At 33.5% G+C, this 141,814-nt stretch overlaps 2 protein-coding genes, 1 long non-coding RNA gene, 1 other non-coding gene and 1 pseudogene across 4 annotated transcripts; 2 read left to right on the top strand and 3 right to left on the bottom strand.

Moving 5' to 3' along the window:
- Positions 1-1,528: 1,528 nt before the first annotated feature.
- Positions 1,529-1,635, bottom strand: LOC149492706 (small nucleolar RNA R71). The gene has a single exon (XR_016319035.1). It is a non-coding gene; the product is annotated as a small nucleolar RNA R71 (small nucleolar RNA).
- A 57,067-nt stretch (positions 1,636-58,702) lies between these two features.
- On the bottom strand, positions 58,703-66,120 carry LOC105642435 (binding partner of ACD11 1). The gene is made up of 5 exons (XM_012227257.4): positions 65,919-66,120; positions 62,450-62,553; positions 62,223-62,298; positions 59,607-59,687; positions 58,703-59,527 (listed from the first exon to the last, which is right to left on the bottom strand). The coding sequence occupies exons 1-5, from the start codon at positions 65,922-65,924 to the stop codon at positions 58,952-58,954; spliced, it is 843 nt and encodes a 280-aa protein (XP_012082647.1). The 5' UTR covers positions 65,925-66,120; the 3' UTR covers positions 58,703-58,951.
- A 7,302-nt stretch (positions 66,121-73,422) lies between these two features.
- LOC105642438 (calcineurin B-like protein 3) lies at positions 73,423-74,265 on the bottom strand. Its single transcript, XM_089716623.1, has 4 exons — positions 74,194-74,265; positions 74,012-74,092; positions 73,800-73,913; positions 73,423-73,653 (listed from the first exon to the last, which is right to left on the bottom strand). The coding sequence occupies exons 1-4, from the start codon at positions 74,263-74,265 to the stop codon at positions 73,597-73,599; spliced, it is 324 nt and encodes a 107-aa protein (XP_089572749.1). The 3' UTR covers positions 73,423-73,596.
- A 30,471-nt stretch (positions 74,266-104,736) lies between these two features.
- Positions 104,737-105,709, top strand: LOC149492707 (uncharacterized). The gene is made up of 2 exons (XR_016318894.1): positions 104,737-104,951; positions 105,253-105,709. It is a non-coding gene; the product is annotated as an uncharacterized LOC149492707 (long non-coding RNA).
- A 22,305-nt stretch (positions 105,710-128,014) lies between these two features.
- LOC149492708 (uncharacterized) lies at positions 128,015-136,761 on the top strand (annotated as a pseudogene).
- The last annotated feature ends 5,053 nt before the right edge of the window (positions 136,762-141,814 follow it).

Consider the following 141,814-nt stretch of genomic DNA (forward strand, 5'->3'; position numbering starts at 1 on the left):
ATTTGTGCCAAGATTCAAGGAAGTCGTCCACGTAACTGTTGTCTAGTTTTTATTTTTAAACTCTTAATCTTGTCTTTCTTTTCATTATTCTTTATTGATTATGAAGTTTTATTCAAGTATTATTGAGTTTTATTTAATTACTATGTCGAACTAAAACCCTCATACTAGGGATTTGATGTAGCTTAATTTGATTCCAATTTATAATATTAGATTTTCTTTTCCTTGTTCATGATATAATTTATTATTGAACTTAATGCTTCCAGGCAGAGTTTCTCCCCTGGATTGATTTATTTCATTAATCACTATCGGGAGAAGAGTTTTTGATATGAAAAAGGTAATAAATTACATGAGAAGAATAACTTGATGCGAAAGCTATATGGTTTGACTCATGGGAGGTTTTCATAAGTTAATGACCTTAAGTTATGAATTCACAAAACAAACCATAAAACTTAATGATTTAATTCATGTTTGAATTGCGCTATTGGAAGATAGGTAATTAGACTGGATTAGAATAGTTAACAATACATCGAGAGAGCTTGTTAGTGATTTTAGGGTTGTTTCCTCAACTTGAACAATTAAAATTAATTAACAAACTAATAAAATAAATTGGATAGAATTAAGTGAAATCAAAATCCCTAGTAGTTTTAAATCCTTGATTTCTTTCCTTCAAAAATTGCTGTTTGATTTCTTTTGTTCTCTTTTATTTGTTTTAATTTCTTAAAGATAATTCCCCTTTTTTCCGTTTAAATAATAATAGGTTAACATAATTTTGGTACTTGATATACAATCCCTGTGGATACAATACTCTTTCATTCTATATTACTTGTTGCGATTTCGTACACTTGCGAAAATCTCTGTTAAGTTTTTGGCGCCGTTGCCGGGGATTGGCATTATCAATATCAATACTAATTACCCTATTGTTAATTTAGACACTCTTTTGTTTTATTTAATTTTTCTTTTAAGAATTATTTCAGGTGTTTATGCAAAGAAGATCAAGTAGAACTGAACCCCTAGTCTTTGATCCAGAAATTGAAAGAACTTGTCGCAGGAACAACGTCGTAAGAAGAACACGTGAAAGCAAACCCGAACAACAAGCAGACATGGTCAACGAAAATGAAATAGAAGACAGACCTCCACCTCAACATCCGATCCGCTCCTTGCGGGACTATACAACACCTAATCTTAATAGGACAACCTCAAGTATTACAAGACCTAGGGTGGAAGCTAACAATTTTGAAATTAAACCCGCAATTATCCAAATGCTTTCCACCTCAATTCAATATGGAGGTTTACCAAGTGAAGACCAAGTGAAGACCCTAATGCTCATATCACAAATTTCCTAGAAATTTGCGATACTTTCAAACAGAACGGTGTTTCCGAAGATACTATAAAACTGAGACTTTTCCCATTCACTCTTAGGGACAAAGCACGATCTTGGTTACAATCATGTCCCGCTGGAAGTTTTACAACATGGGAATAATTAGCCCAAAAGTTCTTAGCAAAATTCTTTCCATCTTCTAAAACCACAAAACTTCGCAATCAGATAATGACATTTGCTCACCATGATCAAGAAAGCTTATACAAAGCGTGGGAAAGATTCAAGGACTTGTTGAGAAAGTGCCCACATCATAGTTTGCCTAAATGGTTGCAAGTACAAACTTTCTATAATGCATTATCTCCTAACATTAAAATCACTCTAGATGCAGCTGCAGGTGGATCTTTTGAGAGAAAAGGGATTGATGAGGCATACGACTTGATAGAAGAGATGGCAAGCAACAGCCACTATCAAAACAACTCAGAAAGGAAGAAGACTATAGGAGTCTTGAAATAGATGCCATTACAACACTCAATGCCAAGGTAGATAATATGGTAAGAAAATTGGATCTATTAACTACTAATCCTGTCAATTCTATTGTGTAAGTTTGTGACAGATGTAATGGGCAACATGGGATTGGAGAATGCATGATAGAGTCCTTGAATCCGCAAACCTTGGAACAAGTAAACTATGTGATGAATCAAGGAAGGAAGAATTACCCATACTCCAATTCCTATGATAACAGATTGAGGAACCATCCTAATTTGTCATACGTGTAACACCCACCGCCCAGTCCCGAGAGACCCAACAGCGGATGCCACATTCGGTACCGAAGACACCGTCTTAACTTAACATATAAATCATAAATTCAGATGATGAATTAGAAGTAATTGAGTATTCACAAGTTTAGCGAGTAATAATTTTTTTTTTTTTAATAGATTGAGAAAAATCCTACATAAAAACTACAAGAGTTTCCTTTTAAAAACTGAACTCGCCAAACATGTGAATACAAAACACTCCCAATTAAACTCCAAACTCTCCCAACATCTCCAAATAATCATCATAACGCAACAATACTTCTATACCTTCATAACTATAGAAACGCTCAATAGCATTTTAATGATCATCAATTAAATGCATTCATTAGATATATCACGTCTTAATGAACTAATCATACCAACTATTTTAAAATAATTTATATTCAATCATTTAATAAATCTTATTCTTATCTCCAAATATATACACCAACATAATTGATAAATACATGCTTCAGTTATAATGTAAATAACAAAATCTCCAAAAATGTAATAATTATACATGCCATAATTCTTAATTACATAAATCTCAATCTACTACTACCAAATTAGTCACTTCTGCTTTGATACTACTCTTCTAATCTTCAAGTAGCAACCATGATCTTCAACCTACGCGTGACAAAAATCGACGCGCTGAGTATAAAACTCAGTGGTGCTCATAATTCACATACTTACTGAAGTTGCGATGACAACTTACTTAAAACACAAATTTCATAAAATCATTTACAATCATAGAATCATTAAATTTCAACATACATTTACATTTATAGCAAAGAAATATCAAATAAACTTATAAATTAATAACATAACTAATTTAATTCTTTATACTATAAATCCTTTACTTAGACATTTAATCACCATAAATACTTTAATTCTTTACTTAGAATATCAAATAAACTTATAATTAATAACATAAATAATTTAATTCTTTCAAATCATAAATTCATTACTTGAACATTTATTATACTAATACATACACTATTTATTTATAAAATCATGTACCAAAATATCATGCTTTAAAAATTCATTTGATAACATAATCATTAATTTCCAAAGTAAGGTTTACTAAAATAATATGATCTCATTCATTTAATTGCCTTACAAATATTTTCCAAGGGGCTCGCATACACTTAGGAGAAAGAGAAGCAGATAGGTTTTCATAACTTATTCATAATGGCCTTAGGTCGCCAACCTCTTCATAACATATAGAGCGCGTCCGCCCTAACATAAGACACCCACGTGCTTATCATATGATAATAGCTTCTTATCATAGTGGCATCAAATGCCGAGCATGCTCATCATACATAATAAAATCAAATCACGCATCAAATTCACACAAGTATATTAGAGCCCAAAACCCTTGTTTTAATTCTTAATTCATAACACTTCTCATAAAACTTGTCTTATTCTTTAATCTTCTTAAATTCATAATGTAAGCTTACTTTAGAACGTCAGGAACTCATGAAAAATTCATACTTAAACATAATTACTTAACATAGAAAATTTCTTATCATAGGAAATCATATATGTAAGCTTACTTTAGAACTAAGTGACTCATGAAAACTTCATACTTAAACATAATTACTTAATATAGGAAATTTCTCATAAATTCCTTTTCTTTTAAAACTTTCTTAAAGTCATAATGAAATTTATCATATAAAATCATACTTTCCTTATTCACAATTCAAAGCACATACACCTTAAATACCCATTTCAACTCTCATCATGCATTACCTAAACCAATGCTACACTTTTTCAATTTATATCCATTTAAACATATCTACAACAACACTTTTCAAACTTATGTCTTCTTTTTGTCAACTAAATCCTAAAACATACAAATAATCAAGAGAAACTTCCTCACACCTGATTCATACATACTTTTATCCAAATAAACCTATGATTCAAGATATAGAAAATTTCCAGCATGAAGATAAACTTGGCCTTTGCTGTGTTATTAAGACATAACTTGAGTTCTAGGGCTCCAAATTGACTGAATTAGATTCATTGGAAAGCTAAGATAAACTACTACAAATATTATGAACGGACCACAGCCCAGATCAATCTATAAGGTAGCAAACAAAAGATAGGAACACAGACCAACAGTCCATACTTGATTCAGTAGAACCAAGTCCAATGTTTATTGAATTCTTCCTTAACCAAACACTCAAATTGAACCAATCCAAAACCAAAGAAGTCTCAAGACACAGGGCAACAACTCTCATGAAGAACTCAGAACATAATCTTGTCATTATAGTGATCAAAATGGGCACTCAACTCATGATGCATGTGGCCCGTCATAACAGAGTCAGTTTGGATTTTTCAGCCATAAGTTGAGCTATATATATCCAAATTGGACACGAGAGGATGGGTTGGAAAGCTAAGAAGTAGACCTACAACTTTCATGAAGGACTTAGACATCAATGGAAAATAAAAAGGATCGAAAAATAGTCCTTAATCACACTCAATAACACTCTTTCCCAATTTCAGCTTACTTAAATCAAATACAAGGTAGAGATTTCTACCACATACTAAATACTCATCAAATATAATCTTAAGAGCATAAACCAACAAAGAATAACAAGAAAACTTAAGGCCTTATTCATCAATAGGTTCTGCCACTCTTGGAAAATGAAGAAGAAAATGTTTTGCTCATCAATTCACTATATAGGCATGTTTAGAAATCTCCCAAGAACACATTTCTACCACCAAAGTTCAATAATCAACTCATTTCATATAAAATTTCCAATTTTCACAAATTAGTATAAATTTCACAAAATCGAAAATTTAAACAAGGTAAGAGTTTTTTTGAACACTTACCTCAAAATCAAGCTTGAAACACCCAAAAATCATCAAATCAAACTTTAGTCTTGAGTTTCTCCAACTTAGATAGTTCACCTAGTACTAAAAAAAGAAAATCCTCAAATAAACTCAAAACCCAAACCAAAAGGCATAGAAAAATACTATGAGAATGAAAGGATCCAAAATCCCTAATTAATTCTATAAATCAACCTCAAAATCACAAAATCTACTTACTTGAACTTTAGCTAAAACTCAAAAATTCTTCAAATCCTTAAGCTCCAATACTATGAATAACCATAAATCTTCAAGAGGAAGGTCTTGGATTGAGTTCATATGGTCTAGTTAGAGTGATTTCTTGTGAGAAATTGAAAACAATAAGGGAAGAAATGAGAGGGTAAGTTTCGGCCAAGGAAGAGAAGAAAAAAAGAAATTCACGTTGAAGAGAAGAAGAAGGGAAAGTGGTTGCTCAAATAATTGAGCAATAAGGGTATTTTAGTCTTTTCTCAACATTGGATGGCTAAGATTAAGTCATTAGTAATCTCATCCAATGGCTAAAATTATTCTTCAATTAATTTCCTTTAAATTATTATTTATCTCCATAAAATTCTCAAATTTAATCCTTAAAAATAATTCCTCTTATTTCCTTAATTAATATAACACCATCTCAAATTTACTCCATAAAAATAATTTTTCTCATTTCCTTAATTAATATAACACCATAATTCACTATTCACTAATTATCTAAATTCTCCAAAAATATTCATCACTTACTTTCTACCCATAAAAATCATGTATGCATACTCCAAAAATATAAAACATATATAGTAATTTTTTCGGACCAAAATAATACCGACTTCCGGACTGGTGGTACTATTCACACACCGGTAAACTTACTATTTCAGACACAGAAAAATGGGGCGTTACAATTCTACCCCCCTTAAAGAATTTCGTCCTCGAAATTCACTTGAATTAAGCAATTACAAATCTCATAATATTTTTCCGACTTAATTTATTCTTCGTTAATCGGCTATCACTTACTATCCTTATATTCTATACTTGATTCTTCCAAATGAACATCCATAATAGCAAATTTAAACATTCCATATTTAAAAATTTTAATCTCATAATTATAGCATAAACTTATTATGTATACAAATCGATTAAATCCTTAATATCCTTTTTAATTCCCTTACAAGAAAAATCCATAAACGTCTTTTATTTTATCTAGCACTCAATCCAATGACCTATATAACTTACATACCAAACATATCATCATATAAGACACATATCAAGACATGTACAATTTATAAAGTTTAAGTTCATGGAGTATCATACACTTAAATTCAATAACAAAGGTCTATACATATAAATATAGTAAGGTGATATTAATTTAATTTAAATATCACATTCAAAGATTTGCATAAAGTAAATTCTCATAAAGCATGATGAGATTATATGAACATATCCTGAGATTATATAGCTTATTCTCATAACAATGCTAATAACTTCATTCCATCATGATACTTAATCTCAAACACTATCATGCATATATACATCTAGTCATACATGCATACTTGCAAGCTCCACTCAAGAAAAAAAATTTAAACCAAAGGTCCAAATCTCAATACATAAAAACACAATCACAAAGTTATGCAAATCATGCAATGTGCCATATAGACTATCTCAACTTGACCATTTATCCCTAATGATTTGGTAGTTCCATCCAAATAGCGCTCACTAAGTCATAGCAGTTCCACTTTTTTTTTTTTTTTTTTTTTTTTTTTTTTTTTTTTAATAATAGATATCTCACATAAATCCATAAACCTTCTATGATTTGTAAATACTTCTATTAACTTTTAACCAATCTTTTCTATCTTACAATGATCAATTATAAACTCTTGATCATTTTGGCTTAGAATTTATTCTCATAGAAGCATAGTGAGATCAACACAAACCACAATTTTTTTTTACATATTCATGAAATCCCAAAGTATAGAAATTCTTATCATGTAAATACTATGATGCATCATTATTTCTATTGCCATCAAATTTTAATAACCATGGTTCCTAATTTTTCAAAAACTCTAAATAATGACTATATATTCTTTAAAGAAAAATGCTTATCTTAATAGTCATAATAAATTTAACTTCATCAAATACATATACTGAAATCAATACTCTAATTAAATAGGTTCTATTGTCCTTAGATCGGAATCATTTAGTTCTCTTATTAGATAATACTAGTACTCATTCGCACCATACTCCTTCTACAGGCACATATACACATATTCATGCATTTTATGTATACATTTCACATTCAACAAGTATTAAATAAACATAGCATATTTTCATCATTTAACTTCACCTTAATACTTATAATCTTAATCATGCATAACTTGACATATCTTCTTGTGCACACAACAATACAAGTTCACACTTCATCTTACACACTTAAATTAATATAAATGTCATTTTCATATTTAATTTGTAAACCAATACACTTCACAGTTCATGAATCTATACAAGTGATTCATTTCCATTTATAAAAACAATATTTTCGTTTATCAAAACTTTATACAATCACACTTGAAAATTTACTTTATTTTTTTTTTCTATATCCAAAGTATTCAATAGAAGGGAAAAATCCTCATAGTAAAATCATTTATCCATAAGCAACACATAAAAAAAAAAAAATGCTTCTTATGGATTCAAAATTAACAAACCTTTTCACAATCACTCATGCTATCAATATCATGGATACAAATCAATTTTGAAATAAATCTCAAATATACTTATAACATTTAGAACTCATATCAACTCAAGAAAAATACACAAATCCTTAACGCTTCAATAATATTTCATCTCCAATAACCACTGCATCGAATCCCTATCCATTATTCCCTAAGAATTTCCTCCATGAATAATTCATTCAAATGGTCCAGAATGATATAACAATTAATCATCAATAGTAACCTCAATATATACTCCGCTTACCATGAAACCATTCTCTAATGGCTGGTTGTTTCCAATTCAAACTAATATGACATGTCTTTAACCTAAATTACTCATACTGTCACTTCAAAATAGATAAAATCCTACATATATACACATATAGTCCTAGAACCGCCTAAACCTATGCTCTGATACCACTAAATGTAACACCCACCGCCTAGTCCCAAGAGACCCAACAGCGGATGCCACATTCGGTACTGAAGACACCGTCTTAACTTAACATATAAATCATAAATTCAGATTATGAATTAGAAGTAATTGAGTATTCACAAGTTTAGCGAGTAATAAATTTTTTTTTAATAGATTAAGAAAAATCCTATATAAAAACTGCAAGAGTTTCCTTTTAAAAATTGAACTCGCCAAACATGTTAATACAAAACACTCCCAATTAAACTCCAAACTCTCCCAACATCTCCAAATAATCATCATAACACAACAACACTTCTATACCTTCATAACTATAGAAACCCTCAATAACATTTTAATGATCATTAATTAAATGCATTCATTAGATATATCACGTAATGAATTAATCATACCAACTATCTTAAAATAATTTATTTTCAATCATTTAATAAATCTTATGCTTATCTCCAAATATATGCACCAACATAATTAATAAATACATGCTTCAGTTATAATTCAAATAACAAAATCTCCGAAAATGTAATAATTATACATGCCATAATTCTTAATTACATAAATCTCAATCTACTACTACCAAATTAGTCACTTCTGCTTTGATACTACTCTTCTAATCTTCAAGTAGCAACCATGATCTTCAAACTACGCATGACAAAAATCGACGCGCTGAGTATAAAACTCAGTGGTGCTCATAATTCACATACTTACTGAAGTTGCGATGGCAACTTACTTAAAACACAAATTTCATAAAATCATTTACAATCATAGAATCATTAAATTTCAACATACATTTACATTTATAGCAAAGAAATATCAAATAAACTTATAAATTAATAACATAACTAATTTAATTCTTTATACCATAAATCCTTTACTTAGACATTTAATCACCATAAATACTTTAGTTCTTTACTTAGAATATCAAATAAACTTATAATTAATAACATAAATAATTTAATTCTTTCAAATCATAAATTCATTACTTGAACATTTATTATACCAATACATACACTATTTATTGATAAAACCATGTACCAAAATATCATGCTTTAAAAATTCATTTGAGAACATAATCATTAATTTCCAAAGTAAGGTTTACTAAAATAATATGATCTCATTCATTTAATTTCCTTACAAATATTTTCCAAGGGGCTTGCATACACTTAGGAGAAAGAGAAGCAGATAGGTTTTCATAACTTATTCATAATGGCCTTAGGTCGCCAACCTTTTCATAACATATAGAGCGCGTCCGCCCTAACATAAGACACCCACGTGCCTATCATGTGATAATAGCTTCTTATCATAATGGCATCAAATGCCGAGCATGCTCATCATACATAATAAAATCAAATCACGCATCAAATTCACACCAAGTATATTAGAGCCCAAAATCCTTGTTTTAATTCTTAATTCATAACACTTCTCATAAAACTTGTCTTATTCTTTAATCTTCTTAAATTCATAATGTAAGCTTACTTTAGAACGTTAGGAACTCATGAAAAATTCATACTTAAACATAATTACTTAACATAGAAAATTTCTTATCATAGGAAATCATACATGTAAGCTTACTTTGGAACTAAGTGACTCATGAAAACTTCATACTTAAACATAATTACTTAATATAGGAAATTTCTCATAAATTCCTTTTCTTTTAAAACTTTCTTAAAGTCATAATGAAATTTATCATATAAAATCATACTTTCCTTATTCACAATTCAAAGCACATACACCTTAAATACCCATTTCAACTCTCATCATGCATTACCTAAACCAATGCTACACTTTTTCAATTTATATCCATTTAAACATATCTACAACAACACTTTTCAAACTTATGTCTTATTTTTGTCAACTAAATCCTAAAACATACAAATAATCAAGAGAAACTTCCTCACACCTGATTCATACATACTTTTATCCAAATAAACCTATGATTCAAGACATAGAAAATTTCCAGCATGAAGATAAACTTGGCCTTTGCTGTGTTATTAAGACATAACTTGAGTTCTAGGGCTCCAAATTGAATGAAATTAGATTCATTGGAAAGCTAAGACAAAATACTACAAATATTATGAAGGGACCACAGCCCAGATCAATCTGTAAGGTAGCAAACAAAAGATAGGAACACAGATCAACAGTCCAGACTTGATTCAGTAGAACCAAGTCCAATGTTTATTGAATTCTTCCTTAACCAAACACTCAAATTGAACCAATCCAAAACCAACGAAGTCTCAAGACACAGGGCAACAACTCTCATGAAGAACTCAAAACATAATCTTGTCATTATAGTAGTCAAAATGGGCACTCAACTCATGATGCATGTGGCCCGTCATAACAGAGTCAGTTTGGGTTTTTCATCCATAAGTTGAGCTATATATATCCAAATTGGACACAAGAGGATGGGTTAGAAAGCTAAGAAGTAGACCTACAACTTTCATGAAGGACTTAGACATCAATGGAAAATAAAAAGTATCGAAAAATAGTCCTTAATCACACTCAATAACACTCTTTCCCAATTTCAGCTTATTTAAATCAAATACAAGGTAGAGATTTCTACCACATACTAAATACTCATCAAATATAATCTTAAGATCATAAACCAACAAAAAATAACAAGAAAACTTAAGGCCTTATTCATCAATAGGTTCTGCCACTCTTGGAAAATGAAGAAGAAAATGTTTTCCTCATCAATTCACTATATAGGCATGGTTAGAAATCTCCCAAGAACACATTTGTACCACCAAAGTTCAATAATCAACTCATTTCATATAAAATTTCCAATTTTCACAAATTAGTATAAACTTCACAAAATTGAAAATTTAAACAAGGTAAGAGTTTTTTTGAACACTTACCTCAAAATCAAGCTTGGAACACCCAAAAATCATCAAATCAAACTTTAGTCTTGAGTTTCTCCAACTTAGATAGTTCACCTAGTACTAACAAAAGAAAATCCTCAAATAAACTCAAAACCCAAAGCAAAAGGCATAGAAAAATACTATGAGAATGAAAGGATCCAAAATCCCTAATTAATTCTATAAATCAACCTCAAAATCACAAAATCTACCTACTTGAACTTTAGCTAAAACTCAAAAATTCTTCAAATCCTTAAGCTCCAATACAATGAATAACCATAAATCTTCAAGAGGAAGGTCTTGGATTGTGTTCATATGGTCTAGTTAGAGTGATTTCTTGTGAGAAATTGAAAACAATAAGGGAAGAAATGAGAGGGTAAGTTTCGGCCAAGGAAGAGAAGAAAGAAGGAAATTCACGTTGAAGAGAAGAAGGGAAAGTGGTTGCTCAAATAATTGAGCAATAAGGGTATTTTAGTCTTTTCTCAACATTGGATGGCTAAGATTAAGTCATTAGTAATCTCATCCAATGGCTAAAATTATTCTCCAATTAATTTCCTTTAAATTATTATTTATCTCCACAAAATTCTCAAATTTAATCCTTAAAAATAATTCCTCTTATTTCTTTAATTAATATAACACCATCTCAAATTTACTCCATAAAAATAATTTTTCTCATTTCCTTAATTAATATAACACCATAATTAACTATTCACTAATTATCTAAATTCTCCAAAAATATTCATTCCTTACTTTCTACCCATAAAAATCATGTATGCATACTCCAAACATATTAAAGAAAATATAAAACATATATAGTAATTTTTCCGGACCAAAATAATACCGACTTCCGAACTGGTGGTACTATTCACACACCGGTAAACTTACTATTTCAGACACAGAAAAATGGGGTGTTACAATACGGGAATCCTAACAATGCTTTGAATGCACCACCAGGCTTTCTTCCTCAAGAGAAGAAATCTCATGATGATCGTCTTACCGCCCTTTCTAAATCGCACATGGATTTCTTGAACGAAACCAGAGAAAACCACAAAATCCAATAGGCTGCGATAAGAAATTTGGAGATTCAGCTAGGACAATTTGCAAACATGATGGCATCCCGACCTCAAGGTACGTTACCAAGCAATACTGAAAAAAATCCTAAAGAACAGGTATAGGCTATCACCTTGAGAAATGGCAAAACAGTTAGAAGACCCACCAAAGGAAGAAAAGAAAGCGGAGGAGCAGAAAAAAGTTCCCGTCATTGATCTAGAAGAGCAAGAAGAGGTAAAACCTTATGTTCCACCTGTTCCCTTCCCACAAAGGTTAAAGAAAGCACAAGATGACAAGAGCTTCCTCAAATTTCTTGATGTATTCAAGAAGCTTCAAATTAACGTTCTTTTCGCTGAAGCTCTTGCTCAAATGCCTAGCTATGCGAAATTCCTAAAAGATATCCTGAGCAAGAAACGGAAAATTGATGATCAAGGAACGGTAATGTTAACTGAGGATTGCAGTGCAATTATCCAAAATAAATTGCCTCCAAAGTTAAAGGATCTAAGAAGTTTTTCTATCCCTTGCAATATTGGTAATCTAAATTTTGAAAAAGCTTTAGCAGATTTAGGTGCTAGCATTAACCTTATGTCTTATGAAGTTTTTAAGATGCTAGGTATGGGGGAACTCAAGCCAACAAGGATATCTCTACAATTGGCGGATCGATCAATCAAATATCCAAGAGGAATTGTAGAAGATGTGCTTGTAAAGGTAGGTACATTCATCTTCCCTATTGATTTCGTTATTCTTGATATTGATGAAGACAGGGAAGGATCCTTAATCCTTGGGAGGCCTTTTTTTGCAACTGCAAGAGCATTAATTGATGTGTATGAAGGCAAGTTAACTTTAAGGGTTGGACAGGAAGAAATTGTTTTTGATGTTCTTAAATCTTGTAAACTTCCTATGGACTATAGTGATTGTTTTCGAATTAATGTTGTTGATGAATGTGTGGAAAACACTTTGCATATTAAAGATGACATTAATGAATCAAGCATCATGAATAAGAAAGAAAGTGAACCACCAAAGCAAGAACTGAAACAGCTTCCATCACATTTAAAACATGCATTCTTAGGTGAGAATCATTCTTTTCCTGTTATTATTTCTTCTCACTTAACACTTGATCAAGAGGAAAGGTTTTTGCAGGTTCTTCGAAAACATAAGAAAGCATTAGGGTGGTCAATTTCAGACCTACAGGGGATAAGCCCAAGCGTATGCATGCATAAGATCCTAATGGAAGAAGACTATAAACCTTCAGTCGAGCATCAAAGGCGATTGAATCCAAATATGAAGGAGGTAGTCAAGGCTGAGATCATAAAGCTTTTGGATGCTGGCATCATTTATCCTATCTCCGATAGTAGTTGGGTAAGTCCTATTCAAGTTGTTCCAAAGAAGGGAGGTATGACTGTTATCTCTAACGAAAACAATGAATTAATTCCCACTCGAACGGTCACAGGTTGGCGTGTGTGCATTGATTATAGGAAGTTGAATAAAGCAACACGCAAAGACCACTTTCCCCTACCCTTTATTGATCAAATGCTTGAAAGACTTGCAGGTTATCCCTATTATTGCTTTTTGGATGGTTATTCAGGATACTTCCAAATACCTATTGCTCCAGAAGATCAAGAGAAAACCACTTTCACTTGCCCTTATGGCACTTTTGCCTATAGGAGAATGCCTTTTGGACTATGCAATGCTCCTACAACCTTTCAAAGATGCATGATGTCCATATTTTCTGACATGGTAGAGAAATTCATTGAAATTTTCATGGATGACTTTTCCGTATTTGGTTCCTCTTTTGATGCATGTCTTTATAACTTATCTTTAGTACTGCAACGCTGTGAGGGCACTAACCTTGTTTTGAATTGGGAAAAGAGTCACTTTATGGTTAATGAAGGTATTGTCCTAGGACATAAAATCTCACAAAAAGGAATCGAAGTGGATAAAGCCAAAATCGAGGTAATTGAAAAGCTACCTTCTCCTAATTCAGTGAAAGGAATAAGGAGCTTTCTTGAACATGCAGGATTTTACAGGAGATTTATTAAAGATTTCTCCAAAATCACAAAACCTCTTTGTAACTTATTAGTTAAAGATGTTCCTTTTAATTTTGACAAAGAGTGTTTAAATGCTTTTAATAGGTTGAAGAAGGAGTTAATCATGGCCACACTAGACTGGACTCTTCCCTTTGAGCTTATGTGTGATGCTAGTGATCATGCTGTTGGAGCTGTTCTTGGGTAAAGAAAGGAAAAGAAGTTGCACGTCATTTATTATGCTAGTCGCACATTAAATGATGCACAATTAAATTATGCCACCACTGAAAAAGAACTGCTAGCTATTGTTTTTGCTTTTGACAAATTTAGAGCCTACTTAATTGGAGCCAAAACAATAGTTTACACTGATCACTCGGCTATCAAATATTTACTAGAAAAGAAAGATGCAAAACCAAGACTAATTCGTTGGGTGCTTTTATTGCAGGAATTTGATCTAGAAATTCATGACAAAAAGGGAACTGAAAACCTTGTGGTTGACCACCTTTCCAGGCTAGAATTGGGGGAAGAAGATATAAAAGAATTACAAATCAATGAAAACTTTCCTCATGAGCAACTTCTACTGTTGGCAAACACACAAGCTCCTTGGTATGCTGATATAGTCAACTACCTTGTTTGCGAAATCCCTCCTCCCAACTTTTCTTATCAACAAAAGAAAAAGTTTTTCCATGATATCAAATACTATTATTGGGAGGAGCCCTTTTTATTCAAATATTGTAGTGATCATCTATTCTGGCGATGTATACTGGAAGGAGAAATGGAAAGTGTCCTTAAATTTTGCCATTCAATGGAATGTGGAGGGCATTTTGGAGCAAGCAAGACAGCAGCGCGTATCTTGGAAAGCGGTTTGTATTGGCCTAATTTATTTAAATATGCTTTTAACTTTGTTCATCTTTGTGATCGCTGTCAAAGGTTAGGTAACATTTCAAAGCGACATGAGATACCCCTAAATAGCATCCTCGAAGTCGAGATCTTCGACGTTTGGGGTTTGGACTTCATGGGACCTTTTCCATCATCATACTCCAGTCAATACATTCTAGTGGCAGTGGACTATGTGTCAAAGTGGGTAGAAGCTGTTGCTCTTCCAAACAATGATGCCAAAAGTGTAATGAATTTTATTAAGAAATATATTTTCACACGTCATGGCACTCCTAGGGCAATAATCACAGACGGAGGTAAGCATTTTTACAACAAATATTTAGATTCCCTTCTTGCAAAATATGGTGTTACTCATCGTGTAGGCACTCCATATCATCCTCAAACAAGTGGACAAGTAGAAGTCACCAATAGAGAAATCAAGAAGATTCTAGAGACCACTGTTGGACAATCTAGGAAGGACTGGTCCAAGAAACTCGATGATGCTCTATGGGCTTACAGAATCGCATTCAAAACACCAATCGGTATTTCTCCATATCGCATGGTCTACGGTAAGGCTTGTCACCTTCCTATTGAGTTAGAGCACAAGGCATTTTGGGCAATTCAATTTCTTAACTTTAATACAAAGGAAGTTGGTCAAAATCGGTTGCTTCAATTGAATATGATGGATGAAATGCGCATCCATGCTTATGAGAGTGCCAAAATATATAAGGACCGCACAAAAAAATGGCATGATAAACATATTATCCTGAGGAATCTAAAGGTAGGACAACAGATATTACTCTATAATTCTAGACTCCGTCTCTTTCCTGGTAAGTTGCGCTCCAGATGGTCCAGTCCATTCACGATCAAAGAAATTTTTCCTAATGGGGCCATCGAAATAGTGGATGGTAATTGAAGTTTCAAAGTTAATGCTCAACGTTTGAAAGTTTATCAAAATGACAACTTTGATCCAGTCAAAAATACCATCAGTCTTGTTTGACCTAAACCAGGTTGAGTGCGTCGAGCTTAAATGATGTTAAACAAAAGCGCTTGTGGGAGACAACCCATATTATTTTATCTCAAATTTCTTGTTTCCATTTATTCTTAGTATTTCTGATACAAAATTTCCCAAATTTTCTCCATAATTGTTCCTTTGTTTTAGTCAAAATTCATTTAGGATCAAGTTAAAATCCACAGGATGGCATGCCCTGACCGTGCTACTAAGCACGCTCGTGCCAAGACATGACAATGGATTGCACTTAAGCACGCCCAAAATGTGCCCCAGGACACGCCCGTGTGCCATACAGGAAAAATTTGCTTCGAGAGTCAGGGGCTAGCAAGCCCTGACCGTGTGCCACAACACGCCCGTGCGTCAAGAAAGGAAAAAAAATGCTTGAGAGCCAGAAGCTAGCACGCTCGATGCGTGTCAAGTAGCATGCCCGTGCCAGGTGAGCCAAAATTTACTTTGCAAGTCAGAGGCTAGCACGCCCAGCCCGTGCACGTCCGTGCCAAGTACGCTTAGTTTTTCCTTGTAGGTCAGAGGCTAGCACGCCCAAGCCGTGCCGTCCAGCACGCTCGTGCACGCAAACCGCCTCACAGCCTAACTAGCACGGTCTGGCCGTGCCACGAAGCACGTCTATGCCACGACCAGACATGCGCATTAAATCGTGCCTCTATTTAAAGAGCACGCCCTAACCACCCCTCATTCTCATCAGCACGCCCTAGCCGCCACACCCTTCCTCTCCATTTCTCTCCCTTTTTCTTCCTTTTCTCTCAAACCAAACACACTCCACACCAAATTTCTACACCATGCCTCCCTGACACAAGCTCAGTAGACCCGCCTCCTCGGTTACCGCTAGACAACGGCCCATCGCTCCATCCTCCACTGCTCCTCCTCCACCGGTTCCACCTCCTTCAACGCCAACTCCTCCTCCATTTGAGATCACTTCACCCGAGCAGCAAGAGAGGTACAATAAACTATCCCTTAGCCCTATTTTACCGAATAGATTTATTGATGAGTCTGCTCTAGCGCAAGTAGGGCTTAGGGATGCTGTGATTGAACAACTTAGGCATGTAGGATGGGGACAGTTTATTGAGATGAAGGATCTGGTTTATGCACCTTTAACCTTAGAATTTTTGAGTTCCTATTCTTCTCTAATTCGTTTATTGCTTGTCGATTTCCAGAGCAAAATTCACTTCAGGTTATTTGGTAGGACTTTTGATTTTTCTGTCAATGAGATTAGCCATATTTTTGGATTTCCCACTGAAAATGCTCAAAATCAAATATCTAAGGATTTTAATGAACGCAGTACATGGTAAGATTTGACCAGAGAAAATAATTATAATCCTAGGTATTCAAAGGCATCAAAATTAAGAAATCCTGCCCTGAGATACATTCATAAATTCTTATCTAACACTGTTTTTGGAAGGAGTGAGAGTGACGGAGTATTAAGCTTAAACGAATTATATTTTATATGGGCTATTGATTAGGGAATTTTGCTAAATGTTGGTTATTGGCTATGCCAAAGATGGGCGAGGGTAGCTAGAGTGGGAAAAGGGGCTATTATGATGGGGTGTTTTGTGACCCGAATTGCTGCGTATGTGCGAGTTTTTTAACCTGGCTAGACCAATCTATGATAGTGTGGGAGGAGGAAAAGGTACCCGGTTAGATTTAGATGTTATGATCCACATGAGGCTTATTGAAAAAGTGGGAGATTCATATTGAGTAGTGGGTGCTCGAGATGACAGTTTTAAGGATGAGGAAGCTGAGGACACAGGTGATGCTAACATGGAGGAGGGTAATCCGACTCCTTTTGTTCCTTCTTCTGGTGCAGGTACTTCTGGCGCTGGTCCATCCTTTTAAGGAACATCGAGCATGTCCAACGATGAAATCCTTGCACGGATGATGTCCCGAATGGACATTTTCGACACACGCCTTAACGGGATGGAATCCATGATTGCAGACAGATTCCAATCCATCGAGATTATGCATGGGAGCCTCGATTCTCGCATGGATACATTGCAAGGCCAACTCCAGACTCTCATTCAGTTATTGCAGCCACATCCCCCTCCACCACCGGAATCCTGATGGATTTTTGATTTCCTTTTGTGTTTTTCTATTTTGATTTTTGTTCTCATATACTGAATGTTCTGTCTTGAATTTTTACTTCCTTTTGTTAATGTTTCCGTTCCTTTGAATATTTTATTTTTTAGTAGCTTTTTCTTTTAATGTGTTTCTGGTCTTTTAGCTATGACACATTCCAACACTCAGCTCTATTGTATTTTTCAATACAATTTTGGTAATGCTTATTCCACTCTCTTATTTCTTTTCTTTTGTTAATGTAATAAGTTTGAGGAAGTAGTTTTATTTTGAACACATTGGGGACAATGTGTCGATTAAATTGGGGGAAGGAAAAATTTTAGCTAAAATTTTATTTTTTTATTTTTGCTTAAAATGGTTGGAATAATTTGAGCAAGCTTGAAAATTATCATAATTTAGTAACTTGTGATAAATTTAGTTGTTTTTTTATAGTCTAGTATGTTTGAGCTTTAATTTTAATTTTTGAATTAACATGATTCTTTGGTTTAACTATTTGTTTCTAAGATTATAAACACCAATTTTTTGTAAATTTTATGATATATAGATATGTTTTAACCAAAATTTATTTAACCTTGGCATTCCTAGAACAAATTAGAATTCCTTTAAGATAAAATTTTTAAATGCTTACATTTAGAAAGAGATGATTTAGGCATTCTTTGTTGAACCCCTTATTTAGCCTAAGCCAACTAAGTTAAAATATGACTTTTGCAACCAATTTGAAGCCTATATCTAAATCTTATTGTTCACCCTTATTAATCCTAGCCATTAAACCAATTTAAATTCCTACCCTAAGTGCAATAATATATAATTGAAGGATTTGATTTTTATTAAAACCTAGCAACAAAAAGGGAGAAAATTTCATTAATACTAGCAAGTGGATCAATTAGAAAAATCAAAGAGAAATACCCCATAAAAGAAGCAATCACTCGCAACAACTCAAGTTTGGGGAATCAAAAGCAAGGAAGAAATTATCAAAATATTATGAAAAGACCTTGCCAAAATATCTCTAATCATGAGCTAGTGAAGAATTTCAAGATTAAAACTCCCTTTAAACAAAAATTGTTTTGGTATAATGAAAATCTTGATATTATACATTCTTTTGTACTCCTTGTCTATCTTCGTATCCTTTCTTTGATTAGCTAAATTTATACTTCGAAAACCTCATTGCAACCTAAAATAAAGACCTTTCGATCTTTTTAATTGTATGCATTTCAATTGTGGAGAAGGGATGACTAATTTTGCATACGAGAATGTTGAAATTATACTATTTAACATCTTATTTAAAAAGGTTAAATAATTTTTGTGGATTATTCATATCCTATTTGTCATAAGTTGAATAATTATTAGTGTTGAAAATCTTTTTAACTTATGTTTAAATCAAGGAATGTATTTTATCAAAAATTGAATTTTCGCTTATATATAATTAGCATGGAAAACAATTGATTTATTCACATATTAATGATTGTGATATCTTTTGAGTTTATGAATAAATATCTCCAACCATAGTAAGCTAATTTTGTCAATTTGTTCTCTTATTTTTAGTTTTGTTGCTTGAGGACAAGCAATGGTTTAAGTTTGAGGAATTTTGATAGATGTTATTTTTTTAGTATTTTTAATATATTTTTTATTAGGATTTTTTAGTATTTTTAATTACTTTAATTAGTTTTTATTTAGTTTTATTTATGTTTTTGTGTAAAGCTTCCTTGAATCATAATCCACTTGATTTTAAAGAAATTTGTAGGGTTTTGGCACAGAAAAGAACATTATAAAGTAAAACACTCAGGCTCTAGCACACCCAACCCGTGCACCTTAGCACGCCCATGCTAAGCTTAAGAGAAATCAAGTGGAGAGTCAGACTCTAGCACGGCTAGCCCGTGCTATCTGGCACGCCCGTGCCCAAAAGAACCTCAGGGCGTGTTTGCCTAGCACACCCGTGATGCAATCTATCTTGGAAAGACAGAGCCTAGCACGCCCTGCCCGTGCTAGAGCGCACGACTGTGCCATAAAGACTCCTTTGAGCGTGTTGCAGAGCACAGCTCGTGCTGAATCATTCATAGATCCAGACTCTAGCACGCCCAAGCCGTGCTAGATGGCACGCCCATGCTTCTAAGGCAGAGCTGTCTTGAACTAAAAACGCAAGCCAAGCTTTTTTCTCACATGGGCCCGCCTCAGATATTTTCCTAAATGTGCAAAACAAGATCTAAACCTATTTAGGAAGAGAGAAGAGTCCTAACTAAGAAGAAATCCAAAGCCTAAATAGTCATGATCTCCTAAGAAGATTTCGTACTTAATAAGGATTCTATTTCCTAAACAGAGTCAGATTTTCTTCCTGGAGGTCTATATAAAGAAGGGAGCTATTCATTGTAAAGGTATCTCGAGTTCTAGTATTTTTCTACATAGTTCTCTCTCTCTCTCAATGATTTCAAGCATCCAAGATTTGTGCCAAGATTCAAGAAAGCCGTCCACGTAACTGTTGTCTAGTTTTTATTTCTAAACTCTTAATCTTGTCTTTCTTTTCATTATTCTTTATTGATTATGAAGTTTTATTCAAGTATTATTGAGTTTTATTTAATTACTATGTCGAACTAAAACCCTCATACCAGGGATTTGATGTAACTTAATTTGATTCCAATTTATAATATTAGATTTGCTTTTCCTTGTTCATGATATAATTTATTATTGAACTTAATGCTTCCAGGCAGAGTTTCTCCCCTGGATTGATTTATTTCATTAATCACTATCAGGAGAAGGGTTTTTGATATGAAAAAGGTAATAAATTACATGAGAATAATAACTTGATGCAGAAGCTATATGGTTTGACTCATGGGGGGTTTTCATAAGTTAATGACCTTAAGTTATGAATTCACAAAACAAACCATAAAACTTAATGATTTAATTCATGTTTGAATTGCGCTATTGGAAGATAGGTAATCAGACCGGATTAGAATAGCTAACAATACATCGGAAGGCTTGTTAGTGATTTTAGGGTTGTTTCCCCTACTTGAACAATTAAAATTGATTAACAAACTATAAAATAAATTGGATAGAATTAAGTGAAGTCAAAATCCCTAGTAGCTTTAAATCCTTGATTTCTTTTCGTCAAATATTGTTGTTTGATTTCTTTTTGTTTTTTTTTATTTGTTTAATTTAGTTTCTTAAAATAATTCCCTTTATTGTTGTTTAAATAATAATATGTTAACATAATTTTGGTATTTGGTATACAATCCCTGTAGAAACGATACTCTACTCATTCTATATTACTTGTTGTGATTTTCGTACACTTGCGAAAAATCACTGTCATTATGTACTAAAATATTAAAAAGGAACTTGAAGGTGTAATTTAATTTGAATTAAAGATCAAGGTTGTATCATAAAATAGGAAAGAAATATATGTAATTAAGGGAATTATAATCTTGATTGAGGTAAATTCATATGTAAAAATAGAAATATATGTTTTTATTAATGTTGAGGATTAAGGACTAAAGGAGGAAGTAAATTAATTACGGCAAAAATGCTCAAATTGCCTCCAGAACTTGTAACCAATATTCAATTGGCCCATTTTTTACTTTTTTTTACCCAAAAATCTCATTAACTTGTAAAAGTCGGATCAAATTACCCATTTTTTAGCTTGGGCTAGGCAGTGAAAATCACACGGTCAAAGAAAAAAGTAGATATTATTCTTTAAATCAATAAAAAAATCTGGGTGGACCTCAAATTCTTAATCTTCTCTTCCCAAGCCTGCTCTTCCATTATCCATGTCAGCTCCATAATTATTCATGTAATTTTCATTGGATCTTCTCCTTTTAAAGAGTTGGTGAGGCCCTAGAGCAGATTTGTTAGCCCTCCATTCAACAACTGCCTTTCCATGATCATGCTCTATTTTTCCTTGTTAATGAAAAGTAGAAGATGATGCGACCAAAATCCAAAACTAGTCATGCTTTAGTCAAACACAAGAATCCAATTGGAAACATGCAAAAAACTGTCTCATTTTACCCAATAAAAATATAAACTCCACCCAAAAATAAGATTCTCCAAAGGAGAGAGAAAATTTTTAATATAGAAAAGATCAAATCAATAAATATCAAATCAATAGTAAATATCCCTTCCATTTCATTCAAAGCATTTTCCTTCATTTGTTTTGTTGGAAGGAAGAAAGGATATACAACCGATTTCAAAAATCCATTTCAAAAACATGACCTGTAAAGTAAAATTCAATAACAAAATAGCACAAATAATACTAGATCAAAATACAATAGATTAGTAGAAATTACAAGAGAATGAAAAATAGAAAATGAGCGGTTGACTAATTATTGCGAAAGTACTTAATAGCACGTGAGATATGTTTTCAGATATATCCCAACTAATATTTATTTTGAATATATCCGTACTTTGAATTGAAATTTGCTTTTATCTTTATATGATCCTAGAGATTTTCTTAGTTGTATTTTGTTACTGCTGTATCTATAAAGAGCATGACTTGCTCTCCTTGTAAGATGAATAGATACAACTATCTTCTTTTCTATTTTCTTCATTAAATTTTAACATGGTATCAGAGCAGTTTTTTTAAACCTAAATACCAAAATGGCAGATCCCTATGTCAACACTAATCCTGCAGCAGATCCTTCGTATATGCTACAACAAAATGATAATCCTGGAGTTTCTTAGGTCACATGTTTGCTTAAAGAAAATAACTATGCAACATGTTGAAGCGCCATGATAAATGCCCTGTTAGCAAAAGACAAATTCAGCTTTGTGGATGGTAGTCTTCTACGTCCTGCAACCAACTCTACAAATGAAAGTGCATGGATTAAAGGAAATTCTATGGTGATCTCTTCGATTTTTAATTCAATTAATCCTACTCTCCATGATAGCGTGGCTTATTTTGACACAGCAAAGGAACTCTGGTATGATTTGGCAGAACTTTTTTCACAAGGAAATGCTGCACGTGTTCACCAAATGAAGATGGAGATTGTGAATACCCAACAAGGCGAACAAACGATGGTTAGCTACTACACCAAATTGAAAGCACTATGGGATAAGCATGGGTCATATTCTTCATTGCCAAAATGTACTTGTTGTGCATCTAAGGAATATGTAGCAGAGAAAGAAAAAGAAAAGGTACACCAATTTCTTATGGGATTGAATGATAATTTCAAAGTTGTTCGATCTCAGATATTGAATACTGATCCATTACCTACAATAGCACGTGTGTATGGATTAGTTACACAAGAAGAACGGCAACAACAATTTTCTAAGAGCAAAGGGAATAACTCTTTGGAGGGGGCAGCATTTTTAATTTCCAAAGGAAACAACAAATCACCTAATACTCGATCATGGTCAGGTAAACATGAAGTCTCTAAATTATTTTGTGATCATTGTAAACAAGGAGGCATACTAAAGAGACTTGTTTCGAGATACACGAATACCCAGGTTGGTGGGACAAGAATAGAAAAACAAAAGGCAAGTCGGCTAATTGCGGCCGAATTTCGGACGATCAGAATGTTACTTCACAAATTAATGTCTCACCAAGGAACAATGTGATCAGCTCACATCTTTTTTAAACCTTGATGGTTCAAAAAGTGTAGATCCCGTAGCCAATTTTGCTGGTAAGGCTGTGTTCTCTTGTGCAAATAAGTATGATTGGATATTGGACTCTGGCGCGTTTAATCATATGACTTGTCGAAGAAATGTTTTGATTGATGAAAAGAAGCTACTCTTCAATTCTAATATCACTATTCCTGATGGTTCATGTGTCACTACTGAAACTTATGGAAATGTGGCTCTTAATCCTTCTGTAACCTTACATAATGTTTTGCAAATACCAAATTTTGCTTGCAATCTTCTTTCCATTAGCCAATTAGCCAAAGAGTCAAATTGTGGTGCTTATTTTTTTCCCTTCTTTTTGTGTAATACAAGACCTAACCACAAGGAAGCTGATTGGAACGTGCAAATTGAGGAATGGCCTTTATTGTTGATAAGATTTAGCTCATGTTTTGGCCCTTGCCTCATCAAATAAAGACCAAATTCTTTTGTGGCATCAACGCCTTGGTCATATTTCTTTTAATCGCTTGTCTCGTATTTCAGAATTTCCATTTTACAACTTTAATACTTTTGATTATTGTTGTGATGCTTATCATCGAGCTAAACAAACTCGACAACCATTTCCTGTCAGTTCTATTAAAACTAAAGAAGTATTTGACTTGATTCATTGTGATTTGTGGGGTCCCTATCAATCACCTTCTTTGTCCAAATGTCATTATTTTTTTACCATTGTTGATGACTATACGAGAGTTACATGGGTATATTTGCTTAAATTTAAAACTAAAGTTTCCCATATTTTAATTTCTATGGTACATAAACAATTCAATCCTCTTGTGAAAATAATTCGTAGTGACAATGGCAAGAGTTTACAAATATTTCTCTTCAGTAAAGTTGTCAACAAGAGGGAATTCTTAATCAATTTTCTTGTATTTCTACACCCAAGCAAAATGGTGTAGTAGAATGTAAACACAGGCATTTACTTGAAGTTGCTAGAGCCCTAAGATTTCAAGCTGGTTTACCCATTAAGTTTTGGGGAGAGTGTGTCCTGACTGCTGCTTACTTAATAAATTATACACCAAAACCTTCATATGCTTGTGAATACTCAAATCTTGAGGCTCAAAAAAGCCTGTTTTCCCGGACTGCAAATAGTCCGGTCGGACCAGAGGCCATTCGGAAAAGTTCATCGAAAGTATGCCAATATGGTACTTGAAATGTCCGAAAAATTGAGAGGATCGCAGAACTGGTCCTGGAATATTTTTTGGAGGTACGGAACTCCCGAAAAAGCCTCCGGAACAAAAACCTAGCAAGTTTGCCAGCCACGGCGGCGGCGACCGCTGTCCAATTGCGAGGATCGCAGAACTGGTCCCGGAATATTTTTTGGAGGTACGAAACTCCCGAAAAAGCCTCCGGAACGAAAAACTAGCAAGTCCGCCGGCCACGGTGGCGGCGACGGCGACCGCCGAACAGGGCGGCAGCGCCGGCCCTCCAGCCTGATTTTCCCTATAAATACAGTCCCGGTGCGACTTTTTTACTCACTCAGTCTGTGTTGACGGATACTCTCTTCTCCCCTACGCTCCTTGCAGTTCTTTTACTGCTTTTCTGCATTTAGTGTAGGCTTTTATTATTTTGCTGTGGTGATACTTGGTCACTTAATTAAATTAATTCTAATTAATATTCCCCAAACGAGGAGCTTAATCTGGAATTTTCAAGCTGAAGCTAAGAAGCGGCCGACGCTTAACTCAGGTAATAACGAAACCCTGTCTATTTAATTTCAGCATTTTGCATAATTTCTCTTCTACTCCAATTCTGAATTAAACTGCTGCATAAATGCATTCACGTCATCAATTTGGCAAATAAACTGCCTCAATTAAATATGATTAAGCTTAAATGCCCGGTTAATTAATAATCGTGGTGTTAAAGCCTAAATCCGAACGTACTGGCTAAAAAGCCTAGTTAATTAATAATTACGGTGTAATTGCCTTTATTTCGAACAAATTCGGCTAAAAGTCCAATTAATCAATAATTGTGGCTAAAAGCCTTAATCAATCACGTTTTTTGGCAACAAATTGCCTACAGTTTAATCAATCACATTTTGGCAAATAAATTGCCTAAATTACACATCAATTTTTGACAAAATGCCTTGAATTAATCAATCTTTTTGGCTAAAAGCCTTAAATCAATCAATTTTGGCGACAATCGCCCAATCAACACTTTCGGCAAACAAATTGCCTAAATCAACCCATTTTGGCTAAAAGCCTTCAAATAATTACTTTTGGCAAACCAATCGCCTAAATCACATCAACTTTTGGCAACAAATTGCCTAAATCAATCTTTTTGGCTAAAAGCCTTAAACCAACACTTTTGGCAACAAACGCCTAATCAAATCAATCAATTCTTTGGCAAAATGCCTGAACAAAATGCACGAAGCATGCACACACTCATGCATTAAGCATACCCATTCAAAGCCCTTTAAAAAAGGCCTATCGAACTACGTCGACTTTGATCTTCCATTCAAACGGAAGTACGTAGGCACGTTTGGGATTTAACCCCGAGCGGCAAGTCGAAATCACTTAAACATTTTCATTGGTCCGATTACATCATTTACCTTGCAAAGCATTCATTCATTGGTTAGTTCATCAACATGACATGGTCTCGGGATCCACCTCGGGTTCGTAGATTGTGCCTTAAACATTGGGATAATTAATCTAGTAATTAGGTTAATTAAAATTGGAGTCAACTTAGGGTTTTTTCCTAGTTTACCCTAAAATAATTAAACAAGGTGGCGACTCACACATTCACGTGCATTTCTGCCCTTAGCCATATTCATTATATGCCTATTTTTGGGGGAGGAGTTCACAGTTTGGCGATTTCACTGGAGAAAAACATGTAATCGTTTTACATAAAGTGGACTACAATTGTTGTGTAAACTAACCTGCCCTTCTTTAGGGTATTATTTTACTATGCTTTGTTTTACAGGGTACCCCAACAAAGATAAAGTGTTCTTTCTTTAAGAATGCTTAATAAGGAGAATTTGGACCTAATTGAATTTTACTTTAAGTCACTTAAATTTGTTTATTTATTTGCACGAATTGAGAATCTTTTTCTCCATTGCATAAAAAACGAATTTCAAATGAATTTCTTCTCTCTCTGTTCGAACTTCTGAGTCTGGATAGCAAGTAGCGCTGATCGGCAGGTCTCCTTGATTATGTCGACGGACAGCCAAAGCTTCCTCCCTGTTACCACAAACCATCCCTAATCCTTTTGGGGGTGGCCCATGAGTATGCGTACTGTTGGACCCACACGAAACTCTTTGTTTCACATGTGGTTAGGTATATCCTTACTCAAGGTTCAAGGGTCCCTTAATAAGCCAATGATCTATTTGTGTCGTAGCCTATAGAACCTATCCTTTAGGGCTGTATGCGCCCAATGATGTGAATCATATCATTGAAACGAATTATGACGTGATGTTGTGCGCATTCATGACATATCACCTCATAAAAACATTAAAAAGAACACAAAATATTCTTTTTAGTCATGCATAACTGGACAAAAGAGTCGATCTACTTCAGCTACCCTGATACAGAATACTACCCACTGTACCCTAATCCAGCTACCTTTATCCTATCAGGTACCCACTGTTCGAGTGCCTATCCAAGTTCCAGTCATACCTACAGTGCTATCACCAACCTCACCAGCTTCACCAACCTCACCAGCTTCAACTGCACCTATGGCATCACTAGCTGACATCCAAAATCTCATAGAGCAACTGGAAGCCAGAATGGAGGCTAGAATGAATGAGGCATTAGCTGCCTAGAGAACTGCCCTAATAGCCGAACTAGGTGGTGGTAATGGAAATGGGGCTTCCGCTGGGGGAAGTGGACCTGCTACCTCCAATCAGGGACCTGCTGCTGAACCGACAAACCCTGCCCTTAACCTGGATGACATGCCCTCCAGAACTGCTTCTGAGCTGGAAGCTCAGAAAATGAGAGAAAAACTGGAATTGTTGGAAAGGTCTATTACTGCCCTTAAGACACACAAGGAAGTGGTGGACATGGACTCCTTGTCCTTGTTCCCCAAAGCAAGACTGCCAACAAAGTTCAAAATACCCAACATGGACAAGTTTGACGGAACCACTTGTCCCAAAATGCACCTGAAAATGTATGTGGGTGCCCTAAACCCGTTCGGACTGAACAGCGAGCTCCTTGCTCAGTTGTTTCAACAATCACTCACCGGTGCTGCTTTGAGGTGGTTTGTCAGCCTGGACCGGTCTAAAATGAAGAACTGGGAAGACATCTGCAATGCATTCAATACGCAATACCACTATAATATGGAGGTTGATGTTACTCGGAGGGAACTGGAAACCACCAAACAAAAGAACAACGAACCCTTTTTCTTGTTCCTTACGAGGTGGAGGGCTAAGGCCGCCCAAATGATCAACCGGCCTTCTGAGCAAGAACAGGTGGACATAAGTATAAAGAACCTGCAGCCTGTCTACCAACAACAACTACAAACTTAGTACCTACCAACGTTTCAGTCGCTCATTGCCACTGCTACGAAGGTAGAGGATTTAATTCAAATGGGGCAACTGAAAGAAGACTCGGGAACCTCAAAATACAAGAAGCCTAGCCAAGCTAGCAAAGTCCACGAAGTGGCAAGCATCACCCCCACGAATCCTTTACGTGTGGGAAATATGAGAAATGCCAGTCAGTCGAGAAGGACATATACTGATCTCGGGATGCCAATCCTTTTGGTGTTCCGAGAGGCTGTCAAGGCAAACTACATCAAGCCTTTAGAAGCAAGGCCGCCACCCAACCCATTACCAAGGAACTACAGAGCTGACGAATACTGTGAGTACTATCAGGGTAACGGGCACAAGACTGAAGCGTGCTGGACGCTTAAGTACCGCATCCAAGACCTGGTGGACAACGGTTCAATTATTCCAAGGAATAAGCCAAACATTAGCACTAATCCTTCACCAAATCACGGGATAAATAATATCGTTGCTGACCAGGAATTGATCGATCCTTTCGAACTATTCCTAGAAATGAATGACATCTGTGTCCTGGAAATATTTGTTGATGCCTGGGACAACAAGCCAGAGGCAATAACTGAACTGGAAGTGGAAGACTTCATGCAGCCCAGTCTCTTTAACGAGGTTGCGGTCATTACAGGAAATGATGGGAACCAAGACCTACTGAGCCTGATCAAGCCGCACAAAGGGCCTCTCACCAACTGGTACGCCGAGGAGGAGCACGCTGCTGATAAACCCCCTCCCGAGTCAAACCTAGAGTCAAAGTCTGTAATCAAGTCCTGTACTGAGTCTGAGTCTGACCCCGAGTTTGAAACCGAGTCAAAGTCCAGTGCCAGTTCTGAGTCGTCTGTGTCTGATTTAGAAAATCCAGACTTCAAATTTGATGTAATTTTTGAGGACAATTCCGTCCTAATCAATAAGAGCTTGCAAATTATTGGCTACCCCGCGTGTCTATCTTTCCAAGCATTTCCAAGCAAAAATAATGAAAATCAAATAAACGAAATATAAAATGAAAAAGAAAAAATAATAATTGGCAAAGAAGAAAATGAACATACATACATTGCATCTGACTGTGTGAACAGGGAATAGGTCATTGAATGCTTGAAGAAGTTTGCCGATTGCTTCATGTGGAAGGCAAGTGACATCACGGGAATTGACCCGGCAATAGCGGTGCACAAGATTCCAGTATACCCTGAGGCTAAGCCGGTAAAATAGAAGCTAAGAAGGCTGAAAACAGAATGGTCCTTGAAAATCAAGGAGGAAGTAGCCAAGCAATTGGAGAATAAGTTCATAGAACCCATTGCCTACCCGACATGGTTAGCGAATATTGTGCCGGTGCCGAAGAAAGATGGCAAAGTTAGAATGTGTGTGGATTACCGGGATTTGAATAAAGCATGTCCGAAGGACGACTTCCCCCTGCCGCATATTGACTTGTTGGTGGACCGAATGGCTAGACACGAGATGGTCTCCTTAACCAATCTTGCTGTCGGATACAATCAAATAATGATGCATTTGCCAGACAAAGAGAAAACGGCATTCATCACGGAATGGGGAACCTACTACTATAGGGTTATGCCTTTTGGGCTCAAAAATGCCGGGGCAACCTATCAAAGAATGGCAACGACCATCTTCCATGACATGATTCATAAAGAAGTAGAAGCGTATGTGGACGATATTGTTGTTAAATCAAAAACAGCTGAAGAACATACAACAGCACTTGAGAAGTTCTTCCTTAGACTTCGAAAGTACAATTTAAAGCTCAACCTGGCAAAATGTCTATTTGGAGCTACATCCGGAGTATTTCTGGGGCATATGGTCAGTCGGAAGGGCATAGAGATTGACCCTTCAAAAGCCAAAGCCATTCTGGAAATGCCAGCACCGAAGACGGAAAAAGAAGTTCGGGGTTTCTTAGGAAGGCTACAGTACATCAGCCGGTTCATTAATCAATTGGCCGATACTTGTGGTCCGATCTTCAAATTACTTAGGAAAGCGGTATCCGTCAAATGGAATGAGGATTGTCAGAAAGCTTTTGACCGAGTCAAGCAATATCTGTTATCCCCGCCAATTTTACAGCCACCAAGGCTAGGAAAGCCTTTGCTATTGTACCTATCAGTGACAGAAGAAGCGATGGGTGCAATGCTAGCTCAACAAGCAGAAGATACAAGGGTAGAAAATGCCGTGTATTACCTCAGCAAAAGGATGCTAGACTACGAGCTAAAATACAACAAGATAGAGAAGTTGTATCTGGCTCTAGTTTGGGCTTGTACAAAGCTGCAGCACTACCTCTCGTCCTACACCACATACGTTATTTCTGAATCGAACCCCTTGAAATTCCTTATGGAGAGGCCGGTTCTTGACAGTAAGATGGCTAAGTGGGTGTCGGTGCTCGCAGCCTACGATTTAAAATTTGTACAACGGAAGGCAGTGAAAGGCGGAGCCTTAGCTGATCAATTAATAGAATTACCGATCGAAGACCAAATGCCGGAGGTAGAATTTCCTGATGAAGACTTGTTGAGCTTGGAAAATGAAGTCTGGGAAATGTACTTCGATGGAGCTTCAAACTACCATGGAAATGGGGTTGGAGTCATATTCAAAACTCCTTGTGGAGAATACGTCCCAATCGCAGTCAAATTAGATTTCGACTGCACCAACAATGAAGCCGAGTATGAAGCTTGCATAAAGGGGTTAGAAGCAGCCCTGGAAAAGGAAATAAAGGTCCTCAAGGTTTTTGGGGATTCCAATTTAATAGTCTCCCAAGCTTTGAGAAAATGGAAAATTAAAGAAGAGCGTTTGGTTCCTTACTTACAATGCTTGAACGAATTGGCTCAGCAATTTGAGGATTTATCATTCCACTACTTGCCACGAGCCAAAAATCAGTTTGCCGATGCTCTGGCTACTTTGGCCTCCATAGTTAATGTAGGGGGGGACCAAGTCATTCGACCTCTGACAGTTCGGCTATAGAAACAGCCAGCACATATCATGAATTTGGTCGATGACAAGCCCTGGTATTGGGATATACAGAATTATCTTCAGAATGAAGCCTACCTGGAGGGATCCACCAAGACTGATCAACGGACGTTGAGACAGTTAGCATCCGGATATTTCCTTACTGGGGGAGTTTTGTATAAAAGAAGTTGGAATGGTTTGCACCTAAGGTGCGTTGATGAGGGAGAAGCTCAAACCATTATGGATTCCTTACATAATGGGGAGTCTAGTCCACACATGCACGGGATAGCCTTGGCTCGGAAAATTATGAACCTGGGTTATTACTGGTCAACCATGAATGTAGATTGCATGAGGCACGCGCAGAAGTGCCATGAGTGTCAAATTTTTGCTAAGCTGCAAAAATAGCCTCCGGTCAATTTGAATCCTATTGCTTCATCATGGCCTTTCGCAACTTGGGGCATAGACGTGATCGGAAAAATCCACCCAAAGGCTTCCAATGGTCACCAATTTATCCTGGTCGCTGTTGATTATTTCATTAAGTGGATTGAGGCAGCCTCCTATTCGGTCTTGAATGCCAAGAAGGCAGCACAGTTCGTTCGTACTAACATCCTTTGTCGGTACGGAACGCCATTCGAGATCATTACTGATAATGGGTCCCACTTTCAAAGTGAATTTTCTGACCTGCTGAAGCGAAAGAGAATCCAACATCATAAGTCCTCGCCCTATCGTCCACAAACAAATGGGGCTATAGAGGCTGCAAATAAGGCTATAAAAGTCATTTTCCAAAAGACAGTTCAAAAGCATAAAGCTTGGCATGAATAGTTACCGAATGCCCTATGGGGATATAGGACTTCAATCAGAACGCCCACCGGAGCAACTCCGTATTCCTTAGTGTATGGTATGGAAGCAGTGTTGCCTATTGAGCTGGAAGTTCAGTCGGCGAGGATTGTCCGGGAAAGCCAGATCAGCGAAGCAGATTGGGCTAAGAAATTATCATTTGCAACTCTTGGGTATGGACGAAAAACGATTGCAAGCGATCCACCAAACTCAAGTTTACCAAAGAAGAATGGCACGGCATTTTAATAAGAAGGTCAAAGACCGAAAACTAGAAGAAGGTTGTTTGGTCCTAAAGGAAATTAGACAGCCAATCGTAGACCTGCGTGGGAAGTTTTGTCCTCATTGGGCTGGACCCTATGTGTTGAAGAAAATATTGTCTGGCGGAGCCGTCATTTTGACTGATATGGATGGTTTGGAATTCACGAATCCATATAATTTAGATCAGTTAAAAAGATATTTTGTATAATAAGCATTGCATAATGTAAAAAGAGCTACATTAGACCTGATTCTCCTCGGAAAAAAGAAATTATATATCGGAGATATGTAGGCAGCCCTCTTTGGGCACGGTCTAAGCATTAAAAAAAAAATCATTTCATATTTCATTCTTCTTTGCCAAAAAAAAAAAAAAAAAAAAGAGGAAAGAAAAAAAAAGTGAAAGAAAAGAGAAAAACCCGCTAAGTCGAAAACCCGAAAGGGCGGCTTAGGCAAAAGTCGGGGCCCGCTAAGTTGAAAACCCAAAAAGGGCGGCTTAGGCAAAAATGGGTAGCTCCCTAAGCTGAAAACCCGAAAGGGCGGCTTAGGCAAAAATTAGAGCTTGAATAAATAAAGTTGGAAAATGCTTGGAAAGCTTAAAAGTCAAATGACATTCTCAATTAAAGCAATAAAGTCAAACAGTCCGAAGTCAAGCAGAAAGCAAAAGAGTCCAAGAAAAATAAATAAATAATGAAGTCTAAGTCCAAGTCCAAAAAAAAAAAAAAAAAGAAAACATACATCCAAAATCCAAAGTCAAAGTCCTAAATAAAAGTCAAAATAAGGGAAAAACAACAAAAGTCCAAAAGCCTATAAGAGTCTAGGTGTCCCGTCGCCTCCGTGGGGCAACATCCTCCGAGTCATCCCTAGCTGCTGAACTCTCTCCAACCTCGCCTGTCCGAGGAGCCAACACAATCTCCTCATCAGTCCCAACCTCATTATCAGCGTCAGCCTGAGCCCAACCCTCAAGTCCACTCAGCAGTGCGGTCCTCCTTGGCCTCTCAATCGGCCAAACAGCATCAATGAACCAGGTTCGATACTTAGGAGAAGTCTGAACACCGGCAGGATTAGGTAAAGGCCTAACCATATGATGGTCTCTAACCCAAGCCCTAAGGACGGCTCGGGTAACACCCGGAGTGATGGCTGAATCAGCTGAAATGTCATCCACAATCGGAACAGTCTGGTCTATCCCATCTGCCTCAAAACGCGCGAAGCGCAGTACCACGTGCAATGTGTAAGGCCTAGCAGGTAAACTCGGGTATGGCGGAAGCTAACCTGGATAAAGCAGGTGATGTCATACCAGGAAATAGACCGTACCTCCCCAAATTGATCTTTTCTACCTTGGAGAGACTCTTAGTCTAATTGTGCATGTTGTGGTTATAAAAGGGATTCATTTTTGAAATAAAATTGAAAATCGAAAATTGAAAAAAAATCCCGTTTTTTACAAGTCAAAGTGGATAATCATGCATACATATAAAATTTTCAGTACTAACCAAATGCAGGTACCAATAAAGTACAGTACATAAAATACAGGCAAAGAAAAGTATAGACAACAACAGAAAAGCCTAGCAACCATGGCATCAGCGACGGGGCCTCCTCCTCCTCTGATCATCAAAGGCCCAAAAATACCCAATTTGGCCACAAAGGCCCAAAAATTTTCATTTTGGTCCCCAAGGTCCAAAAATTCTCAATTTGGCCCCAAAGGCCCAAAAATACCCTTTTTGGCCCCTAAGTCCCAAAAATTCACCTTTTGGCCCCAAAGGCCCAAAAATACCCATTTTGGCCTTTAAGGCCCAAAAAATTCTCAATTTGGCCCCAAAGGCCCAAAAATACCCATTTTGGCCCCTAAAGCCCAAAAAATTCTCAATTTGGCTCCAAAGGCCCAAAAATACCCAATTTGGCCACAAAGGCCCAGAAGTTCACATTTTGGCCCCTAAGGCCCAAAAATTCCCAATTTGGCCACAAAAGCCCAGAAGTTCACATTTTGGCCCCTAAGGCCCAAAAATTTCCAATTTGCCCCAAAGGCCCAAAAATTTCCAATTTGGCCACAAAGGCCCAAAAGTCCACATTTTGGCCACATAGGCCCAAAAGTTCACATTTTGGCCCCTAAGGCCCAAAAAAAAAATCAAAGAAAATGAAAAAGTGAAACTTCAGTTATTTATAAGAAAAATAGCCAAAAGGCGGGTCTTCTAGGCGCGTCTGTTTTTCGCCTTCAAAATTTATTTTTCAGACAACTACCGACTCCCATAAATCATTTTTATGGTTGCCGGTGGGGGGCAACTGTGAATACTCAAATTTTGAGGCTCAAAAAAGCCTGTTTTCTCGGACTGCAAATAGTCCGGTCGGACCGGAGTTCATTCGAAAAAGTTTACCGAAATTATGCCAATATGGTACTTGAAACGTCCGAAAAATTGCGAGGATCGCAGAACTGTTCCCGGAATATTTTTTGGAGGTACAGAACTCCCGAAAAAGCCTCCGGAACGAAAAACTAGCAAGTCCGCCGGCCACGGCGGCGGCGACTGCCGTCCAGGGTGGCGGCGCCCGCCGGCCGAGACCGCCGAACAGGGCGGCAGCGCCCGCCGTCCACGGCGGTGGCGCCCGCCCTCCAGCCCGATTTTCCCTATAAATACAGCCCCGGTGCGACTTTTTTACTCACTCAGTTTGTGTTGACGGACGCTCTCTTCTCCCCTACGCTCCTTGCGGTTCTTTTACTGCTTTTTCTGTATTTAGTGTAGGCTTTTATTATTTTGCTGTGGTGATACTTGGTCACTTAATTAAATTAATTCTAATTAATATTCCCCAAACGAGGAGCTTAATCTGGAATTTTCAAGCTGAAGCTAAGAAGCAGCCGCCGCTTAACTCAGGTAATAACGAAACCCTGTCTATTTAATTTCAGCATTTTGCATAATTTCTCTTCTACTCCAATTCTGAATTAAACTGCTGCATAAATGCATTCACGTCATCAATTTGGCAAATAAACTGCCTCAATTAAATATGATTAAGCTTAAATACCCGGTTAATTAATAATCGTGGTGTTAAAGCCTAAATCCGAACGTACTGGCTAAAAACCCTAGTTAATTAATAACTACGGTGTAATTGCCTTTATTTCGAACAAGTTCGGCTAAAAGTCCAATTAATCAATAATTGTGGCTAAAAGCCTTAATCAATCACGTTTTTTGGCAACAAATTGCCTACAGTTTAATCAATCACATTTTGGCAAATAAATTGCCTAAATTACACATCAATTTTTTGCAAAATGCCTTGAATTAATCAATCTTTTTGGCTAAAAGCCTTAAATCAATTAATTTTGGCGACAATCGCCCAATCAACACTTTTGGCCAACAAATTGCCTAAATCAACCCATTTTGGCTAAAAGCCTTCAAATAATCACTTTGGGCAAACCAATCGCCTAAATCACATCAACTTTTGGCAACAAATTGCCTAAATCAATCTTTTTGACTAAAAACCTTAAACCAACACTTTTGGCAATAAATGCCTAATCAAATCAATCAATTCTTTGGCAAAATGCCTGAACAAAATGCACGAAGCATGCACACACTCATGCATTAAGCATACCCATTCAAAGCCCTTTAAAAAAGGCCTATCGAACTACGTCGACTTTGATCTTCCATTCAAACGGAAGTACGTAAGCACATTTGGGATTTAACCCCGAGCAGCAAGTCGAAATCACTTAAACATTTTCATTGGTCCGATTACATCATTTACCTTGCAAAGCATTCATTCATTGGTTAGTTCATCAACATGACATGGTCTCGGGATCCACCTCAGGTTCGTAGATTGTGCCTTAAACATTAGGATAATTAATCTAGTAATTAGGTTAATTAAAATTGGAGCAACTTAGGGTTTTTTCCTAGTTTACCCTAAAATAATTAAACAAGGTGGCGACTCACACATTCACGTGCATTTCTACCCTTAGCCATATTCATTATATGCCTATTTTTGGGGGAGGGGTTCACAATGCTCATATGCATGTTTTTGATTGTTTATGTTATACTTCAGTTGTCCCACGATCTCATGATAAATTTTTTGATAGAGCTATACCTTATATCTTTCTTGGTTATCCATATGGTAAAAAAGGTTATAAGCTTTATAATCTTTTAACACATAAAATCTTTGTGTCCCGTGATGTCATTTTTTATGGGAAAATTTTTCCATATAAAGAAAAAATTCCCGCACAGCCAAAAGTGCCTTTGCCATTACCAATTGATGACTCATATCCTATAACTACCCAACTTCTCCAGAATCACAAGACCAACCATGTGCTCCATTAGTTACAAATGATCCTCCACCTATACCAACTATCCAATCAATTACACCAAATGTTTCAAGAAGGCCCTAACGCACTAAAATTCAACCAGCTCGTCATAAAGATTATGAACTTACTTTTTCAAAAAATAATAAAGGAACTTAGCTTGCTCAGGTACTGGTCCTCTGTACCCCTTATCTAATTATATTTCCTACTTAAAATTTTCTACTACTCATGCTCGTTTTTTGTCTGCAATCACTCAAAATAAAGAACCCACATCTTATAAACAAGCAGTGTTAGTGGACCAATGGAAGGAGGCTATGAAAAAAGAATTCGAAGCTCTTGAGCAGAATAATACATGGACTGTTGAATGTCTACCACTAGATAAGAAAGCCATCGAGTGTAAGTGGATATACAAAATAAAATAGAAATCTGATGAATCAATCGAGTGGCATAAAGCACGCCTTGTTGCTAAAGGCTACACTCAAGTTGAAGGCTTCGATTGCCGTGAAACTTTTGCTCCTGTTGCTAAACTCACTACTGTTCGTACTTTGTTAGCTGTTGCAGTTGTTAAAAATTGGGAGCTTCATCAATTGGATGTTCAAAATGCTTTTATTTCGGGTGATTTGCATGAAGAAGTGTATATGGAACCTCCACCTGGTTATTTGGCAGTAGGAGACAAACGAGTGTGCCGCCTTCGCCGTTCTCTTTATGGCTTGAAACAAGCTCCACGTCAGTGGTTTGCAAAATTCTCTACTACTCTTTTACATTTTGGATTTATACAGTCCAAAGCAGAAACTTCATTATTTACATACCAGCAAGGTTCTTCTTTTATTATTATACTTGTGTATGTAGATGATGTTGTTGTTGCAACCAATGACAGTTCTAAATCAAAAGATTAAAAGAGTTACTTAGCTTCATGGTTTCCTATTAAGGATCTAGGCCATCTCAAGTATTTTCTTAGGCTTGAGGTTGCTCGCAGTTCAGAAGGAATAGTTTTTTCCCAACGGAAATACACATTGGACCTTTTACAAGAAACAAGCATGTCGGCGTCTAAACCAGTAACATTTCCAGTGGAGGAACATCATCGATTACCTTTGGATGAAAGTCCCTTCTAGATGATCTTGAATCTTATAGAATGTTGATTGGAAGATTAATTTATCTCACTATTATTAGACCCAATATTTGTTATTCAGTGCACATGCTTTCTCAATTTATGCATAAACCATGGAAAAATCATTGTTTTGCAGCTCTTCGTATTTTGAGGTATCTAAAACTGGCACCTGGTCAAGGAATTTTTCTCTCTTCATTAAGCCCCTTATCACTCAAAGTGTTTTCTGACTTGGATTGGGCTAGTTGCCCACTCACTTGTCATTCTCTTATCGATTTTTTTTATTTTTCTTGGCAATTCTCCTATAGCATGGAAAAGCAAGAAACAAGTTACCGTGTCTCGATCATCTGCAGAAGCGAAATACCGTTCTATGGCAGCGACTGCTTGTGAAATAGCTTGGCTATGTAAGTTGCTTGCTGATTTACATGTTTCACATTCTAAACCAGTCCAATATTTTTTGATAGTCAGGCTACTTGTCACATTGCCAATAATCTTGTTTATCATGAACAAACTAAACACATCGAAGTGGATTGTCATTTTTTCCGTGAATGCATTCAAAAGGGTTTACTCATCAGCCACCACATTTCAAAAAAGAACCAACTTGCAGATGTGTTTACCAAAGCTTTGGGTGCTCGATAATTTCAATTCTTACTTTCCAAGTTGGGCATTCGAGACCTGCATGCTCCAACTTGAGGGACCGTAATAGCACGTGAGATATGTTTTCAGATATATATCCCAACTAATATTTATTTTGAATATATCTGTACTTTGAATTGAAATTTGCTTTTATCTTTACATGATCCTAGGGATTTTCTTAGTTGTATTTTGTTACTGCTGTATCTATAAAGAGCATGACCTGCTCTCCTTGTAAGATGAATAGATACAACTATCTTCTCTTCTATTTTCTTCATTAAATTTTAACAGTACTTGTCATTTATACAAAGTATGCGGCTGCCCGATTTATCAAAGCTCTCTAATCGAAAAAAATTGCAAGAGTTTGAGAATGGAGAAATTATCATTGGAGACAAGATACTGGGACCAATTATGTCTGCTTTTAGTTTCTTCTTCTTCTTTGATCTATCTTTATTGGTGGTTTATGAATGGGGTTGCATCTATACCCAAATCAAATGTCAATACAAAGACTAAAAGAAATCATTGCATGGTGTTTATGACAATGAGATCTCCATTTTTAAATTTAATTTTCTTTTCAAGCATCTTCACTGTAAACGCTTTAAATTTTTTCTAGCTTAAAATAATATTACCACTTGCCTATTTGCATGCGCGTTAACCCAAGCTAAAAAATGGGTAAGTCGATCAAGTTTTTGTAAGTTAATGAGTTTTTTGGGGCAAATGAAATATTGGTTGCAAGTTTAGGGGGCAATTTGAACACTTTTCCTTAATAACGTAGTGTTATACGAGTTATTTGGAGACCGAAAATAAGTTAAGTAAAAGGGAACATATTGGTACAAAGGTAATAGTTATTTTGAAATTAGAATTATGATATATGAATTATGATGGTGGTGAATTAGGTTATTTAAAAAGATATGATAAGTAGTTAATAGAAGTTATTGATTTTAAGAGGCCGATCTAAAATAAAATATAAGGATGTACAGAAATCATCATGGAGATTCATTTTAATTTATAACCTATGAGTTGAATATAAATTGCTATTCCTTACAGTAGTTATGTTACGCCCGACTCTAATCACAGAGGAATTGTCCGCTTTGGATCAAGCCAAATTCCCCATACAAGATTGACAAGACCCGCACGATTTTGTCCCGTAGGTGAATGGGAAACTTCTTAGGAGGTCACCCATCCTAGGATTTCCGTTAAGTGAGCACGCTTAACCCTGGAATTCTTCTAACTCTCCAGCCATTCCACCAAAAGGCGCCTCTAATGATTAGTTTCCCCCTTTTCGATATATGATTTTTGATTCATTGTTGTGTCTCGCATTCCACTACCCTAGCTAGCCTACCATCCTAGAGGCTAGCTAGGAGCTTCGCTCTACCCGCCCTCTTAGGATCGCTTTGCCGGGTCGGGATGTCACAAGTTAAATATTTAAGCAAATATATATTAAATTAATTCTTTAATTTCTTATTTAAGGTAAATCATTTGTCTAATGTAGTCTTTCCTTTATATTTATATTTTATCTAGATCGACTAAGTTAGTCTACTCCTCTTGCTAATCAAAATCCAAATGAAAGTTTTCTTTTCTTTTATCATTGTGATTAATAATAAATGTACATACCATTAGCTACATATATGCATCATTCATTATATATTATATAAATATATGTAATACTCAACTCTTATCTTCACATATTAATAAGATGTTATTGAAATATAATTATCCACCATATAAATATAATATTTTAACTATACGACTGTTATATAATCATATACACCATGATTATACTCATGTGTTGCATATTGATTATTGATATCATCTGTTATGTTGAATAAGATTGATTGGATTACTTATTCTCAACCCCTTTATTTCTTTTCATCTTAATACTTTACGTTTTATCTTTACAAAAGAAAAGAAATTTTATAACAACTTCTTTTGAAAAACAGTTCTGATTTCTAAAACAATTTTTTAATCTTAAAAACTGTTTTTCCTGTGCTTATATTTGCATTTCTGTCTGTCTATTTAGATTCTGTACTCTTTAATAGACAGGTTTTCATTTGATAAACTTTTGTGTAATAGCTTAGGTGAAAAGCTATTGTGAAATAGGTTATCAAGCGATCTTCTCCGTGAGAGAGATTCTAATGTCTTGATTTGAGTTTCTGTTCTCTGCCAAAAATAGAAAGGGTTGAGGTTAACTAGAACCTTTGGAAAATCTAGTGGGACAAAGGGTAGATTTAGGAGTTGATCCATTGCCTTGTACTGTTGGTGTGTCTCTCACCCTTGAAAAGAGATAACATAGTTGAGGATCTCAAGATGAGTCTTGGGCAGTGGATGTATGTGAGTTAGTGTCGAACCACTATAAATCACTGTGTTAATCTTTTTTCTGAAGTTCTGCTTGATACTATTTTACTCACACACTTCTATTTATATTCTAGAAATGCTAAAAGTTGTTAATGGTTTTGATGTTCTAAACTGGAATAAGCTTTGTCTTTTCTGAACATTAGAACTCTGGACTTCTGCTCAGTGAATATACCAAGTTCTAAATTGTTCTTCTACTTTCAGTATATTTCACTACTTGGGTTTCTAATCAGTTTTCTAATCTTGATTGAAGCTTTGTGAAGCAGTTCAGATTTCAATAAATGTTTCTCATATAGTCTTTTATATTTATCTAAACTTTATGAGGAAGTTCTAAATATAATAACTTTCCTTCATAAAGTAGTTTTGATATTGCATAAGAAATTGTGAAGCAATTCTAATCAATATCTGTACTTTGCAAAGTCTTTCTATTTTCTGCATAAGGGCATTGTGAGGAAGTTCTAATCAATAACTTATTCTCACAAGTGCATTACTTTTCCGCTGCAATAGAATTCTGAGTTTGTTTTTAAAGTTAAATTTTTATTTTTAGAAAACCCAATTCACCCCCCTCTTGGGTTGTGCCATACATATTTGGGACCCACAATCTTATATCAGAGCTTTGGCTCTTGACTTACCAAAGCTTAACAGCTTAAGAGATAAGATCCCATGGCTGCCCCACTTCCTCTTACTTCTTTAGAAGGTCAATCTGTTTCTAGACCACTTTTGTTTAGTGGTTCTAATTACTCTTACTGGAAAACCAGAATGGGAAATCTCATAAAATCAGTTGACATAAACTGCTGGAGGAATGTCATTACTGGTCCTCGCATTCCTATGAAAATTGTAGAAAATGAGAGAGTTAGAAAATCAGAAGAAGAATATATTGATGCTGATTGGAATGATATTTCTATAAATGCAAAAGCTATTAATATTCTTCATTGTGCTTTAGATCTAACAGAATATAACCAAGTGTCTGGATGCAAGTCTGCAACAGAAGTCTGGGAAAAACTTAGAGTTACCTATGAGGGTACAGATAGAGTGAAAGAATCCAAAATAAATATCCTTTGGAGAGAATATGAAATGTTTAGTATGAGAGAAGGAGAAACTATTGCTGAACTAAATTCTATATTTACCAATATGGTTAATCCTTTGAGAACTCTCGAAAAGGAAATTTCAGAAGATGAGCTTGTTAAGAAAATCCTTAGAATTTTACCTAAAAAATGGGATTCTATCGGAACTGTTATGAATTACAAAGAGACTCCTGTTAGTTATGTTTATCTGATAGGAGCTCTTATTTCAGAAGAGATGAAATCTTCTTTGATTGTAGAAGATAAGAAAAAGAAAGGACTGGCTTTCAAAATAGTTTTTAGTGAAGAAAATTCTTCTGATCTTGATAGTGATGATTTAGCACTTGTTGCTAAAAGATTCAAAAAGTTCTATAGAAAGAGTGGAAGGCCACAGAAAAAGTTTATCAAAAAGAACTTTCCACCTAAAAATAGCAACTTGCCTAAGAAAGAACCTTCTGAAGTGGTTTGTTATGAATGCAACAAGCCGAACATATCAAGCCTAACTATCCTAAACTGAAAAAGAAGTCAAAGAAAGAAAAGCTGAAGCAGGCATTCGTAGTAGCTTGGAGTGATTCAAATAATTCTAATTCTGAAAGCCAAAGTGACCAAGAAGAAATTGCAAATATCTGTCTGATGGCCACTATCAATTCTGACTCCAAGGAAATCAGTACTCTGACTTCAACACAAAAAGTTGACGAAACAGATGCAACGGTCCAAAAGCGTGAAGAAATCAATTTAAGTATTTTTGAACCTGAATTAGAAAAATGATCTTTTAGATACTTATAATAACCTTTGCAATGAATTTGAAAAGCTTGTTAGAAAGCATAAAGTTCTAAAGAAGGATTTCAGAAAATTAAAAACTGAATGTAATCATCTAAAAGATGCTTTTTATCAAGAAATGACATGTAAAGATCTTATCATAAAGATCAAAGATCTTAAAGATTATAATAATACATTTTCTGAAAATGTCAAATACTTTGAAGAAAAATGTAAGAATCTGAATTCTGAAATCAATTTCAGAATCGTTCTCTAAAGAAAAGAGAAGTTCTAGCTATGATCGTATTTCTAAACAGAATCATGTTTCTAATAAGAAAAATGTTGTTTCTAATGTTGTGACTTTAGAATATTAGAAATCTGACAGTCTCAACAGAAAAAAAAAATCATAGTAATCTAAATACATCTGTTACCACTAACCCTCTAGGACCCAATATGAGTTGGGTACCTAAATCTGCTTGATCTTTTCAGGTGTGCCTAAGGAGTGAGCTGAAAACAGAAATGTGGTACATGGACAGCGCTTGCTCTAGGCATATGATTGGTGATAGAAAGAAATTCACCAGATTAGAAAAGAAAAAGGGAGGTACAGTAAGCTTTGGGGACAAAGCAAAAGGAAAAATTGTTGGTATTAGTGTTGTAGGTTCTAATCCTTCAATAGAAGATTTATGCTTAGTAGAAGGATTACATTATAACTTGTTACGTGTAAGTCAGATTTGCGATAAAAATAAAAGAGTGATCTTTGAACCATCTTATTGTGAAGTTCAGAACATGCATGATAACAAAACTTTATTTGTTGGAAAAAGGTTTGAGAATATATACCTAGTAGATCTCTCTGATATGCATAACCTAGACATATGCTTAGTTTCTGTCGATAATTCTAGTTGGTTATGGCATAGAAGACTTGGACATGCAAGCATGCACCTTATTTCTAAACTATCTAAGAAAGATTTGGTTCGAGGTTTGCCAAAGTTGAAATTTGAAAAAGCTCACATTTGTGATGCTTGTCAATTGGGCAAACAAACTAGAACATCTTTCAAATCTAAGGGCATGGTTTCTACTTCTAGACCTTTAGAGTTGCTACACCTTGATTTATTTGGACCTATTACTCCTTCTAGTCTTGGAGGAAAATTCTATGCATTTGTTATTGTAGATGACTATTCAAGATTCACCTGGACACTCTTCCTTAGAAATAAGGATGAGTCATATGACATGTTTGTTCATCTTTGCAAGAGAAATACAAAATGAGAAAGGATAAAACATCTCTGCAATTAGAAGTGATCATGGAGGAGAATTTGAAAATCAGAAATTCAATGCTTTTTGCAATGAATCAGGAATCTTTCATAACTTCTCAGCACCTAGAACACCTCAACAAAATGGAGTAGTGGAACACAGAATAGAACACTTCAAGAAATGATCAAAACCATGCTGAGTGATTCTAAATTACCAAAGTATTTCTGGGCAGAAGCCATTAACACTGCCTGTTATATTAAATAGGGCTTTGGTAAGATCTAAACTTAAAAAGACTCCATATGAGCTATACAAAGGTAGAAAACCAAATATTGGTTATTTTCATATTTTTTGGTGTAAATGCTTTATTCTAGATAACAAAAAAAAAATCATCTTGCTAAATTTGATGCTAAATCTTATAAAGGAAATTTTCTAGGATATTCTAGTAATAGTAAAGCATATAGGGTGTTTAATAAGAAAACTCTAGTCGTAGAAGAATCTATTCATGTTGTGTTTGATGAATCTGACTCTACTTCTAGAATTTTAGAAAATGATGATGTTGTAGATTCTAATCAGGAAAGGCTAAATGAACAATCAGAACAACTAGAACAGTCAGAAAGTGAGCAGAATATTGATAATCAGGCTGAACCAGAAGATGAAAGTCAAATGCCAGGAATAGAAAATGAAGATTCTCAATTACCAAAAGAATAGCAATTTCATAAATATCATCTACAAGAGGACATTATGGATAATCCTTCAGAAAGGATGATGACTAGAGCTCAATATAAGAGATATTTTGGTAATGTTGCTTTTGTTTCTCAATTAGAACCAAAAAATTTAGAAGATGCTCAAAATGATGAAAGTTGGATTCTTGCTATACAAGAAGAGCTAAATCAATTTGAGATAAACCAAGTTTGGAAAGTTGTTTTCTAGACCTAAAAACCATTCTGTTATTAGAACAAAATGAGTGTTTAGAAATAAGCTTGATGAATAATGAATGTTGTGAGAAACAAAGCAAGGTTAGTGACTCAAGGGTACAGTCAAGAGGAAGGTATCGATTTTGATGAGACCTTTGCTCCAGTTGCAAGACTTGATGCCATTAGAATGCTTTTCTGCATTTGCATGTTTTAAAAACTTCATGTTGTATCAAATGGATGTGAAAAGTGCTTTTCTAAATGGTTTTCTAAATGAAGAAGTGTATGTAGAACAACCTCCTGGTTTTGAAGTATATGATAAACCAAATCATGTTTACAAACTTACTAAAGCTCTTTAGGGTTTGAAACAAGCTCCTAGAGCTTGGTATGAAAGATTAAGTAAGTTTCTATTAGAAAATGGTTTTTCTAGAGGAAAGGTTGATACAACACTATTTATCAAAAATAAAGCACATGATATTTTAGTGGTACAAATCTATGTTGATGACATAATCTTTGGTTCTACTAATGATCTTCTTTGTAAGAAATTTTCTAAGATTATGCAAGGTGAGTTTGAAATGAGCATGATGGGAGAATTAAACTTCTTCCTTGGACTTCAAATCAAACAATGTGAAAATGGAATTTTCATAAACCAAGGAAAGTATACTAAGGAATTGCTGAAACAGTTCAAGATGGAAAATGCCAAGGTATATAGTACACCAATGAGTCCATCCTCAAAATTAGAAAAAGATGAAAAAGGTAAGGATGTGGACATCAAATTGTTTAGAAGTATGATTGGTTCTTTACTATATCTAACGGCAAGTAGACTTGACATTCACTTTTAGTGTTTGTTTATGTGCTAGATTTCAGTTGTGTCCCAAAGAATCTCATTTAATAGCTGTAAAAAGAATTCTAAGATATCTTTGTGGAACTTCTAATCTAGGTCTATGGTATTCTAAAGGTGCTACATTTGATCTTATTGGGTATAGTGACTCTGATTTTGCAGGAAGCAGAATAGATAGAAAAAGCACGTCTGAAACTTACCAGTTTCTAGGTAGCGCTCTTGTATCATGGTTTAGCAAGAAACAGACATTTGTCGCTCTTTCTACTACAGAAGCAGAATATAATGCTGCTAGAAGCTGTGTTGCACAAGTTCTATAGATCAAGCAACAATTGGCAGACTATGGTCTGAAATTAGAAACAGTACCAATTAAACATGACAACATAAGCGCCATCAATTTATCCAAAAATCCAGTCCAGCATTCTAGAACCAAGCATATAGAACTCAGACATCACTTCATATGTGATCATGTTCAAAAAGGTGATATAGTGATTAAGTTCATTTCAACAGAAAAGCAATTGGCAGATATCTTTACTAAACCGTTGAATGAAAGCCAATTTTGCTTAATTAGAAGAGATCTAGGTATGTTAGTTCTAAACTCTTAACTGTAGAACTCTATAAGTATGTTCTAAACTGCTTTTTATATTTGAAATTAAAAGATTTGCTCTGTGTTATGTTTTTAGTATTCTGTGTGATTCTAAAAAATATTTCTGTCTAAAAGAAATGCATATTGTTCTAATATGACTTTCTAATGTCATTATCAGGTTCTATCTTTAGACAAAATTCAAAAACAGTCAATTTTTTTTTTTGTGTGTGTGTTTGTTTTACCTTGTTTTATGTCTTTGCTTTATTTAAGTTTTGGCGGTATTATTTTTCTTTTTAAATTCTTTAAGTTGGTTTGAATTTCCCTAAACTATTTTTTTTTTTATTTTGTCTTGTTAACTTCTTTTTTTTAAGTGTTTCTTTCTTTCCTAAAGATTATTTCTCAACTTAATCATTTTTGCTTCCATACTAAAAATTGCTCTGCCTTCTCTCTTGCACTCTTGCAATAAAACCCTAAATCGCTCTCTACTTCAAAACCCTAACAATGGCCGAATCGAGTTCCACCTCTTCTTCCTCAAACTCCCTAACAGAACAAGAACTTCAACTTCTCGAAAGGTTATCAAAGAAGTATGAACAGAAGGAGTCGAAACAGAAGAAATCTGTTGAGGAACCAAAGAAAGAAAAAGAAAAAATAGAAAAATCAAAGAAACAGGTCGCTAGTTCTTGCGCCAAAGGTAAATCTGTTCTTTCTCCATACCCTCTTATGCGTTCTTATGTAATAGACTGGAAGTTCTTTGGGAAGGATGAGTACAACTTCAGGGAACTCTTTGAGTTCCAGGGATGGATGGATTTTTTATCCTTGAACAGACCGTGTTATGAGAATGAGGTTAAGGAGTTTTACGGTTCTCTTAAAACTAGTGGGTCAGAATCAATTTCTGTAAAAATTGAAGGAGAAATCAAAGCGTTATCTTACACCTATCTTGAGCAAGATCTTTAATATACCAAACACTGGGTTTAGGGTAACAAAAATCAAAGATATTTCTAAGGTTAGAGGATACAAAAAGGAAGAATTTTGTTAAGAAAATTATGAAGAAAGGTTCTGCAGATAAACAGAGTGTTATTGAATGTTCAAACTTAACTAACAATATGAAGTGGTTGTATAAATTGATTGTGCACTACATTTACCCAAAGAGTGCTTTGCTCTCTTATGTGGATCAGGTTGAGATGTGCATAATGTGGCATATAACTGGGAAGAAACCCTTCAATCTTTGTCACACCATCTTTGATAAGATGCGGAATAGCCCTAAGAAACTACCCTATGGCATGGTGCTCACCCCTGTGTTTGAATTCTTGGAAGTAAAGTTAAATGAAAGTGAAGGTCACAATGTTTCAAAGTTAGATAGTGGGTCTTTGAAACTGAAAGACGAAGAAGGAGATGAAGAAAAAGAAAAAGGAATTGAAGAGGAAAAAGAAAAGAAAGAAAAGAAAGAAAAAGAAGAAAAAGGAGAAGAAGCTGAGAAAAGAAGAGAAGAGAAGAAAAAGGGAAAGTTAAGTTGGAGGATGCGGAAAAGAAAGAAAAGGAAGAGAGATTGGAAGAAAAAGAAAAGAAAGAAAAGGAAGAGAAATTGGAAGAAGAAGAGAAGGAAGAAACAGAGGAAAAAAAAGGAGATGGTAGCTGGAATTGAAACAGAATCAGAAAAGGAAATAGAAGAAGAAAAAGAAAAGTGGAAGTTAAAACTGAAGAGAAGAAGGACTCTGAAAAGACTTAAAAAGAAGAGACTGTAGAGATTGAGGATGCTAGTGATTTAGAGACAGAGAAATTGGAATTGAGTGAAGAAGAAAAGGAAATTGAGGCTAAGGCAGAAAAAGAATCTGAACTTTTATCAGCTCAAAGGAGTAGAGAAGCTATGCTGTGCAAAATGGAAAAAGAGCTTATAGAAGAACACAATAAGGAACTTGATGAGGCAATAAAACAAAGCAAAGCAGTGATTGAGTATAATCAGTCCCTCATTGAATTCTTAGAAAGAATGAAGAATATTAATGAAAGAAGGCTAGCTACTCTGAAAGTCAAGGGAACACCCTACACTCCTGCCTCAGAAAAGCCAAAGAGAGTAAAGCACACTGCTGGCAAACACAAAGTTCATGAAAGAAAGCCTCCACTACACCCTTCTTCTAAGCATCTAGAAAGTTCTACTAAAACCGCTCCTGCTCAAAATCTCAGAAGTTCTAAGAGGCTTAGAACTGAACCCAAATCCCTCTGATTTATTTACTTTATTTGTCTATAATTTGTGAACAATTTTTTTTTTTGGTTGTGTTTTTTATCTGTTTTTGCTCTGATCTTTATTAACCCTCTTGTATGATGACAAAAAGGGAGAGAACATAGGATATTTTGATGGTTAAGCACTTTGCTAATATGTGGTAACTTTAATGCTTAAATCTTATTGCTTAGTATTTTCTAATCTGTGTTATTTTGTGAGCTATATGTTTTACATGATGAACTGATTGGTTAGTTTTTAGAACTTAGATTCTTGTTCTAACGTATGCCCTGCAGGTTAGAATTAAGATTTCTATTCCATTTCTAATATCAATTTTTATTCTATTCTTATTGCTCTGATTATATGCTCTGATTATTAGAACTTGAAATTTTCCTTTCTATTTGTCTGTTCTAATATTAGTTTCTAAAATTACTTTCTGTTCTAAGTCCCCATAGATGTTTTACTTCACTAACTTAGGCGGAGTTTTATACATGTTCTAAACCTGCTTCATGATAGAACATTTGTCATGTTTAGAACTTATATTTTATTGACATGCATAAATTTAGGGGGAGCACATGTTTTATGTTTGATAAATTTATTGGTTTTGTCATCATCAAAAAGGGGGAGAATGTTGGCTCAAGGGTCAAATATTTATCTCGAGATTTTGATGATTGAAACAAAATAGATAAATTTAAATTATATTATTTATACTAATAATATTTTTAAGCAGATTATATATGGAAGGTAATAAATAAACAAGACAAAGTCCTATAATTTCAAGGATCATGAAGACTATTGAAGACCTTAGTGGTTAGATTTTTAGGATTCATTGTAGGATAGAGAGAACATCCATTTATAAGCACAAAATTAATTTCTTCTCTCTTTATCAAAAGGATTTTTCAAAAATAACTCTTTAAAAATCAAAAGCTTTTTTCGTTCCTTGATTATCTTACCTAAAATGGAGGAGATCTTCTCTCAATCATTTTTGGTAATAAATATCTTAGAAAAAGCTTGTTTTAATTTTTCAAAAATTATCTTCATAAAGGTTCGAAATTTATTCACTTATCTAAATTAAAGAGACTTTGTCTCAAACGACTTTGGTAATAAGAATAAATCGAACAAGATTTTTATGCTCTTCATTTTCGAAAACAAATTTTTAAAGATATCCAAAATCTTGATTTTATCTTCTTACCTAAATGAAAGAGATTCTATCTCAAATCGTTTTTGGTAAATATTTATTTCGAAAAAAAAAAATTCCTCTTATTTACGGAAATCTTGTTTTTGAAGGAAAGTTAGATTTTCTTTTATTCGCTTACTAAAAAGAGAGAATATCGACTCAAAAGATTAGGTAACAAATATTTTCGTATCTTCTAAAAATAGAAAGTCAATATTCTAATTTGAAAAAGATATTTTACTTTCTAAAAACGGGATTATTATCCATCTCTATAAAAGGCGTCTTTTCTTTAAAAGACGTGGGGAGAAAAAAAAGTTTTTAAGAGTGTTCGTCCATTGATAATATTTTTTATCTCTCAAAACTTATTCTCAACCCCCTTTATTTTTTTTATCTTAATACTTTACGTTTTATCTTTACAAGAGAAAAGAAATTTTATAACAACTTCTTTTGAAAAACAGTTCTGATTTCTAAAACGATTTTCTAATCTTAAAAATTGTTTTTCCTGTGCTTATATTTGCATTTTTCTCTGTCTATTTAGATTCTATAATCTTTAGTAGACAGATTTTCATTTGATAAACTTTTGTGTAATAGCTTAGGTGAAAAGCAATTGTGAAATAGGTTATTAAGCGACCTTCTCCATGAGAGAGATTCTAATGTCTTGATTTAAGTTTCTATTCTCTGCCAAAAACAGAAAGGGTTGAGGTTAATTAGAACCTTTGGAAAATCTAGTGGGACAAAGGGTAGATCTAGGAGTTATCTATTGCCTTGTACTGTTGGTTTGTCTCTTACCCTTGAAAAGAGATAACATAGTTGAGGATCTCAAGATGAGTATTGGAAAGTGGATGTAGGCGAGTTAGTATCGAACCACTATAAATCACTGTGTTAATCTTTTTTTATGAAGTTCTTCTTGATACTATTTTACTCACACACTTCTGTTTATATTGTAGAAATGCTAAAAGTTGTTAATGGTTTTGATGTTCCAAATTGGAATAAGCTTTGTCTTTTCTGAACATTAGAACTCTGGACTTCTGCTCAGTGAATGTACCAAGTTCTAAATTGTTCTTCTATTTTCAGTATATTTCACTACTTGGGTTCTAATCAGTTTTCTAATCTTGATTGAAGCTTTGTGAAGCAGTTCAGATTTCAATAACTATTTCTCACATAGTCTTTTATATTTATCTAAACTTTATTAGGAAGTTCTAAACATAATAGCTTTCCTTCATAAAGTAGTTTTGATATTGCATAAGAAATTGTGAAGCAGTTCTTATCAATAACTTTACTTTGCAAAGTCTTTCTATTTTCTACATAAGGGCATTTTGAGGAAGTTCTAATCAATAACTTATTCTCACAACTGCATTACTTTTTCGCTGTTATAGAATTCTGAGTATGTTTTTAAAGTTAAATTTTTATTTTTAGAAAACTCAATTCGCCCCCCTCTTGGGTTGTGTCATACATATTCGGGACCCACAATTCACACCAAAATGCTCAAAATGTTACAAGGAGCTCAAATCTACTGTTTGTTTATGAGATTGGCGAGCCAACTGGCCAAAATCGGGTCGACAGCCGTTGCCATCATCGCCGTCGATCTAAGGGAGAAGAACTGCATCTCGCCTGTGCTGCAGCCACCACCAAAGTCGCGAACGGAGAGAGGCGTGTCGTCGAGCATGATCGGTGGTTGGGATCGACGGCGCCTGAGCCGTGGCACTGCTGCTGCATCTAGTCGAATGAAAACAGAGGGAGAGGGGAGCTAAAGCGCGACGGTGAAGGGTACCAGCGCAATCGTCAGGCCTGTCGCAGGCGACTAGTAACCACAAAATAGAAAGAGAGAGGCGAGCGGTGAGCAGCGCCAGAGAGAAAAGAAGGAAGAAGAAGAAGAAGAAGAGAAACATGAAGAAGGAAAAAAAAATCTAGCGTTTTCTAGACCATTCTGGTTCAATTCGAACTGGTTTGGTCCATATCAGTGATTTAACTCGGTTTACGGGTTTTTCACTTGGTTTTCGAAAAAATCAAATTGGTTTATGGGTCTGGTTTAGCAATAATAAAATATTTTGTTGTATAATCTCATTGGTCAATTTTAAAATTTAGTTTTTAAATAAAAATTTTACAAAATTAAATTTTCGGGTCGTTTCACATACGAAAAAATACTTGTCATTCAAGATCAAATCAAGACTGCTTTTGATAGACATAAAAGTTATCCTGACCCTAAACATAAAGATGTAACGTTCCAAGAAGGTGATTCAATTTTCCTCAATGTATCTCCTATGAAAGGAATACTTCGATTTGGCAAGAAAGGGAAGTTAGCTCCTAGATATATTGGACCTTAACCGATAATTACTAGAATTGGAAAAGTAGCTTATCTGTTGGACTTACCTAATGAGTTTTCTCATGTTCATCCAGTCTTCCATGTGTCCATACTACGAAAATACGTTCTTGATCCATCGAATGTATTAGAACTTCAAGAAATTCGAGTGGAGATTCGACATATGAAGAGGTACTAGTTAGGATTCTCGAGTTTCAAATTCGTAAGCTTCAATCTAAAGAGATTCCTGTGGTCAAAGTCTTAGAGAGAAACCATTCTGTAGAAGAATGCACGTGGAAAGTTGCGGCCGAAATGCGAGAGAAATATCCTTATCTTTTCTCGAGGCTTCTTATTTTTGTGTTAATTGAATCTGTCATATTTCCTTGTAAATAAATGTGTCCTTATTTAATCATTACGTATGATATTTCTCCTACCCTTCTCATTTCTAAATTCGAGGATGAATTTTTATAAGAAGGGGAGAATTGAAATAACCCAAAAATTCAATTTCAAAGATGTTTCATTTAAAAATTTAATTGTAAATTTTAACCAATGAAATTTAGTGAAAAATAATTTTATTATTGCTAAACCAGACCTGTAAACCAGTTTGAAGTCTTCAAACTAAGTGAAAATCAGAGTAAATCTTGATTTGGACCAAATCCAGTTTGAATCGAACTGGAATGATCTAGAAAGCCTTAGAAGCTTTCCTTTTCTTTTTCTTTTCTTTTCTTTTCTTTCCTTTCCTTTCCTTTCCTTTCTTCTTCTTCTTCTTCTTCTTCTTCTTCATCCCAACGGTGCTTAGCCCTTCTCACTCTCTCTCTCTCTCTCTCTCTCTCTATTTTGAGTCGCCACCGCCAACCGACGCCGCCCCTTGCCATCACACCACCACTCCTCGCCATCGCTCTCTCTATTTCTATTTTCGATGAATGCAGCAGAGGCGAGCTGTGATCTCAGCCTTCCGTCGCTACTCTATGTCGCGTCTCCCCTTGCTCACGATTCAGGCGAAATTGCTAAAGGTAGCTTCGTCTCGGTCCTCTCGCCAGTGCTCTTTTCGATTTTCTGGTGACTTTTGCATGATCAAGCGACTCTAGTGGCTCTGAGCTTTCTCTCTCTTTGCTCCGGCGAACACAACCGCCATTCTTGTCGACTCCAGCCAACCAACTCTGACAGTGATATATTTTGGGTGTTTTCCCAATACAGTTTATAAATATTGATTATAATTAAAGGATTTTAACAAATTAGAATAATTGTTAGTGAATATTAATTTGATTAGAAAGCTTTAATAAATTAAAGCAAATTCTAATTGTTGCTAAATAAATTTAGTTTAAGAATTTTGATGATAATATTGGTGAGAAATGTAGTATGGATTTAAGGTAGATTAAACTAGATGTATTTTATATACTAAACTATTAAAAAGGAAATTGATGGTGTAATTTAATTTGAATTAAAGATTAAGGTTGTATCATAAAATAGGAAAGGAGTATATGTAAGGGAATTATAATCTTGATTGAGGTAAATTCATAAGTGAAAATAGAAATATATCTTTTTATGACTATTAAGGATTAAGGATTAAATGAGGAAGCAAATTAATTACGTAGTGTCATACGAGTTATTTGGAGATCGAAAATAATTTAAGCAAAAGGGAACCTATTGGTGGAAAGGTAATAGTTATTTCGAAATTAGAATTATGATATATGAATTATGAAGGTGGTTTATTAGGTTATTTAAAAAGATATGATTAGTTAATAGAAGTTATTGATTTTTAGAGGCTGATCTAAAATAATATATAAGGATGTACAGAAATCATAATGAAGATTCATTTTAATTTATAAGCTTTGAATATAAATTGCTATTTATGGCGGTTAGATATTTGAATTGATTGATTGCCAAATGGATGGGCTGTGTGAGGAGTAATTGAGAAGTATATTAAATTGCTAATATTGAAACAAATGGAAAGTCCTATTTAAGGGAAATACCGCCAGAAATTTTGATAGTAATCAGATTTATTGTAGCAGTTAAATATTTAAGCAAATATATATTAAATTAATTTTTTAATTTCTTATTTAAGGAAAGTCATCTGTCTAATGTAATTTTTTCTTTATATTTATGTTTTATCTAGATCAACCGAGTTCGTCCACCGCTCCTGCTAATTAAAATCCAAATTAAAGCTTGCTTTTCTTCTATCACTATGAGTAATAATAAATGGTACATACCATTACCTGCATATAAGCATCATTCATTCTATACTATATAAATATATGCGATACTCAGTTCTTATCTTCACATATTAATAAGATATTATTGAAATATAATTATTAATGCCATTATCCACCGTATAAATACAATATTTTAACTATACGACTATTATATAATCATATACACCATGATTATACTCATGTGTTACATATTGATTATTGATATGACTTGTGATATGATAATAATGTGCCTTGTTTGCGTGTGGAATTGGGATGAAGTGGGTCACCATGAAGTTGTGAGGGCGATCTCAGATACCGTCGGCTATGAAAGGGAGATCGACACTCCCGTATGCATCTGATGAAATATGATATGAATGATATGGAAAAACTATAGGGTGGCTTCCTGTTAATTATGAAAAGAAAAGAGGAAATGGAAAATAATGTGGGGACTGGTCAGATGAGGATTAGACCAGTTGGCCATATAAGGGAGATCAGCTCCCTGGTGCACACGTATGAGAAGACAGGCCATGTGTGAGAATGACTTGTTGGGGGTTTCAGTGACACCACTAACTAATCTCCACTTGATATGAATATGATATCATTGAACATGCTAATGTCGTGACACATGCTTGTTCATTATATAAATTTGAAAAGCATTTTGCGTGATTATTTGGGTTATGCGTTATTTATCATTATTCACTGAGTTTGTGAAACTTACATCTTTCATTTAAAATTTTTCCCAGGAGGTAAATATTTTATTGATCCAAATAAGCTCTGCATTCTTCTTCGCTGAGTTATAATAGTAATTTCTAGCTTTTGATAATGTTTAAATATACAGTATTGTGTGTAGGTATGAATCTGTGTCCGTTTAATGGGCTCCGTAGTTAGGGTGTTTGTTTTACATTTTATTATGTAAAATTAATAATGTGATAGTCAGTAAACTTATGGATTAATTTCTATTGTCTCTCTAAAAATATGAATGGATCAATTTGCCCATATTATGAATGACGTTAATTGTACAAAAAAAAGTACACAGACTTGAGCTATGAATTATTTGAAATATTGAAGCTGGGCCAAAGATTCAATTGATAGAACAATTTAATAACATCGAAATATGGCTTATTGTTTCTAGAGTTGGCTTAAAAGAAACGGATTTTTCGTAAATTAAGCTTACTACGGATCTCAGGGACCTTAAACTTACTTACGCTCTAGTGTCAGTCCGGCCCACAATTTTGGATCGTGACAAATAATTTATTAAGTCAATATATAAATAAAGTTAGGATAAATTAATTTATCACTAAAACTACTCTGAATTTTTATTTTTAAAAATTAAAAATCACATTTTATATTAGTCAAGGTTAACTCATTTATGAATAGTCAAATTGACAAACATGATTTAGATCTAAGAAATAAATATTTTGAGAATAAAATATATAATACTCCCTCCGTCCCATTTTATTTGGTTTGATAAAACATGCATATTAAAAATTTAGTCAACAAAAGTTATTTTGCCTTCTTTACCCTTAATAACTCATTAAGAGACTAAAAGCCTATTATTCAATGAACAATTATAAAGGTTATTACAGAAAAAATAATTATTTTTATGTCTAAATTTAAAAATCCTGCAAACATTTTGGAATATCCAAAAAAAGAAAATAACAAGCAAATAAAATAAAACGGAAGGAGTATATTATACATAAAAGAAATTAAATCATGAAAAATGAGTACACGTGTTCATAAAAGTTAGTTAATAAATAAATGTATAAATGTGGAGTCATGTTTTAATTTTAAACAAAGATAATCTAAAAGATGATGAAGCATAAATTTCAAAGTATGACATATTGTAGATCGTAAGCACATAATGAATAAATGTATATATACTTAGTTATATTTTAAACGAAAAATTATCTAAAAGATGATGAAGCAGTAGTTTTAAAGTAAGCACATGTATGCATTATTACTTAGGGAAGCATTTTGCGCTCCTCATAAAGTTGAGTTGATAAGCCTCGTCATGCATTCATGCGTTAATCTTATTATTACTACTGCCACACGAGTTGTAGAAATTGTTACTAATTCATTAAAAATTAGTAACTTAGGACCAATAAAAAAAAAACATCATCATCATCTTTTACTAAGTTATTACAGGGTCAGCATCACCTAACCTTAAAATGTCCAACCATGATCGTTGGTATGAGCCGAAGATTATGAGTTCAACACTTATCTCTACCTCTTATTTTTTAGGTTTAGGCGATGCATTAGCTGTTATAAAAGTTCAATATTTCTTCCCTACATCGATACTTCTTTTCAAATTAATATATTATGTATTATTAAATTAAGTATGAATGGTTCTGTAATCATTTAGAAATTTTAGGTAGATCGGTTTAATGAGAATATAGATAGTTATAAATAGTTATAAATAGTTTAAGAAGGAAACGAATAGTGAAATTAATATTTATACCGGATAAGGATAAGATACAGGTATATGTATCTAGATACTTGTTAGCCATTACTCGCTATATTAAAGAAGTTTAGTCATGGGTATCCACAACTGTTATACTCATTATTTGTAAAATATATATTTTAAATAAATTCAAGTTTGTATAATTTAAACTTTGCTATCCGTTATGGATTTAGAACGAGTACAGTAGTAAAACTTGAAATAAATTTGAAAACAGGTAATAGGAATTCCGAGAGTAAGCGCTATAGGTTGTTTTCAGTACTCCATCGCTTGATCGAATCAAGCCTTCGCAATTTCAAAATCCTCATGCCAAATAGATAGATTTGAGACAGGTACAAATAATAAAATTTTAAACAGATACGGCTATTGTAGCACAAAAGTTGCAATATCCCATATTCCCATTTCTACTTAAAATCAAATAACAGAATTACATTGAAATAAATTTTAAATAATGGTTAGAAAAAATTTTAATCAATATGCGTAAATGGGCAAAAACGATGTATTATAATAAGATTTGTGACATTCGATGATGTTAAAATTAAAATGTAGATGGAAAGCGGGATGCATTTGTACGGATTATCGGAGTATTTTACATGCTTTACATTCGCCCTTACAAGACTTTTCTGATTTTGATATTATTATTAAAGATTGTAAAACTCTTTTAATGTCTACATTTAATATTGATATTAAGTGAATTCGGAGACAAATAAATATTAATGATCATATGTTAGCTAGAGCGTTTTATAACCATGCTCATTTCCAAGTATGAAATTTTATGGATTTTAGTGGCGTTATGTTTACTCAAATTTTTGTCTGACCAATTAAAAAAACAGATCATACACCATGCAATTTAATTAAAAGTTAAAATATCTTACTCACAAATAGATATATTTAATAATTTAACTCCTGCATTTAACTTTTGTTGATGAAATAGATTACTCATAAATAGATATATTAAATCTTGCATTTAATATGAACTATCACGAAATTTTTTTAATTTTAAAAATTAAAAATGTTGCTATCAATATTGAATAAGTATATAAGTATTTTGTTTAAAAATTTGAGTTAATATAATTAATTTATTTATTTATTTATCTTAACTTTATTTATATTGATTAGAAGTTAAATTATTTATTTATAGCACATTTGCTCATTGCCATGCAAGTAGAAGCACTGAGGCACAAGCCCTTAACTAGGATTAACAAGTCCTGAACTTTGCTCACCCTGAAAGCTGGAACTAAAAAGAGGTAAAGAGGACTTTCAAGACGAGCAAACGTTCGAACATAGACCTATCAAAGTTTCGGAACAGCAGGCAAGGGTGAAGGCTAAAACACGAAAACGAAAACACTAATTTTGGTAAGCATTATAGAATGTAATGTAAACATAGAATGTGATGTAATCAATCTATCTATAGTGAAGATAGGGGAGAAATAACTAAATTTTTGATAACTTTTTTAATAAAATTTGAATATTCTAAAATAACCTTAATCGCTATAAATTAAAAAATTATATTTTATTAATTGATTGAATATCATTTATTAAAATTATTTTTTACATAAATACATATAAATAATTAAACATTTCAAACTTTTAAGGTTTATTTTTTTAAAATTTATTTTTTATAAATAAATACAATTGTGAGACATTTGAAAATTTTATATTTTATTTTTCCAAATCATTTTTTAAACATTTGATTCTGTTTAATTATTATGATTTAAAATATTTTATTTAGATTAGATATAAAAGACAAAGAATAATATGTTTTTTATAATATTTTTTTTTCTTTATGTTTGATTTGATGAGATATATTTGTAAAATTAATATTTTAAATAGAAAACATATAATTAAACCTTTCAAAATTGTTTAATTTTGTGTGTAAGATAACGAAAAAGTTAAAAATTTTATTTTTTTAAAAAATATATATAATATTTTATTATTATATCTATGTATTGATATATTTTGAAATGTATTTATTAGGTGATATTATAAAATTATACATATATAATTATAATGAATTTTAGATAAATAATGATATAAATTAAATTACACACTGCTGTTTTATTAATTAATTATTATATTCATATTAATTTCATGTGAAATTTTTTTAACATTATAAAAATCTAAATAGTATAAGACAAATTATAACCAATATCTAACATTAAAAAATAAAAACAAGTATACAAAATAAATAAAAGCGAACATTGACATAAAAAAAATTGAACGAGTATAGCCACCGAGTATCGCATATTATAAAAAGACTAGTATAGTTAAATGTATTTTTAATACAATGTCATGTAATAAAAATTCATTTAATTACATTTCATTAGGACTTACCAAACATAGCTTATTTTAGTTAATAAAAGTCCAAACTAACAATTTCATTTTTCAGCAATTCTTTAAATAAAGGGGTTAAGCCTGAATTATTACATAATAAGATTTACGAGATGAGAAATGAGAGGTTCATTTCAAGTGAAGAAAAAGAGAGGGAAAAAAAAAAAAAGAACAGATAAAAATAACAAAAGCATATTAACCATCACCAATGTCCAGTATATTGACATTCTTAGTAAGAAAAGACGTACATGCAACCATATCCAACTAATTAATCACCCTTTCCTAAATTGCCACTTTTCTGAGCTGAATTTAACTCCAGCAAGCAATCAAGAGATAACAAATCCAAAAGTTTCATTTTAAAAAAAAAAAAAAAAAAAAAAAAAAAAAAAAAAAAAAAAAAAAAAAAAAAATTTTACAGTAGTAAATCAAAGGATCAAACCTTGAACAGGGGCAGGCTTAGAAGGTGGTTGCTCACTTTCACCAGATGCTTTTGGTGACTCAGATAGATGAACATGTGCAAATTCATCTACCATTTTCCGCTTTTGCTCCTCTTCAGCAACTCCTACTTTTTCTTTTGCCTTCTGGCCAACCTCCCCAGCTTTCTTTGCAACCCTGTTGAAAGCTCCTGTTACCCAAGCAGCCCCAGTAAAAACATAACGGTTCTTCATAATAGCAGATCCTGCAGTACTGACTTTTTGCTCAGCTGCTGCAAATGCTGTCTTAGTTTTCTCTGAAACCTGATATTTCTGATCCACTTCCCGGACTTTGTCACCCACAACAGTTGTGCCAGCACTAATCTTCTCAGTCAACCCTATTTTTTTGTCAAAAGAAGCAACTTTAGCTGAGGCTGATTTAGTCAATTGGTGCTTCTCATCAAGAGTCTTTGCTTTGTTCACTGCATCTTTGCCTAAGATATATCCTTTAGCAAGCATGCTACTGACTACATCCTCTGCCTTCCGGAAGGCAGATTCAGCACCGCCAGGAGTTGTGTTTTCTGTTGCCTGCAGAGATTTGGACATATTCAGGTTAACAACATTTTATCATGTAAACAATAACAGAAGTTCAATACAAAGTTCTTACAGAGGATGCTAAAGCTTCTGGTGGCAGCTGATAATCTGGATCCGGAGTTATGGTAACTGACAGATCTACTATTGTTGCTCCCTGGCATGAGAAATTGAAACTTCATCATAGATACTTACGGGAAAAAAGGGGCGGGGGGGTGAAGGAGATACTTGATTCTAAAGTTAAAGGTCAATTATTTAGTCACAGAGAAGAGATGACTATCATTGTTCTTCCCACTTTACAATTTCACATGCCTACTGAAAAGAATAGTTAGTTTTCAAATTTTGGTTGAGAGAACATGCCAGTATTCCAGCAAATTGTGTCTTACTGTTTAGAATCCACTTAAACTGGTGAAGGTCCACTTGTTAACGAAGTTAGTGCAACCTGAAGAGCAAAGGAAGAATAGTGCAAAGTTGCAACCCTAGACCTAAAAAAATCCAGTAGCCAGAGACTCTCGATAAAACAGGTAAACATACCATTATAACCAAAATTCAATATTAATCTGCATCTTTTTCACGACATACAACTATGATTTAGTGGATTCACAGGATATAAAAATGATCAAATGTAGTCATGCTTGTGTTATTTATTTTCAATGAAAAGCTTGAGCAGTTGTCTCAAGGAACTTTTGGAGTTATAGAACTTGAGGTTGGAAGGAAAATACATTTCAAGTGATTATGTTTCTAACAGAAGAAACACAATTGCAACCAGCAGCAATAACATGGCTTCAATAGTTGGCAATTATCACATAAATTTTTTACGTTTAATTACTTACTGAAATATTCAGCATAAACAAGATTCGCTATACATCTTGAGCTTTGGAGAATAAAAATGTTTTACATTGATTCAGCTTCGGTTACAAGAAACTTCACCATAAGGAGCAAAGTTTCTCCATCACTTGATAGAAGCCTAAAAAGACTAACATAGCAACATTTTGAAGACCATTTATCCCAATTTAATTGGGCAGAAACAGACTTTGTGGAAATTATTTCCCGGAAAAACAACCTACATTGTTGTATGGTTGAATTATTGAAAATCAGCCAGAAATTAGCTTTTAATGCTTAAAATATATTAAAAAATTGTTTTTTACAAAAAAATCTATGTAATTGAATACTGCGAAGAGAAAAAAAAAATACGCAAAAAGGTATATCATGGCAATCGTCAACAACCGTGGCAGCTGGTAGAAGATGACCAATTGCGGAAATTGGACTGATGGGTATGTTTTTATGTACTTCTAAAAATTCATTCACTATTCAGTAAGTTTTTCAGAGTTAGGAAAATGCTTCTTTTGAAAAAGAAACTAAGTCATCTCAAGTCCTTTTGACTAAGAAAATATTTTCCTTTAAGTTTCACAAGCATCACAAACAGCACAAATTACAGAAAATTTTTAAATTTTCCTGGCAAATATTTTATGTGAAACAAATGGAGTTGTGTTTTCCAAATAAAATAGTTGTATATACCAATTACCCTACACATCCATTATGTTATGGTTATGAAGCTACTATAATTAGGGTAGTTTTACTGCTGTATTTAAGATAGTTTTATTTAGTTATTCAGTGTTTATCATGTTATTATCAGTTTCTTTGTTAGTGGGTATTAGTGGGGTGGTCAAGCAAGTTATTTATTGTAATGGGTAGTTATTAGTGGGTAGCGGGTAGAATTAGCTTTGCATTCAGTTGTTTAGAAGGCTGTGATATCAGGAAAAATGTAAGCAGAATTTTATGAAAAGGTTTTGAGTTCCTAAAACTCAGAGATTATAGAATTCTCTCTTAACAAACTCTAGGAGATTGCAGATTCTCTCTAAGTCTGTCACCATTGATAGAAGGAAGAAAACTCCTTTTAAGACACCCATCAACCTGATCCCCCTAATTCAAAGACCCATAACTAGATCCAAATTCGGGACCATAACACTTATCCTTAAAAAAGCAGAGAAAGAGGGTGCTGTAACAAGAATTATACAAGTCCACTCAAGTCAACTATGCACTAATTCAGCTGCCTCGTCATGTAGGAGGTTAGGACTTTAAATCTCCAACTCCCTCTCACTTTTAAGAACTTTTCTAGAGGAAAAGAGTGCTAGTTGTCCCAGGCCTTCATTTATTTTTATGAATTGGAATCATAAATTGTGCTCCAAATCTTGAGATGGACCATGCTGGGTTACGGGCGCCTAAGAAGAAGAGTCTCTCTTACCACTCACATAGTCTACAATCCATTGTTGCCCAATTCTGCTTATTATGGTTCTAGGTCGATGCAAATTTTCACATGTAGAAAATTTACATCACTGTAGATACTGGAATAAGGCAATCAAATTCAAGGAAAATTTATTACTTGGGGCATCACCGATAATGATAAATGATGTCCTTGCTAACATAAATAAGAGGAAAGGCTAACTTCTTAATATGAGAAATCTTTAAATCAGAAAAGTCAAACTTCAATATAAGGACAAATGAGTGTTATTTATCACGTAGAAAGAAGTTAACCATGGACAAAGGATTATTATCAGGATACTGATTAAAATGCCATGTGAAGACATCATCAATAAGAATTCACAAGGCGTGAATACCAAATGAGCACAAGGAAAAATATAAAGTAGAAGATATAATCTAGTGATACCAAATGTAGTACGAATTTACTTACTGAAAGAAGAACAGCAGTTTCTGCTCCCTGTGAATCTTTGAAGGTAACATAGGCAGTTTGAGAATGTTCATTATCCCTGCACATGCATGTGTTATGATTGTTTTTCAAACAACAAAGACAGAAGAAACAGAGAAGAGTTGAAATAAAAGGGAAGGGGTATTAAGGAACACGAGAACTAGAAAAAAAAGAGAAAGGGAGATGCATGGTGAAACTAAAGAATGAAATACCTCTGCACTTCAACATATTCAATATCACCAGAAAAAGAAAAGAACTCCTTGAGGTCTCGCTCAGTTGCTCCTAAAGAAACATTACTAACTTTGACTGTTTTTACCTGCATGAAGGTTAAAAATAATACCCTTGAAAGTAGTGATAATGCCAAGTACAAGACATCTTTTAGAAAATTCACATGTAAGTAGTAGCACCCTCTTCAAAGTTACAATAGAAGAAAGGACATATGAACCGCAACATCGTGGTTGGGAATAATAATGACAGACACAAAATTTTCGACCTTCAAACAAGGTAAGGGAGGAACAAGAAAAGAGGAAAACACAAAAGAATATAAAAGGCTTTTCAGCTGTACTGCGAGGTTATCGAATGGGAAATTTTTTTTCTATCACGGATCCCATTGCACCTATGCTACTTCACATTTATTTTACCTGAGCATCAAGAATTATTAATATACAGGCAGGGGGATTGACACATATTCAGAAATTATGATTTGAAGAAAAGAAGCTTCACAGTAATCTTTGATCTACCAACAATATCTTGGCCTCACAACAAGATTGACACCACTTGCATTGAGAAAATCTGACTTCCGCTTTTATTGTAAGAAGAGAGAAATATCTTGATGAGTGCTATAATATTGTCCCCATGTGGATCAATTTATGTATTATCCTTTCTAACTTGTACATGATTGAAGACTTTATATGACATGCAAATAAGTAAAAGTCCACTGTAGTAATTACTAAAGATACTAGCAAGAAGGCTACAACTAGTCAAATCAGATTAATACACATATCAGACTTCAAAATGTATTTCTCTGCTAATAGAAAGAAAATTTGATTTTTTGCTGTCTTTTGATATCTCAAACGAAAATGAGATAATAAATCTTGAGTTTAATGCTCTTTAACATAATATTCAGGTCTGAGAAATTATAGTTTGCTGGTAGTCAAGGGACAAAACTAAGTGAAACAGAAAGAAAATGAATAGGAAGGGAATAGAATAGGAATACGAATTTCCAAGTGTGGGGTTCAAATAGAATGGGAAGAGTCCTCCTTTTTATTCAAAAAATAAAAAATGCCCCCTTTTCCAAAATACCAATTATGCCTTTATATTGGTCTTTCTATTGTTCCCCCCCTTCCTATAACTAAACAAAAAAATGGAATTAGAATTCCTATCCCATGCTAGACACAACATATTCCTATTTCATTCCATTCCAGCAAACGTAGGCTGAAAGCCCTTCATATAAAAAGAAAAAGGGAAAATCTCTAATTAATCCTTGACTTTTCTCAATTTGTCTATTTAGAATAAAAATTAACTTTTATGACATGATTAAGATAACTTTTTTTCCATTTTGAACCAATCAAACTCGATTTTTATTTAAAAAAAATTATTTGACATATTTTATAATGATAAAAAGTATTTGAGAAAATGTTTATATTTTCATATATACATATTTTATAAAAATATGTTTATATTTTTAATTATATTAGTTTTTTATTTTTATTTCTTTTTCCAATTTTGTTCATTGCTTAACAATATTTTTTATAAATAACTAACAAAATGTGCACAACTTGTGTGTATTCTTCTATTTTTGATTATAGGGTAGAATTGCAAATAAATTTTTAAATTAGGGAAAAAAAACACTAAAAAGAATAGTGCGATACAATTACAAGAAGTCACAAAGTTTGAGGTACTTTTAACCATTAAGCCTTCTAATTAAGTTAGGATGTATTTAAAATGGTTTAAAGTCATTTTTCTATCAGGATTTTATAATTAAGGCCTTAATCTAATGGATTATACACTTACAAGTAAGGCTGTAATGTTCAACTTCAAAGTAGATTATGAATATTTGAATAATAAAAGAACCAGTTCATTGGTAGCTTATTGGTAAAATTATGATCTATTAGTTTGACCTTTTCAACTTTCTCTTGTCAAATCTAGCCTAATTCAAGATTAAGGTTATTTTTGCTATATCAATCTTCTTCAAGTTCCTAAAGAATGCAACACGTTGAAGTGTGAACAAAGAGGAAACTTAAGGAAGAAGGCGGTGGCTATAAGTATACAAACAGGAGGCAGTAGGGACTAGATGATGTCGCAGGTAAAGGAAATCACTAGAAAGGACTTATGGAGGACAATGTATGAAGAAACTAAATCAAATGAATCCATGATTATAGGAACATTTAGCTGCCCCAATAAAAATCACCCACTCCATTTCTCTTTATGCATTATGATTGTTGTTATCAGAAAGCAACAGCAAAGAGAATTTTTTTTTTGAACAAGTGGTATGAATGTGTGGAGGCACAATAGACACACACAACAACACAATTGACAAACACAGAGGGAAATTCTCAACGCCAAAGATTGTGATAAGGATTGATGGCAGTTGGAGAAGGTAAATAGAAGTTGGGATAATGAATTTAATTTTCTTATTCTCATTGTGAATTTGAAAGCCAGATGTCAGGACTTCAGAGAAGTTTGGCTCAAGTCTATAAAAACAAACAGGTCAAACACTAAGCCTAAAAAGCTAGTGAAAATAAAGATTAGATGCAATTAAGCAAAGTTTTCAAATTCACACGTCTGCCTTGGACGTCATGTTTGCAGCAACTCTCCCATGACCCCTCGGATGCAATCAGAACACAAATCACCAACTCTTTCTTTTTTTTTTTTTTTTTTTTTTTTTAAAACCAAATTGACAAAATTCCAAGTATAGGATAGAATTGAATCAAAAAGAAAAAAGAAAACTTGAGGGTTTGCCAGGCCATTAAGCATTTGTTGTGGTACAATTGCAAGTTCAAAGATTCACGCCCAGCCTCTAAACTAAGGCAGAATGCTGTCGCACAAACTTTAAAATGTGTACTATTTATGCTAGATGATTTTATTCCTTATTTCTTTTATTGTTCATAAAACAATAATAACCAAAACATCAAATTTCATCAAAGCAAAATAATTATTACTGTATCCTATGCTAATAGGCATTAGTATTCACAAATAAAAGCAATTTCTTAAACTGCACCGCCTGAGAATAACAACCAAAAGATCCAATCCCAGCTAAATCCTAATTGATATTCAAATAAAAATGGAAAAACAAATACACAAACCACATATTATAAACTTCATAATGAAGTTATTTCTATCTTCAATCATTGCAATGTGTACCCACATTTTGTATCATTTATCAAAATTTGAATGACAGAACAGAAATTAATTATTTAAATTAAGATGCAAAATCTGACAAAAAGCATTGAAATGGTAACAAAGATCCCTAGGGGTTCTTTTACAAACTAAATTTGATTGTCATCTATTAAAGTCGAAATCAATTCGATAAGATAGCATCATTAAGCGACTAACCAACAATAAACCTATCAAACAAGAACGGATCTATGTCTATGAATGAATCTGAAACGGTCGATTTAAGCCCCAATCAAAATAAAAATTAAATAAACAGAAAGGGAAAGAGAAAGAAAGATGACTAACCGACATAGTGAGCTGCTTTGAAGAGAGAGAGAAGGATCGATTATGGAAAACTCCGATTCTTAGAATTTATATGGAGAGCTTTCTGAAATACACGCGTGGGCGAGAAGGAAACAGACGCCGGCCGTCGCGGCACGTTGTAGATAAATACTACCTCCGTATCCGTAATTAACCTTAAAAGATATTTTTACTTGGACAAGGGCATTACTAATAAATAAATTGTAATAAAGAGGTGGAGTACCCGAACACCCAAATTAGTTCCTGGACGTTGCATAAAAATACAATTGAGTCCTTATATTTCAATTGGGCTCAATTAGGTCCTCAATGTCAAAAAAATTGGGCCAATGATGTCATTAGAGAAATTAGTAAGCTGATATAAATGGATTCCGCACAATGGAATGCAAACTATATAGCCTCATTTAGGATAACAAAAATCTCAACTGATTCAATTCAATTTTAGTTAATTTATTTTGGTTTTTAATAATTCAGTTAGTTTTATTCGAGTTATGATAAAAAACAATGGAGAGCGGTTATTTGTATATATAGTTATGTCAGACATGTATTAAAAATAGGCATGGCCAATATTATGCTCGAATAGAACAAAACTGCTACATTGAAATTGGAAGTTTACGGATTTCTTTTTTTTATATAATGTATTAGGATTTCATTGAAAATTTCATATTAATATGAGTAATGCAGGGAGGACGTGACCATCTCGTGAAGATCAAACATAGAATAAAACTATTATAATTAAAATAATTATTGTTCACTAATCTAATAAGATATACTAATGAAAATTGAAAGGTGAATTTGAAAAATTAATAGATTTTCAAAGTGGCTGGCTAAACAAACTTGTTGAATCTTTTGTATGTGGCCTAATATCCATAAATTAATTGTTTATGACGAACACAGAAGATTTGAATCATTAAATCCAGTGGAGGAACAGGCCGCACTACCAGGTTCTAAAAGACAAAAATCATCATGAATTGTACACCCTAAATAAAACAAAAACTCCACATAAATCACAAACTCCACACAATATTGAGATAAACCACGAAAAATAGCAGAAACATAAATAACATAGATATATACCAAATAGACATAGATATGTAACTTATTTAATAAAAAAAATACAAAAATTTGCAACAAAATAAAAAATAATAGGGATGGGCTATCAAAAGGGACAAGAATCAACCCCAAGAATTAGCCCCTCTCTATGTCCACATACTTAGTTTTTGCGTTTCAGTAGAAAAAAGGAAAGAAAATTGTAATGAAGAAGGGAGAGAGAAAGCAGCATCCGTTCCTAATAGGTTTGCACGTAAGATATCTTTCAAGTTTAAGGATTTATTTAAGTTCAAAGGCAACAGAAAAATGCATCTGAACTGGCCCGAAACTAGCATTATGGGTAGTCTAGTCCGATTGGAATCCATCCAAAAAAATTTTTTTAAATTATTTAGCCAGATTTTTTTATTAATTATTCAATTTTTAATTTTCAGTCAAATAGAAAATTTTAATTTTATGGTTATTCAAAATAAAGATGGAATGAAAATTTTAATTAAATTATTTAATTTTTTATTCTTATTAAACTAGTATTTAAAAATGTGTTGCATGTGTTTACTTGTTGTAGTTACTATTTTCTAATAATTATAATTTTAAAATAATATAACCTTTAATAAATAATTACATTAATTAATTTTTACATAATTAGGCAAAATAAAAAGAACATTAATAAATATATAATATAATAATATCTTCTTCAAAATATAGAGATGTTAACAACATAAAGAATAATACACTAATGAATTAAATAAAATTTTAATAATGTAAATAAGTTTATATTGATAAAAATTGCATACCTAAATAATGTAACAAGTAGCAACTTGACAAACAAACCATAGCTATGAAAATAAAAATCCAAGATTTGATTGTGGGAAAAATATTCATAAAAATTAAAAATAAATTTGAGCCACCATAGATATCGAAATATCTAAGATCATTGTGGGGAAAGTCTGTATAGTATGGGAGTTGGTCAATGGCGTCCTCTAGAAGCTGGGTGGTTCAAGGTCAATTTTGACGCTGCTTGGGATGCGAACTAAGGTTTGTTGTTAGAAATGATAGACAGGACGATATGGGAGTTGGTGCTCGACTCTTGCGACAGCAATTACATCCAACTGAAGCTAAGGTAGAAGCGATTATTTTCGGAGTTCAAGCAGCGGTGGAGATGGGCCTGCAAATGTTTGTTCTTGAATTAGACTCTCAATTTGTCATGCAGCATCTCCAATGCATAAATTTCCCAATAATGAAATGGAAAATCACCTTCTGATCCTTGACTCGGTCTGTAGCTAAAGTTCAGATTTCTTTTGCAATTATGTTAGTAGAAACTACAATAAAGTAGCTCATGCATTAGGCAAATTTGCTCTCGTTAATGTAGTTTATGATAGACTTTGGATTAAGGAGGTTCCATCCTCTATCCAAGTTTTGATTGTGTCAGACCTTCCTATTTTGGTTTAATCGATTATTCTTTTTCTCAAAAAAAATAAAAAATCTAAGATTTTTATTCAATTTTTTTTCTTCTTTTTGTTATTGGATATTTCGTTCGTACACATGCCTCCTGAGTTATAATGAATTGCAAACAAAGTTTAAAAAGATCAAATCTTTGATAATTCTATCGTAAATGATTGAGTTGTGAAAACTTTTGGATAGGTGTCTTACATCTGAACTAAATGTTTTATGATTCAAATGTGATAACAAATATAAGCATTTTGAATGGAAAAAATAACTCTAAATTCAAATATCTCACATGTATTATGTGTATAAATGTACCAAATTCAACCAACATAAATATATTAAGTAACAAAGTAAAATTTGACCAATATTGCACTCCTTAGGAATAGACAAACAATTGTTTTCTTAATAATTTTTTAACTAGTCCAAGGCAAAAAGTTAAACTTTATAATTTAGGAGCCACACAAAAACAAAGTAATTTGATAAATAGAAGTAAATAACCACAACAAGTTCTCTCATGTTGATGATTATGTTAGATTAAAGGATAGTGTACGATTTAAAACCATTCATTAACTTAGTACTTTACTTAAAATAGAGTGTATCTGGTAAAGTAATTTAAAAATTTTTGTAGAAATGAGTAGTTCTTGAAAATTTCTATTCATAATTTCAACTTTAGTGATAGTAAATATTTAAAACATATATCAATATACATTTATGGTATCATCTTGGCAAGTCCATAACCCAACATTCATCAGGTATCAGAATTGCATATTGCCATTTCCTTACATAAACATTCATAACAATTCAGAGTTTACAAGCTATATACAACACAAGTCATTACAATTGTTGGATTGTATTGCATAATGTAACTACATTCAAATAAAGTTTTTATTCTAATCTATCTGTTATATTTCTAACTTTGATTTGCATAAACACACTCAAAAATAAAAAATTAATGAATTTTTTTTTGTCAAAAATAAGTAAATAAGTTTATAGTATAATTTTAATTAAATTAATTCCATCCGTAAAGTAATCTATTGGTAAAGAATACTCAAAAATAAAAATAAATAAAATCTACAGCCGCCCTCACCACCACCAAAGCTATCTCCAAAACCACCATCAGACTTTGGTCAATCCCTGCTTTTTCCAATCTCCCAATTATCCAATTAAAAAAAAAAAAAAAAGGTAGTTTCCTTTTTAACCTCACCAATTCGTTAAAAGACAATTATAGCCAACTGATTCACCAATTGAAATCAGTCCATCACCACCACTCTTACAAATCGCAGTAGAGAAGATTGAAAGTTTCAAAAAGTTTTTCATTTAGACAACTAGTATTTCTCTCTTGTTATTTTTTTTCTTTTCCATCACATAATAAGGCATGCGCATCACAAACAACAGCTCTATAATAAAACTTTATTAAAGTTTTATTATAAGCTAATTCATGCATAACACCTTCATGCTTCTTAGCCATTTGTACATACTAAAAAGGCACTTCTCTTCCTAAATTGAAAGCCAAAGTTAGCAGTTACCCTTCTGTAAAGATCAGTTTAAACTAGATCTTGATTTATTTATTCGCCCTACTTTGAATGTCATTTGCCGACCGCAGAAGAAGCAAGATTGAGGAAAATGAAGAGACAGAAAATAAAGAGACGGGTAAGGAGAGAGGAGAGGATAGTGATGGTGAGTGATTGAGGATATTTTGGTAAAAAAAAACATCTCTCTCCTTTGAACATATTTTATTGCTTTGACTCACGGTTAAACATAGGAAAAGTGAATAAAGGACTAAAGTGTCTAACAGAATAATAATTTGGAGATACAATCATGTATTTTATAAAAAACAGATTCTGTCTAATATATTTTGAAGGGATGTAATAGCATTTTCCCTTCTTTTTAATCAATTCTCATATAAATAGTCATTTCAATCATTTGACAATAAATCATTTTGCAAACTATTTTTCAGTAAAGCAATCATTTTATTTGTCTCCTTCAAACTTAGAGTATCTTTTTGGTTTAATCATTTCTTGTTTCATCAATATACATTTTAAGACATGTTAATCAAATCATGTGCATGTATAAATAAACATTTAAACTTGTAAATCTTCTACTTAATGTTAAAAGCAAGGGTTTCAAAAAAAAGTATCATTTAAGAAATGGACCTTTTTCGACTCTTAAAACAATTCAAAACACAAATTGTGCACAAATCTCAATTTAGATCTTTTAATGAATTAGGTCAAGCAACCTCCTTAAATCACCCACCCTTCTTTAGTTTCTAGCTTAAAGTTGAAATATATATATTGACGTCTTTCAAAATCATTCGTGATACTATTATAACTATTTTTATAGTATAACTAATCGATAGCTCCATCGGCATTAATTTTGTTGTTTACCTAAGTAAAGAAAGTCCCGTATAGCTGTAACTATATCTTAACTATTTAAGCACCTTAATTTCTCATTTAACTATCATTTAGGCATTTTATCAAACATTTGGTGTGCATGACTTCAATGTCTATCTTTCTTAGTTTCCTTTACAATTTGGACTCCCAAAAAATATTGTTGTATTCATCATCCATCATTTAACAATTGCGAGTTTCAAATTCAATCAACTATTCATCATTTAACACATTAAAATACATCAAAGTTTACATCTTTTTTTTGAATATTTTATTCATTAGACTTCCATAACCATATTACAATAGCAATTTTAGTTCTAACATGATTTCTTCTAATCTCACTTAATTACTTACTTAGGATGTTTAATAACTCATGAAGCCAATTAATTCAAATTTAAATAATCTCTTTTCACTAGTCCTGCACATTGTAGAACTATCTCTGAGAAACTTTAGGTGTGTTTTCTTCAATTCATTCAAATTAAAGCCAATTCATAGTTAATACAACCTAAACTAACTAACAAACACTTTAAATCAAGTTGAATTCATTTATTCCATCAAAAACCATGATTTAACCAAAACTCTTCTTTGAAACCCTAACCAAATTCTTCATTGAATCAACTAAATAACTTAAGGATAGATGAAAACTAACTCATCTTTGATGATATCTAGTCAAAACCCTTTGATTTCAAGTATTAATTTCAAGAGATATCAACTTTTCTTCGTCTTCTCTTCTCTTCTTCTTAAGATTTGTCCTCTTCTCTCTCTTTCCTTTCTTTTTATTTTTCTTTCCTTTAGAGATTAAAAGGTCATGTGCAAGTCACCTTGACAACATTTTTCCCATTACCTACTTTAAGTCTTATTTATTCATGTTTTAACCTCACATTTGTTATTTATAAGTTGTCCTTTGATTCTAATTAAGTCCAAATTACTCATCAACACTTAATTAACCTTAGTTAGGTCTTAATTAAGTGTCTTAGATGATTTAACATTAAGGTGCTAGTTTAACGAGCTTCCATGCCAGCTTCTATTTGTCGTGAGTTAAACACACTTATCATTAAGTGTCTTTGGCATATAAACGACTGTTACTCCTGCATCAGTTTTTGTTATTCTTTTCTCTATTATTAACCTCCAATCACTACCTTTCATCTCTATAATCTTTTTCTTGAATCTTTGAGGTAGCTCAGGTTGTGAATTCTTTACTGTAACTTTTCTTTTCTTGCTTTCAGCTTTAGTTTCTTCTTCTCCTTCTCCTTTTCCTTCTTTTTTCTTTTGATGAGCTCTTTCAGAGTTTCTTTGTCTCTTGAAATCTATACTAAACCTTTTTCTTTTTCTGGAAAATCTGCTACCCTCTTTAAAGATTTTTCTTTAATCAACCTTTGAAGCTTTTCCTCTTTCTCTAATTTAATAGAAGCAACGTGTGCAACTAACACTAAAGTATCAAACTTTGATATGTCTCTAGCAATATCCACATTGTTAGCCTTCAAATCTTCAAGAGTTAAAAATTCACTTCCTTCGTTATTATCATTGTTCTCCCTCATTCTTTCTTCTTATTTAGAATCTAATATTCAAAAAAGAAACCTGTAGCAAGATTCAAACAAGAAAAAGAATTTCAAACCTTTATGCACGCACCTCTGTATAAGTGATGGCGCTTATCAACTTCCTATTCAAGTGAACCAGAATGTAAAATCAAGAGCTTTTATGAGTGACTGAATTTCACGCTTTTGAGGCAACAAGCGGTTTCTACAACCGAATCTACCTTTTTCAAATTTTTCCTACAACCGAATCTACTTTTTTCAAATTTTTCCTAAAAGATTAGTAAATCCTTGTATTAAAAGGCAATTGGCAAATCCTTATGTTGATAGGAGTAGGATTAAATTTTAATTTTTCCTAAATCAACTAGGATTAGGATTAGGCTATCAGCCATGACATTTGTTGCTTAGCTGAAAATTTTGAGAATGTTTCTTCTGCCTTCGTTAAGAGATGATGTAACTGGGGCTGCCCATGGTCTGGCAAAACAACCCCTATATAATTCTTTTTGTTTGAATCTGTCTGAGCAAGCTTCTTGGCTCAAAGATGTAGTATAATTTCCTTTGTAATGGTTTGTTATCAATAATTTATTATCTATATCTTTGTAAAAAAAAAAAAAAAAAAAAAAAAAGGGAATTTTATTTGATAACAGATTTTGAGTAGAGATGCATTGCGCAGTTGCTCCCTGCAGTCAAGTGCGGCTAGTTAAGCTAGTTCAAAATCTTGAAGTTAAATTGCACATGTGAAAATTTGGGATCAAATGAAGGTCCATCCTTGTGACATTGCATTATTATAGCTAGGACTAAAAAGATCAGTTACCCTGAAACAAAAGTACCATCGACTTCATAGGTTGAAAAGGCAAAGAGAGACGGCAATCTTTCATCTTTCTGGATTTGTACAGGAGGACTCTTAAAATTACAAGCATGATGCACTTGCAAATGGGCAACGGCAATTAACAAGCATCAATGCTAAGCTTCCAAAACTTAACATGACCTCACTTGTGTGGATAGTCTGTTCTTATCCATAGTCTTTTGACACAAATTACATAATTAGAAGACAAAAATAACAGACCAAACACAGAAAAGGAAACAAAAGCTTAATTATTATTGAATATAAATACACATCCAAGAACTGTCAAAAGGACAACCAATACAATAGTAGAAATTCTCTCCCTCCTCTGACATGTGCGAGGGACACCTTCCTTGAAGAAACAAACCATATTTAACAAATCTTATTGCACTTGGAGGCAAATATCGAGTTCAAGTATCATCAACTTGTGAGTGGAACACAAAGCTTGGGAATGTGGTAGTAATGTCTCTGCTCAAGGGGGAAATTAGGTTAATACTGATAAACAAAATGTGTTTTTGTGATGTCCATCAGAATTTCATGCTTAGCAGAAAAAACGTATGAGATTTGAACTAATACCTCAATAAGAGAAAAATGCATCAAATATTTGTACTCATTTAAGGTATTGAAGGGTCATATTTTTCAGAAGCGATGGATGTCGTAGAACAAGGCTTCTCCACTCTTCCTTGTCAATCTTGCCATCATGTTTTGTGTCAGCCTCTTCAAACGTCTGAAACAATATTTAACAAGGTTTCAGGGAAGAAACAGAATCCAACAACTATTCCTAAAAGTGTTGGAATCAACAAGGTTTTATGTTATCCCAAGTACCTTATCAATTATGCTTTCAATGACATCATCTGAAAGGTTCATACCAGATTCAGCACGAGTAGCAACTACCATTTGTTTAACCTATAAATCAATAAACAGAAAGTTAAAAAACTGAAAGTTCAATATAGAATGCCAGAGTAACAAAAATATATATATATATATATTGAACCAGTAGTACTGACCTCCTGTCTTTCAATGAAACCTTGTTGTTCAAGATCATACAGTTGAAAAGAAACTGCAACATTGCATTGCATTGTTAAATACAAGGCACCATAAAATAAAGCATTTAAACAAGAAAAATACATCAAATAATCTGTGGTGTTTGAATTAGATTTTATATGAATCTCTAACTTAAACATGATAAACGTATGGATTCTAGAAATAGTCAACAAACCTTCTATATGTTTGTGTGAGAAAAGTAGTTGGTGCTGGGCAACTGCAGGATTTAATTGGTCAGATGCCGCGAATAATTTTGCGGATGTGGTGCTGCAGATATTAAACGCCAGAAATGATGACAGGAGCTGCTCTTTTGCTATGCTAAGTTATTTCTTATGGTTTGACAGGAATAAGCGTATCTGGCAACAAGCTCAAGCTGATCCCTATAGTATTGTGGTTTCAGCAGCTAGCTTTCTTCGTGAATGGAGGAATGCTCAAAGGAAGGAACAGTAGAGGTCTAGTGTTGCCGCTATTTAGGGAGATTGCCGCTGGGTTTTGCCATCTATTGGTTGCTTCAAATGCAGCGTCCATGCAACAGTTAATATTTTTTAATCACTGCTTATCAAAATAAAAATTGAAATATTTTTAATTTTTAACTTTATTATTTACTTAATCAAAATGATGCAATTTTGAGAGTTGGTTTATTTAATTAATTCGGTTAAATTAACTTTTAACCGAATCTCTAATTGATCATTGAAAATCTATTTTTTTTTTACCAAATTTTTAACTGAACAATAATTCACATAATCAAATTGCAAAACCAAATATTCACCCCTAATTATTTATACTTTCTGACATTCAGTTGCATTGCAAGCACAGAAATGCACTAACGTAGAGCCTGATGCTGATGTATTTGAATCACTTACAGTATGATGACAAAGGAATTAATTGTTATATTGTTTGTATAAATTACGTGAATTTGCTTTATTTACATATATATGGATTAATAACAAATGTGTTTATTAAATTTTGATAAGTAAATGAAAAGTATTAAATAAATTAAAATAATTCAAAAATTATTATTATAGGTTCAAAAATCAAAATATCAATTAATCAATCTAATTTAACGAGTTATCATATAATCAATTACTCGGTGTTATTAGACTAAATAAATAAAATTTGAAAAATTAAAAATTCATATATTTGATTAATTCATATCAGTATTCGATAATGGAGTATAAATATCCGAGTTAATATAAACAATAAAATAAATATCCGAGTTAATATAAACAATAAAATTGGTAAAGGAGTAATGTGTATATCTAGATACAGCAACCATTGAATTATTCTAATTAGATTTTTAATTAAATTAAATTTTAATTAAATGACTTAATTAAACAATTAAAATTGATATATTTTTTTGTTTCAAACAAAAGTTCAAAACTAATTATTTTAATTGAATTCTTCATTCATTTTAGATACTTATCTATCCTAACAAATCCTTAAAATTTATATGTAAATGCTTTTCGTATTTCATATTTTATGACTTAAATGTAATATTTATTCGTTTACCTTTTATATGAGGTTTAATCAAATTAAAAATTTGTTTTAATTATGTTTAATTTATAAATTTTTACTAGTATTAACTAAATTTTATGTGGACATAATCAATTCGTTGAATTTGTTGCTCTCTACAAAAATAACCTTTACACAAAAATAAAAAAGAAAAGAAAAAAAAAGAAAAAAAACATATCTAATCTTTATCATCCTCATCCCCGTATCGACTGATACAAGATCCTGGACTATATTCTTCATCTTCTTTTCATTTCTTTGTTGCTCCTCTCTCAACCTTTACAAGAGCAAAGTGAAGCCTATTTTCAACTCTAAAAGACCAGACTTGAATTAGATCCTCGTGATGGAGTCCATTCTTTTTCTTAAGAGAATTCCAATGAGTTCTAAACACATAAGCTGAAGTTGTATTCCCATTTTGCTTTGGATAATCCCATTGCTTGAGTATCATATCACTAACATCAAGGCAAGGCTCAATAATCTTCACTTTTATTATTGTTTTTAAATCTCATCCCTTTCAGCTTCGTTCAAAAACTCATATAAAATTTGATTCTTTGGCATTGATAAACGACTGTTACCATCTACTGCATCAGTTTTTGTTATTCTTTTCTCTATTAGTAACTTCCAATCACTCCTTTCATCTCTATAATCATTTTCTTGAATCTTTGAGGTAGTTCATGTTGTGAATTCTTTATTATAACTTTTCTTTTCTTGCTTTCAATTTTAGTTTCTGCTTCTCCTTCTCCTTCTCCTTTTTCTTCTTTTTGTCTTTTTGATGAGCTCCTTCAGAGTTTCTTTGTCTCTTGAAACCTGTACTGAACCCTTTTTCTTTTCCTGGAAAATATGCTACCCTCCTTAAAGATTTTTCTTTAATCAACCTTTGAAGCTTTTTCTCTTTCTCTAATTTAATAGAAGCAATGTGTGCAACTAACACTAAAGTATCAAACTTTGACATGTCTCTAGCAATATCCACATTGTTAGCCTTCAAATCTTCAAGAGTTAAAAATCCACTTTCTTCATTATTATCATTATCCTCCCTCATTCTGTAGAATCTAATATTCAAAAAAGAAACCTGTAGCAAGATTCAAACAAGAAAAAGAATTTCAAACCTTTATGCACGTACCACTGTATAAGTGCCAAAATAGGCAATGACACTTATCAATTTCCTATTCAAGTGAACCAGGATGTAAAATCAAGAGCTTTTGTGGGTGACTGAATTTCACGCTTTTGAGGCAACAAGCGGTTTGTGCAACTGAATCTACCTTTCTCTATCTAAAGCTCTCTCTATATATATAAACAGTGAAAAATCCTAAAAGATTAGTAAATGCTTATATTAAAAGGCAATTGGCAAATCCTTATGTTAATAGGACTAGAATTAAATTTTAATTTTTCCTAAATTAACTAGGATTAGGATTAGGCCCTTCTTCATCGTCTTCTCACTTAGGCTTCTCTCTCTGCTTCACAAACACAGCCACGGCCCAATAATTTCTTACTTATATGTATATGTATGTTTATTGGATGTATTGTATTTAGGGATTTGAAAAAACTTAAATTAACATGGACTCTCTAAATTTTAGTTATTTTCGATTGTTAAAATTCTGATAATGTGTGTACATTGTTGTGAAAGCTCTGGTTTAGCTTGTTATACTAATACAAGTTCAATATTAATAATATATTATTATTCATATTTAGTGTGATTTTTGCTATGGATGAGGGCTTTTCCTTCTGGGTTCTAAGGTATTTGTGGGTTTAGCTCATTACTGAAATGTAAGGCTATTTTTGTCATCTAGCCGTTAGCCCATTACTAAAATTTGAATTGCGTTAGATTAGGGTTTTGGATTTCAAATTTTTGGTTTCTGGCTCCATTTTAAGGGAGAGCTCCCTTCTGAGCTTTTGAGAGGGAAAGACAAAAAATCCCAATCTGCAGTTATAGATACTCTCTCTCGCTTTCTATATTTTTAGTTGTATATGCATGATCTGTGTCGTACAATTAAAATGCGAACGCCATCCATAAATCTCATCAGCACTCTGTTTGTTTTCTGAGAAAATTAAAGGAAAAATATTTATCATTTTCTCTAAGATACTGAAATAAATTTTTTGGTTGCTTGTACATTTTCATTTCCTTTCCTTTTTTTTTTCTTGATAAACTGAAGAAATAGAGTTCCAGTTTTTAACCTTTAGTATTATTTTTGGTGCTTGATAGTTCATTCTTGTTCTGTAACTTCAGTTTAATGAACTTCGAGCAACATTTAGTATATATTTGGTTCCAAATTGTGGTGAAACTATATATAGGGGCTAACCTTATGTTGTTTGTTGATAAAGATCAGTTTTTGTACAGGGGAAATAATCAGATGAACACTATAGTACATGGAACTCCCAAATCCTCTAGGAGTCGGTCGTTATTTTACCAAGATTTGGCAACAACTGCCTCTGCTCGTAAAGGGAAATTGTAAAGTCAAGGTCAAGCATAGAGAATTTTGGTGGTTCAGACAGTCGTGGAGCCGGGATTTCAACTTAGGGGGCGAAAGTATATACAATGAGACGTGAAACTAAGATTATGAAAAAATATCATAAAAAAAATGATATGCTTTAAGATTTCCTTAATGAATCATTTCCAATTGTTTTATGAAGAAAACAACTCCAATAATTTTTTTACAAATTGGACTTATTATAGTCAACAGTCAAATCATTGAATTAAATGAGATTTTTAATTTGGTCTTAAATTCTAAATATTGCTGATGAGTAATGAAAAGTTTGATCAATGTATAATTAGTCCAAACAATAATAACAAAATTAAGAAATTAAAAAAGATGAGTGAGAGGAAATTCTCTAATGGGGATAACCTTAACGAGGAAAAAACTGATGAGGATCCTATAATGAAGAAGGTTAAACATCATGATAAGGATGATGGAAACAACAAGGATAAGGGGTTTGACTCCTCACCCAATTCTTTCTCGCAGACATTTTGAGATAAGATTGTTCAGGGTATGGAGGTAGATAATGATGATGATTTGCTTGGGGACCCAGATTATACCCTTTCCTTGGAGGATGTCCAAATTGATAGGACGAGAACGGTGCTAGAGGTTAGAATTTCTGAGAAACTTCAAAAGAATCTTGCTCTGAAATGGTCAAGAGCTGTTGTTGTGCACCTATGGGGAAGGAGAATAAGTTACAAGTCCCTTTGCTCTAAACTAGAGATTTTATGGAGACCTAAAGGACATCAAGTTTTAGACTTGGGGAATGAATATTTTCTGGTTAAATTTGAGCTGGAAGAAGACTTTCATAAAACAGTGTTAGATGTCCCCTAGACAATGGTAGGTAGCTACTTTGTGGTGCAGCCATGGATTTTTTTTTTTTGACATTCACAGTTTCTCGTTAAAGAAGGCTGTGGTTTGGATTTGTTTACCTGGCCTTCCACTTCACCTCTATCATAAGAATGTTTTACGTGCTATAGGGGATGTGGTGTGAAGCGTTTACCGTGGATCCAACCCACAACCTAGAAGTCAGATCAAATGTGATATTAATTCCTCAGTTGGTGTACTTCACACACTAGCACGCTCGCATTTTCTCCAAACCAAGTTGTTAGCCAGCGGATTTGTTGCTCTTTTTCCAAAAAAGAACCAATAATCTTTAGTGGCACGCTTAGCAGGACCATTTTTGTACATTCCATCTTTCACTTGAGTTTTGAGAGAACACCATGACTCGAAAAGCTCGTTCAGTTGTTGAAAAAGAAACTATTGCCGGGTCTCTAGATTCGGATGGAGGACCTACGAGAGTGAAACATAGCTTAATTTTATTTTCAAAACTTTCGAATTTCAATTAAATTAAAAATCTGGATTTTCAACTGTATGGGCTGCAAATACCTTATAATTCTAATCCGAGCCCAAATTTGTAGAGTTGGGCTCAAGCCCAAAACATATTATCGGAATTTCTGAGTTGAGAACCTTCAAAAATTTTTCAAGAGTAAATATGGAGCTCTAAATAGTAATCTATTATAAATATATATATGTGTGTTTACTATTTAAAATAATTAATCTAAAATCAAATATCATTATTGTTATTATTATTATTATTTAGTAAATTGAGGAAATATTCTAGAACCTAATTAAACCAATTGAAAAAAATAAAATAATAAATCAAACCAGTAAATCTTGAAGCTTCTAATAATTGAACCAAACATTTGGAAATGAACCAAATCAGATAAAGCAAATCAAGGAGGAGAGAGAAAACCAAAAAAAAAAACTTCCATCTCTCCTCTCCATTGCTGACAGCCCCTTACCCCCTTTCTCTCACCGTCTTTCGGCCAACGGCCATGGATTTCGGCAACCAAATACTCTAGAATGTTCTACTCATCACAAAGAATTTGATTCAAGCCTTGGTTTGCGCAATTTGGGCTTGAAGTGAGAGGAAACAATGTTGAGACATTTGACATCGTGCGATTCTATTCTCTAGTGAGTTCTCGCCGTTTCTGGCCACCATACACACTGAGAATGGGTCCAATCAGTTCCTCATTGCCTCACAAACATTTTCCCTCTATCAATCGAGGTATCTTGTGGAGAATTATGAAGCTACCATGATCGGTGGCTCCTTTGGCAACTGTCGAGGCTTGTTCCAGCCAAATGGGCCATGGAGTCAACCAACGGACATTGGATTCGAGTTCCCCATGGAATTTCGGGTTAGAGGATGTAAAAGATGCTCAATTCTGATGAAGCCCGATTTTTCAGCCGCTGCGTACCGTGGCCGGCAGCGGCAGTCCGATGACCTGCCGACGAGGCTCCGGCGAGACCTTGAGAGGCAGAATTTCCTCCTCGTCATGACCTCGCAATTCTGCAATTCAAATTTAACTTTGGTGAGCTCTAGGTTTCGATATTATATTTTCTTGCTATATTCATTTAGAACCCATTAGCTTGACTTGGTTAAAGATTGTTTAATTACATAATCATATTTAATGAGCATAGTTAGCGGTAGTTGAGTTTAATTTAGATAATTACTGAAGTTAGACCGAGATATATATAATTATAGGAAACTTAATCAAGTTAATTGGGCACTAAACAATCATGTAATGTGAATCCTAAAAATGCAAGTAAAACATTTAATTTTGAATTCCTTATTCTTAAATTGGTATTAAACTATAAATTGGGACCTTATATTGTGACAAGTAATATTATGCAATATTATATTCATCATTTATAAGTTTGAATATAAAATAATTTTAGGACTTACATTACTTACCTTAAAACCAAGTAGAAGTCAACAAACCTGTTAGTATAAGAGCCTAAGTGTAATGATGTAATGGAACAACTAATGACATATTTCAAAACTGTGGTATGGTGATAAAGCGGCTGCTAGTAAAGTGACTAGGCATGCAAAGTATTAAGGTGAGTGGGGTATAGAGGCAATGATGATGCTTATTGGTAAATGAAATGTATTTATGTAACTAAGTTGACAGATGATGAGAAATGTATATATGTGTGGGCATTATAATTGTATTTGGAAAATGAAGTTGTATGAAATGAATTGATAATGAGTTGATGATGGAGGATAGGTTTATGAATGAGATTGAATTTCCCGATGGATGGGCTGTGTAAGTTGAATGTTTCATATTGTTTAAAACAGGTAGACAGCTCTATTTTAGGGGAAATGCTTTCGAATTTTAGTAGAATAATTAGAATAAAAACCAAATAAACCTAACAAGTTATAATGGTTAAAATAAGTTAAGTAATGGAAGTAGTTCGAATAAATCATGCTAATTAGGGTAATTTAGAAACTTAACATTAAAGGTTCAATGTGTAGGGATAATTGCTTCAAGTTTCCGTTTATATATAATTCTCTATAGGGGATAGGGACAAAAACATTTCAATAACCGATAGCAGATAAAAGCTTAAATTAGGAATTCATGGAAACTATTACAGGTGAATAGTGTTAGATAATTCGCATCATCCACTTGCATTTGCATCCATGCATATACGGCTAAATGTTAGACATGCATTACTTATTAAATTGTTACATTGTGTTGCATTATTTGTTGCTATTCGAAATGGCTTGATTAGTTGTGATGTGCTTCACGTATGCTTTGCTTGTGTGGAATTGGAATGAAGTGGATCACCACGGATTTGTGAGGGCAGTCTTTGATACCGTCGGCCATGTATGGGGAGATCGGCGCCCTCGTGTGCATCTGATGATATATGATATGGAAAACCATAGGGTGGCCTCCTATTGGTATGGAAAAGAAAAGAGGGTGTAAAAAAATGAGAGGGCGGGTCAAGTGAGGATTAGACCGATCGGCCATGTATTGGGGATCAGCTCCCTGGTGCGCATGTTTGGGAGGGCGGGTCATGTGGGAGGATGGCTCATTCGGGGTTTCGGTGATGCCACTGACCAATTTTCACGTGATGTGATTATGTGAAGGTGTTAATATTTGTGATTGCTATTGTTATGTCATTTGTGTGATCGACTGTATGATCATATAACTAGTCGGATAACTAGATTGATTTATTTATGCATTTGTATGATTGTGTAGGGTGAGAGGGTTAATTAATCTACTCACTGAGTTTAGGCTCTCATCCCTGCCTTAATATTTTTTTTAGGTTATAAGTCTTCTAGTATCTCGTGCTTCTTCGCCACTTGACATTTAGAGGAAATGTTGAAAATGAAACCTTAATTAGTTTTGTTTAGGGTATTGAAGTAAAATTTTAAAATTCTTAGATTGTTCCGCAATTAAGATAGTCAGGTGTAATAAAATTTAGAAATTATTGATGTATTACTTATTAAATTTTCTATCATGTAATATATTGATACGAGCCTAGAGAACTATTATTTAAATTAATTTATGATATTTGAATATTGATGAAATTGGGCCTAAGGCCATTTTTTATTGAACAGGAAGTTCATTTGGTATTTTTTCTGCTTACTACGAGCTTCGGTGGCTTTAAGCCTACCCAGGTCCTAGTGCTGGTCCGGCCCACTATTTCGGGTCGTGACAGAGAGTAGGCCTTGGAAGCCCTAAAAGAGGAATATCTCCTCATGAGGAAGGAGAAATCAACTCTCCTGCTCAAAATCCCCTAGAAGTTGCACTTACCTCTAAAGATTTTAATAAATGTCCAGGTAAAATGACTTCTGTTTCTGATGATGTTATCATTAACTTTAATTCTTTTGATGTGAAGACGATGCTGGAAGAGCAGAGGAGCAATAGTCAGATGATAGCTAAATTGTTGCAAACCATGAATATCTTCATGGAGAAGGTTGACAATGATTTTTTGCAAGTGTACGAAATTGCAACAAGTAATATAGAATGAGTAGAGTATCGTTCCAATGAGGATTGTATACCAAGTACCAAAATTATATCAACCTACTACTGTTTAAACGATAATAAGAAGATTTATTTTAAGAAATTAATTTTATCAAATAAAAGAGAACAAAAAGAAATCAAGCACGAATATTGATAAAAAGAAATTAAGGATTTAAAGCTACAAGGGATTTTGATTTCATTTAATTCTATCCAATTTATTTTATTAGTTTGATAATCAATTTTAATTGTTCAAGTAGGGAAAATAACCCTAAAATCACTAACAAGCTCTCCCGATGCATTGTTAGCTATTTTAACCCAGTCTAATTACCGATCTTCCAATAGTGCAATGAAACATGAATTAAATCATTAAGTTTTATGGTATGTTTTGTGAATTCATAACCTAAGGTCGTTAACTTATGAAAACCCCCCATGAGTCAAACCATATAGCTTCCGCATCAAGTTATTATTCTCATGTAATTTTTTACCTTTTTCATATCAAAAACCCTTCTCCCAATAGTGATTAATGAAATAAATCGATCTAGGGGAGAAGTTCTGCCTGGAAGCATTAAGTTTAATAATAAATTATACCTTGAACAAAGAAAAACGAATCTAATATTATAAATTGGAATTCAAATTAAGCTACATCAAATCTCTAATATGAGAGTTTAGTTTGACATAGTAATTAAATAAAACTCAATTAAACTTAAAAATAATTCCATAATCAATATGAATGATGAAAAGTAAAAACAACATCAAGACTTTAGAGATAAAAACCAGTCAACAAATAACGTGGACGGCTTCCTTGAATTGACACAAATCTTGAGCACTTGAAGTCTTAGAGAGAGAGAAAACAATAGAACCAGAGATGGTATATACAATGAATGGCTCCCTTGTCTATGGCTAGTCTCTCTGTTTATATAGACTTTCTGAAATATCTTCATGTTTGTTTAGGAAAGTGAATCTTTATTGAGTAAGAAATCTTTTGAAGATGGAAAACTGTTTAGGCTTTATATTTCTTCTCAATTAGGACTCTCCCAACGTCTAAATAGGATTTAAACTTGATTGGCACGTCAGAAAAGCATGTCATACGGGTCCATGCAAGCGGTATGGGCTAGAACTGACATTCTCGGCCCAAGGCAAAATCTGGTCTTTAGCACAGGCGTGCTATATGGCACGGCTTGGGTACAATATTTTCTATATTTTGGCTGGTTTTCTATAAAAATCCTATAAGATTTCTCAAGATCAAGTGAAATATGATTCAAGGAAGCTTTGAACAAAACATAAATAAAACTAAATAAAAACTAATTAAAGTAATTAAAAATACTAAAAATCCTAATAAGAACTATATTAAAAATACTATAAAAATAACACCTATCAAAGGTCACTGGAAGGAAGATTGATGTTGTGGACTCACCTGTCAATCAATCTCCTACTAGCAAGTCTTCTGCTAAGGAGGAGAATGAATCTTCATCCAAGTGCGCCAAAGAACTCAGGGGGCAACCAGCTCGAAGTCCTAGTGGTCGTGCTCTTGCTGAAGAGAGGTATCAACCACCACATTGAAGAGAGGAGCCGATGCACTACTCATCAAAGGCACCACTTTAGACAAGCCGCCCCACTGGCAGGCCTACAATGACTCCTACCATTGTTTTCAAGACCACTAGTCCTATGACTAACCCATGTGTCTATGAGGCTGAGGCTTCTCATGCTCCTCACGTTGATAGGAACTAGAGGGGTTGCCTTCAATGCAGCTCCCCAGAATACATACACTGGTGTCACTAAGGTTCCTCAAACGACAGGTAATCATGTTCCTCAGATTCCTTAGGTCACCATGAATGTTCTGAGGGATGCTGTACAGGAGTTGTATGGGCCTGGCCTCATACAAGTTGGCCGCCCAGAGTTTGTGAAGTCGTATTAAAAAATAATCATTAGAGAGAACCGTTATCCCAGGGGGTATAAAATTTCAGACTTTACATTATTCTGTGGAGAAGATGGACAATCAACCATGGAGCATATAGCAAGATTCACCATCCAATGTGGGGAACTTGTCAATTTAGAGAATTTTGCTAACTATAAGTTGTGGTTGTTTACTAATTCCTTGACAAGTACACCTTTTACCTGGTATTCAACACTTTCGAGGAACTCAGTCAATTCATAGTATGAGATGGAGCAGAGGTTTGTGTGGCGAGTTATCCAGGCCAACACAAAGAAATGGAGAGATGACTGACTCATTTATTGCAAGGTTTAAGAAGTTGAGGAACATGTGTAAGATGTTCTTACTTGAAAATGAGTTTGTCCAGATGGCTCAAAGAGGCTTGGACTTCAAGTTGAGGAGGAATTCCAAGGGATGGAGTTTAGAGATTTCTATGAGCTAGCGGCTAAGAGGTAGAATACGAAGAGCTATTGAAAGAAGAATCATAGAGAAAGAGAAGCTCAAGAGGAAGTTATTATCATGAGTGTCATCAGGAAACGGTTGTGGCTGACTTAGTGAACTCAGGCTCCTGTGTGTGTCCGAACTTAGGAGCCTAGTAAGACAACATCTCAGAAGAAGAACTCCGATTCAGAGACTCAATTTACCTTTGATGTGTCTAAGATTTAGGAGATCTTCGATTTCTTACTGAAGGAAAAGTTTGTGTCTCTCCCACCTGGTCATAAGCTGTCGTCGAAAGGAAAGCAATACTGTAAGTACCATGATTCCTGGAACCACAATACTAGTAACTGTTGGAGTTTCAAGAATGCTTTATAGGACCAAATTAACAGAGGAGTCTTGGCTTCCCTGATAAAGAACAGATGCTAATTGATAAGGATCCTTTTCCACTCATGGCGTCCATCAATGCTGTGGAAGTGGCTTTGAGGAATATCGTTGACCAATTGAAGAAGCTGTAGGTTCATATGAAGATCTCAAATACATATAAGAAGCTACAGCTACATTGGCAGTGAAAGTTTCTAAGGGAAGCTGGTCCAACTGTTGACCGCTTTCCTATGAAGACAAAAGTGATTAGATCTGAACAAAAGTTCCAAAGGAACCAATCAAGATTTGTTGTTCCTCCATCTATTGAACCAAGCAAGAAGTGTATGGTGGCGTGATATTCGAAGTTGCCTCAACCTCTGACTCGAACTCAAAAGAGAAGGTTGCAGAGGAAAAGAGTATTGGAGAAGTGGCAGAAGGCAACTTTAGCCAGTTACAACTGCGAAAATGAGAAAAATAAGTTCAAGTGTAAAACCATAGATGATGACATAGAATCCCAAGGAAGTTCTATGGAGAAAGAGATTTCAAAAAGTAACTTTTCATTTAAAGGTGTACCTTTGCCGTTTAGTTGTGTAGTTACAAGAATTCTCTTGCCACTAGAGTTCTGGAAGTTCCCAAGGAAGACATATGTACCTCAGGAGGAACCAGGTTCTGATGAACCAGAGATATGCAGTGGAGTGACTATTCAGTGTTCCAAGCCTGGAAAACCAAAAATAGTAGTGCTTGAGAAGCCTGCAGAAAGCATGACTCAACATATCATGCCATTATATATGACTGCACATATTGATGGAAAACCCATTTCAAGGCTTCTTGTAGACAATGGATCAGCATTGAATATAATGCCATTCAAAACGCTCTTAGTTATTGGGAGGACAGAGTATCTTATAGCTACCAACATTATAGTATTGGCTTTTACTGGTGATGTGTCAAAAACCATGGGAGTATTGCACTAGAGATTACTATTGGGAGTAAAACATCTTTCTCAGCCTTCTTTGTTGTTAGATCCATTATTGGTTATAATCTATTATTGAGAAGGGACTGGATTCATGCCAACTAGTGTGCGTCGTCCTCCTTGCATCAGTTTCTAATATTTTGGAAAGTTGATGATAAGGAAGATGTGTGGGCAGATCCTAAACCTTTTCAAGCTAACTCCAATGCCTTAGAAGCACAATCATACGACCCATCCATTGTATTAGAATGCGTTGGACTTGAAGGAAAGCAGTGGAAGTTAAAGATAATTTTTCTCCTGAGGAAGTTGGCGCCTTGAATCAGACCGAGTTTATAGTTACTGAAGCTTCAGAGGATACTAGCTCATCTCCTGATAGCTCATTAGATGTTGCTGAGGTCAATTCAACACCGTCATTAGCCATCGCACCTTATAAGAGGCTGAGGTGGGAGCCTGGTATGGGTCCTGTATACGTATGGCACAACCCAAGAGCGAGGGTGAATTGGGTTTTCTAAAAATAAAAATTTAACTTTCAAAAGAAAGATCAAAATTCTGTTGCAGCGGAAATAGAATGCATTTGTGAGAGTAAGTTATTAAGATTAGAACTTCCTTACAAAGTTCTAAGTAGAAAATAGAAAGACTTTGTAAAGAGCAGCTACTGATTAGAACTGCTTCACAATATCTTAATCAATTTCAAAACTATTTTATGAAGGAAAGTTATTATGTTTTTGAACTACCTCATAAAGTTTAGAAAAATATTTAAGAGTATGTGAGAAACAGTTATTGATTTTCTAAACTGCTTCACAAAGCTTTAAACAAACTCAGAAAACTGATTAGGAACCCAAATTGTGAAATATACTGAATATAGAAGAACAGATTAGAACTTGGTATATTCACAATGCAGAAGTCCAGAGTTCTAGTGTTCAGTAAAGATAAAGCTTATTTCAGTTTAGAACATCAAAACCATTAACAACTTAGCATTTCTAAAATATAAACAGAAGTGTAAGTAAAATAGCATCAAGCAGAACTTCAGGAAATAAAAAGATTAACACAGCGATTTATAGTGGTTCAGCACTAACTCACCTACATCCATTCCCTAAGACTCATCTTGAGATCCTCCACTATGTTATCTCTTTTCAAGGGTAAGAGACAAACCAACAGTACCAGGCAATATATCAACTCCTAGATCTACCCTTTGTCCTACTAGATTTTCCAAAGGTTCTAGTCAATCTCAACCCTTTCTGTTTTTACAGAGAACAGAAACTCAAATCAAGACATTAGAATCTCACTCAAGGAGAAGATCGCTTGATAACCTATTACACAATAGCTTTTCAACTAAGCTATTACACAAATGTTTTTCAAATAAAAAAAAAACCTGTCCACAACATATTACCGAATCTATATAGATAGAGAGAAATGAGAATATAAGCACAGGAAAAACAGAAATTAAGATTAGAAAATCGTTTTAAAGAACATAATATGTTTTTCAAAAGAAGTTGTTATGAAATTTTCTTTTCTCTTTTAAAAGTAATACGTGAAATAACAAGATGAAAAGAAATAACGAGGTTGAGAGTAAATCTTGAGAGATTAAAGATTTGATCAATGGACTTATACTCTTAAAACAAAAACCCGCGTCTTTACAAGGGAAAGACGCCTTTTATAGAGAGTGATGAGAATCTCGTTTTAGAAAGTAAAATCTTTTCTTTTCAAAACAGAATATTGACTTTCCAAATTTAGAAGATACGGAGATCTTGTTACCAAAAATTCTTTGAGTCAAGATCTTTTCTTTTAAGGTAAGCGAATAAGAAAAAAATTTTATAATTTCCTTTAAAAATAATTTTCGAAAATAAGAATATGAAAATCTTTTTCGAAATATTTTATTACAAAAAATGATTGAGACAAAATCTCTTTCATTTAGGTAAGTAAAGAAAAGCAAGATTTTAGATTTTCCTTAAAAATTAGTTTCCAACAATAAAAACATAAAAATCTTTTTCGAATTGTTTTTATTACCAAAAACGATTGAGACAAAGTCTATTTAGGTAAAAAAATTGGATTTTTATGGAGATATTTTTCAAAAATGAGAAAATCTTTTTCCAAAAATTTGTTACCAAAATGATTGAGATATAATCTCTTTCATTTTAAGTAAGAGGATTTAAGAACGAAATCTTTGACTTTTTAAGGAAACATTTTCGAAAAAATTTTTAAGAAAGAGAGAAGAAATATTTTTGTGCTTATAAATGAACATTCTGTCTATCCTACAACAAATCCTAAAACACTAACCACTAAGATCTTCAATGGTTTTCATGATCTTTGTTTATCCTTGGATTTCTAGGATTTTGCTTCGTTTATTATTTTTCGTATTTTAAATCTGCATAAAATAATATTAGCACAAATAATATAATTTAAATTTATTTATTTTGCTTTAATCATCAAAATCTAGAGATAAAAAATTGACTCTTGAGCCAACACCTGGGGTGATAGAGCTCCATGATTAAGAAAATATTATCTAATGATGGGATGGCAACAGCTACAGTTGCTATCTCCAGAGCTTATTTGCGGTAACTGTTTGACAGGTTAGTTATAGAGGAGTACTTGGAGGTTGATGGTACTGAAGTGATCTTTGGGGAAGAATTAACATTTATTAAGTTAGACGATATCCTTACTGAAGTCCAAGATCTTTTGAAGGAAGTCAACCTCAGTACCCCTAGGAATTCAAGAATTCCATATGTTAGTAGCCTATTGAAACCTGAGTGAAAATAGAAGCTCATACATTTTTATGGTCATAAGGGCCTAGATGAAATGTTTATTGGCTATCAAGTAGTACAGGAGAGCCGCACAAGAGAAATGTCAGTAGTCATTACCTAAAGGAGTACTATCCCACCAGGTGGAAAATGAAGGATGTCAGCAATGGCAGTGGGGCTGATCTGACGATCCCATTAAGAAATGTCACCTGTAGCAAGCAATAGGCAGGTGATATAGCTGATCCCACGACAATCATGAATAAAGTAAATAGGCCTATTGGCCGTTTCTTTTATAAATGTGTAAAGGTCGATTCACGGCTTTAAATATATTCATACAAACTAAAAAAAAGGAGTAAATCTTATGTAATGGATCCTTAATCTCAGTGATAACAAACAAATAAAATTAAAAGAGGAGCCATCTACATGTACGACACAGGGCAATGCAATAGAGAGCAAACCTGTGGAGAAGAGATAACTTGAACATCTGAATCTTAAATAGAGAGAAGAGGAGACTGTCAATCAGAAGACATATGAGCTAGGGGAGTCACCTCAATTCAAAAAATATATCTAGAAACAGCTGATAGAGAGGATAATGAACCAGTTGCCAATGTCCTTAGAGAGAACCTGATAGAACGAAATGATGTAAAGTTTAGCAAAGGACCTGACTTGAGGAGCTGGTGTATTAGCAAGGGCATCCCTGAAGGAGTTAGCAAATGAAGCAGTGGAACCATTTGGTAGAAAATTAAAGGTATATAATTCGTTAGGCAATTTATATTCATCTCAGAGTAACTAGTTTTTCCCTTAGTCAGAGTAGAAATATATTTTCACTGGTGCCATAATCTGAAAAAATGGTTGCCAGTGGAATTGGTATCGAAAATTTGGTGCCTCTGGAATAATTTTTTATTGGTTTCATTGCTATGATTCTTCAAAAATTCATCAGAGACAAAATACAGGCGCCAAACCATAATTCACATTTCACAAATTCAATGCCATCTAAAAAAGACCCACTTTTCTATTATTTATTATATATATTATTAAAAAACAGAGAAGAGAAAGGAAAGTGAGCTACGCCGTGCAATGGTGGCCAAAGATGGCCACCAAATGATCACGTTATTATTTAGAAAAGAAAAAAAAAAAAGCAAGAAAAGAAAGAAGAAGAACGAACCTATATACAGTGGCAATTTTCCAAGCATGACATGTTTAAATTTATTTTTTAGAAAAACTAGGCAATTTTCCGCGCATCGCACGACTGTACAACAATATTTTTTATTTGAATCGTAAGATATATGTTTTAAGTAAAATTTTGAAAATTCAAAATGTGGAGATTGATATTGCACCTTCTAAGAAATGTGTGAGTTTTAAAAAAGAAAAAGTTAAGAAGATAATTGTAACATTAGTTTATTGTATAGTTTACAACACATATTTAAGTATTTTTTTTTAGTTAAGATTTGCCTATGATCATGTATAGCTTATGTTTCCTTAAAGTATCAGCAGACGCTGAAATTTTCTATTAAAAATAAAATGAAGTGTATAATTTTATATATATGAATATGACATGTTATATTTCAAAATCATATCCATCGAAATAGAAACATGTACTAATTGAATTGCAAGAGTTTTTCTCCTTAAGTTGATAGTGAATTCACAGTCATCTCTGGAATCAAATTTTTTTTTTCTTATTGAAAGAAGCCTATAAAATCATATTTCTTGGTAATATTGGTTGTCTTTCGAACCTAAAACACTCAAAATGATTTAAAATTAGAAATATGATAGATCCATAACTTAAAAAGAATCCAAAAAGAGAGGTTAAATGGTATTATTTACCACAATCTATAACTTCAAATACATAACGAAGTGGCTAAGGGTCTTTCTAATTTATTGCTGATTAATTTGAATCACTTTGTTATGTTAATTAAGCTACAACTTTACATATTGGGTTTTTTTTTAGAAAACAGTAGCATTTAACAATATATTATTTTATTTTATTTAATAAATGTATGTTTAATTAATAATTTTTTGTTTTATTTGTTAGAATTTTATTATGGTAAATGAAGAGTTTAAACGTTATCACGGTAAATGAAAAGTTTTGAAAAAGTTCAAATAAATTTTTTTAATGAGTGCTTTAATAATTAGTGATTATTTATTTTTCTTACTGTTTTATGTTGTTAGAAGATGAGCGGTGTAACATTTTTTTTTTATTATTTTGTAACAAATAAATTTTAGACAAAATTTTAGGATAATAAAGTAGCTAATAATTTGTGTCATCTCATTTGTGGTTTTAATTTTAGCCTTAAATTTTTGTGTCCCTTTTGTGATATTCATTGAGCTAATTTTTCGTTCTTCACTTTTTTAATAGTAAATGCCAAATTTTTTCTTTTTTATTTTTGTTTAAAAAGTTTCCTTTTTTTAAATTTACCTTTTATGAACTGATTTACTTTTAATGCAGTGTATAACTCAGTTACTGCCAAATAATTGTACTCCTTAATATTCAATGCAATAAAAGCCACAAAAGATATATATATATATATATTACTTTATTTTCTCTTTGAAATCTCTTCATTTTCTTTTTGAGATCTCTTAGAAATCTGAAATCTCTCACAATTAAGATAAAGAAAATACTCAATTACTGTAAATTCTCTCTCCTCAAATGAAGCGTCACACCAGTATATAGGAAAAATATTCTCTCTCCTCAAATTTGGTGCCTTTGGAATAATTTTTTATGGGTTCCATTGCTAGGATTCTTCAAAAATTCATCAGAGACAAAATACAAGAGCCAAACCATAATTCACATTTCACAAATTCACTACCATCTAAAAAAGACCCACTTTTCTATTAGTTATTATATATATTATTAAAAAAAGAAAAGAGAAAGGAGAGTGCACTATGCAGTGCAATGGTGGCCAAAGATAGCCACCAAATGATCACGTTATTATTTAAAAAAGAAAAAAAAAAAGCTAGAAAAGAAAGAAGAAGAACAAACCTGTATACAACGTCCAAAATTGGTTAAAGCAATATTGCTTGATTCTTGAAATTAAAAAGTCACTTATTAGAAGGGACAAAAGTTTTTGCCAGAAGAAGTTAACGAAGATTGGTGGATGTGCAAAGTGAAAAGTGAAAGGAGGGTTAGGGTTTTTCTTGTTGATTTGTTTGAAATTGTATTTTTAATTTTTGTATTTTTTTTATAAGTGGGTTAAAATTTTTTAAAATGGGCTAACATATTAAGCATGACTTATCAGGCCAACTTAATATGGGGGTCAATTGTTGAACTCATTTTGTGATTTTTTGGAATTGGGTTTAGTATTTTGGATTGGGCCCCAATTAATATTGTTTTGAGTAATTAATTGGTTAATTAATTTTTATTAATTGATTAATTAATTTTTATTAATTAATTAATTAATTAAAAGAAAGAGACAATTGAAACGTGGGCTGCAGTTGAACAAAAAGAGAACTCCTCAAGCCCACTCCTCAAGCAATTGCTCATGTATAGGAAAGTGGAAGAACAAAGGAGCTAATGGGAACGTGTGTCAGTGGCTTCTTTTGATAACTGTCTGTGAACCTATAATAGCAGCAAGAGGGACAAATAAAAAGAGAACCAAAATTCTTCGATGAATTCAAATTAAACTCTCCAACGAGTCAAGCAATCAAGCTCTCTTTACAATTTCCTCTGTTCAAATTTATTTTAAATTGCACAATCGGTGAAGCGTTTACCATGGATCCAACCCACAGCCTAGAAGTGTCACGTCCGACTCTAATCACCAGAGGAATTGTCCCCATACAAGATTGGCAGGATCCGCATGGTTTTTTCCCGTAAATGAAATAGGAAACTTCCCAGGAGGTCACCCATCCTAAGATTTCTGTTAAGCGAGCACGCTTAACCCTGAAGTTCTTCCAACTCTCTAGCCATTCCACCAAAAGTTGCCTCTAATGATTAGTTTCTCCCTTTTTGATATATGATTCGATTCATTCCTGTGTCACGCATTCCACTACCTTAGCTAGCCTACCATCCTAAAAGCTAGCCAGGAGCTTCGCTCTACTCACCCTCTTAGGATTGCTTTGCCGAGTCAGGATGTCACAGGCCCACCAGCTTCCGCGTGGTTCATCCTCGAACCATACATCTACTGGAGGGGGTCCAGCTCTGATACCAATTGTCACGCCCGACTCTAATCACCAGAGGAATTGTCCACTTTGAATCAAGCCAAGTCTCCCATACAAAATTGGGGGATCCGCACGGTTTTGTCCCTTAGGTGAAATGGGAAACTTCCCAGGAGGTCACCCATCCTAGGATTTCTGTTAAGCGAGCATGCTTAACCCTGAAGTTCTTCCAACTCTCTAGCCATTCCACCAAAAGGCGCCTCTAAATGATTAGTTTCTCCCTTTTCAATATATGATTTGATTCAATCCTGTGTCCCGCATTCCACTACCCTAGCTAGCCTGCCATCCTAGAAGCTAGCCAGGAGCTTCGCTCTACCCGCCCTCTTAGGATTGCTTTGCCGGGTCGGGATGTCACTGGAAAAATAAGGAGAAGAAGAAGAAGAAAGTGACGCCTAAGGAGGAGAAGAAGAAGAAGAAAAGAGAAAGTTGTTGCTCAATTATTGAAGGTTGACTTATATAGAGCAACAAAGGGCTTTTTAGTCTTTTCCCATAATTGGATGGCTAGGATTGGGTCAATAGTAATCTAATCTAATGGCTACAAATATTCTCCAATTAAATTCCTTCAAAATATTATTTATCTCTACAAAATTCTTAAATTTACTCCATAAAAATAATTCCCCAAATTTCCTTAATTAATATAACATTATAATTCACTATTCACTAATTATTTAACTTCTCCAAAAATATTCATTACTTACTTTCCACCCATAAAAATCATGTATGCATACTCCAAAAAATATTAAATAAAATATAAAACATAAATAGTAATTTTTCTGAACCAAAATAATACCGATTCCCAGACCAGAGGTACTATTCACAGACCGGTGGTACTATTCATAACCCGGTAAATCACTGTCCATCTATAATTAATTACATTCAATATCTTCCGCGGATCTAAATAAAATATTATCCCCCTCTCTGCAGCACCATTCATGACCTGATAAAATAATACCATTTTAAGATTTAAAAATTTTGGGGCGTTACAAGAAGTCAGATCAAGTGTGATATTAATTTCTCAGTTGGTGTATTTCGCACACTTGGCATGCCTCCATTTTCTCCAAACCAAGCTATCAGCCAGTGGATTCATTGCTTTTTTTTCTAGAAAAGAACCAACACAACCTTTCTTAACTGGATTTCAAACTCAAATCGAAAAGAGGAATGGCATGGATTTTGTTTTCATTATTATTGTGATCGAATAGTCATATCATACGTTCTTGTACTTATAAATTAGAGAATGAGAAGAAAGGAAAAGTCATGGGGTCTAAACTTAGATTTGGTCCCTAGATGAGAGCCTCATCTTCTGTACAATAATCATTTGGAAGAGAAACTTGGTGGATTAGAATCCTTGCAACTGTGGATCAAAGAACAAGATGATAAAAGGAAGGTGCTGGAATCACAAGTGGAATGAGTTAGAGATGACATCAACAAAAAGGTAAGGATTATCTCATTAATGAGCCACAAAATAATGATGGTGATGCAGCTTCTTTAACCTTCTTAGATTGTGCCACGAAGCAAAACTTTGGTACATATAAAAGTTTTGCTCAGTCGTTATCCACTTTTTTGAAAATATCCATAGTGCAATTATAAGATAGCATTTCTAATTTTCTACCCTTAGTTCATTACCTTTTCCTCCCTTTTCAGAAAGAACACCATGACCTAACCCCACTACTAAGGCTTTTGTTCAAGATCTAGAGGATAATCGATCACTTAATATTGGGGCTATTCCTTTCCATTTTTCACAAAGTTTTAGCCTAGATTATGACAACCCAAATTGCATTATTAAATATGTGGGGCCATATAACAATCAACAATCCACTTAAGGCCATAGCAATTATCCATATAATTCACAATTAATGCCAATAATTCAAGCAATATAATATTTCCTCTGTCCCATTTTGTTTGTATGGTTTGACAAAACACGCATATTAAGAATTTAGTCAACAAAAGTTATTTTGCCATTTTATACCCTTTAACTCATTGAAGATATTAATAAAAGTTTCTCATTTAATGAAGGATCATAAATGTTATTACGGAAAAAATAATTATTTACATATCTAAATTTAGAAACCCTGCAAACATTTTGGGACATCCAAAAAAGGAATAACAAGCAAAAAAAAAAAAATGGGACAGAGGGAGTAACTATTATTTTCCTCCAATTATTCTAACCACTAGTTCGAAAAATGCTTCTTCTTATCCTCTAGATTCTTTGAACTTTGACACTCTAGTTTTTTTATTTAGAGATTTATGCTATCCCCACCAATCCACAAATAACCTCAAAACTTTATGGGAAGTACTCTCTAAAGCTTTTTAATCATCTTATATCTAAACTATTTGAGAAACTCAAACTAAGATAACATTATTTGAACTAAAGAGGAAACTTTTGGAACGATTGGCAAGATAATGCAATCAGCTGGGAATTACCAATATGGGGGGATCTAAAGATGGAAAAATATTAGTTGGATTGCCTCATTTTATTGAATTGGAAAGTGGAAAGAAGCGACTGCTAAATGAGGAGGTAGAAAATTTGCAATAAAAATATTTTATTTTGGCTAGATGAATCTCATCCTGAAATGGGAGAGGGAACTAGTAGAAATGCGTCTTTAGGGGAAAAATAAAGCTTTTGGCTTGAAACTACCAAGGTTTTTAGTGAACCCTTGACAGTTCACCATCTTAAAGGAATGTCTTTTTCCCATTCTCCAAATATATTGTTTTTTGTAGATAACAAAAAATAAGAGCTCTTTTATATATAAAAAGCTTCAAAAATATGATTGTTCTCAATTTTACTTTGTTGAACCTAGGGATATGGCTAGTGGGTTATCTTTGGTATGGCAAGATCATGTTAGAATAGGCTTAATTCACTTGTCGTACCTTAGATATATATGCTATCACATTACCATACCTCTGAACCAATTTGTCACATAAATATGTATCAACTTCAATTTAGTAAACATTAAGTAAAAAAATTTCCTTTTAACATGCTGCAAGAGGTCTCTTAAAATACTTTATACTTTATTGCCTGACGCAGCAGGCCATATTAGCCATTCCTAGTTTTCTTTCTTTTTGCCATATTGCCATATTGCCCTTTATTTTTCTTTTTGTTATTGTATGATAGCCGATAACTGCCTTCACTTCCAGGCATGAGATGTTTAAATTTATTTTTTAGAAAAACTAGGCAATTTTCCACGCATCGCGCGGCTGTATAACAATATTTTTTATTTGAATCGTAAGATATATGTTTTAAGTCAAATTGTGAAAATTCAAAATGTGGAGATTGATATTACAGCTTCTAAGAAATGTGTGAGTTTTAAAAAAAAAAAAAATTAAGAAGATAATTGTAACATTAGTTTATTGTATAGTTCACAACACATATTTATTTATTTTTAGCTAAGATTTGCCTATGATCATGTGTAGGTTAGGTTTCCTTAAAGTATAAGCAGACGCTGAAATTTTCTATTAAATATAAAGTAAAGTGTATAAAATTATATATATGAATATGATATGTTATATTTTAAAATCATAGCCATTAGAATATAAACATGTACTAATTGAATTGCAAGAGTTGGTCTGCTTAAGTTGATAGTAAATTCATTGATCTCTGGAATCAATTTTCATTTTTTTTTATTGAAAGCAGCCGATAAAATCATATTTTTTTGGCAATGTTGGTTGTCTTTTGAACCTAAAACACATAAAATGATTTAAAATTAGAAATATGATAGATCCATAAATTAAAAAGAGTCCAAAAAGAGAGGTTAAATGGTATTATTTACCTCAATTTCTAACTTCAAATACATAACGAAGTGGCTAAGGGTCTTTCTAATTTATTGTTGATTAATTTGAATCACTTTGTTATGTTAATTAAGCTACAACTCTACATATTGGGTTTTTTTTTTTTTTTTTTTTTTTTAGAAAACAGTAGCATTTAACAGTAGATTATTTTATTTTATTTAATAAATGTATGTTTAATTAATAATTTGTTGTTTTATTTGTTAGAATTTTATTATGGTAAATGAAGAGTTTAAACCTTATCACCGTAAATGAAAAGTTTTGAAAAAGTTCAAAAAATTTTTTTTAATGGGTGCTTTAATAATTAGTCATTATTTGTTTTTCTTACTATTTTATGTTATTAGAAGATGAGAGGTGTAATATTTTTTTATTATTATTTTGTAACAAATAAATTTTAGACAAAATTTTAGGATAATAAATTAGCTAATAATTTGTGTAATCATTTGTGGTTTTAATTTTAGGCTTAAATTTTTGTGTCCCTTTTTTTATATTCATTGAGCTAATTTTTCGTTCTTCACTTTTTTAATAGTAAATGGAAAATTTTTTCTTTTCTATTTTTGTTTAAAAAGTTTCCTTTTTTTAAATTTACCTTTTATGAAACTGATTTATTTTTAATGCAATATATAACTCAGTTACTGCCAAATAATTGCACTTCTTAATATTCAATGCAATAAAAGCCACACAAGATATATATTTATTTTTTTACTTCATTTTCTCTTTGAAATCTCTTCATTTTCTTTTTGAGATCTCTTAGAAATCTGAAATCTCTCACATTTAAGATAAAAGAAAACACTCAATTATTGTAAATTCTCTCTCCTCAAATGAAGCACCACATCAATAGATAGGATAAACTCACGATCCTCCTTTATATATATATAGATATATATATAATGATTTTTTTTTGTTTCAGTTATCTGTAATCTCTCTTTATCTAGTGACTTCAACTCGATGTTTACTTTTCTTAAACTTTCTATTAGTTATGCAAGTGGAATGGCTAAATCTTGCATGCTTCTCACATTGCTCTTGTAATGCTCTCTGTGAAGATTATATGGGGAAAATGTGTAAATAGTTAGGTATTTACGGACACCGTGTACAATCTATATAGAGAAAATGACTTGTTAGAAGTCTAACTGCAGTGCTAGTCCAAAGTTATTCATAGCAGCTTTCATCAATGATGGATAAAGTGGATCATGGCATATGTTACTTTTGTAAAATGTTCTGTTAAAATTAATGGTGAGCATCATGGTTTTATTCAATCAACTTGTGATATAAGGCAGGGAGATCATTTTTCCCTTCCCTTATTTCTTATGTTGCAAAAAGGTTATCCTTTCTTCTTTCTCAAGAAGAGTAGGATGTTCATCTTTCAAGTATTAAAATTGTTAAACGATGCCCATCAACCTCTCATCTATGTTTGCTGATGATTCTATTTTTAAAATAAGGCTAAGGAATCTGAAGTGCATGTTCTACAATGAATTTTATCCAAGCATGCTGAAGCTAGTGGTCAAGTTATTGATCAGGATAAATATTCAATTTTCTTTAGTCACAATAGTCTAAGAGGGAAGTTGGCTAGATTGTTAGCAATCGAAAATCTAGGAGGGCAAGATAAATACTTGGGATTACCTTATATGATCATTATATCCGAAGGTGGTAGTCTTTCGAGAAATTGCAGACATGATTTAATATAAATTGATGGGATGGAAAGAGAAGTTTTTATCTCTAGTGAGGAAGGATATTTAATTAAGGCAGTAGCTATGGTCATTCCTATTTATGTTCTCTCTTGTTTTAAAATTTCAGCCAACTTATGTCAAATTATCTCAAATTTATGGTGGGGACAGCAACAAGAAGAAAAGAAGATCCATTGTGCTTCTTGGAAGAGTCTTAGTAAAATTAAAACGGAAGGAGGTTTAGGCTTTCGTAACTTGGAAAGCTTAGCCTTACTTGCTAAATAAGGCTAGGACTTTTAACTTCTCCTACTTCATTGTTGGCAAAGATTCTTAAAGGGAAATATTTTCCATTTTTAAACTTTCTTGGCGAGTATTAATTTTTCATGGGGTTGAAGATGAAAGTGAAGTTCTTAAACAGAGGGTGAGATGGGATGCAATGGAGAATCAATCTCTTGTCAATATTATGCTTGGTTTCCTACTCAATATCCTTTCAAGTTGCGTCTTAGGGATAATGGAGATCAATACAAATTAATTAATAATTTTGTTGGTACTTGGAATGTGCAATTAATAAGAAGCCTCATTATTAAACAAGTTACTCAAGCTATACTCCTTATCCCTCTTAGTTTGACCAGATTGGAGAACAAGTTAGTCTAGCATTATGCAAATAATGGTCGTTACTCTGTGAGGTCTGATTGTAGAATTGCTTGTGCCCTGCATTCTTCAAATCAAAATATAAATAGTGGCAAATGCATAAATTTACCCTTGTAATTTACCAAAAAAATCTTGTGGCACTCTAAACTTTATAAGGAACCTATTATGTCCCCGAAGTTATAAATTTTGGCAACATTGTATCCTTCTCCGACTAGCAATAATAAATTTTTTAGTGTTTTTAGCATTTATATGCAAAATATTCACTTGATGTGTGGTTAGTATAGTCTTTAAAACAATAATTTTCACATTTTTCAACTATCAAATAAGTATTTAATTGATCTAATTTTTTTGGTTTGAGTATTCATGTGACGTGAAAGGAGTTCTATTTGCCCCTCATGGTAGCAAATTTGGTTGCTTTTATTAGAAATGGAGAATCACATGCTATCATGGTTTATATTCTTTGGCAAATATAGGAAGGAAGAAACAATTTAATTTTCCAACAAATTCAATGCAATGATTATCACACCTTATCCCCCTACAAAGCAAGACATACCTCTTGTAACATGAACTTCAGACACCTAGACTGGTCCATAATTCTCTAAAAATCAGGTTACAAGGGATAGTGTACCATTTAAAACCATTCATTAACTTAGTACTTTACTTAAAATAGAGTGTATCTGGTAAAGTAATTTAAAAATTTTTGTGGAAAGGAGTAGTTCTTGAAAATTTTATAATTTCAACTCTAGTGGTAGTAAACATTTAAAACATAGATCAATATACATTTATGGTATCATCTTGGCAAGTCCATAACCCAACATTCATCAGGCATTAGAATTGCATATTTCCATTTCCTTACATAAACATTCATAACAATTCAGAGTTTACAAGCTATATACAACACAAGTCATTACAGTTGTTTTATTGTGTTACATAATGTAATTACATTCAAACAAAGTTCTTATTCCAATCTCTCTGTCATATTTCTAACTTTGATTTGCATAAACACACTCAAAAATTAAAAAATAAAAAATAAAAAATAGTAAAATTTTTTTTGTCAAAAATAAGTAAATAAGTTTTTAGTATAATTTTAATTATATTAGTTCCATCAGTGAAGTTATCTATTGGTAAAGAATACTCAAAAATAAAAATAAATAAAATCTACAGTCGCCTCCACCACCACCAAAACTATCTCCAAAACCACCATCAGACTTTGGTCAATCCCTGCTTTTTCCAATCTCTCAATTATCCGATTAAAACAAATATTGGTATTTCCCTTTTCAACCTCACCAATTTGTTAAAAGACAATTATAGCCAACAGATTCACCAACTAAAATCGGTCCATCACCACCACTCTTACAAATCGCAGTAGAGAAGGTTGAAAGTTTCAAAAAGTTTTTCATTTAGGCAACTAATAGTTCTCTGTTGTTGTTTTTTTTTTCTTTTCCATCACTTAATAAGGCATGTGCATCACAAACAACGGCTCTATAATAAAATAAAGTTTTATTATAAGCTAATTGATGCATAACACCTTTCATGCTTCTTAGCCATCTGTACATACTAAGAAGGCACTTCTCTTTCTAAACTGAAAGCTCAAGTTAGCAGTTACCCTTCTCTAAAGATCAGTTTAAAATGGATCTTGATTTAGTTATCCTCACTACTTTGAATGTCGTTTGCCGACCGCAGAAGAAGGAAGACTGAGGAAAATGAAGAGACAGAAAATAAAGAGACGGGTAAGGAGAGAGGAGATGATAGTGATGGTGAGTGATTGAGGATATTTTAGTTAAAAAAAACTTCTCTCTCCTTTGAAAGTATTTTATTGCTTTGACTTACGGCTAAATACAGAAAAGTGAACGAAGGACTAAAGTGTTGAACAGAATCATAATTCAGAGTATTTTATAAAAAGCATATTCTGACTAACGTATTTTAAAGGTATGTAAAAGTGATTTTCCCTTCTTTTTAATCAATTCTCATATAAATAGTCATTTCAATCTTTGACAATAAATCATTTTTCAAACTATTTTTCAGGGAACAATCATTTTCTTTGTCTCTTTCAAACTTAGAGTATGCTTTTGGTTTAATCATTTCTTGTTTCATCAATATACATTTAAGACATGTTAATCAAATCATGTGCATGTATAAATAAACATTTAAACTTGTAAATCTTCTGCTTAATGTTAAAAGCAAGGGTTTCAAAAAAAGTATCATTTAAGAAATGTTACCTTTTTCAATTCTTCAAACAATTCAAAACACAAGTTGTGCACAAATCTCAATTCAAATCTTTTAATGAATTAGGTCAACCAACCTCCTTAAATTGCCCACCCGTTTTTAATTTCTAGCTTAAAGTTGAAATATATATATATATATACAACTTTCAAAATCATTCCTGATACTATTAGAACTATTTTTATAGTATAACTAATCGATACGTCCATCGGCATTAATTTTGTTGTTTACCTAAGTAAAGAATGTCCCGTTTAGTTGTAACTATATCTTGACTATTTAAGCACCTTAATTTCTTATTTAACTATCATTTAGGCATTTTATCAAACACTTGGTGTGCATGACTTCAATGCATATCTTTCTTACTTTCCTTTACAATTTGGACTCCCAAAAAATATTGTTGTATTCCCCATCCATCATTTAACAATTTTGTGTTTCAAATTCAATAAACTATTCATCATTTAACACATTAAAATATATCAAAGGTTACATCTTTTTTTGAATATTTTCTTATGTTCATTAGATTTCCATAACCATATTACAATAGCAATTTTAGTTCTAACATGATTTCTTCTAATCTCACTTGATTACATAATTAGGATGTTTCATAACTTATGAAGCCAATTAATTCAAATTAAAATCATATCCTTTCACTTGTCCTGCACATTGCAGAACCATCTCTGAGAAACTTTAGGTGTGTTTTCTTCAATTCATTCAAATTAAAGCTCAATTCATAGTTAATACAACCTAAACTAACTAGCAAACACTTTAAATCAAGTTGAATTCATTTATTCCATCAAAAATCATGATTTAACCAAAACTCCTCTTTGAAACCCTAACCAAATTCTTCATTAAATCAACTAAATAACTTAAGGATAGATGAAAACTAACTCATCTTTTATGATTTCTAGTAAAAACCTTTTGATTTCAAGTATTAATTTCAAGATATATCAACTTTTCTTTGTCTTCTTCTTCTCATCTTCTTAAGATTTGGCCTCTTCCTTCTCTTTCCTTTCTTTTTGTTTCTCTTTCCTTTACTTAGGATATCTTAAGCTATTTAAAGAGTAAAAGGTCATATGCAAGTCACCTTGACAACATTTTTCCCTTCACCTACTTTAAGTCTTATATATTCATGTTTTAACCTCACATTTGTTATTTATAAGTTGTCCTTTGATTCTAATTAAGTCCAAATTACTCATCAACACTTAATTAACCTTAATTAGGTTTTAGTTAAGTGTCTTAGATGATTTAATATTAAGGTGCTAGTTTAACGAGCTTCCATGCCAGCTTCTATTCGTCGCGAGTTAAACACACTTAACATTCCTCTAAATTGATTCTCATGGCATAATTTGACTTTCAATTTTCTTTACAACTCATAATTAATAGTCCTTTGTTAATAAATTTAGGCGGCTTCAATCATTTTAGCTATCTAAACAGATGAAAACTACTAGAATAGTTAGAATGCCTGAATCTACCATTGTGAGGATACTATAATGATTCTGATATTATTACAAGAGTTTTGCATCACAAAGAAGAATATGAAAAAGACTATAAAATGATAAGTGTTATTTTTATAGTATTTTTAATAAATTTTTTATTAGAATTTTTAGTATTTTTAATTACTTTAATTAGGATTTATCGTGGGACGTACCTTATTAAAGCTAAAGTCCTATTTAGACGCTGGGAGAGTCCTGATTGGGAAGAAATACAAAGCCTAAACAATTTCCTATCTCCAAAAGATTTTTTACTTAATAAAGATTCACTTTCCTAAATGAACACAAAGATATTTCAGAAAGTCTATATAAATAGAGAGACTAGCCATAGTCAGGGGGAATCCATTCATTGTATATTCCATATCTCAAACTATTGTTTTCTACATAGTTCTCCCTCCTTAAGACTTTGTGTCAAGATTCAAGGAACCCGTCTACGTTATTTGTTGACTAGTTTTTATCTCTAAACTCTTAATCTTGTTTTTACTTTTCATCATTCATATTGATTATAGAATTAGTTTCAAATTTAATTAAGTTTTATTTAATTACTATGTCGAACTAAACTCTCATACTAGGGATTTGATGTAGCTTAATTTCTTTTTCAATTTATAATATTATATTTGCTTTTCTTTGTTCAAAGCATAATTTATTATTGAACTTAATGATTCCAGACAGAGTTTCTCCCATAAATTGATTTATTTCATTAATCACTATCGGGAGCAGGGTTTTTGATATGAAAAAGGTAATAATTACATGAAAATAATAATTTAATGCGGAAACTATATGGTTTGACTTATGGGGTTTTTATAAGTTAACGACCTTAGGTTATGAATTCATAAACAAACCATAAAATTTAATGATTTAATTCGTGTTTTGATTGCGCTATTGGAAGATAGGTAATTAGACTGAGTTAAAATAGCTAACAATACATCGGGAGAACTTATTAATAATTTTGGGGTTGTTGCCTCTGCTTGAACAATTAAAATTGATTATGAAACTAATAAAATAAATTAGAGAGAATTAAGTCAAATCAAAATCCCTAGTAGTTTTAATCCTTGATTTCTTTTTATCAAATTTGCCTTGCTTTAATTCTTTTTATTCTCTTTTATTTGTTTAAGTTAATTTCTTAAAATAATTCTCTTTATTATTGTTTAAATAATAGTAGGTTAACATAATTTTGGTACTTGGTATACAGTTTTCATGGGAAGATACTTCACTCATTCTTTATTACTTATTGTGATTTCGCACACTTGCAAAAAAGTCTGTAATAAAACTAAATGCTTCTGTAAGCTTGCAAAGTAACCAGATGACCACTAGCTTGTCTTTATATTTGGAACCTCCTCCACCACATGTGATTAAAGTTAATGTTGATGCAGCTGCCATGAAAGTAGAAAAGGTGATGCGAATGGGAAAGTCTTTAGTCCGGTATGCGAAACAGATTCATCAAATTTGCAATCCATCAGCTTTGGAGGCCTTATTTAGAGAAGCAGCTCTCAAAGCATTCCATTTTGGTTTCTCAACGTTATGTTTGAAGGTAATGCTTTGAATATTATGAATGCTGTAAATGGTTTAACAGTTCCGCCCCTCGCATATCAAAGTATAAGCCATGACATTTGTTGCTTAGCTGAAAATTTTGAGAATGTTTCTTCTGCCTTCGTTAAGAGATAATGTAACTGGTGCTGCCCATGGTCTGGCAAAACAACCCCTATATAATTCTTTTTGTTTGAATCTGTCTGAGCAAGCTTCTTGGCTCAAAGATGTATTATAATTTCCTTTGTAATGGTTTGTTATCAATACTATATGACCCTGACATGTGCGAGGGACATCTTCCATAGTCTAAGAGGAGGGGCTGTCTCGTTTGGAAAGAAACGCAGTTCACTCTCGTTGCTGCACTATTGCTAGACGGAAAAGAGAGAGAGAGAGAGAGACAGAGACAGAGAGCGGCGAGGGAGCAGCGGCGGTGGTAGGAGGCGGTGACGTTGGCTGGTGAACCAAATAGAAAGGGGAGGGAAGAGCTGCTGGGGTCAGCGTTAACGGGAAGGGGAGAAGGGAAAGTTGGGACAAAATGGGGATTTTTGAAATCTCTAGAAGTTTCTCATCGGTTAATGGGTGGTTGGGTGGTTTGGGTTGATTTGAGTTCGTTTTGGCCCAATTCATGGGTTTGTTTGATTTTTCAATTAATTTTATGTGGTTTTCAAAGGGTTTAGTTTAAATTTAGGTTTGGTCTAACTATATACAATTGTATTTATATTAAATTTTATCAAATAAATTCAAAAGGTATTAATTTTATTATTTTAAAATATAATAATGTCCTATAATATTATTGGTTAAAATTTATATTTAAATTTTTAATTTTGGATCGTTTCAGTATGGTAACAAAGGAATTGATTGTTATATTGTTAGTATAAATTACGTGAATTTGATTTATTTACATATAAATATGGATTAACAAAAAATGTGTTTATTAAATTTTGATAAGTAAATGAAAAGTATTAAATAAATTAAAATAATTCAAAACTTATTATTATAGGTTCAAAAATCAAAAGATCAATTAATCAATCTAATTTAATGACTTATCCTATAATCAATTACTCGGTGTTATTAGACTAAATAAATAAAATTTGAAAAATTAAAAATTCATATAATTGATTAATTCATATCAATATTCGCTAATGGAGTATAAATATCCCAATTAATATAAACAATAAAATTGGTAATAGAGTACGTGTCTATATCTAGATACAGCAACCATTGAATTATTCTAATTAGATTTTTAATTAAATTAAATTTTAATTAAATGACTTAATTAAACAAATAAAATTGGTATATTTTTGTTTCAAATGAAAGTTCAGGACTAATTATTTTAATTAATTTTTTTATTCATTTTAGATATTTATCTATTCTAACAGATCCTTAAAATTTATACGTAAATGCTTTTTCTATTTCATATTTTATGAGTTAAATATAATATTTATTCGTTTACCTTTTATATGAAGTTTAATCAAATTAAAAATTTGTGCTAATTTTGTTTAATTTATAAATTTTTACTTGTATTAACTAAATTTGATGTAGACATAATCAATTCGTTGAATTCGTTGCTCTTTACAAAAATCACCTGTACAAAAAAATAAAAAAGAAAAAACACATATCTAATCTTTATCATCCTTATCCTCATATGGACTGAAACAAGATCCTGGACTAGATTCTTCATCCTCTTATCCTTTATTTGTTGCTCCTCTCTCAACCTTTACAAGAGCAAAGTGATGCCTATTTTCAACTCTAAAAGACCAGACTTGAATTAGATCCTCCTGATGGAGTCTATTCTTTTTCTTAAGAGAATTCCAATGAGTTCTAAATACATAAGATGAAGTTGTATTCCCATTTTGCTTTGGATAATCCCATTGCTTGAGTATCATATCACTAACATCAAGGTAAGCCTAAATAAACTTCACTTTCATTTTTTTTTTTAAGCTCGTCCCTTTCAACGTCGTTCAAAAACTCACATAAAATTTGATTCTTTGGAATTTATAAACGACTATTACCATCTCCATCATCAGTTTTTGTTATTCTTTTCTGTATTAGTAACTTCCAATCACTACCTTTCATCTCTATAATTTTTTTCTTGAATCTTTGAGGTAGTTCAGGTTATGAATTCTTTATTGTAACTTTCCTTCTCTTGCTTTTAGTTTTAGTTTCTCCTTCTCCTTCTCCTTCTCCTTCTCCTTCTCCTTCTCCTTTTCCTTCTTTTTTCGTTTGATGAGCTCCTTCAGAGTTTCTTTGTCTCTTGAAATCTGTACTGAAACCTTTTTCTTTTCCTGAAAAATCTACTACCCTCTTTAAAGATTTTTCTTTAATCAACCTTTGAAGCTTTTCCTCTTTCTCTAAGTTAATAGAAGCGAAGTGTGCAACTAACACTAAAGTATCAAACTTTGGCATGTCTCTAGCAATATCCACATTGTTAGCCTTCAAATCTTCAAGAGTTAGAAATCCATTTCCTTCATTATTATCATTATTCTCCCTTATTCTTTCTTGTTATTTAGAATCTAATATTCAAAAAAGAAACCTGTAGCAAGATTCAAAGAAGAAAAAGAATTTCAAACCTTTATGCACGCACCTCTATATAAGTGCCAAAACAGGTAATAGCACTTATCATCTTCCTATTCAAGTGAACCATAATGTAAAATCAAGAGCTCTTATGGGTGACTGAATTTCATGCTTTTAAGGCAACAAACGGTGTCTGCAACCAAATCTACCTTTCTCTATCTAAAGTTCTACATATACATACACACACACATATATATATATATATATATATATATATATATATATATATATATATATATATATATATATATATATATATATATATATATATATATATATATAAACAAAGAAAAATCCTAAAAGATTAGTAAATCATTGTATTAAAAGGCAATTAGCAAATCCTTATGTTGATAGGACTAGGATTAAATTTTAATTTTTCCTAAATCAACTAGGATTAGGATTAGGCCCTTCTTTACCGTCTTCTCGCTCAGGCTTCTCTCTCTGCTTCACAAACATAGTCACGACCTAGTAAGTTCTTACTTATATGTATATGTATGTTTATTGGATGTATTGTATCTAGGGATTTAAAAAAACTTAAATTAACATGGGCTCTCCAAATTTTAGTTATTTTCGTTTGTTAATTCTAATCATGTCTGTATATTGTTGTGGAAGCTCATTTTTAGCTTGTTATACTAGTACAAGTTCAATGTCAATAATATATTGCTATTCATATTTAGTGTATTTTTGCTGCGGATGAGGGCTTTTGCTTCTGGGTTTTGAGGTACTTTTGGGTTTTAGCTCATTACTAAAATGTAAGGCTATTTTCACCATCTAGCCATTAGCCCATTACTAAGTTTGAATTGCGTTAGATCAGGGTTTTGGGTTTCAAATTTTTTGTTTCCGGCCCCATTTTAGTGGAGAGCTCCCTTCTGAGCTTTTGGGAGGGAAAGACAAAAATCCTAATCCACAGTTACAGGTACTCTTTCTCACTTTCTATATTTTTAGTTGCATATGCATTATCTGTGTCGTACAATTCAAATGCGAACCCCTTCCAGAAATCTCATCAGAACTCTATTTGTTTTTCGAGAAAATTAAAGGAAAAATAGTTATCATTTTCTCTAAGCTACTGAAATAAATTTTGGTTGCTTGTACATTTTCCTTTCCTTTCCTTTTTTTTTTCCTTGCGAAACTGAAGAAATGGAGTTCCAGTTTTTAATGTTTCGTATTGTTTTTGGTGCTTGATAGTTCATTCTTGTTCTATAACTTCAGTTTAATGAACTTCAAGCGGCATTTAGTATATATTTGGTTCCAAATTGTGGTGAAACTATATATATAGGCTAACCTTATGTTGTTTGCTGATAAAGATCAGTTTCTGTACAAGGTAAATCATTAAATGAACATTATAGTACATAGAACTCCCAAATCCTCTAGGAGTCAGTCATTATTTTACCAAGATTTGGCAACACCTATCTCTACTAGTAAAGGGAAATTCTCAAATCCAGGTCAGGCATAGAGAATTTTGGTGGTTTAGACAGTCGCAAACCCCGAATTTTAACTTAGGGGGCAAAAGTATATACAATGAGACGTGAAACTAAGATTATGAAAAAATATCATAAAAAAAATATAATATGCTTTAAGGCTTCCTTAATGAATCATTTACAATTGTTTTATGAAGAACCCAACTCCAATAATATTTTTACAAATTGGACTTATTATAGTCAAAGGTCAAATCATTGAATTAAATGAGATTTTTAATTTGGTCTTAAATTCTAAATATTACTGATGAGTAATCAAAAGTTCAATCAATGTATGATTAGTCCAAAAAATATTAACAAAATTAAGAAATTTAAAAAGATGAGTGACAAGAAATTCTCTGATGGGGATAACCCTAACGATGAAAGAACTGATGATGATTCTATAATGAAGAGGTTTAAACATCGTGATAAGGACGATGGAAACAACAAGGATGAGGGGTTTGACTTCTCTCCCAACTCTTTCCTGCAGACGTTGTGAGATAAGATTGTTCAGGGTATGGAGGTAGATGGTGATGATGATCTGCTTGGGAACCCGGATTATATCCTTTCCTCGAAGGATGTCCAAATTGATGGGATGGGAACAGTGCCAGAGGTTAGAATTTCTGAGATACTTCAATAGAATCCTGCTTTGAAATGGTCTAGAGCTGTTGTTGTGCACCTATGATGAAGGAGAATAAGTTACAAGTCCCTTTACTCTAAACTATAGATTTTATGGAGACCTAAAGGACATCAAGTTTTAGACTTGGGGAATGAATATTTTCTGGTTAAATTTGAGCTGGAAGAAGACTTTCATAAAGTAGTGTTAGATGTCCCCTGGACAATAGCAGGCAGCTACCTTATGGTGTAGCCATGGAGTTCTTCTTTTAATAGGCACAGTTTCTTGTTAAAGGAGGCTGTGGTTTGGATTCGTTTACCTGGCCTTCCACTTCACCTCTATCATAAGAAAGTTTGACGTGCTATAGGGGATGTGGTATGAAGCATTTACCGTGGATTCAACCCACAGCCTAGAAGTCAGATCAAGCGTGATATTAATTCCTCAGTTGGTGTACTTGACACACTGGCACACCCGCATTTTCTCCAAACCAAGCTATTAGCCAGTGGATTCGTTGCTCTTTTTCCAAAAAAGAACCAACAATCTTTAGTGGCACGCTCTGTGGGACCACTTTTGTACATTCCATCTTTCATTTGAGTTTTGAGAGAACACCATGACTTGAAAAACACGTTTAGTTGTTGAAAAAGAAACTATTGCCGGGTCTCCAGATTCGGATGGAGGACCTACGAGAGTGAAACATCCTTTAATTTTATTTTTAAAACTCAATTAAATTAAAAATCTGGATTTTTGACTGTATGGGCTGCAAATACCTTATAATTCTAATCCAAGCCCAAATTTATAGAGTTGGGCTCAAGCCCAAAACATATTATCAAAATTTTCGAGTCGAGAACCTTCAAAATTTTTCAAGAGTAAATATGGAGCTATAAATATTAATCTATTAGAAATATATATATGTGTGTCTACTATTTAAATTAATTATTCTAAAATCAAATATCATCATCATTATTACTATTATTAATATTATTTAGTAAACTGAGGAAATATTCTAGACTTAATTAAACCAATTGAAAAAATAATAAATTAAAATAAAATAAAATAATAAATCAAACCAATAAATCTTGAAGCTTCTAATAATTGAACCAAACCTTTGGAAATGAACCAAATCAGATAAAGCAAAATCAAGGAGGAGAGAGAATGTGGCATCCTACTGTATCGAGTCGTTGCATAGAGTCGAGTTGAGTCGGGCTGAACCAAAACCCAGTTCGAGCCATTAGAGTCCAGAGTGGGGTAGTATGAGATTTACTATAATAATGATAAGAAGTGGACTTACTTGAATAAAACAAAAAGATCAAAGTATAAGGATTAGGACTTACTTGCACTAAACTATAAAGCTTAGGTATTAAGTTGTAACCTATTGACAATTGAGGTATCATTTGGTAATTTTACACATACAATCCATGATATTTTGGAGGCTACCCGAGACTTCCATTTCACTTTCCCTTCTTCATCTTTATCTTCATCTCCTTTACTCATCTTCTTTTCTCCACCTTCTTCATCTTTATCTTCATCAATTATAATGGTATTCAAGCATTAAATTCAACCTCTATTCTATCTAAGTAAGTAGAATTTCTTGAATTTCATAATTTAGTGATATTTTAGATTATTCATAAGAGTTCTTATGTATAGGAGAGGTGAACTCGAAGGCAAAAGTAAAAGGAAGCTAAGAAGAAGAGTTAAAGCTCTTTTGGTGGAAGGTTTGATATCTCTTTTAGTTTAACACATTTTCTTGCATGAGAATATGTGTAGTGTGATGATAGTGATAAGATATGTTGCTGAATGTTGAGTAATAGGTTTGAGAATGTTGATTAAGCATGGGATGCATTGAATAAATGCATTGGATATTGAATTCATGCTGAAACAGGTTTGTTGGAAAACTGACCAGTAACTTCAACCTGAATTTGAACCTATTTACCGATGGAATTAGGAAGTGGTATAGAAGCGTTATTTGTTCCTTTATGTTTTATCTGTCTATGAGCTTTGGAATCACCTCAATTGGACTTATAAATTGAAAGATATGCCCAAAATAGTACAAACTGTGCAGGCTGGAAATCAAAATCTGGGCGGACTGGAAGGTGCTGCTTTAAGCTCAATATTTGACTACTTTACCAATATATTTCAGAGAAGTGGTACAAGACATATTTGTACCCTAATGCATTATCTAACCATAGAATTTGGAATCACCTAAATTGGCCTTATAAATTGAGAGATATGACCAAACTGGTATAAACTGTGCAAACTGAAAACCAACAGCTGGGCAGACTGGAAAGTGCTGCTTTAGCTCAATATTTGACTACTTTACCAATATATTTAAGTGGTAGAAGACATATTTGTACCCTAATGGGTTATATAACCAAAGAATTTGGAATCACCTAAATTGGCCTTATAAATTGAGAGATATGACCAAAATGGTATAAACTGTGCAATTGAAAACCAACAGCTGGGCAGACTAGAAGGTGCTGCTTTAGCTCAATATTTGACTACTTTACCAACATATTTCAGAGAGGTATTACACGAAATATTTGTACCCTAATGTGTTAGCTAACCATAGAATTTGGAATCACCTAAATTGGCCTTATAAATTGAGAGATATGACCAAAATGGTATAAACTGAAAACCAAAAGCTGGGCAAACTGGAAGGTGCTCCTTTAGCTCAATATTTGACTACTTTACCAATATATTTAAGAGAAGTGGTAGAAGATATATTTGTACCCTAATGTGTTATATAACCATAGAATTTTGAATCACCTAAATTGGCCTTATAAATTGAGAGATATGACCAAAATGGTATAAACTGTGCAACTGAAAACCAACAGCTGGGCAGACTGGAAGGTGCTGCTTTAGCTCAATATTTGACTACTTTACCAACATATTTCAGAGAGGTAGTACAAGACATATTTGTACCCTAATGTGTTAGCTAACCATATAATTTGGAATCGCCTAAATTGGCCTTATAAATTGAGAGGTATGACCAAAATGGTATAAACTGTGCAAACTGAAAACCAACAGCTGGGCAGACTGGAAGGTGATGCTTTAGCTCAATATTTGACTACTTTACCAATATATTTTAGAGAAGTGGTAGAAGACATATTTGTACCTAATGTGTTATATAACCATAGAATTTGGAAGCACCTAAATTGGCCTTATAAATTGAGAGATATGACCAAAATGGTATAAACTGTGCAACTGAAAACCAACAGCTGGGTAGACTGGAAGGTGCTGCTTTAGCTCAATATTTGACTACTTTACCAACATATTTCAGATAGGTAGTCGAAGATATATTTGTACCCTAATGTGTTAGCTAACCATAGAGTTTGGAAGCACCTAAATTGGCCTTATAAATTGAGAGATATGACCAAAATGGTATAAACTGTGCAAACTGAAAACCAACAGCTGGGCAGACTGGAAGGTGCTGCTTTAGCTCAATATTTGACTACTTTACCAATATATTTCAGAGAAGTGGTAGAAGACATATTTGTACCCTAATGTGTTAGATAACCATATAATTTTGAATCACCTAAATTGGCCTTATAAATTGAGAGATATGACCAAAATGGTATAAACTGTGCAACTGAAAACCAACAGCTGGGCAGACTGGAAGGTGCTTGTTTAGCTCAATATTTGACTACTTTACCAACATATTTCAGATAGGTAGTAGAAGATATCTTTGTACCCTAATGTGTTAGCTAACCATGAAATTTGGAATCACCTAAATTGGCCTTATAAATTGAGAGATATGACCAAAATGGTATAAACTGTACAAACTGAAAACCAACAGCTGGGCAGACTGGAAGGTGCTGCTTTAGCTCAATATTTGTCTACTTTACCCACATATTTCAGAGAAGTGATAGAAGATATATTTTTACCCTAATGTGTTAGCTAACCATAGAATTTAGAAATACCTGAATTGGACTTAAGCAGAAAGAGTTATGCTAGAATTTGTGACACATGTACAGGCTGCCCTGGCAATTTATCAATGGTTTCTACCTTACATGCAAGTTATCAATTGTTTGCATTATTACTCATTAGATGTTACTTGTATTTGTCTACCAAAAAAAGCATGAAACAGGTTAGAAACATATAGAATGAGATAGCATACAGGTAAACAGTCTGGTTTATGACTTTTATGAATAATTTAATATGTTTATTGTATTATTGAAATACAAATAATATGCTCCACTGAGGTTAGGTGGAAACCACGTAGATAAGACTATGTCGCGACATAGGATAGCATATCTGTGCCCCATACAGTTTGGTACTCCAGCTACAGGCCGTTGAGTGGATATGATTTATATACGGGTCATAGCAGCCCAGCCATACAGTATTCATCCAGTTTCATCCAGTTCTTCTTATCACTTAGGTTTCACTGTAACCTTATGGAGCCATACAGTTATGAAATTGTGTTATTTCTAAATTATACGATGTTTAATAAAAAATTGCATAATTCATACAGCATAATAAACAGCAGGTAAGATCATGAAAGTATATTGATATGTGTGATTACATGTTTATTTATTTATTTCTTATTAAGTTGAGATATCCACTGAGCTTTATTTGCTCAGCGAGTTACTTGTTTTAACTCGCAGGTTCTAGGTCTAGACCGTAGAGAGTCATCGTACAACTGCTGCGATTCATCTTTGGAAGACCCAGTCTTCAGGGTAGCTATTCATTTTGATATTTTGGTTCTGTTTATACTTATCATGGCATGTACATGTTGGATTTAATTTTCTATTGTGGGCTTAATATGTAAAATTAAATATGTACAGCAGTCTAATTGTAAAGTCAATTTCAAATGTGGTCTTGATTGTGAATAATTGACTATTGAGGTATCAACTAATTATAGATATTAAGTGTAGAGACCATTATATAATTCCTATTTCGTTAAAGGACCGAAATAGGAATTGTACTAATCCTACAGGTATATAAAGGTCGTGGTCCCCAGAGGAGTTGAATACGATTCAGTTTTACGTTCCTTTCGTATTGCTTCCGCTAAATCGATTCTTCAATTCTCTGGAAGGCTGCAAACCTAATTCTACACATCGAGATCGACAAACAACGATGTCAGGTACGCAACCTTTTTCTTATTCAATCTATTTTGTTGAATCTAGTGATTTGCACGATCTAGGTTATTGTGGAATTATTTGAGATTAAATTCTTAACAAGTGGTATCAGAGCCTTGTGCATAATTGCTAGATTTTAGATTGATTTTCGTATGTTTTTTTTTTATTTTTTATTTATTTGTTTACCCTACTGTTTATAGATTGAGGGTTTTGTCTAATAAAAAAAAAAAAAAAAAAAAAATTTGTTCTCACTGTTCTTCGGATTCCCCAAGAACAGGTAAGAGGTTTTGAACTAACGCCATTGACGATTAATTGTTCGTTTGATTTTTTTTTTTTTTTTTTTTGCTGGCCAGATTTTGTTAAAAAAAAAAAAGGAGTCAAGTCGGCGGCGGACCTCTCTAATCGTTTTTTGGTTTTTAGGTTAGGGCTGGAAAATTTCAGATTAGTCCCTGGAAAATTTCATATTAGGTCCTTAATTTTTGTTTTTTTCATATTAGGTCCCTAATTTTCTGTTTATTTCGTATTAGGCTCCTAATTTTCTGTAACTTCAGATTAGGCCCCTAAATTTTTTTATAACTTCAGATTAGGCCCCTAACTTTCTATTTTTTCGTATTAGGCCCCTAATTTTCTGTTTTCTTTCGTTTAGACCCCGAACTTTATTTATTCAAATTTATTTAGTTCAATTTTATAACTTAGTCTCTAATTTAGTGACTTAAAGACTAGATTATAATTTTTTTTGGGCTAAATAATTTTAGATTATTAAATATTTAGACAATCAATTCATTTAATTGCAATTGTTTTGTTTTAATTACAATTAAATGATTTGATTTGTCGACTTGAGATTAAATTTTGGAGTGATTAAGTCCCTATTGTGTTTGATATTTGTTAAAATAAATTGATTTGATCAATAAGTCACCAAAGTGACCTCTATTGCTTGAATTGATTTATTTTAGAATATTAGACAGGTGTATTAGAATTCGTTGCGGATAGTTAATCGGCCCAAAGGAAGGTTGCTATCTGGCTGAGTTTTGAATACATGTTTGGCAATAAGTATGTGATAATTGTTTGATTATTTTCCATGACAATTATATATCGGCCCAAAGGAAGATTTATTATTTGTCAGGACTATGTTATCAATATTTGATTGCTGCATTGAGATACTAATTACAAGTTAATGTTTTACATCCAAAGATGAGAATATTAATGTTGTGTCTGTATCTTATTTCCATTTTTTAATCTCTACTTATGTGAATTGTTTCATTTGTGGATTGTGAGCTTATACTTATCTATTTGTTTATTTTCTCTGATGTCAGCTAACATGTCATTTAATCCTGATTGTGTCCCTAAACTTGAGGGATCAAATTTTGAGTCTTGGAAATCAGATATTATGATCTTTCTGGGCTGTATGGATTTGGATCTTGCATTCAGGATGGACGAACCTGCTCCTCTTACTGATACGAGCAGTGATGTTCAAAGGGTTCAGTATGAGAAGTGGGAGCGTTCTAATCGCTTAGGTCTAATGATCATGCAGAAAGGAGTCCCAGAACATGTTCGAGACTCTGTCTCAGCTGAAAAGAACAATGCTCAAAACTATCTTGCCGAGTTGGAGAGGGCTTATGTCAAGAATGACAAAGCCGAAGTGGGAACACTTTTAGGAAAATTAACCTCCATGAAGTTTGCTGGCAATGGTGGTGTTCGGGAGCATATTCTTAGCATGTCTCAGATTGCAAAGAGACTGAAGGCGCTGGGTATGGCTTTACCAGATGACCTTTTAGTCCATTTGGTTATGAATTCTCTTCCTTCTCAGTATGGACAAATTAGGACTTCCTATAATTGTCAGCCGAATAAATGGACTCTTAACGAGCTCATTTCTCATTGTGTTGATGAGGAGGAAAAGATGAATTCTAACAAAAGAGAGAGTGCTCATTTTGTTTCTTCAGCTGGGAAGGGCAAGAACAAGAATAGAAAGAGGCCTTTTGCAAAGACTGTTGAAAAGGCTATTGAGAAACCTGCTGCTGCTATTGCTGTAGATCTAGTACAAAAGAAGCCTTATGTGCCAAAATGCTTCTTTTGTGGAAAGACGGATCACTTGAGAAAGGACTGTCCTAAATTTGCTATTTGGCTTGCAAAGAGGGGGCTGCCTCAACTACAGAAAGCCAACTGACGGTGAAAGATACGTCTATGTAGGAAATGGCGATCCGGTTGAAGTAGAGGCAATTGGACATTTTAGATTATGTTTAAGTACTGGTTATTTTTTGGATCTTATAGATACTTTTGTTATTCCCTCTTTTAGAAGGAATTTGATTTCTGTTTCCTTTTTGGACAAATCTGGTTTTCATTGTTCTTTTGGAGACAGTGTATTCACTTTATCTATGAATTCAAAAGTTTTGGGTACTGGTTGCTTGAATGAATGTGATAATCTATATATGTTAGACATTGATACTAGTTATCATGAATCCCTGCATGTTACTACAAGAGGTACCAAAAGAAAGTTGAATATTGATAACTCAGCTGTACTTTGGCATAGACGTTTGGGTCATGTATCCAAATCGAGAATTGAGCGTCTTGTTTCTGATGGTATCTTAGATACACTTGATTACACAGGTTTGGATTCTTGTATTGAGTGTATTAAAGGAAAACAGACTAAGCAAAAGAGACTAGGTGCCATTCGGTCATCCAATGTTTTAGAACTGATTCATACAGATATTTGCGGTCCATTCCATATTGCAGCTAGAAATGGCCAAAGATATTTTATATCATTCATTGATGACTATTCTCGTTATGGTTACTTATATCTCATTCATGAAAAATCTGAGTCTTTGGACGTGTTCAAATCTTATAAAGCCGAAGTTGAAAATCAACTAGGAAAGAAGATTAAATCTGTTCGATCTGACCGTGGTGGTGAATATTATGGTAAATATGACGGTTCAGGCGAACAACGTCCAGGACCTTTTGCGCTTTTCCTACAGGAATGTGGAATTGTCCCTCAATATACAATGCCTGGTACACCCAGCATGAATGGTGTATCTGAGAGACGTAATAGGACTCTTATGGATATGGTAAGGAGTATGATTAGTCATTCTACTTTACCAGAGTCTCTGTGGGGTGAAGCGTTAAAGACAGCAGCTTATCTTCTCAATAGGATTCCATCTAAAGCAGTTGGTAAAACACCTTATGAACTTTGGACTGGACGTAAGCCTAGTCTAAAGCATCTTCATGTTTGGGGATGTCCAGCTGAAGCAAGGCCTTACAAGCCGAATGAAACAAAACTGGACTCCAAAACTATCAGCAGCTACTTTGTTGGATATTCTGAGCGGTCTAGGGGTTACAAGTTTTATAATCCTACTTCCAGAACTTTTTTTGAAACGAGAATTGCAACATTTTTTGAGGATGTTGATTTTGGAGGGAGAAATAAAGAAAGAAACATTGTCTTTGAAGAGGAACCAAGTAAGGATGATTCGGTTCTCATTCCTTTTGTTGTTTCTGATAGCGTACAGACTCCAGTTGCTCCTGTAACTATTCAAGATCCAATTCAAGACAATGCTATTCTTCCTCAAGAACAAATTCAACAACCTCAAGAATTAGAGCCTGTTCAAATGCCTTTGAGGAGATCTACTAGGGAGAGAAGAAGTGCTATTCCAGATGATTATATAGTGTTTCTTCAGGAACATGAGGATACTGTAGACATGATAGATGATGATCCAGTTAGTTTCTATCATGCCATGCAGAGTTCTGACTCTCATAAGTGGATTGAGGCAATGAACGAAGAGTATAAGTCTATGCAAGACAATCAAGTTTGGGATCTTGTTCAATTACCTGAAGGAAAGAAACCCATTGGTTGCAAATGGATATTTAAAACCAAAAGGGATTCTCAAGGTAATGTGGAAAGATATAAAGCACGTCTTGTAGCAAAAGGCTTTACTCAAAAGGAAGGGATTGACTATAAAGAAACCTTCTCTCCAGTTTCTTCGAAGGATTCTTTTAGGACAATCATGGCCTTAGTTGCAAATCTTGATCTTGAGCTTCATCAAATGGATGTTAAGACTGCATTTCTCAATGGCGACATTGATGAAACAATATATATGGTGCAACCAGAAAATTTTGTAATTGGAGATCCAAAACATCTGGTATGCAAATTAAAGAAATCCATTTATGGACTCAAGCAAGCTTCTCGTCAATGGTACTTTAAGTTCAACCAAGTAATTGTCTCGTTTGGCTTTGAGGCAAATGCTGTTGAAAATTGTGTGTACCATAAGTTCAGTGGGAGTAGGTTTATCTTTTTGGTCTTATATGTGGATGACATACTTCTTGCTACTAATTGTAAAGTCTTGCTGCATGAAACCAAAGTTTTTCTTTCAAAGCATTTTGAGATGAAAGATTTAGGTGAAGCTTCTTTTGTTTTAGGGATTCAGATACATCGAGACCGTTCTCGAGGTATTCTTGGATTATCACAAAAGAGCTATATTGATAAAGTGCTCAAGAGATTTAGTATGCAGAATTCTAGACCATTGGATACCCCTATTGCAAAAGGTGATAAATTTAGTAATCAACAATGTCCAAAGAGTGAACTTGAAATTCAGGAAATGCAAAAGGTTCCTTATGCGTCAGCTGTAGGAAGTCTTATGTATGTTCAAGTTTGTACTCGTCCAGACATTTCTTTTATAGTTGGCATGTTAGGTAGATATCTCAGTAATCCAGGAATGGATCATTGGAAAGCAGCCAAAAGAGTCATGAGATATCTTCAGAGGACTAAGAGACATATGCTCACATATAGGAGATCAGATCAGCTTGAGATCATTGGGTATACTGATTCTGATTTCGCTGGATGCCAAGACAGTAGAAAATCCACATCTGTCTACGTTTTTCTATTGGCTGGTGGTGCTATTTCTTGGAAGAGTGTGAAACAAACTCTAGTAGCAACCTCCACCATGGAAGCTGAATTTGTAGCATCTTATGAGGCATCCAATCAAGCTATTTGGCTGAGAAACCTTGTCACTGGGCTGCGTGTAGTAGGTGGAATAGAAAGACCACTGAAGTTGTATTGTGACAGCAGGTCAGCCGTTTTATTCTCCAACAACAACAGGAGCTCTTCTCGATCAAAACACATTGAGATTAAGTTCTTGGCTGTGAAGGAGAGGGTACAGAGTGGACAGATATCCTTAGAGCATATTGGAACAAACTCTATGATTGCGGATCCGCTTACAAAGGCAGTGATACCAAAAGTTTTCCATGAGCACACCGCTCATATGGGTATCGTTTTGTTTGAGACTGTCTAGTTTTAGTGGGAGTTTGCTCTTTATGTTTGCATTATGTTTTTTGAATGCTCTATTTTGTTTTGGATATGTTTTATTATGAAATTTTGTTGAGTACTCATTTTGGTTGATGGTTACACTCTGTATTATTATTATTATTTTGCTTGATCTCACTTTTGTTGGTGACCAGTTGGAAACAGACATGATGATCACATTACATGTAGTTTTCATGCTACACTTCTATAATGAATCTATGTCATTTAGGGATATTGGTAATGTAGTTGATGATGAACTTAGTCATGAGATCTATGGCGAATGTTTCTTCAGCTCTTTATCAATATAACTAATGGACGAGATTGTTTTTGGATACCTTGTATGACTGCGTTTGTTGAGCTCATTTTGGTGTATGTATTTTATTTAACATATGTTCGCCCAAGTGGGAGATTGTTGGATTTAATTTTCTATTGTGGGCTTAATATGTAAAATTAAATATGTACAGCAGTCTAATTGTAAAGTCAATTTCAAATGTGGTCTTGATTGTGAATAATTGACTATTGAGGTATCAACTAATTATAGATATTAAGTGTAGAGACCATTATATAATTCCTATTTCGTTAAAGGACCGAAATAGGAATTGTACTAATCCTACAGGTATATAAAGGTCGTGGTCCCCAGAGGAGTTGAATACGATTCAGTTTTACGTTCCTTTCGTATTGCTTCCGCTAAATCGATTTTTCAATTCTCTGGAAGGCTGCAAACCTAATTCTACACATCGAGATCGACAAACAACGATGTCAGGTACGCAACCTTTTTCTTATTCAATCTATTTTGTTGAATCTAGTGATTTGCACGATCTAGGTTATTGTGGAATTATTTGAGATTAAATTCTTAACAGTACAGGGCACATAGTTGGGCCCATTTCATTTTGGAAACTAGTATAATGTCTTGTAAATATTAAGTACATATCTATATTTTACTAATGCAAAAAAACAACAGCATGATATATTATTCAGCATACATAAGGATATCAGCCTGAAAGGACATATGTTCAAGCAGCTTGTAGCGTCTCGGTTCGGTTTATTCGGGTTTACGGGTGAACCGGGAAGGGATGTTATAGAGAAAGACAAAAAAAAAAAAAAAAAAACTTCCATCTCTCCCCTCCATTGCTGACAGCCCCTTACCCCCTTTCTCTCACCGTCTTCTGGCCAGCGGCCATGGATTTCGGCAACCAAATACTCTAAAATCTTCTACTCATTGCAAAGAATTTGATTCAAGCCTTGGTTTGTGCAATTTGGACTTGGAGCGAAAAAGGAAACGATGTTGAAACATTCGACATCATGCTATTCTATTCTCCAGTGAGTTCTCGCCATTTCTGGCCACCATACACACTGAGAATGGGTCCAATTAGTTCCTCATTGCCTCGCAAGTATTTCCCCTCTATTAATCAAGGTTTCCTGTGGAGAATGATGAAGCTACCATGATTGGTGGCTCCTTTGGCGGCTGTTGAGGTGTGTTCCGGCCAAACGAGTCATTGAATCAACCAACGGACATTAGGTTCGTTTTCCCTATAGAAATTTGGGGTTAGGGGACGTGAAAGCCGCCCAGTTCTGATGAACCTCGATTTTTCGATCACTATGTATAGTGGCCGGCGGCGGCAGTCCGATGACCGGCCGACGAGGCTCCAGTGAGACCTTGAGATGCAAAATTTCCTCCTCCTCATGACGATCGCAATTCTGCAATTCAAATTTAACTTTGGTGAGCTCTAGGTTTCAATATTATATTTTCTTGCTATATTCATTTAGAACCCATTGGCATGACTTGGTTAAAGAGTGTTTAATTACATAATCATTGTAACACCCGCCGCCCAGTCCTGTGAGATCCGACGACGGAAGCCACATTCGATGCCGGAGACACCGTCTTAACTTAACATACAAATCATAAAATTAGATTATGAATTAGAAGTAATTGAGTATTCACAAGTTTAGCGAGTAATATGTTTTTTTTTTTTTTTTTGAAAAATAAATTGGGAAAAATCCTACAGAAATACTGTAAGAATTTCCCTTTAAAAACTGAGCTCACAAAACATATGAATACAAAACACTCCCAATTAAACTCCAAACTTCCAACATCTCCAAATAATCATCATAACACAACAACACTTCTATATTTCATAACTATATAAATCCTCCATAGCATTTTAATATTCATCAATATACTTAGGTGCCATCACAATATTCGAAACACATTCTCGTTTCAAGGAATATATATAATCATTCTACACCAAAAATACAATAAGATGTTATTTCCTGAACTAATAATAACTCTTAATAAATTATACACTTAGTATATACAACCTCCTTAACACAATATTTTATATACATGCCAAAAATCACCATGTACAAAATATCCTACCCAAAATGGTATATCTACTCTGATGCTACTCCTCGAGTCTTGACAAATATCCTTTGCTTCTAACCTACGCGTGATAAAAATCAACACGCTGAGTAGAAGACTTAGTGGTACTAAATAACCAACAATTAAAATAACAAGAATAGCCAAGGCAAGTCTCGCAAGTGCTTTAAATTACTTAATTATATAAATACTGAAATCACCTTAATTTAATTCAAACACTTTGAAAGCAATAAGAAGATTATAAATATAAATATATCTTCACTCTTTTATAGCAAAAATAACATTTCATTCTTAGTTAAGGCTCGTACTAATACAGAATGAATATAAGCAGATTTGATCTAGGCCTAGGTTAGCGCCACCCCCATCACACAATCGTGGCCTATGAAAGCGCCACCCCCATCACACAAATAAGCGCATCCGCCTATTTATAAAGGCTGATAACCCTAGCATATGATCATAGCTTCATGAAAATTTGATCGTGGCCTATGTTAGTGCCACCCCCATCACACAATCGTGGCCTATGAAAGCGCCATCCCCATCACATAAATAAGCGCGTCCGCCTATTTATAAGGGCTGATAACCCTAGCATATGATCATAGCTTCATATAACCAAATCAATCTCATCATACCACATTTCAATCATGCATAGTAGAGCCCAAATCAAAATCATTCTTAATTCATAATACTTCTCATAAAACTTGTCTTATTCTTTAGTCTTCTTAAATTCATAAGGTAAGCTTACTTTAGAACATAAGTAACTCATGAAAATTTCTTACTTAAACATCATTACTTAACATAGAAAATTTCTTATCATATGAAATCATACATGTAAGCTTACTTTTGAACTTAAGTGACTCATGAAAACTTCATACTTCAACATAATTATTTAATATAGGAAATTTCTCATAAATTCCTTTTCTTTTAAAACTTTATTAAAGTTATAATGAAATTTATCATAAGAAACTTCTTATCATATAAAATCATACTTTCCTTATTCAAAATTCAAAGCACATACACCTTAAATACCCATTTTTTTAAAACTCTAAACATATGAAAATTATCAAAATAATCATACTTATGTCATATATATATAGATAGCATACCATACAAAAAAAAATAATTAAGTAAGCCTTACCACCCTAGAGTGGTTTGGCCTCTTAATGAAAACCAAGGGGAGGAAATTTCCTTCTCCAACCAAGCATACTAACATAACTCTTATGCACCAGGGTATCCATTTCTATCCTCATCATGCATTATCTAAACTAATTCTACACTTTATCCCAAAATTTCCAACAATTTTGCCCATTTATATCCATTTAAATATATCTACAATAACACTTTTCAAACTTATATCTTATTTTGGACAAATCAATCCTCAAACATACAAATAATCAAGAGAATCTCATCACACATGATTCATACATCTATTTATCCAAATAAACCTATGATTCATGGCATAGGAAATTTCCAGCATTAAAATAACCTTGACCTTTGCTGGGTTTTTAAGACATACCTTGAGTTATAGATCTCCAAATTGAATGAAATTAGATTCATTAGAAAGATAAGACAAAATACTACAAATATTATGAAGGAATCATAGCCTAGATCAATCTGTAAGGTAGCAAACAAAAGCTAGGAACACATACCAGCAGACCAGACCTGATTCAGCAGAACCAAGTCAAATGTTTATTGAATTCCTACTTAACCAAACACCCAAATTAAACCAATATAGAACCAGGGAAGTATCAAGACACAGGGAAACAACTTTCATGAAGAACTCAGAACCTAATCTTGTCATTATAGTGGTCAAAATGGTCACTCAATTCAGTGATGCATATGGCCCGACATAACAGAGTCAGTTTGGGTGTTTCAATCATAAGTTGAGCTATATATCTCCAAATTGGACACAAGGGGATGGGTTGGAAAGCTAAGAAGTAGACCTACAACTTTTATGAAGGACTCAGACACAAATGGAAAACATAAAGGATCGAAAAATGGTCCTTAATCTCACTCAATAACCCGTTTTTCCCAAATTCAGCTTTCTTCAACCATGAAAAGAACATGAACAACAAAGGTACAAGGTAGAAATGTCTACCACATAATAAGTACTCATCAAACATCACCCAAGAGCATATTATTGCAACCAAAATTGAACAAATCAATCATTTCATACAAAATCCCAAAATATACACATGCTAGCATAAAGGCACAAAATCAAATATTTGAGTAAGGTAAGTGTGTTTATGAATACTGACCTTAAAAACAAGCTTGGATTAAAGTCTCTCAAGCCTTAGCTTTGCCTTACGCCTTGGTAGAAGGTTTCCCCAACCTTTGGCTCAAGTAGAGAATCTCCAAATTTCTTGAAATTAGTCACCAAAAACCACTTCTCAACCTTGATTCTCTAGGATTACTTACTTAAATCAAGTTTAATGGTGTAAATTTGGTGGATTTAGTGAGTAGAAGTGAAGAAAAAACAAAGAAGAGAAGAAGAGAGAAAGTTGGCATTGGAAATGGAGTAGGAGAAGAAGAAGAAAAGAAACAGTGTTGCTCAATAATTGAGAAGTTGACTTATAAAGCAACTAAAGGGTAGTTTAGTCTTTTCCCCCAATTGGATGGCTAAGATTAAGTCAAAAGTAATCTCATCTAATGGCTACAAATAATCTCCAATTAAATTCCTTCAAAATATTATTTATCTCCATAAAATTCTCAAATTTAATCCTTAAAAATAATTCCTCAAATTTCCTTACTTAATATAACACCATAATTCACTATTCACTAATTATCTAAATTTTCCAAAAATATTCATTACTTATTTTCTACCCATAAAAATCATGTATGCATACTCCAAAAATATTAAATAAACTTTGACACATAGATAGTAATTTTTCCGGACCAAAATAATACCGACTCCCGGACCAATAGTACTATTCACAAACTGGTAAATCACTATTCATTCATAGTTAAATATACTCAATATCTTTCTCGGATCTAAATAAAATATTATCCCCCTCTCTTTAGCACCATTCATGTCCCGATAAAATAATATCATTTTAAGATTCAAAAATTTTGGGGCGTTATAATCATATTTAATGAGCATAGTTAGTGGTAGTTGAGTTTAATTTAGACAATTACTGAACTTAAACTGAGATATGTATAATTATAAGAAACTTAATCAAGTTAATTGGGCACTAAACAATCATGTAATGTGAATCCTAAAAATGAATGTAAAACATTTAATTTTGTATTCCATATTCTTAAATTGGCATTGAACAATAAATGAGGACCTTATGTTGTGACAAGTAATATTATGCAATATTATATTCATCATTTATAAGTGTGACTATAAAACAATTTTAGGACTTACATTACATACCTTAAAACTATATAGAAGTCAACAAACTTGTTAGTATAAGAGCCTAAGTGTAATGATACAATGGAACAACTAATGGCATATTTCAAAACTGTGGTATGGTGATAAAGCGGCTGCTAGTAAAGTGACTAGGCACGCAGAGTATTAAAGTGAGTTGGGTAGAGGCGATAATGATGCTTTTGTGGTAAATGCAATGTATTTATGTATTTATGTAATTAAGTTGACAGATGATGAGAAATGTATATATGTGTGGGCATTATAATTGTATTTAGAAAATGAAATGTATGAACTGAATTGATAATGAGTTAATGACGGAGGATAGGTTTATGAATGAGATTGAATTTCCCGATGGATGGGCTGTGTAAGTTGAATGTTTCATATTGTTTGAAACAGGTAGACAGCTCTATTTTAGGGGAGATGCTGCTGAATTTTTAGTAGAGTAATTAGAATAAAAACCAAATAAATCTAACAAGTTATAATGGTTAAAATAAGTTAAGTAATAGAAGTAGTTCGAACAAATCATGCTAATTAGGGTAATTTAGAAACTTAACATTAAAGGTTCAATGTGTAGGGATTATTACTTCAAGTTTCCTTTTATATATAATTCTCTGTAGGGGATAGGGGGAAAAACATTTCAATAACCGATAGTAGATAAAAGCTTAAATTAGGAATTCATGGAAACTATTACAGGTGAGTAGTGTTAGACAATTCGCATCATCCACCTGCATTGCATCCATGCATACACGGCTAAATGCTAGACATGCATTACTTATTAAATTGTTACATTGTGTTGCATTATTTGTTGCTATTGGAAATGGTTTGATTAGTTGTGATGTGCTTCATATATGCTTTGTTTATGTGGAATTGGAATGAAGTGGGGCACCACGGGTTTGTGAGGGCGGTCTTCGATACCATTGGCCATGTATGGGGAGATCAATGCCCCCGTGTGCATCCGATGATATATGATATGGAAAACCAAAGGGTGGCCTCCTATTGGTATGGAAAAGAAAAGAAGGTGTAAAAAGATGAGAGGGCTAGTCAAGTGAGGATTAAACCAGTCGGCCATATATGAGGGATCGGCTTCATGGTGCACGCGTTTGAGAGGGCGGGCCATGTGGGAGGACAGCTCATTTGGGGTTTCGGTGATGCCACTGAGCAATTTCCACGTGATGTGATTATGTGAAGGTATTAATATTTGGAATTGTTGTTGTTATGTCATTTGTGTGATCGACTGTATGATCATATAACTAGTCAAATGACTAAATTGATTTATTTATGCATTTGTGTGATTGTGTGGGGTGAGAGGGTTAACTAATCTACTCACTGAGTTTAGGCTCTCATCCCTGCCTTAATGGTTTTTTTAGGTTATAAGTCATCTAGTATCTCGTGATTCTTTGCCACTTGACATTTAGAGGAAATGTTGAAAATGAAACCTTAATTAGTTTTGTTTAGGGTATTGAAGTAAAATTTTAAAATTCTTATGTTCCGCAATTACGATAGTCATGGGTAATAAAATTTAGAAATTATTGATGTATTACTTATTAAATTTTCTATCATGTAATATATTGATACGAGCCTAAAGAACTGTTATTTAAATTAATTTTTGATATTTGGATGTTGATGAAATTGGGCCTAAGGCCATTTTTATTGAACAGGAAGTTCGTCTGGTATATTTTTGGCTTATTATGGGCTTCGGTGGCTTTAAGCCTACCCAGGTCCTAGTGCCGATCCAGCCCACGATTTTGGGTCGTGATAGAGAGTAGACCTTGGAAGCACTGAAAGAGGAACATCTCCTCATAAGGAAGGAGAAATCAACTCTCCTGATCAAAATCCCCTAGAAGTTGCACTTACCTCTAAGGACTTTAATAAATGTCCAGGTAAAATGACTTCTATTTCTAATGATGTTATCATTAACTTTAATTCTTCTGATATGAAGGTGATGCTGGAAGAGCAGAGGAACAATAGTGAGATGATAGCTAAATTGTTGCAAACCATGAATATCTTCAGGGAGAAGGTCACTGGAAGGAAGATTGATGTTGTGGACTCACCTGTCAATCAATCTCCTACTAGAAAGTCTTCTGCTAAGGAGGAGAATGAATCTTCATCCAAGTACACCAAAGAACTCAAGGGGCAACCGCCTCGAAGTCCCTCGAGGAGCATTGACAGTGGTCATGCTCTTGCTGAAGAGAGGTATCAACCACCACATCGAAGAGAGGAGTCGGTGCACTACCCATCGAAGGCAACACTCTAGACAAGCCACCCCACGAGCAGGCCTACAGTGACTCCTATCATTATTTTCGGGACCACTAGTCCTATGACTAACCCAGGTGTCTATGAGACTGAGGCTTCTTATGCTCCTTAATCGTTGACAGGCACAGGAGGAAGCAAAGGAACTAGAGGGGTTGCCTTCGATGCAGCTCCCCAGAATACATACACTGGTGTCACTACAATTCCTCAAACGGCAGGTAATCATGTTCCTCAGATTCCCCAAGTCACCATGGATGTTCTGAGGGACGTTGTGCAAGAGGTGTATGGGCCTAGCCTCAGACAAGTTGGTTGCCTAGAGTTTGTGAAGCTGTATTTTGAAATAATCAATAAAGAGAACCCTTATCCCATAGGGTACAGAATTTCAGACTTTACATTATTCTCTGGAGAAGATGGACAATCAACCATGGAGCATATAGCAAGATTCACCATCCAATGTAGGGAACTTGCCAATTAAGAGAATTTTGCTAACTATAAGTTGTGGTCGTTTCCTAATTCCTCGATAGGTACACCTTTCACTGTGTATTCAACACTGCTGAGGAACTCAGTCAATTCATAGTATGAGATGCAGCATCTCTTCCATACTCAGTTCTGTAGAGTTGAGCCAGAGGTTTGTGTGGCTGAGTTATCCAGGCCAACACAAAGAAGTGGAGAGATGGCTGACTCATTTATTACAGGTTTAAGAAGTTGAGGAATAGGTGTAAGGTGTTCTTACTTGAACATGAGTTTGTCAAGATGGCTCAAAGAGGCTTGGACTTCAAGTTGAGGAAGAAATTCCAAGGGATGGAGTTTAGATATTTCTATGAGTTGGCGGATAAGGTGGCAGAATAGGAAGAGCTATTGAAAGAAGAATCACAAAGAAAGAGAAGCTTAAAAGGAACTTATTAGCATGAGCATCATTAGGAAACGGTTGTGGCTAACTTGGTGAACTCAGGTTCCTGTGTGTGTTCGAACCTAGGAGCCCCAGTAAAGACAACATCTCAGAAGAACTCCGGTTAAGAGACTCAATTTACCTTTAATGCACCTAAGATTTAGGAGATCTTCGATTTCTTACTAAAGGAAAAGTTTGTGTCTTTCCCACCTAGTCAGAAGATGCCGACGAAAGGAAAGCAATACTGTAAGTACGATGATTCCTAGAACCACAATACTAGTAACTGGTGGAGTTTTAGGAATGCTTTACAGGATCGAATTAACAGAGGAGTCTTGGGGTTCCTTAATAAAGAACAAATGCTAATTGATGAGGATCCTTTGCCACCCATCGCATCCATCAATGTTGTGGAAGTGGATTTGAGGATTATCATTGACCAGTTGAAGAAGCTGCAGGTTCATTAGAAGATATCAAATACACATAAGAAGCTACAGCAACATTGGTAGCTAAAGTTTCCAAGGGAAGCTGGTCCATCTGTTAACTGCTTTCCTGTGAAGACAAAAATGATTAGATCTGAACCAAGTTCCAAAGGAACCAATCAAGATTTGTTGTTCTTACATCTATTGAACCAACCAAGAAGTGGATGGTGGTACCACGTTCGAAGTTCCCTCAACCTCTGACTCGAACTTAGAAGAGGAGGTTGCAGAGGAAAAGAGTCTTGGAGAAGTGACAGAAGGCAGCCTTAGCCAGTTCCAACTGTGAAAATGAGAAAACTATGTTCGGGTGTAAAACCATAGAAGATGACATAGAATCCCAAGGAAGTTCTGCAGAGAAAGAGATTTCAAAAGGTAACTTTTCATTTAAAGGTGTACCTTTGCCTTTTAGTTGTGTAGTTACAAGAATTGTCTTACCACTGGAGTTCTAGAAGTTCCCTAGGAAAACATATGTACCTCAGGAGGAACCAGTTTCTGATGAACTAGAGATATGCAATGTAGTGACTATTCAGTGTTCCAAGCCTAAAGAACCAAAAAGAGTAGTGCTTGAGAAGCTTGCAGAAAGCATGACTCAACATATCATGCCATTTTATATAATTGCACACATTGATGGAAAACCCATTTCAAGGGTTCTTGTAGACAATGGATCGGTGTTGTATATAATGCCATTCAAAACACTCTTAGCTATTAGGAGGACAGAGTATCTTATAGCTACCAACATTACAATGTTGGATTTTATTGGTGATGTGTCAAAAACCATGGGGGTACTACCACTAGAGATTACAATTGGTAGTAAAACATCTTTCTCAGCCTTCTTTGTTGTTAGATCCACTACTGGTTATAATCTATTACTGGGAAGGGACTGGATTCTTGCCAATTGGTGTGTGTCGTCCTCCTTGCATCAGTTTCTAATATTTTGGAAAGTTTATGATATGGAAGTTGCATGGGCAAATCCTAAACCTTTTCAAGTAACTCCAGTGCCCTAGAAGCACAATTGAATGATGTGGATTTTAGTCCTATCCATTATATTAGAAGGGGGTGGACTCGAAGGGAGGCAGTGGAAGTTGAAGATAATTTTTCTCCTGGGGATGTTGGCGCCTTGCATCAGACTGAGTTTATAGTTGCTGAAGCTTCAGAGGATACTAGCTCATCTCCTGATAGCTCATCAGATGTTGCTGAGGTTAATTCAACACCGTCATTATCCATTGCGCCTTGTAAGAGGCCAAGGTGGGATCCAAGGTGATAGAGCTTCATGATTAAGAAAACATTCTTTAATGAGGAGATGGCAACAGCTGCAGCTGCTATATCCAGAGCTTATTTGTGGTAACTGTTTGACAGGTTAGCTAAAGAGGAGTACTTGGAGGTTGATGGTTCTGAAGTGATCTTTGGGGAAGAATTGAGATTTTTTAAGCTGGACGATGTTCTTACTGAAGTCCAAGATCTTTTGAAGGAAGTCAACCTCAGTACCCCTGGGAATTCAAGAATTCCATATGTTAGCAGCCTCTTAAAACCTGAGCAAAAATAGAAGATCATACATTTTTATGGTCATAAGGGCCTAGAGGAAATGCTTATATCTATCAAGTAGTACAGGAGAGCCGCACAAGAGAAATGCCAGTAGTCGTTACCTCAAGGAGTACTATCCCATCAGGTGGAAAATGAAGAATCATCAGCAATGACAGTGGGGTTGATCCCACGGTCCCATTAAGAAATGTCAACAATTATAGGCACGTTATATAGTTGATCCCACGACAATCATGAATAAAGTAAATAGGTCTACTGGCGGTTTCTTTCATAAATGTGTAAAGGCCGATTCATGGCTTTAAATATATTCATACAAGCTCAAAAAAAAGAAGTAAATTTGAGGTAATGGATCCTCAATCTTAGTAATAATAAACAAATAAAATTAAAAGAGGAGCCATCTACAGGTGCGACACAGGGTAGGTGCAATAGAGAGCATACTTGTGGAGAAGAGATAACTGGAACATCTGAATCTTAAACAGAGAGAAGACATATGAGCCAGGGGAGTCGTCTCAATTCAAAAAATATATCTAGAAACAACTGATAGAGAGGATAATGAACCAGTTGCTAATGTCCTTAGAGAGAACCTGACAGAAAGAAATGATGCAAAGTTTAGTAGAGGAACTTACTTGAGGAGCTAGTGCATTAGCAAGGGCGCCCCGAAGGAGTTAGCAAATGAAGCAGTGGAACCTATTAGCAGAAAGTTAAAGGTACATGATTCGTAAGACAATTTATATTCATCTCAGAGGAACTAGTTTTTCCATTAGTCAAAGTAGAAATATATTTTCACTAGTGCCATAATCTGGAAAAATGGTTGCCAATGGAATTGGTATCAAAAATTTGGTGCCTCTGGAATAATTTTTTATCGGTTCCATTGCTATAATTCTTCAAAAATTTATCAAAGACAAAATACGGGAGCCAAACCATAATTCACATTTCACAAATTCACTACAACTTAAAAAAGACCCACTTTTCTATTAGTTATTATATATATTATAAACAAAAAGAAAAGAGAAAGGATAGTGCACTACGCAGTGCAATGGTGGCCAAAGATGGGCATCAAATGATCATGTTATTATTTAAAAAAGAAAAAAAAGAGAGAAGAAGAAAGAAGAAGAACGAACCTATATACAACGGCCAAAATTGGCCAAAACAAGATTGCTTGATTCTCGAAATTGAAAAGTCACTTATTAAAAGGGATAAAAGTTTTTGCCAGAAGAAGTTAACGAATAAGTTTTTTTTAGAAAACAATAGCATTTAACAATAGATTATTTTACTTTTTTTAATAAATATATGTTTAATTAATAATTTGTTTTTTTATTTGTTATAATTTTATTATGGTAAATGAAGAGTTTAAACGCTATCAGGGTAAATGAAAAGTTTTGAAAAAGTTCAAATAAATTTTTTTTAATGAGTGCTTTAATAATTAGTCATTATTTGTTTTTGTTACTGTTTTATATTATTAGAAGATGAGCGGTGTAATATTTTTTTATTATTATCTTGTAACAAATAAATTTTAGACAAAATTTTAGGATAATAAATTACCTAATAATTTGTGTCATCATCTAGGGTTTTAATTTTAGGCTTAAATTTTTGTGTCCCTTTTTTTATATTCATTTAGCTAATTTTTTGTTCTTCAGTTTTTTAATAGTAAATGCCAATTTTTTTTTTTTGTATTTTTGTTTAAAAAGTTTCCTTTTTTTAATTTACCTTTTATGAAACTAATTTACTTTTAATGCAACATAAAACTTAGTTACTACCAAATAATTGTACTTCTTAATATTCAATGCAATAAAAGCCACACAAGATATATATATATATATATATATATATATATATACTTAATTTTTTCATTGAAATCTCTTCATTTTCTTTTTGAGATCTCTTAGAAATCCGAAATCTCTCACAATTAAGATAAAAGAAAATACTCAATTATTTTGTAAATTCTCTCTCCTCAAATGAAGCACCATGTCAATATATAGGTTAAAATCACGATCCTCCTTTATATATATATATATATATATATATATATATATATATATATATATATATATATATATATATATATATATATATATATATAATGATTTGTTTTGTTTCAGTTATCTGTAATCTCTCTCTATTTGGTGACTTCAACTCGATGTTTACTTTTCTTAAACTTTCTACTAGTTTTATGCAAGTGAAATGGCTAAATCTTGTCATGCTTCTCACATTGCTCTTGTAATGCTCTTTGTGAAGATTATATGGGGAAAATGTGTAAATAGTTAGGTATTTATGGACACCGTGTACAATCTATATAGAGAAAATGACTTCTTAGAAGTCTAACTGGAGTGCTGCTCCAAAGTTATTCATAGCATAGCAAATAATCTTTCACATTGGAAAAAGCTTTCGATTTTATTTTGTCCTAAAATTCATTGCCTTCTTAATGTGGTCTCTTTTTGATATTCTGAATCTTTCACTTGACCCATTTCTCTCTTGTTTCCTCCATCACCTCCGCAGTTCTCGTTGCCACCACCACCACCAATTAAAGCCAACATCGCCCAAATGAAAGGGAAAAGAGGGTTTACTCTTCAAATCGAAAAAAAAAAAAGTCAAATTTTTGGTTCTTAATTACATTATAGAACAAGCAAATGATATTCGAAGAAGAAATCAAGATCGGTTATTGTATACAAATTCAGGAGGTCGGTATTTGGATTCAAGAGGACATCCATGGAATCTGTTCCTTTTCAGCATCCAATTACTTTCGCTGCAAACCACATGAATAAACGCCATCCAGAAATCTCATCAGAACTCTATTTGTTTTCTGAGAAAATTAAAGGAAAAATAGTTATCATTTTCTCTAAGCTACTGAAACAAATTTTGGTTGCTTGTACGTTTTCCTTTCCTTTCTTTTTTTTTTTCTTGCTAAACTGAAGAATTAGAGTTCTAGTTTTTAACGTTTTGTATTGTTTTTGGTGCTTGATGGTTCATTCTTGTTCTGTAACTTCAGTTTAATGAACTTCGATCTGCATTTAGTTATTTGGTTCCAAATTGTGGTGAAATTATATATAGGCTAACCTTATGTTGTTTGCTGATAAAGATTAGTTTCTGTACAAGGGAAATCATCAGATGAACACTATAGTATAAGGAACTCCCAAATCCTCTAGGAGTCAGTCGTTATTTTACCAAGATTTGGCAACACCTCTCTCTGCTCGTAAAGGGAAATTCTCAAGTTTAGGCCAGGCATACAGAATTTTGGTGGTTCAGACAGTCACAAATCCGGGATTTCAACTTAGGAGGCAAAAGTATATACAATTAGATGTGAAACTAAGATTCTGAAAAAATATCATAAAAAAAGAATATATGCTTTAAGATTTCCTTAATGAATCATTTACAATTGTTTTATGAAGAACACAACTCCAATAAATTTTTACAAATTGGACTTTATTATAGTCAAAGGTCAAATCATTGAATTAAATGAGATTTTTAATTTGGTCTTAAATTCTAAATATTACTGATGAGTAATCAAAAGTTCGATCAATTGTATGATTAGTCCAAACAAGAATAACAAAATTAAGAAATTTAAAAAGATGAGTGAGAGGAAATTCTCTGATGGGGATAACCCTAACGAGGAAAGAACTAATCAGGATCCTATAACGAAGAAGGTTAAACATCGTGATAAGGACGATGGAAACAACAAGGATGAGGGGTTTGACTCCTCACCCAATTCTTTCCTGCAGACATTTCGAGATAAGATTGTTCAGAGTATGAAGGTAGATAATGATGATGATCCGCTTGGGGACCTGAATTATATCTTTTACTCAAAGGATGTCCAAATTGATCGACGGGAACGGTGCCAGAGGTTTGAATTTCTAAGACACTTCAAAAGAATCTTGCTCTGAAATGGTCAAGAGCTGTTGTTGTGCACTTATGGGGAAGGAGAATAAGTCACAAGTCCCTTTGCTCTAAACTAGAGATTTTATGGAGACCTAAAGGACATCAAGTTTTAGACTTGGGGAATGAATATTTTCCGGTTAAATTTGAGCTGGAAGAAGACTTTCATAAAGCAGTGTTAGATGTCCCTGGAGAATGGCAAATAGCTACCTTGTGGTGCAGCCATGGAGTTCTTCTTTTAATATTCACAATTTCTCGTTAAAGAAGGCTGTGGTTTGGATTCATTTACTTGGCCTTCCATTTCACCTCTATCATAAGAAAGTTTTACATACAATAGGGGATGTGGTGTGAAGCGTTTACCGTGGATCCAACCCACAGCCTAGAAGTCAGATCAAGCGTGATATTAATTCCTTAGTTGATGTACTTCACATACCTAGTACGCCCACATTTCTCCAAACTAAGCTGTCAGCCAGCGCATTCGTTGCTCTTTTTCCCAAAAAGAATCAACAATCTTTATTGGCATGCTCAATGGGACCACTTTTGTACATTCCATCTTTCACTTGAGTTTTGAGAGAACACCATGACTCGAAAAACTCGTTCAGTTGTTGAAAAAGAAACTATTGCCGCGTCTCTGGATTCGGATGGAGGACCTACGAGAGTGAAACATTCCGTAATTTTATTATCAAAACTTTCGAATTTCAATTAAATTAAAAATCTGGATTTTTGACTGTATGGGCTGCAAATACCTTATAATTTTAATTTGGATTTTCAGAGTTGAGCTCAAGCCCAACACATATTATCGAAATTTCCGAGTCGAGAACCTTCAAAATTTTTCAAAAGTAAATATGGAGCTCTAAATATTAATCTATTATAAATATATATATGTGTGTGTTACTATTTAAATTAATTATTCTAAAATCAAATATTATTATTATTATTATTATTATTATTATTATTATTATTATTATTATTTAGTAAATTGAGGAAATATTCTAGAACCTAATTAAACCAATTGAAAAAAATAATAAATCAAATAATAAATCAAACCAGTACATCTTGAAGCTTCTAATAATTGAACCAAACCTTTGGAAATGAACCAAATCAGATAAAGCAAATCAAGGAGATAGAAAGCAAACAAAAAAAATATTTTCGACAGCCCCGTACCCCCTTTCTCTCACCGTCTTTCGGCCAACGGCCATGGATTTCAGCAACCAAATAATCTAAAATATTCTACTCATCGCAAAGAATTTGATCAAACCTTGGTTTATGCAATTTGGGCTTAGAGCGAGAGGAAATGACGTTGAAACACTCGACATCGTGCGATTCTATTCTCCAGTGAGTTCTCGCCATTTCTAGCCACCATACACCCTGAGAATGGGTCCAATCAATTCCTCATTGCCTCGCAAGTATTTTCCCTCTATCAATTGAGGTTTCCTGTGGAGAATGATGAAGCTACCATGATCGGTGGCTCCTTTAGTAGCTGTTGAGGCTTGTTCCGGCCAAATGGACCACTGAGTCAACCAACAGACATTAGATTTGAGTTCCTCATGGAATTTCAATATGAAGAGCTATTGAAAGAAGAATCACAGAGAAAGAGAAGCTCAACAGGAACTTATTATCATGAGCATCATCAGGAAACAGTTGTGACTTGAATTGGTGAACTCAGGTTCCTGTGTGTGTCCGAACTTAGGAGCCCCAGTAAAGACAACATCTCAGAAGAAGAACTCTGATTAGGAGACTCAATTTACCTTTGATGCGTCTAAGATTTAGGAGATCTTCGATTTCTTACTAAAGGAAAAGTTTGCGTCTCTCCCACCTGGTCATAAGATGCCGACGAAAGGAAAGCAATACTATAAGTACCATGATTTCTAGAACCACAATACTAGTAACTGCTGGAGTTTCAGGAATGCTTTACAGGATCGAATTAACAGAGGAGTCTTAGGGTTCCCTGATAAAGAACAGATGCTAATCGATAAGGATCCTTTTCCACCTATGGCATCCATCAATGCTGTGGAAGTGGATTTGAGGAATATCATTGACTAGTTGAAGAAGCTGCAGGTTCATTAGAAGATCTCAAGTACACATAAGAAGCTACAACAACATTGGCAGTAAAATTTTCCAAGGGAAGCGGGTCTATCTGTTAACCGCTTTCCTACAAAGACAAAAGTGATTAGATCTGAACCAAAGTTCCAAAGGAACCAATCAAGATTTGTTGTTCCTCCATCTGTTGAACCAACCAAGAAGTGGATGGTGGTGCGACATTCAAAGTTCCCTCAACCTCTGACTCGAACTCAGAAGAGCAGGTTGCAGAGGAAAAGAGTCTTAGAGAAGTGACAGAAGACAGCTTTAGCTAGTTCCAACTGTGAAAATGAGAAAAATAAGTTCAGGTGTAAAATTTTTAAAATGGGCTAACGTATTAAGCATGGCCTATCAGGCAATTATTGAACCCATTTTGTGATTTTTTGGAATTGGGTTTAGTATTTTGGATTGGGCTTGAATTTTATTTAATTGGGGCCCAATTAATATTGTTTTGGGTAATTAATTGATTAATTAATTTTTATTAATTAGTCAATTAATTATTTAAAAGAAAGAGATAATAGAAACGTGGGTTACAGTTGAACAAAAAGAGCACTCCTTAAGTGCACTCCTCAAGCAATTGCTCACGTATGGGAAAATGGGAGACCAAAGGAGCTAATGAGAACACGTGTCAGTGGCTTCTTTTGATAACTGTCTGTAAAACCTATAAAAGCAGCAAGAGAGACAAACAAAAAGAGAACCAAAATTCTCCGACGAATTCAAATTAAACTGTCCAATGAGCCAAGCAATTTAATTTCAAAGCATTGTCTTTATTTTTCCTAAGCATTGTCTATTTTACATTTCCTGTAATTACAAGCTCTTTTCAATACAAGTAAGCAATTTACATTTCAAGCAATTAAATATCCCTTACATTTCAAGCAATCAAGCTCTCTTTACAATTTTCTCTGTTCAAATTTATTTTAAATTGCACAATCGGTGAAGCGTTTACCGTGGATCCAACCCACAGCCTAGAAGTCAGATTAAGCGTGATATTAAATCCTCAGTTGGTGTACTTCACACACTTGGCACGCCTCCATTTTCACCAAATCAAGCTATTAGTCAGTGGATTCGTTGCTTTTTTTCCAGAAAAGAACCAACACGACCTTTCTTAACTAGATTTCAAACTCAAATCAAAAAGAGGAATGGCATGGATTTTTTTTATTATTATTGTGATCGAGTGGTCATATCATACGTTCTTGTACTTATAAATTAGAGGATGAGAAGAAAGGACAAGTCATGTGGTCTAAGCTTTTTAATCATCTTATATCCAAACTATTTGAGAAACTCAAACCAAGATAACATTATTTGAACTAAAGAGAAAACATCTGGAACGATTGGCTAGACAATGCAATCAATTGGGAATTACCAATATGGGGGGACCTGAATATGGAAAAATATTAATTGGATTGCCTCATTTTATTGAATTGGAAAGTGGAAAGAAGCGACTGCTAAATGAGGAGGTAGAAAATTTGCAATAAAAAGATTTTGTTTTGGCTATATGAATCTCATCCTAAAATGGGGGAGAGAACCAGTAGAAATGTGTCTCTAGGGGAAAAATAAAGCTTTTGGCTTGAAACTACCAAGGTTTTTATGGAACCCTTGAAAGTTCATCATCTCAAAGGAATGTCTTTTTCCCATTCTCCAAATATATTATTTTTAGTAGAAACAAAAAATAAGAGCTCTTTTATATATAAGAAAATTCAAAAATATAGTTGGTCTCAATTTTACTTTGTTGAACCTAGATATATGGCTAGTGGGTTATCTTTGGCATCGCAGGATCATGTTAGAATAGGCTTAATTTCACTTGTCGTACATCAGATATATATGCTATCACATTACCATACCTTTGAATCAATTTGTCACATAAATATGTATCAAGTTCAATTTAGTGAACATTAAGTAAAAAAAAATACCTTTTAAGCTGCTACAAGGGGTCTCTTAAAATATTTTATACTTTATTGCCTGACACAGTAGGCCACATCAGCCATTCCTAGTTTTCTTTCTCTTTTTTTTAATTGCCCTTTTTTTTTTTTATTACTGCGTGACAGTCGATAACTACCTTCACTTCCAGGCATGACATATCTAAATTTATTTTTTAGAAAAACTAGGCAATTTTCCGCACATCGAGCGACTGTATAACAATATTTTTTATTTGAATTGTAAGATATATGTTTTAAGTAAAATTTTGAAAATTCAAAATGTGGAGATTGATATTATACCTTTTAAGAAATGTGTAAGTTTTAAAAAAGAAAAAGTTAAGAAGATAATTCTAACATTAGTTTATTGTATAGTTCAGAACACATATTTGAGTTTTTTTTTTTTAGCTAAGATTTGCCTATGATCATGTGTAGCTTAGGTTTCCTTAAAATATAAGCAGACACTGAAATTTTCTATAAAAAATAGAATAAAGTGTATAATTTTATATATAGAAATATGAAATGTTATATTTCAAAATCATAGCCATCAAAATATAAACATGTACTAATTTAATTGCAAGAGTTTCTCTACCTAAGTTGATAGTAAATTCACAGTCATCTCTGGAATCAATTTTCATTTTTTTTTATTGAAAGCAGCCGATAAAATCATATTTCTTAGCAATGTCGGTTGTCTTTCGAACCTAAAACACACAAAATGATTTAAAATTGGAATTATGATAGATCCATAAATTAAAATGAATCCAAAAAGAGAGGTTAAATGGTATTATTTACCCCAATTTCTAACTTCAAATACATAACGAAATGGCTAAGGTTCTTTCTAATTTATTGATGATTAATTTGAATCACTTTGTTATGTTAATTAAGCTACAACTCTACATATTTAGTTTTTTTTTTTTCAGAAAACAGTAGCATTTAACAATAGATTATTTTGTTTTTTTAATAAATGTATGTTTAATTAATAATTTGTTGTTTTATTTTTTAGAATTTTATTATGGTAAATGAAGAGTTTAAACATTGTCACGGTAAATGAAAAGTTTTGAAAAAGTTCAAATAAATTTTTTTAATGAGTTCTTTAATAATTAGTCATTATTTGTTTTTGTTACTTATGTCGTTAGAAGATGAGCGATATAATATTTTTTTTTTTATTATTATCATGTAACAAATAAATTTTAGACAAAATTTTACGATAATAAATTAGCTAATAATTTGTGTCATCATTTGTGGTTTTAATTTTAGGCTTAAATTTTTGGGTCCCTTTTTTGATATTCATTTAGCTAATTTTTCGTTCTTCAGTTTTTTAATAGTAAATGCCAAATTTTTTTCTTTTTTATTTTTGTTTAAAAAGTTTCCTTTTTTTTAATTTACCTTTTATGAAACTAATTTACTTTTAATGCAGTATAAAACTCAGTTACTACCAAATAATTGTACTTCTTAATATTCAATGCAATAAAAGCCACACATTGGAGAGAGAAAATGACTTGTTAGAAGTCTAAATGGAGTGCTCCTCCAAAGTTATTCATAGCATAGCAAATAATCTTTCACATTGGAAAAAGCTTTCGATTTTATTTTGTCCCGAAATTCATTACCTTCTTAATATGGTCTCTTTTTGATATTCTGAATCTTTCACTTGACCCATTTCTCTCTTGTTTCCTCCGTCGCCTCCGTAGTCCTCTTCGCCACCGCCACCACCAATTAAAGCCAAAATCGCCCAAATGAAAGGGAAAAGAGGGTTTACTCTTCAAATCAAGAAAAAAGACAAATCTTTGGTTCTTGATTACATTATGGAATAAGGAAATGATATTAGAAGAGGAAATCAAGATCTGTTATTATATACAAAGTCAGGAGGTAGGTATTTGGATTCAAAAGGACATCCATGGAATCTGTTCCTTTTCAGCATCCAATTACTTTCGCTGCAAACCACATGAATAAACACATAACCGACACCGAGAATCGCGAGATCAAACTAACGATGGAAACACAGAGGGCGACGACACTCCACTTTTTGATCTCGAATCGTTTAGTCTTCTTGGAAGAGGAAGAGGAAGCAGTGCTGCTTGATGCCTCGCCAACTAAAACCATAGGCATATCTGAGTCTAAAGTCACCATTTTTGCTCTATAGTCACTTAACAAAGACGAGAGAGAAAGCAAACGGTATATGATTTTGTTGGCGAAGCAAAGAATGGAAAGGAAATTTGATGGGCTTTGGCAAGGCAGTCAGCGTACGAGTATAAAGCAAATACTCGTTTAAATCCTTACTGAATATTATTGAAAAATTACAATTTCCATTCTAAATCATGAGCCTAAAACATTACTTGGGCACCTTGATGACTAAGGCTCATACCATAGACCATTATTTTTGGATCTTCAATCTAAATCATGAGCCTAAAACCATGGTCATGGTAGTTTGGTGGATTACTTGGGATTACCTTATATTATCAATATATCCAAAGGTGGTAGTCTTTCCAGAAATTACAGGCATGATTCAATATAAATTGAAGGGATGGAAAGAGAAGTTATTATCTCTAGTGAGGAAGGATATTTAATTAAGGTAGTAGCTATGGTTATTCCTATTTATGTTCTCTCTTGTTTTAAAATTCCAGCCAACTTATGTCGTGGTATTAATATAATTATCTCAAATTTATGGTGGGGACAACAACAAGAAGAAAAGAAGATACATTGGATTTCTTGGAAGAGTCTTAGTATAACTAAAACGGAAGGAGGTTTAGGCTTTCGTAACTTGAAAAGCTTCAATCTAGCCTTACTTGCTAAATAAGGCTAGGACTTTTAACTTCTCCTACTTCATTATTGGCAAAGATTCTTAAAGGGAAATATTTTCCATTTTTAAACTTTCTTGGCAAGTAGTAATTTTTCATGGGGTTGAAGATGAGAGTGAAATTCTTAAACAAGGGGTGAGATGGGATGCAATGGAGAATCAATCTCTTGTCAATATGATGCTTGGCTTCCTACTCAATATCCTTTCAAGTTGCATCTTAGGGATAATGGAGATCAATATAAATTAATTAATAATTTTGTTGGTACTTGAAATGTGCAATTAATAAAAAGACTCATTATTAAACAAGTTA

This window comes from Jatropha curcas, chromosome 11, assembly GCF_041381405.1.
Source record: "Jatropha curcas cultivar XTBG-Jc1 chromosome 11, XTBG_Jcur_1.0, whole genome shotgun sequence".
NCBI classification, from domain to species: domain Eukaryota; kingdom Viridiplantae; phylum Streptophyta; class Magnoliopsida; order Malpighiales; family Euphorbiaceae; genus Jatropha; species Jatropha curcas.

What these genes read in the sequence shown, in the direction of transcription:
- LOC105642435 (XM_012227257.4), bottom strand. An exon ending in AAACTGCTGTTCTTCTTTCA is followed by an intron (nt 59,688 to 62,222) that starts GTAAGTAAATTC and finishes TTCTCATGCCAG; the next exon opens with GGAGCAACAATAGTAGATCT. An exon ending in CAGAAGCTTTAGCATCCTCT is followed by an intron (nt 59,528 to 59,606) that starts GTAAGAACTTTG and finishes AAATCTCTGCAG; the next exon opens with GCAACAGAAAACACAACTCC.
- LOC105642438 (XM_089716623.1), bottom strand. Translation starts at nt 74,265, where the DNA reads ATGCAATGCAATGTTGCAGTTTCTTTTCAACTGTATGATCTTGAACAA. An exon ending in GTTTCATTGAAAGACAGGAG is followed by an intron (nt 74,093 to 74,193) that starts GTCAGTACTACT and finishes ATTGATTTATAG; the next exon opens with GTTAAACAAATGGTAGTTGC. An exon ending in TTGAAAGCATAATTGATAAG is followed by an intron (nt 73,914 to 74,011) that starts GTACTTGGGATA and finishes ATATTGTTTCAG; the next exon opens with ACGTTTGAAGAGGCTGACAC.